Source organism: Pelophylax lessonae, assembly GCF_965119305.1.
Source record: "Pelophylax lessonae genome assembly, chromosome: 4".
NCBI lineage: Eukaryota > Metazoa > Chordata > Amphibia > Anura > Ranidae > Pelophylax > Pelophylax lessonae.
Window position 1 is genome coordinate 475,699,198 of NC_138771.1, and position 144,179 is coordinate 475,843,376.

A 144,179-nucleotide genomic window follows, 5' to 3' on the forward strand; every position below is an offset into this window, starting at 1 on the left:
TTTTAATAGTTTGTTGATATTATAGATTTGATGTTTTAACCAGTTATACAAGAATGTACCAGACGGTGACCAGCAAGAAGGTTAATTCTGATTGAGCCATCAAAAGTCAAATGTTGGTAATTAGAGCGATCTAATACAAGAAAAAACTGTGGAGCTCGATTGGCGTTTGCCATTGAACACCAGAATTGGCAGGTACACCACTGGTGCCCTGTGCTTTTAACAGATGAGAGCAGGTTCACCCTGAGCACATCAGACAGACTTGAAAGGGTCTGGAAAAGTCGTGGAGAACGTTATGCTGCCTGTAACATTGTTCAGCATGACCGGTTTGGTGGTGGGTCAGTGATGGTCTGGGAAGGCATATCCACAGACCTCTACAGGCTAGAAAGGAACACTTTGAAAAAACATCAGATCCCAATAGGGAAAAATATCATGCTGAATATCTATACTAATATGGACTGGGCAATGTGTTAGGAACTAAAAGATGCCATATTGTTTAAGGGAAATGAAAATGACCAACCTACAGAGGGTTAAATTCAATAAAAACCCAAAAATTAAAGTGAAAAATGATGCAGCAGACTAGTCCTTATTGCTGAAATTTCATTGCAGCAACTCAAAACGGTACTCAGTAGTTTGTATGGCCCCCACGTGCTTGTATGCATGTCTGACAACATCAGGGCATGCTCCTAATGAGACCACAGATGGTGTCCTGGGGTATTTCCTTCCAGATCTGGACCAGGGAATCACTGAGCTCCCGTACAGACTGAGGTGCAACCGGCTGCTTCGAATGGACCAAAACATAATGTCCTAGAGGTGTTCTATTGGATTTAGATCAGGCGAGCGTGGGGTCATTCAATAGTATCAATTCCTTAATTCTCCAGGAACTGGCTGCATACTCTCACCACATGAGGCCGGGCATTGTCATACACCAGGTGGAACCCAGGACCCACTGCATCAGCGTAGATTCTGACAATGGGTCCAAGGATTTATTCCTAATACCTAGTGGCAGCCAGGGTGCCATTGTCCAGCCTGTAGAGGTCTGTGCGTCCCTCCATGTCCCCAGACCATCATTGACCCACCACCAAACCGGTCAACCATAAAATTCTCAATGGCTTCTCCAGACCCTTTCATTTCTGTCACATATGCTTAGGGTAAACCTGCTCTCATCTGTGAAAAGCACAAGGCTTCAGAAGCAGACCTGCCAATTCTGGTGTTTAATAATAATGGCAAATACCAATCAAGCTCCACGGTGCTGGGCATTGTGCACAGAGCCAAATAGAGGACATTGGGTCCTCAGGCCACCCTCATGAAGTCTGTTTCTGATTGTTTGGTCAGAGACATTCACACCGGAGGCCTACTGAGGGTCATTTTATAGGACTCTGGCAGTGCTCATCCTGTTCCTTCTTGCACAAAGGAGCAGATAATGGTCCTGCTGTTGGGTTGAGAACATTCTACGGTCCTGTCCAGCTCTCCTAGAGTAACTGCCTGCCTCCTGGAATCTCCTCCATGCTCTTGAGACTGTGCTGGGAGATACAGCAAACCTTCTGGCCATGGCAGGTATGGATATGCCATCCTGGAGGAGTTGGACTGCCTGTGCAACCTCTATAGGGTCCAGGTATCGCCTCATGCTACCAGTAGTGACACTGACCCTAGCCAAATGCAAAACTAGTGAAAAACAGTCAGAAACTATGAGTAGGGAAAACAATGTCAGTTGACTACACCTGTAAAACCATTTCTGTTTTGGAGGTTGTCACATTGTTGCCCATCTAGTGCAGCTGTTGTTAATTTCATTAACACCAAAGCATCTGAAAATGATTGACAACCCCCTTTGCTACCTAACTGATCAGATCAATATCCCAGGAGTTTAATTTACTTGATGCTATACTCCGATTAAAAAGTTTTCCTTTCATTTTTTTTGAGCAGTGTATAAAATACAGTATCTCACAAAAGTGAGTACACCCCTCCCATTTTTGAAAATATTTTATTATAACTTTTCATGTGACAACACTGAAGAAATGACACTTTGCTACAATGTAAAATAGTGAGTGTACAGATTGTATAACAGTGTCAATTTGCTGTCCCCTCAAAATGACAACACGCAGCCATTAATGTCTAAACCGCTGGCAACAAAAGTGAGTACACCCCTAAGTGACAATGTCCAAATTGATCCCAAAGTGTCAATATTTTGTGTGGCCACCATTATCTTCCAGCGCTGCCTTAACCCTCTTGGGGATGGAGTTCACCAGAGCTTCACAGGTTGCCACTGGAGTCCTCTTCCACTCCTCCATGACAACATCACTGAGCTGGTGGATGTTAGAGACTTTGCACTCCTCCACCTTCCATTAGAGGAGGCCCCACAAATGCTCAATAGGGTTTAGATCTGGAGACATGCTGGTGGTCTGTTTTCACTATAGGGCAGAGCAGGACTCTGCTCGGACCTATCATTCGCCTTGTCAGCAGGGATCAGCGGAGCGACCCCCCCCCCCAACAAAGCAGAGTCCGCCGAGCAGACCGCCCGTGTGAAAAGACCCTCACACATTGGCGGACTCCCCTGTAGGGTTGGTGGAAGCAGTCCAAGCTGGAAGTACAGCAGGCACAGTGAGTGAAGTAGCCAGCGAATAACAAGGTAGATTAGTATAAACAGTCATAGTTTCCAAGCCCCCGTTCACATTGACTGCAACTTTGAATTTGTGAGAGTTCAACACTTCATCTGAAACCGCACAATTTCAAAGCCACCACATGTGTGATTTCAGGTGCGACTTGGAAGACATCTGTGCGGCTTCATGCACAGATATCTATGCAAGTTGCACCCGAAATCGCCAAAAGTAGTGCAGAAACGACTTTTTCAAATCAGTGCAGCACCGCAAAGTCGGCATCGCACTGATTTAAACAGTGTAACGGCCGGCAAAAGGGTGCGACTTCTTATGCGATTTGTCCCATCACATCGCATGACAAGTCACTCCAATTTGAATGGGGACTAAAATAGGGCAAATCCTCTGCTTTTATTAAGTATTTGCTGACTTTCCTCTCCTAAAGCCTTAGAATAGCTCTTACAAGAGGAATACTGTATAGGCAGGAAGGAGATTGAATCTGCGAGGTCCCTTCACTCCCCTCTGTGAAGAACAGGCACTAGGACTGAGCAGACACCGGAGCCGACCGACCGAAGAGGAGGGCTGAAGGGGAGGGGGCAGTAGGCGGAGACAGAGCTGTACTCGCACAGCTGTTTCATGACGTACGTAAACCGGAAGTGACGGGCTATAGCAATCTGACAGGGTATAGCAATCTGTCAGAACACCGGAACAGGAAGAGAGGAAAGGGGGAAGAGGTTTCACTGGGAACCGACAGCTGCTGATTGCCAGAGACCGGAGATGGAAGGGCTTCAGGCAAAGGATCCAAGGCAAGGCATTCATGTCTAGCAGCTCCCATCCACTCCATCAGTCTGCGCAGCAAGGTAGCCATTGCCAGTCACAGCAGGGACACCTCATTCTGTTACTCTCCCCAACTGTCAGCTTGTCATGCAGATCTGTTGTCTAAATTTTACACTTGCTCATGCTACAACGATTCAAAATGTTTAACCAATCACAACTGACCAGCCTTATGCCTCGTACACATGATCAGATAATTTGGCGACCTATCATTTGCATTTTGTTGCATGATACTAATATCGAATTCAACAAAGCGTACTAAACGTATGATTTTTTTCGTGCGATTCTGGAAAAGCATTCCTGGTTGTGTAGCTACATATCGGATAGTGCAAAACAAAAACAATGGCAGCCAGGCTTTTTTAGGGTTATTTTCGTGTTTTTGATCATGCGTGGTCTTTGTATATTGAAGCGGACGCATACTGTACTGATTAACCGGTTCCCGACTGCCCGCAGCCTATTTACTGCGGCAGTGTAGCTGTTCTGCGCGAACCGGTGTAGACTTACGTCGGTCGCGTGCCTGCAGCTAGGGGGCGCGCTCCCGCCCCCACTCGGCAGCGGGGACTCCAATGCACAGGGCATGCAGCTCCGATTGCCGCCAGCCACCCGTGATCGCTCCCTGCTGAGAGAGAAGGACGGTCAGCTGTTGTAAACACATCTGACCGTTCTTCTCTCTGGAATGATCACAGAGCCCCTGTGATCCTTCTATATAGGAACACTGGTCTCTATGGTCATTTCACAAGCCACACCCCCCCCACAGTTAGAATCACTCCCCTAGGCTCACATTTAACCCCTTGATCACCCACGCTGTTAACCCCTTCCCTGCCAGTGTCATTATTACAGTAACAGTGCATATTTTTAGCACTGATAACTGTAGTAATGTCACTGGTCCCCCCAAAAGTGTAAAAAATGTCAGTTAGGGGTCCGATCTGTCCGCCGCAATGTCGCAGATCGCCGCCATTACTAGTTAAAAAAAAAAAAAAAAAGTAGACGCAATAACTTTTGCGCAAACCAAAATACGCTTATTGCGATTTTTTTTTTTTTTTTAACCAAGATTATGTAGCAGAAAATAAATTGGCCTAAAATGTTAAAAAAAAATTTTTTTTTTGGTAATGTTATATAGCAAAATGTGAAAATATATTGTTTGTTTTTTTTTTTTTTTCAGAATTGTGGCTCTTTTTTTGTTTATAGTGCAAAAAATAAAAATCGCAGAGGTGATCAAATACCACCAAAAAAAGCTTTATTTGTGGGGGAAAAAAAGGACATCAATTTTATTTAGGTACAGCATCGCACGACCGCGCAATTGTCCGTTAAAGTAACGCAGTGCCAAATCGCAAAATATGGCCTGGTCATTAAGGAGGCAAATCCTTCCGGTCCAGAAGTGGTTAAACGATTGTTGTTCGTTAGGCTGTCGTACGACAAGTTTTTGTGTTTGTCTCTTCAGATTTTGTTGGAAGAAATGTTGTGATTGGCTGTTGAAACCTGTGTATTAACGATCAGATTATTGTGCGATCAATTTGAAAGCGATTTTGTTTTTTTCGTACTATTATCTGATCGTGTGCACAAGTCATAAGGCCCCTTTCACATAATCGGAGCAGTTAGGTCTGCCTGTCTGTTTTTCGGGCCACCCATTCTCCTCTATTGGGAGGTAGGGATGTCAGCGGACATGTGTTCGTTTGACGCCTGGCATCCAATCCTACAAGATCTGTGATACGTTCGTCATCCGTCCAGCGGGTCAGATCAAATTGCACAGGCTGTCCATAGAGGAGAGCAGGACTCTTGACAGGTCCATCTCTGCACAGTGAGTCTGTTATCCACCTGCTCATCGGGCATCAGCGGAGCGATCCACATTGAGCTAGCGGAGTCCATCAAAACAGATCCACCTCATATAAAAGAGGCCTAACAGTTGCAGTTGCTATGCAGATTTTGATAAATTTAACCACTTAACCTTCAGATTTGAAACCACCACTTCCCTCCCCACCCCTTCACAACCAGACCATTTTTGCAATACGGCACTGCATGGCTGTCACAGAATCCCTGCTCTGGCCCCTCCCCTGATTCCTTCTTGACTCCCCCAGCATAGACCCCGCCATATCCCCGCTGTGCAGCGGCCTCCATCACATAGAGCACACAGCCTCTGTGCTGGGTTGCAAGGGAACTGCTCCCCTGCTGAGTCACTATCCTGTCCTCCCCGGCCGGGCATCGGGCAGTCTGTATCTCTGCTGTGCCTGCATGTGGATTCACCACATGCAGGCGTGTCGCCGCACCCCTCCCCTCTTGTCGGTCCTGCAATTCCTGCACTCTGTGTCCTCTGGGAACAATGGCTGCACTCTCTGTGTGGGGGCAGGGCCTGTTGTCAGGACAGCCTGAGGCTAAGCTGCAGGTTGCCCCGAGACAGGAGTGCACTAGCGCTCTGGTATAAAATGCCGGAGTGGGGTCCTGGCACTTGTGTGTTCCTTCTTCTCTCTCTCTCCCCTGGCTGCTGACAGGCTGTGTGTGGTCCTGTGCTGCGGCCAGACTACACGGACCTTCTCCTCCCCAGGACCCACCAAACAGCTGCATGACCCTGCCTAGCTGACCCCACCTATCCATCTTGGGATTCCCCTCCCTGGATGTGCTGCCTTGTGAGTGCCCAAACTCTGCTTCCTTGCTCTGTGCTGAGGACTTAGCCCCTGTGCCCCGGACTTGCCTCTCTGCCTGTGCCCCGGACTTGCCTCTCTGCCTGTGCCCCGGACTTGCCTCTCTGCCTGTGCCCCGGACTTGCCTCTCTGCCTGTGCCCCGGACTCGCCTCTCTGCCTGTGCCCCGGACTCGCCTCTCTGCCTGTGCCCCGGACTCGCCTCTCTGCCTGTGCCCCGGACTCGCCTCTCTGCCTCTGTTCTAGTCCCTGGATTAAGGACTTGGACCCCTGTTGTGCTTTCGGCTGCCCTGAAAACTACTCCTCCGTTGCCGCCCTGTGGACTATCCTCCATTGCTGTGCCTACTGTTTGTTCCCTGGGTTAGCTCTCCTATCGCCTCCCTCCTTGTACCTTGAGTTTCCAAATAAACGCCCGCCAGTTGAGATTTGTTTGATCTGCCTCCATGTGCTTTTTCTCTCTTAGATTGATATTTAACTGACAATTGTGTGGTCATGCAACACTGTAACTAAATAACATGTATATATTTTTTTTCCCACAAACAGAGCTTTCTTTTGGTGGTATTTGATTACCACTGCGTTTTTCATTTTTTTGCCCTATAAACAAAAAAAGACTGAGAATTTTGAAAAAAATATATATTTTTTTACTTTCTGCTAAAAAACATCCAGTAATAAAATGGAAAAAAATCAAACGTCTTCATAAATTTAAGCCAATATGTATTCTGCTACATATTATTTTTGGTAAAAAAAATCCCAATAAGCGTTATATTGACTGGTTTGCACAAAAGTTATAACGTCCACAAACTGTGGTATGTATGCTGGAATATTTATTTTTATACACTAGTAAAGGTGTCAATCAGCGACTTATAGCAGGACTACGATATTGCGGTGGACATTTGGACACTAATTGACACTTTGTGAACAGCTGGGGGGTGCCTTGTAGCAGTAAATCTGCTATAGGGCAGTCCTTAATTGGTCAAGGTCTGCACACCAAGGACCTTGTGACAGAGGGGAAGAGAAGTGGACACTGGTTGCATTGTAGTCAGGGGAAAGGATCAAGGAGCAGGAACAAGAGCAGAGGACGCTGAGGGCTGTCTCTTCAGGGAGTAGGAGGAGAGGATGCCGAGGAGAGGGTGCCAGGAGCCGTGTGATCAGGCTGCAGGAGGAGAAGATGCTGGGGGTAGTGTGATTGTTGGGTGGGGATGGGGAGGACCCAGTTGTCATGATATATATTGATATCAATGACATAGAGGAAGGTGGAGCACCCTAAAAAAAAATTTAGGGGCTATATTTAAAAAAAAAAAAAAAAAAATGACCTCCAAGGTTATATTCTTATAAATAAAAAAAAAAATGCAAAAAAAAAAAAAAAAAAAAAGAGGGTGCAGCGCAAAACAACAAATACAAGAATAAACTGAACCAAATTACTTCAAACAACGCATGTGAATAATATTTTCAATGTAAAAACTAGCTGTGTTTTCAATAAGCCTAAATCAGTAAAAAATATATCTACATATAAACATCAAATATAGGTGATAAACCAGGAAAAATGTCTCAAGATGTACCAGCATTAATCATAGTTGCATTACACATATCAATGCATAGGTAAAGTCCATGAAAAAATAGCAGACAAGTCCATAGGAAAAAACCCTGTGAGATGGGCTAAGAATTGGGGGAAATCCATAATTCAGTGATCCATTTCAGTGTCATCATAGAGATTCCCACCACCATTCATTCTCTGCTCTCACCTGGAAACGTGAACCTATTTGGTAATAATAGGTCAATCGGCGCCTTTCACTGAAGGGTTAATGGAGCAATTTTCACAAGCCCCTGAAAAGCAGGTGCCTCAGCAATGATGCATGAGCTTCTCCCATAGAACAAGGGGCATAACCAGGCTCCTTCACTCAAGACAAAAAGGAAACTCCAAATGAAGTGCACCAAGGAAGCAGTGCACAACTTCAAGAGCTTAAAGTGGTGTTCCAGCCTTTTCTGTGTTTATTAAAAGTGTAGCTGCTGACTTTTAATAAACACATACCTGTCCCAGGATCCAGCGATGCGGCCGCCTGAAGCCTCGCTCCTCTCCGTGGCGCCAGCATCACTAGTGTGGGCACCCGGCTGTGACAGCTTGCGGCTTCAGCCAGGTGTGCATGCGTGAGTCGCGCTGCACGTTCTAAAGATTGCAGGAAGGGAGGGCGAGAGGAGAACTTCCGCTTGAGCCGGCCTAGGTTGCCCGAGTGGAAGTGGGAGTGGGTACCTGTCAAATCTAGGTGCCCACGCCCCCTCAAAAAAATGACATGCCAAATGTAGCATGTCAAGGGGTCAGTAGTACTTAAAGCGCAAGTTCCACTTTTGGGTGGAACTTGGCTTTAATGACAATCAATCACAGGTAGTTTAAAACACCACAAACTCCCACCTCCATACACCAGCTTACCGGTCATGCTCCCTGGGTAGCATGATGATGTCACTATGCTCTGCCCCTTGATGCATTTGCCATGCCCACATGACTGCTTCAGAACGAAAAGAGCGCATAGTGTTCTGAGGGCCTATATAGCTGTTGGAGACCAAAAAGCCATTTTCCCTGAGACCATTAGTCCAAATAGGCAATAAACCTAGTACAATACAAGCTACTGTTCATATTACAGGTGCCATATTTCGAGACAAAAGAAGTGAGGCACCGTTTTCTCTTGGTCTGCAGCATAGTTTATGAGAAAAAATAAAAGTCAGCAAAAGGAAAAACAGTAAAAATAATAAAAACAGCCATACAAGCAGGGGTATGAAGTTGGGTACGTCCTCGCAATCTAAAAGAACCAAGAAAATACGCTTGCTGACTGCAATATATATATATATATATATATATATATATAAATATATGTAGCGGCTTACAAGTGGTTTACCATGATTATGGCTGAAGCTATAACCTCTGTATTTTTTTGAATTTCAGCTGGCAACTGGCTTTGTCATTAAAGTGGTCTGAGTGGCTAATTTGCTGCTGGATTGCTTTCAGGAGCAGCGGAAGGGGTCAACCCCCCCCCTCCTGCTGCTCGATGGTGATTCTCGGGCTTACCGTTTTGCCAGCTCGCCCGAGAAACAATCCAAAGGGTCAAGCAGCTGGCCATAGAGGTTACCAGAGACCAGATCATCTCTGATTGCCTCTATGGTCTTGGACAGAAGTAACCAATTTTTTAATTTTAAACCATAGATCAGTTTTTTTTTTTTTTTCTTTAATCTTTTGCATTTAGAGGTAGAGAAGAGATTTGGGGTCTTATTGACGCCAGATTTCCCCATAAAGAGTACCTGTTGTCCCTTATTTCTTTTACAAGGGATGTTTACATCCCTTGTAATAGGAAAAAAAGTAATAAAGAAAAAAAAAGGGGCAATGAAGAGAAAAAAAATAACTAAATTCAAGCGCCCCCAACCCTCTGTGCTCGCGCGCAGATGCAAACGCATATGTAAGTTGTACATGCAAACGCTGTTCGCACAACACATGCGGTTACGCCACGAGCGTTAGAGTGACAGCAATAATTCTAGTGCTAGACCTCCTCTGTAACTCTAAACAGGTAACCTGTAAATAATTTTAAAACATTGCCTATGGAGATTTTTAGGTATCGTAGTTTGTCGCCATTCCACAAGCGTGCACAATTTTAAAGTGTGTCATGTTAGGTATCTTTTTACTCAGCATAATATCCTCTTTTATACATTACCAAAATTGGGTTATATATTGTTTTTTTTGCATTTATGTTCATTAACCACTTACCGCAAAATGACGTAGGACTACGTCGGCAAACTTTGCGGTGCTATACGGGGATGATGCCTCTAGCTAGAGACACCATCCCGCTACCGTGGTTTACAGCCGATGGTCGGCTTTCCGTCAGTGACGACCGATGCGGCTCGGGAGCCGCTCGATCGTTACCCGGGTGAGCGGGAGGGGACGCCCCCCTCCCGCCGCCTTCCGCGACTTTGCTCGGGGCTCCCGTCCCACCGGGAGCCCTGAGCACCCAGCCGGCATGTCCGCCGGCTGGATGGAGTCCCGATCAAAGCCGGAAACGGCTTCGATCGGGTCTCCGAGGACGTAACCCGGAGGTGGCGTCCATGACGTCACTTCCGGGTTACTCTGCTGCAAAAGGCGGCAGATTTAAAAAACGGCTATATGCAAAAACGCACTTTTCGGCGTTTTGCATACATCAAAGTGTAGTGGAGGGGTCTAGGGTCTTTTAGACCGTCGATCCCTCCATAAAGTGTACCTGTCACTGCCTATTGCTGTCACAAGGGATGTTTACATTGCTTGTGACAGCAATAAAAGTGATCAGATTTATTTTTTATTTTTTTAAAAACCTGTAATAAAGTTAAAAAAAAAAATAAAATAAATAGGAAAAAAAATAAAATGTTAGCAGTCACCGTTAGCTCGCGCACGAAAAAAAACGTATACGGAAGTCGAGCCGCGAATGAAATCGCTATTCAAACCACACATGTGAGGTATCGCCGCGATCGCCAGAGCGTGAGCAATAATTAAGAAAAAAGAGCTACACTCTAACTCTAAACTGGTAACCGTTAAAAAAATTGAAAGCATCGCCTATTGAGATCTCTATTGACCGTAGTTTGTCGCCATCCCATGGGTGTGCGCAATTTTAAACCGTAACATGTTGGGTATCTATTTACTCAGCGTGACATCATCTTTCACAATATACAAAAAAAATGGGCTAACTTTACTGTTTAGTATTTTTTAAATGCAGTGAAATGTGATTTTTCAAAATTTTTCCAAAAAAATTGCGTTTTAAAGACCGCTGCCCAAATACTGCGTGACAAAAAATATTGCAACGATCGACATTTTATTCTCCAGAATCTTTGCGAAAAAAAAAAATATAATGTTTGGGGGTTCTAAGTAGTTTTCTAGGAAAAAAATACTGATTTTAACTTGTAAACAAAAAGTGTCCGAAATAGGGCTGGGGCTTAAGTGGTTAAAGTGTATTTTTTTCCCCAAAAAAATTGGGTTTGAAAGATTGCTTTGCAAATACGGTATGACATTAAATAGTTCAACAATTGCCATTTTTTTTTCTCTAAGGGTCTCCGCTAAAAAAAATAAATATATATATTTAAGTTTTGTGGATTCTAAGCAAGAAATCCTTATTGAAACTTGTAAACAAAAAGTGCCAGAAAAGGCTTGGTCAGCAAGTAGATATATAAACAATCTTGCAATCACTATATATAAAGTAGGATTGAATATTTAAAAAGATGTCCTTACTAGCGACATCTAGTGATAAAAATGGAAAAATGCACCCATCTATTCAAAACAATTATCATTGGATACACAGAAAATTAATATTGAAAACAGAGGAAACCTAAACACATAGGTGCATTAAAAATAAAATTTATAAAATATAATATTAATAAAATAAAGCAATTTAATATTGAATTTAGCATTTGAGTCCTGTGGGGACCAATGTACCAAGTTCAAAGATTCACTTTGATTCCTTTTGGCTCAAAGTACAGACTTTATTTGAACCCCTCCAGTGGGCTTTGTATCTTTTATTTCCCCAAAATGTTAACACTGGGGTCATTTGTATGCTACAAAAGAAAATGTTTGGCGAGTGTTTGATTTTTATTGTACACATGCTCTTAAATGCATTTAGCTAACTTTGTATGACCTACATACTGTAGACCGCAACTTCATTCAATACAATGGACAACTCCTTCTGTCTTCTGAGTAATAGGATCCCTTATAGAGTATTGTTTACCTGTAGTGTATGATTGAAATATTTTTATTCTTCTATTCCTATTTTTTTTGTTTTTATAACAAAATAAGAATGGACACATGCATAATTGAAATAATTAAAACTAGATTTTGTGGGTGGGTCTAAAATATTTTTGGCTATCTGATCCCTAAGGGTAGGTGCTCTTTTGTAAATAAATTAGGGTCTATCAGGGAGGACCTGTTTAACCACTTCTGGACCGGAAGATTTTCCCTCTTAATGACCAGGCCATATTTTGCGATTTGCACTGTTACTTTAACCGCTTTGCAACCAACCGCTACAGATATACTGCTGCAGGCTGGCTCCCACATTCAAATCACCGTACATGTACGGCACTCGCTCTGGGGAGGCTAGGGGTCGAGCGTGCGCTGCCGGCGGCGCACTCCCGCCCCTGCTCGTCATCCGGGAAGCCAGTGCGTATGTCAGGTGGCTCTGATTGTCGCCTGACACTGGCGATCTTTCCCCGCTGACCGAGAAGGAGGGTCGGCTGATGTAAACTCAGCCATCCGCCCTTCTCCCTCGGGTGATGATGGAGACTATGTGATCCTGCTATATAGAATCACATGTCTCTGTGATCATCTAACAAGCCCAACCCCCCCACAGTTAGAATTACTCCCCTAGGCTTACATTTAACCCCTTGATCACCAACAGGGTTAACCCCTTCCCTGCCAATGGCATTATTACAGTAACAGTGCATATTTTTAGCACTGATTACTGTAGTAATGTCACTGGTACCCCCAAAAGTGTCAAATGTCAGTTAGGGGTCTAATCTGTCCGCCACAATGTCGCAGTCCTGCAAAAAATCGCAGATCGCCGCCATTACTAGTAAAAAAAAATAAACGGAAGATTGCTCGGTCCTGCGACTCTGTACCCAAATAAAATTGATGTCTTTTTTCCCCACAAATAGAGCTTTCTTTTGGTGGTATTTGATCACCTTTGCGATTTTTATTTTTTGCGCTATAAACAAAAAAAGAGCGACAATTCTGAAAAAACACAATATTTTTCACTTTCTGCTATATAACATTCCCAAAAAAATTTAAAAATCTAAATTTTTTTAACATTTTAGGCCAATTTTTCTGATACATATTTTTGGTTAAGAAAATCGCAATAAGCGTGGTTTGATTGGTTTGCGCAAAAGTTATCACATCTACTAACTACGGGAAAGATTTATCATTTTTATTATTTTATTATTATTTTTTATTTTTATTTTTTTACTAATAATGGCGGCGATCTGCGTTGTTTTTTTTTTTTTTTTTTTTTTTTTTTTTTTTACCGGACTGCGACATTGCTGCAGACAGATCGGACCCCTAACTGACATTTTTGACACTTTTTGGGGGACCAGTGACATTACTACAGTAATCAGTGCTAAAAATATGCACTGTTACTGTAATAATGACACTGGCAGGGAAGGGGTTAACACTGTGGGTGATCAGTGGGTTAAATGTGAGCCTAGGGGAGTGATTCTAACTGTATGGGGCGGGGCTTATGGAATGACCATAGAGACCTGTGATCCTATTTATAGAAGGATCACAGGAGCTCTGTGATCATTCCAGAGAAAAGAACAGTCAGCTGTGTTTACAACAGCTGACCGTTCTCTCTCAGCAGGGAATGATCGCGGGTGTGAGGTGGCAATCGGAGCCACCTGCCCCGTGCATGTGAGTCCCCGCTGCTGAGTGAAGGCAGGAGCGCGCCGATGACGGTGCATGCTCGCCCCCCAGCTGCCGGTGCGCGTAGGAAGGCCGCCCTGCCGCAGTATATATTCGATGGGCGGTCCGGAACCGGTTAAAATGTTTCTCTGCACATAATATGGGCCAGTGTTTTTTGACTATATTTTACTTTTTTTTCATGTTGGATATTAAAATTCAACACCATGGCAAGGGAGAAGTCTGCATTTTTTTATAATTTTGGTTGTCTTTAATGAGCTCCATTCTCGTTTTTTTTTTTTTTTTTTTAACTTCATATTTATTAACATAGGCATGTACATAAATGCTAGAAGTCTCACTAATAAAATTAAAGAACTGGAGCTTCTGATACCCAAGGAGGATCTAGATTTCCTGGGAGGTACTCCTTGTATCGGAGGACAGGGAGAGTAGAGGAGGAGGAGGGGTGTAGCTGTATATCAAGAAAATGTTCTAGTGAACGTGAGGGACGCCATTGCTAATGGGTAGGTTAAAAGGTGGAACCTTTGTGGATGGAGCTTCAAAGGGAAGAAATAAATGGGAAATTAATAGTGGGGTTATACTACAGGCCCCCTAACTTAAAGGATGAGGAGGAGACAGATCTCCTGTTACAGTTGGGAACGGCAGCTAGGCAGGGCTGTGTTAATCTAATGGGGGACTTCAGTCATCCAGATATCGACTGGGCAGACGGAACTGCTCACTCATTTAAGGCTTGTCAGTTCTTAAATGTCTTACAGGAAAACTTCATGTGTCATTTAGTGGATGCCACAACTTGAAGTAATGCATTGCTAGATCTACTAATTACAATTTAACACAGATCTGATTGCAGATGTAAAAATACGGGACAATTTAGGTAACAGCGATCGCCAAGTAATTACAGTACATTCAGTATAAATCACAGGAGGCATGAGGGTAGTGCAAGAACACTGAAGAGCCAACTTTTCTAAACTTAGCTTAATACCATAATGCCCCGTACACACGTTCCGATAATCGTACGATAAAACTCGCTTTCGACCTGATCGCACGATAATCTGATCGCTAGTACACAGCTTTCGACAGCCGATCACGACAGTTGGTCCAACAAAATCTGAAGGGACAAACAGGAAAACTTCTGTCGTGCTATAGCCCCGCGAACGACAATCGTTTCATCAGTACAGTATGCGTCCGCTTAAAACCGATCAACAAAGACCGTGCATGATCAGAAACGCTAAAATAGCACGGAAAAGCCTGGCTGCCATTGTTTTTGTTTTGCATCATCTGATACGTAGCTAAGCAACCAGGAAGCTTTTCCCGAATCTTACGCCAAAAATCATACGTTTAGTACGCATTGTTGAATTCGATGTTAGTATCATGCAACAAAATGCGAACGATAAGTCGTCCGATTATCTGAACGTGTGTATGGGGCTTAAGACAGTGTTTTTCAAACTTTTTTAAGTCAAGGTACCCTTTAAATTTCTGCACAATCATAGGGCACCACCATTCTAAAATAGAAAGAACTAAACAAATAGTCTTCCACAATGTAGCAGCATCCACAAACATAGAACACCCAACATTAGAGGTGATTTATTCTTACAAAGCAATATACCTTTGCACACAGGTACTGACTAGTATTCAATTGTTTCTCTTCATCATTCAGCTAAGATGACCCCAGTGCTTATGGAGTGGGACAGGAGGGGCAAAAGAGGATGCTGTGCAGGCACCTGACATCCTCTTTATCAACCAATGGCATCATTGGTTGTTAGGATGCCAGTGACTGGCCCTGCACGGTGCCCAAGCCTCTGTTGCTGCACAATGAAAATCTATGCCTTTGTGTAACAAAACGGCAGGCTTGATCCAACCACTGGCTTGTACATCATTTTATAACAATTTGGGGCAATTTTTAGGAACTTTACCAAAGCACCCCTGAGGAACCCTGAAGGCACCCTGGTTGAAAAAGTCTTCTATAAGATATTAGATGGGCTAAAATTCTGGAAACCATGAACACTGAGGACAAATGGGAATGCTTGAAGAACATATTAACCACTTCCTGCCAAATCGCATACCTGTTTGTCATTTGGCTTCAAGTAGTTGGACCGGAGTGATGCCTGCCCTCCCCACCAACCTATACTCATGTTTTTAATGCACCCTTGTTGCTCCTTCCTCCCGATGTCTGCTGGTGTCAGGTGTGGTGTCAGGAGTGGTGACCAAAGTGGTGGATACTTGCTTCCACCCACTTAGAAGTACCACTTTTTTTGCAGTCGCAGCCACTGAGGCTCCGTTCACATGTGGGCGTTTTGGGGGCGTTTTTCTGCTCTAGGATCAGCTCTCAAAATGCCCAACAAGACAAATCCTATTCATTTTAATGGCCCCTGTTCACATCTGAGCGTTTTGACGCTGTGAGCAAAACGCCCAACGCTCAAAAAGTACATGAGCTTCTTTTTGGGCAGATTACAGGCGTTTTCCATTGGTCTCTATTCAATCTAAAAACGCCTGCACAAAAAACGCCTGCAAAAACGCCCATAAAAACACCTGTAATAGCAACGCCAAGATGTGAACGTAGCCTGAAGGAGTGTCGGGGGAGCACAGTAAATAAGTATAAGGTGGTTGGAGGTCCAGTGACAACCGTAAAAGCGGGGACACAGACAGCAATAAAACCTGACAGGGGCTCTAATCTTTTACTAGTCTGTTCAAAACTGAAAAGAAATGGTGTAGCTGGAGACACAATTTAAATGTGAGTACCAGATGGTCCTTCATTGTGTTTGTGTGTCATGTATATGTTGAACCTTTTTTGAGCTTTGTGTGTTATTTTCTTTTCTAGCTTATGAATGCAAGATGAAGCCTGGAAAAGGAAAAGCTAGTTACACAGAGAGGGACTTTATATACAAGTTCAATGCTGGGTCTCAGAGCTTCGTCCTGACTGTGCCCCTCCAGTTCCCGGTTCAGGAGAATCTGGATCACTTACATGGAAGATTAATGCTGCTGCATGATTTGCCCTGTTTTATTGAGCAAGGTATGTAGTCTGTGTCAGGGAGGCAAGCTCTCCTATTAACTCCAGTCTGGACAAGATTCTTCTTCACTTTGATTAGTCAAGTACAGACAGGGGGCAGATTTTACAGTTTGTTGTGCAGAGAACAGGAGCTGAGCTGTCTCTACTGCGGGGCAGAGGGGGGTGCTATTGGATAGAAAGAAAGGTGTGAACGATCCTCTATCTTTGTGTTTTTTTTCTGTTTGTTGTGTACATTTTCTAAACCTTTTAGTTTTTATGACATACCTTATTTTAAACCTAAGCAAGCCATATATTGCAGGAAAGAAAATCTCTTGATTCCTTTATCAGCACTTTCAGTGCTGTTGGGTAATCCCTCCCGCAGTGCTATTGTGTTCTGCCTTTGAGGAGTCTTCTCTGCCGGCAGGCAATGATCACTACTGGTGGCTATAACCGCTGGCAGTAATCGTATGTAAAAAATCACACAGGCTGGTAATACGGAGGTTGACCAATGGATCGACTTCAGTACATCCAGCCTGCCTATAGATGGATCAAATCTTGCTCGGTTCAGCAGTGATTAAATCTATCTTTGGCCGGCTTTAGTGATGTCATCACTGGATCTCTGTTCTTATCTATTCAATGCAGACAGATCATGGTCAGCAGGATGCTGTACATTGCTTTATGAAAACATCACAGCACCCAGTTTCAGTACTCCTCACCCCCTGGCATTGCAAATCTGAAAATGCCTTGATGGGTGGATGTCAGTCTGAAGGAGTATGTTCCCAGGCAGACTACATTTGCAGGCACACAGCCCAGCTAACACTCAAATGTGATACTGAGCCTCCATGATTGAAAAAAAGTGAAATCCAGTGATTGAAAGGGCCAGGAATTGTCAGGCTTGTGGGGGGGGGGGGGGGGGGAGAACTGAATGATTCTGGACGTCCTCTTTCTCTTTCTGACTGCAGTGTAAGCAATTTCAACACAGCAGAGGAGCCTGTACAACTGTGCAAGACTGAAGGGAAGGCTGGATTTCAGCTTTAAAGCGGAGTTCCGGGCACAAAATCGGTATTTTTTTTTTTTTTTTTGTGCCCCTCCGCTAGCTACACATAACCTGAAAAGGAATTGGATAGTTATTTATTTTTTTTTTTTTGTACACTCACCTTGTAATCGAAGATCGTAAATACTCACCTCAGGGTACTTTCTCCTCCAGCGCCACGGCTCACCCCGTCACTTCCTGCCTCGCGATGATTCCTGGGAGCTGAACGTCATCGCTCCCAGGAATCAATGCGACGGCACCGGCCCCGCACGTCACTTCCGGGCGACGCCGCATTCCCCTGCTAAACAGCTTCTGCGCCGCACCGAAAGTGACGAGAGGGGCCGGTGCGGCGCATTCTGGGAGAAGACGCGGAAGAAGACACCGAAGAGGACCGCGCCGGCTTCAGCTGCCCACAAGAGAGATGGAAACGCTGTGGAAGAAATTTTCAAAGTAAGTATTTCTTCTTGCAGGTAAGTGCGAACTGGGACAGATCAGAGGCTAGCCATTGTGGAATGTGCTAGCCCTGACTGTCCCGGGGGTATGTTCATCAAAAAATGAGATCTGTGCCCAGAACTCCGCTTTAAGATGTATCTAAAACACAATTTGAATATATTGGAGCTTACCAGTCAATAAATGAAATGTGATAGGAGGCAAATGGATAGATCCTCAGGCAAGAACCACCCCACATTCAATGATACTCAAGGTTTTCCTTAAAATTTTAAGAGATACCCTCTCACTTCCCGTTGTGTTTCTCAAGGGAAGTCACTCCAATAAGACACAGATATAAAAAAAAAGAAGAAAAATAAAATCTGACAAGGGTTTTAAGTATTCCTTCCTCTAAAATGAAAAGAAATGGCATTTGATGTACTTTAAGGTTACCTTCGCATGGGCGTAAAACATAGCTGGAAAAATGTTACTGATAGGCAATGAACAAATGTTCCTATATAAATTGATCTGTTTTTTAGTGAGTAAAAATTGTCCTGTTCTTTTTTTCAATGGTATGTGTAAACAAATACTTTGAATTTTTGGATTCTGTGGTACGGTACATTCAGTAATGCATGTTTATGCACCTGTGTGATTGGCTCCATTAAAAACAATGCAACTATGTTCAGATCCATAAATAAAAAATGCTTGTAAATGCGTTTTTTTTTTTTATTTTTTACTGCCGTGTGATTGAGGCCCAAAGCTTTAGTTTAGTTAAATTATTTTTTTTGGAGGGCTGGGTAGGAAGAATGCCCAACTGACTGAACTAAAAATGTGCTCATGTTTACTTCATAAGGTTTTCATAACCTGCGCAACTGCTGCCTTTCACTCCTGGATAAAGAATCTTTCTCAAATTAACACCTCTGAGAAACTCAAGTGCGTTTCTTTTTCTAATGACAGATCTAAAAAAATCCCTCTGTCACTTTGTGGAAGAGGAAACCATTAAAGACTTTGACGGAGAAGCAGAGCAGGCCCTGGAGGCTGTGAGGTCAGGTGAGGTGGATGCTGGGACATTGGCCAACGCCTGGATGAAATCCTATACAGAGGTGAGAGAGAACAGAGGCTGTATATAGCGCAAAGGCGAGAATAGTTGCCGGTCTTGCATCTCTTTCACAGCTAGGTTTTTTTTTTGTATAGTATGCTGGTTTCCTAGACACAACACAGTCAACCATTTCAGGACACTCCTGAGAAAATAGAGGTGCCATTGACATAATTCACAATACTGGCACCATGTTGTAGTTTGAAAAACAATTATTGATATGGAAAATGAGATGGATAAATGCACTTTGGTTTGGTCTACACTATATGGACAAATGTTTGTGGACACCAGATAATCAGACCTATATGAGCTTGTTGAACATCCCATTCCAAAACCATGGGCATGGAATTGGCCTCGCTTTGCAACTATAACAGCCTCCAGTCTTCTGGTTCAAGATTTTGGAATGTGTCTGTGGGATTTTTTTTTTTTTTGTCCATTCAGGCAAAAGAACATTTGTGAAGTTGGGAACTGATGTTGGCTAAGCAAACCTGGCCAATCAGTGTTCCAATTCTCAAAGGTGTTTAATAAGGTTGATGTTATGTCATTATGATGCTGGCTATGTGCACAGATGTATAGTCATGTTGGAACAGAAAGGTGCCTTCCCCAAATTTTTACTACAAGGTTGGAAGTGCGCAATTGCCTATAATATCTTTGTATGCTGTAGTATTAACTGTACTCTTCGCTAGAAACAATAATTTGGAGGGGTGTCTTCTTTTTCCATATATGTATTTTCCATGTATTTGATTCCACATTATATTAAAGCATTCTATTTTTGATCAGAAACCCTTTGCAGAGTTAGAGGTGCTTTAGAATCCACCCAGATCAATATATCCTACACAGTATTGTCAGGAAAAAAGATCAAGCCAAAGTGCCAGTTATGACCACTAGGTGGCAAAATGGATTTATATTGCAATTATACCTGTATATTGTAACTATAAAACGTAATTAAATTTTGATTGTATATTTAAAAGGTTTACCTTATGCTCTCGAAGCCTGCGTTTAGCACCCCTCCAATGCCTGGTCATGTGACTAGGTTATCTCGGACAATAAGGGGGGGGGGGGGGAATCACTGTTCAGGAAGAGTTGTTGGCTGACTAGCTCTGCTAGAATATCAGTCCCTTTTGCCCCATCAAGACAAGGTCTGGTGTAATTTAGGCCCAACTCTGCAAATTACTGCAAGGGTTAAATGCTTAACTTTAGGGGATCAGAAACAGGCTGCAAGGCCCCTTCACACCTGTGCAGTTTTGGATAATTTTAGGTGCAAAAAAATGTACAAGCTGCTTCTTTTGTCATGGCATTGACCTTGATGAGTTTTCATCAAAATGCACAATATATAGAGTTCAGGAGTAATGCATGTGAATCAGACCAGATCAGCAGACTGTCTCTTCCATGTTGAGCCTCATGATGATACACATGCACCATGCTACATCATGGGGGCGGCAGTACAACTGCAAAAACTGTGAATAGACTGTCGGGTCGTTGATGATGCAGCACATGCATTGCAAAGTACCCTGTAGTCTTATGGGACTCGTTGTGGGTATCTCAGGAGGCATAAGTCATTCTGGCCTGGGCCAGAAATAAGCAACTGTGGGGAAAGACATCCTCACAAAAGGCCATATATAAGGATATACAGGAATCATCATCCCTATACAGTATATACTGTATAACTGGTATAAACAGTCACAGATAATCCTAGTGTGGAAAAAATATATATATAAATATATGCATCACTAATATGAAGGATTATTTAATAAGTCAACAGCTGAAAAGCAGCATCAAAAGATGTCAATTTAAATATAAAACGCCATATATAGTCAGGTCCATAAATATTGGGACATTGACACAATCTTTTTGGCTCTATACACCACCACAATGTATTTGAAATGAAACAAACATAATGTGCTTTAACTGCAGACTTTCAGCTTTAATTTGAGGGTATTTACATTAAAAATCAGGTGAAAGGTGTTGGAATTACAACAGTTTGTATATGTGCCTCCCACTTTTTAAGGGACCAAAAGTAATGGGACAGATTAACAATCATAAATCAAACTTTCACTTTTTAATACTTGGTTGCAAATCCTTTACAGTCAATTACAGCCTGAAGTCTGGAACGCATAGACATCACCAGACGCTGGATTTCATCCCTGGTGATGCTCTGCCAGGCCTCTAATGCAACTGTTTTCAGTTCCTACTTGTTCTTGGGGCATTTTCCCTTCAGTTTTGTCTTCAGCAAGTGAAATGCATGCTCAATCGGATTCAGATCAGGTGACTGACTTGGCCATTGCATAACATTCCACTTCTTTCCCTTAAAAACTCGTTGGTTGCTTTTGCAGTATGCTTTGGGTCATTGTCCATCTGCACTGTGAAGCGCCGTCCAATGAATTCTGAAGCATTTGGCTGACTATGAGCAGATAATATTGCCCGAAACACTTCAGAATTCATCCCGCTGCTTTTGTCAGAAGTCACATCATCAATAAATGCAAGAGAACTAGTTCCATTGGCAGCCATACATGCCCACGCCATGACACTACCACCACCATATTTCACTGATGAGGTGGTATGCTTTGGATCATGAGCAGTTCCTTTCCTTCTCCATACTCTTCTCTTCCCATCACTCTGGTACAAGTTGATCTTGGTCTCATCTGTCCATAGGACGTTGTTCCAGAACTGTGAAGGCTTTTCTAGATGTTGTTCGGCAAACTCTAATCTGGCCTTCCTGTTTTTGAGGCTCACCAATGGTTTACATCTTGTGGTGAACCCTCTGTATTCCCTCTGGTGAAGTCTTCTCTTGATTATTGACTTTGACACACATACACCTACCTCCTGGAGAGTGTTCTTGATCTGGCCAACTGTTGTGAAGGGTGTTTTCTTCACCAGGGAAAGAATTCTTTGGTCATCCACCACAGTTGTTTTCCGGTGGTCTTCCAGGTCTTTTGGTGTTGCTGAGCTCACCGGTGCGTTCTTTCTTTTTAAGGATGTTCCAAACAGTTGATTTGGCCACACCTAATGTTTTTGCTATCTCTCTGATGGGTTTGTTTTGTTTTTTCAGCCTAATGATGGCTTGCTTCACTGACAGTGACAGCTCTTTGGATCTCATATTGAGAGTTGACAGCAACAGATTCCAAATGCAAATAGCACACTTGAAATGAACTCTGGACCTTTTATCTGCTCCTTGTAAATGGGATAATGAGGGAATAACACACACCTGGCCATGGAACAGCTGAGCAGCCAATTGTCCCATTACTTTTGGTCCCTTAAAAAGTGGAAGGCACATATACAAACTGTTGTAATTCCTACACCTTTCACCTGATTTGGATGCAAATACCCTCAAATTAAAGCTGAAAGTCTGCAGTTAAAGCACATCTTGTTTGTTTCATTTCAAATCCATTGTGGTGGTGTATAGAGCCAAAAAGATTAGAATTGTTTCGATGTCCCAATATTTATGGACCTGACTGTATATACTTGTTGAGAGTCACCTTAACAAGAGTGCACCTCATGTAACAAAAAAAAAGAGTAAAGCTGGCAACGAACCCGATTGGAGCAATCACTCCAGATGGAGGTAGTCTGCCTGGATAAAATGATCCTTTTAGAATAGTAACAACAAACTTCCAAAGGCACATATAGGTAGAATGAACTGCTGGAATGAAAGCCACAAACAGGGAAACAAAAAAAAAACCAACACAAGAGGGTGCCTCCATCTATGTGTAACAATGTAATTAAAAAGTATAAAAGACAATAAAAAAGCACTCCTTAAAAGCGGATCAAGGGTTTTCAAAAACCCATATAGGACTATGGTTTTATAAAGGGGCCCTCCTGTCTGCCCTGAAACATATAGCCACATCCCCTTCACATGCTGTCATCATCACTCAGCTGAGAAAGGTGCTGTTTGGAGCTGCAGCCATCTTGCTACTTCTGGAAGCTGTTGCTTTTGTTGCAGCCTGAAGCCTGACAGCTGTACTTCCATCAAGAACTCTGCTACAACTAGCCACATGCCTACAGAGCTCTGCAGCCTCATGGCGATTGAGGTTTAAATGGGTTTTTGACAAGCCGTGGTCCACTTTTAACGAGTGAGTGCATTTTTATTGTCTTATACTTTTTGTTTCAATAAATCACTCCACCTAGATGGAGGCGCCCTCTTGTGTTTGTTTCTTTTATATGTGCATTAGGATCTCAAGACCTAATTTGAGAGGACCTGCATCCACTATACCTGGTGTTCCCTACCACCTCCTAGCCATGTTAAATGATGGTTAGGTTTTTGTGAGCGGAATAGCTTATTCATTTTCTTTGGTAATAAAACAGTGAAATGTTTAAATATCCCTAGAATAATAATCACCCAGGCAATATAGCACAAATTGGTCACCAAAAAATAAACGTAAGCTCTATTATTATGCTGTCGTCAAACATACCAAAACTGGCTTCCTGGCGTGTTATCAAAACATGTCTGGTCCATCAGTAATGGTGGCTTTGGCACATGTGCTAAGAATGGCATGCCTTCTAAAAAAGCAGGAGGAGGAGAATTCTACCCTGCCTCTGGTCCCCCACGCTTTGCCAAGAACCACCAATCAAAAGCAGAATGATGGGTAGAAGTTCCCGCATACGTCTGATGCAGTTCCTGCGGAGAGCTGGAAGTGACGTCAAGACTCCCCAAAAGTCTGTCCCGCCGCCATCAATTATTGATGTTGGATGAAAAGACCGGGTTTACAGTCTGCATTCCAATTCATTCCAAAGATGTTCAGTAGGGTTGAAGTTAGGGCTCTGTGAAGGTCACTCCAATTTGTTCACACCAAACTCTCGACATTTTGGGGTTGATTTACTAAAGGCAAATAGACTGTGCACTTTTGCAATTGCAGTTGCAATCTACAAGTGCAGTTGCTCCAGAGCTTAATAAATGAGAGAGGGCTCTGCCGACTTCCATCATCCAATCATGTGCAAGCATAAATGCTGTTTTTTATTTTCCTTGCATGTGATTGGGTATTTTATTGTAAAGTAAAGGTTTACCTAATTTACTAAGCTCTGGATCACCTGCACTTGCAGAGTGTAACTAGACTTGCAAAAGTGCAGTCTATTTGCCCTTGGTCTTTACGGAGATGACTACACAGGAGCACAGTCATGCTGGAACAAAAAAGGACCTTTGCTAAACTTACCACAAGGTTAGAAGTGATCAACAGTCTAAAAGGTCTTTGTATGCTGTAGTATTATCAGTCAATCATTTGCAGGGTAGCCCATCCTAACTTTGGTCATATAGGTACAGTGCTTTGCGAAAGTATTCGGCCCCCTTGAACTTTGCGACCTTTTGTCACATTTCAGGCTTCAAACATAAAGATCTAAAACTGTAATTTTTTGTGAAGAATCAACAAGTGGGACACAATCATGAAGTGGATCGAAATTTATTGGATATTTCAAACTTTTTTAACAAATAAAAAACTGAAAAATTGGGCGTGCAAAATTATTCAGCCCCCTTAAGTTAATACTTTGTAGCGCCACCTTTTGCTGCGATTACAGCTGTAAGTCGCTTGGGGTATGTCACTATCAGTTTTGCACATCGAGAGACTGAAATTTTTGCCCATTCCCCCTGGCAAAACAGCTCGAGCTCAGTGAGGTTGGATGGAGAGCATTTGTGAACAGCAGTTTTCAGTTCTTTCCACAGATTCTCGATTGGATTCAGGTCTGGACTTTGACTTGGCCATTCTTACACCTGGATATGTTTATTTGTGAACCATTCCATTGTAGATTTTGCTTTATGTTTTGGATCATTGTCTTGTTGGAAGACAAATCTCCGTCCCAGTCTCAGGTCTTTTGCAGACTCCATCGGGTTTTTTTCCAGAATGGTCCTGTATTTGGCTCCATCCATCTTCCCATCAATTTTAACCATCTTCCCTGTCCCTGCTGAAGAAAAGCAGGCCCAAACCATGATGCTGCCACCACCATGTTTGACAGTGGGGATGGTGTGTTCAGGGTGATGAGCTGTGTTGCTTTTACGCCAAACATAACGTTTTGCATTGTTGCCAAAAAGTTAGATTTTGGTTTCATCTGACCAGAGCATCTTCTTCCACATGTTTGGTGTGTCTCCCAGGTGGCTTGTGGCAAACTTTAAACGACACTTTTTATGGATATCTTTAAGAAATGGCTTTCTTCTTGCCACTCTTCCATAAAGGCCAGATTTGTGCAGTATACGACTGATTGTTGTCCTATGGACAGAGTCTCCCACCTCAGCTGTAGATCTCTGCAGTTCATCCAGAGTGATCATGGGCCTCTTGGCTGCATCTCTGATCAGTCTTCTCCTTGTATGAGCTGAAAGTTTAGAGGGACGGCTAGGTCTTCGTAGATTTGCAGTGGTCTGATACTCCTTCCATTTCAATATTATCGCTTGCACAGTGCTCCTTGGGATGTTTAAAGCTTGGGAAATCTTTTTGTATCCAAATCCGGCTTTAAACTTCTCCACAACAGTATCTCGGACCTGCCTGGTGTGTTCCTTGTTCTTCATGATGCTCTCTGCGCTTTAAACGGACCTCTGAGACTATCACAGAGCAGGTGCATTTATACGGAGACTTTATTACACACAGGTGGATTCTATTTATCATCATTAGTCATTTAGGTCAACATTGGATCATTCAGAGATCCTCCCTGAACTTCTGGAGAGAGTTTGCTGCACTGAAAGTAAAGGGGCTGAATCATTTTGCACGCCCAATTTTTCAGTTTTTTATTTGTTAACAAAGTTTGAAATATCCAATAAATTTTGTTCCACTTCATGATTGTGTCCCACTTGTTGTTGATTCTTCACAAAAAAGTACAGTTTTATATCTTTATGTTTGAAGCCTGAAATGTGGCAAAAGGTCGCAAAGTTCAAGGGTGCAGAATACTTTTGCAAGGCACTGTAGGTTTAATAGCCAGGTGTCTACAAAGCTTTTGACTATACATTGAATATCTTGAGTTGAAAAATGTCTCTCCCTTCCCCTGCTGTAGACAACACTGGAACATTCCCGTCCGGAAGAGCCTAACAGGGATGAAGACTTTGCTGATATTTATCATGATCTCATCCATTCCCCGGCTTCAGAGACTCTGCTCAACCTTGAGCACAATTACTTTGTCAGCATTTCTGAGCTGCTGGGGGAAAGAGATGTGGAGCTAAAGAAACTACGAGAACGGTACTTTATTTTTACAGTCTCAACCAATGTTGCTGTATTGGATTATCAGATTCCCAAATCAGTAATATGTTTTATTTCTTTTTTTGATATATAAAATATACAGCGGGGAAAATAATTATTTCATCCCCTTCAGATTTTGTAAGTTTGCCCACTTAGGCTGCATTCACACTTGAGCGTAGCGGTTTTTACCGCGATTTTTACCGCGATTTTTACCGCGATTTTTACCGCGATTTTACCGCGATTTTTTCAGGCGTTTTTCATTGACATCTATCAAAAACGCTGGTAATCAGCCCAAAAAGAAGCTCATGTACTTTTTTCAGCTCCAGGCGTTTTGCAAAACGCTCAGATGTGAACAGGGGCCATTTAAATGAATGGGGTTTTACTTGTTGGGCGTTTTGGAAGCGTTTCTTTTGAGCGTTTTTGGAGCTGAAAACGCCCAGGTGTGAATGGAGCCTTACAAAGAAATGATGGTGTATCATTTTATCATAGGTGTATTTTAAATGATAGAGACAGAATATCAACCAAAAATCCGGAAAAAACACATGATACAAATGTTATAAATTGAGTTGCAGTTCAGTGAGTAAAATAACTATTTGATCCCCTACCATCCAACAAGAATTGTTGCTCCCACAGACTGGCTATAGTATGTGCTCATGTGGTACACAGATTAGTCCTGTCAATTTTAAGAAGGTGCTCCCAACGACAACCCATTATGTGTATAAAAGACACCTGTCCACAGAATCTCTTTACTTCCATTCATACCCACCATCATGTGCAAGACCAAAAGAGCTGTCAAAGGATGTCAAGGACAAGGTTGTAGATCTGCACAAGGCTGGAATGGGCTACAAGACCATCGGCAAGAAGCTTGGTTAGAAGGAGACAAATGTTGGAGCGATTATTTGCAAATGGAGGAAATACAAAGTAACCATCAATTGTCCTCGGTCTGGAGCTCCCTGCAAGGTTTCGCCCTTTATGGGATAAGGATGATCATGAGAAAAGTGTGGGGTCAGCCCAGAACTACATGGGAGGAGCTTGTGAATGATTTGAAGGCAGTTGGGACCACAAAACTGGATGAAAAAAAAATGTAAATCCTTTAGTAGGTAAAACAGCTCATTATATGTACAGTATCTCACAAAAGTGAGTACACCCCTCACATTTTTGCAAATATTTTATTTTTTTTTTTTTTTATTTTTTTTAGATAATATATATCTTTTCATTGAAGAAATGTCACTTTGATACAATGTAAAGTAGTGAGTGTACAGCTTGTATAACAGTGTAAATTTGCTGTCCCCTCAAAATAAATCAACACACACCCATTAATGTCTAAATAGCTGGCAACAAAAGTGAGTACACCCCTAAGTGAAAATGTCCAAATTGGGCCCAAATAGCCATTTTCCCTCCCCGGTGTCATGTGACTCATTAGTCTTACAAGGTCTCAGGTGTGAATGGGAAGCAGGTGTGTTAAATTGGGTGTTATCGCTCTCACTCTCTCATATTGGTCACTGGAAATTCAACATGGCACCTCATGGCAAATAACTCTGAGGATCTGAAAAAAGAATTGTTGCTCTACGTAAAGATGGCCTAGGCCAGGGGTATTGAATTAAAATTCACAGAGGTCCAGTCACTAATGTTTTCTCCTAGCAGAGGTCCAAATCGTATGTTTGATTCCTATTGGCACCTTGAAGCATTGGCAAACGCTGCACGTTTTCGTGAGCGCCAAACCAGCTTGGTGTAGCGCAATTTAAAAGGGTCAGGGACTACTCTTTGTATGTTTCTGCATGTAAGACAGCCCATTGAAATGAATGGGCTGCCTACATGCAGAACACGGGTAGCAATGGTATAAAGCTAGCCTCAGATCCTTCACATCACAATCCTGTCATTACAACAGTGTTCAGTCCCCCCTGCACATCGCAACCCCTCCTTCACATTACTGTCCTCAGCCCACCTTCATATCACCCCCCTCCTCCCCTCACATCCCCCCCCTCCTCCCCTCACACCCCCCCCCTTTACATCCCTATCCTTATGCCCCTTTATATGATGCCCCCCCCTCCTTCACATTACTGTCCTCAGCCCACCTTCATATCCCCCTCCTCCCCTCACACCCCCCCTCCTCCCCTCACACCCTCCCCTCTTTACATCCCTATCCTTATGCCCCTTTATATGATGCCCCTCCTCCTTCACATTTCTGTCCTCAGCCCCTCTCTGCATTCCTGTCCTTAGCCCTGCACAACTTTTCCAGGTAACCAGCTTCTGATTGGTTGCTAGCAACCAATCACCTGCGGGTTAACTTGAAGTCCTGCCCTCCATCTGGATCTGTACTGGCTCTGATATCAGCCTCCCGCCGTCCATGCAGGGCTTGTTCAGGATGAAAGTAGTGCAGATGGCTTAGCGGGCTCCTAAATGGCAGGACTGCGGCCGGTCCGAATGATACGGTGTCCCAGGCCAGACGCGCACCGCAGGCTGCCATTTAGTGATGCCTGGCCTAGGCTATAAGAATATTGCTAAGACCTTGAAACTGAGCTGCAGCATGGTGGCTAAGACCATACAGTTTAACAGGACAGCTTCCACTCAGTACATGGTCGACCAAAGAAGTTAAGTGCACAGGCTTAGCATCATATCCAGAGGTTGTTTTTGGGAAATAGACGTATGAGTGCTACCAGCATTGCTCCAGACCTAAACCCTATTGAGTATCTATGGGGCATCCACAAACAGAAGGTGGAGGAGCCTAAGGTCTCTAACATCCACCAGCTCTGTGATGTCCTGCTGGAGGAGTGGAAGAGGACTCCAGTGGCAACCTGTGAAGCTCTGGTGAACTCCATGCCCAAGAGGGTTAAGGCAGTGCTGGAAAATAACCTTTCCCACACAAAATGTTGACACTTTGGGCCCAATTTGGACTTTTTGACTTAGGGGTGTACTCACTTTTAGTTCAATCTTATTTTATTGAAAGAGAAGGGTTTTACAGAGTTAGGGGAGAAGCAAGGGGGTATGAAACAAATAAATTGTTCAGGTATGACATATGGTAAACTGTGAGAAAATGCATACAACAATCAATATCGATAAGTGCAAATAAGGGACTCAAACCGCCAGGTCCATCAGATCCTGGCAGCAGCACAAGGTCAAGAAAACAGCAACTTGGGGTGTCAGGTGGTAACATAATTTAAGAGAAAAGTCAAGGAAAGGCCAACACCAGTATAAACACTTTCATGGCTGGCGTCACTTGAGGAGATTGTGGGAAGTGTGGTAGGCATTGATAAATTAGGCATTGATAAATATCCCGGCTTTCCATTGAGGAGCGCCTAAAAACAACAAATAAGTAAAGGAGGATTGCCTTATGGTGTCAACGGTACAGCCAGAGAGGGGAATAAAGGTAAGAGGATGGGATAAAGCAGGAGAATGTAAAGAGGGATGTCAAGGGGGCAAAGAAGGTGGAGGAAATCAGGATGGGCCGCCCACGTCCCACTACTGCCCCCCATCACCAGGTAGCACAGACGTCTCGAGCCAGGACTGAAAGGCGTCCGAACACCGAAACATGTCCCAGGACCTCCAAGCAGAGAATTGGTCCTCCCTGCCCCCCTCTCGCGCCAACAGGTTTTCCATGTCTCTAAGCCGGTCCAGTTCCAGAGCCCACTCAAGTTTAGAGGGTACCTGCTTGGACCTCCAGTGTCTGGGTATCACCGTCCGAACAGCCGCCAAGAAAAACCTCAAAACGTCTCTCTTGATCGACCGGAAGGAGCCGGGTAACAAAGACAACAGGGCCAGTTCCGGTGTCGCAGGAACATTTGTTGCCTGGAGCCTGCAATACAAAGCTATAATTCCAGTCCACAATTCATGGATCTGAGGACATTCCCACCAGATGTGAATAAGCGTTCCCCTAGAGGACGTGCACCGCCAACATTGGTCCGACTGGAGTGGGTCAATGTAGGCGATCGAGGGTGTACTCACTTTTGTTGCCAGCAGTTTATACATTAATGGCTGTGTGTTGAGTTATTTTGAGGGGACAGCAAATTTACACTGTTATACCAGCTGTACACTTACTACTTTACATTGTAGCAAAGTGTCATTTCTTCAGTGTTGTTGCATGAAAAGATATAATAAAATATTCACAAAAATGTGAGGGGTGTACTCACTCTTGTGAGATACTGTATATAATCTGTATATTCTGGGTTGTTGTTTTTTTTTTTTTTTTTTGGAATACAGTTTTAAAGCTCCTTTACTGCTACAGTCACACCTTTTAATAATGAAACAATGTTCAGTGCCCTAATTGTGGGTGTTATTCTACTAAACATTGCTCAGACTCAAGTCTACATTCTGCCAGGGAGAGGGTATTTTACTCATGACTTGGATCAGTAGGGGTAATGAGTTACAGTGGATAAAATAATTATTTGATGCCCTGCAGGCTTTGTAAGACTGCCCACTAACAAAGAAACAAAGAAGTCTTATCATTTTTATCACAGGTGTATTTTATTCACTTTCGCATCCTATCAAAGTGTGGGTGCTTTCACAGGTGTGAATGCAGCCTAAAACCCCTATCGGGGTGTTTTGATGTCTGGGTCTTGCTGGGAACATATCCTTTCACTTCCTGTCTTAGAAACACAAGCTTCCCAAAGGGAGGGGAATTCCCATTTGGAAGATTTCCCCTTACTCTTTGCTCACAATAGTTCCAAAATTTGTGACAATGGTCATCCAAAAGAAATCTAAAATGAATCTTTCCAGTGGGGACACAGACAGAAAGAAAAACCTGGCAGAATGTCTGACTATTTCCTACTGTATACATAACCAGAATAAAATGTTCCCCTTTTACATAGACTCAGCTTTAAAATAAACTCGGAGGTCTTATTACGCTTTTGCATTGTGGCAATTCTCCCTAAAATGCACATTGCCAAAATTCATGGGAATGCACCTGCCCTATGTGCAGTGCCATTCATTGTGAATGGCACTTTAACTCGTGGTACAGTAGGGCACAACGCACCTCATCGCAGAACATGGCATATACCATGCAGTGTTACATAGTTACATAGTAGTTGAGGTTGAATAAAGACAATAGTCCATCCAGTTCAACCTGTGTAGGTGTGCGTGGCCGTAATCATTCCACATACCCCTGAATGTTCTGATCCTTGAGATGAACGTCCAAGAGTCTTTTGAAAGTAGCCATACTTCCCGCAGTTACTACCATCTGTGGCACAGAATTCCACAGTCTAGTAGCCCTAACAGTAAAAAACCCCCTGCATTGCCTGAGGTTAAAACGCTTCTCCTCTAATCGCATTGTATGGCCTCGTGTCCTCTTTTTTTTTTCTATGCTGAGATCACTGTTGAGGTATTTGTGTGGTGCGCTTTGTTTTGAAAAAAGGTCATTCATGTTTTACTATTTTTGGTGTGTTGGCAGCACATTTATAAAGAACTGCATATGTAATAACTTGAGTTGGCGTACCACAATGGATAGCTTTAGTGTGAAGGAACCCTTATTGACTTCTGTAAATGCAGTACCTGTGGAGTAATTCATCCTCAAAGTTTACAGCGAAAAGCATTTTCACTTTCACCCTACAGCAGGGACTTGGTATCCTGGACAGTTTTTTTAACAACTTCCATACCACAGTACGTCCTATGACGTCCTGGGCTTTGTGTGGGGATGTCTGAATGATGCCTGCAGCTACAGGCTTGATTCAGAGATCATTTTTCTAAGCCAGCGACTCCCTTCATTATAAGAACAATCATAGCGGCTGTTCAGCCGCTTGATTGTTCGTACAGGCTGTGGGAGGGGACGTCCCCTCCCGCCGTCCTCCGGTGCCTCTACCGGCTCGCCCGTGCGATCGGCGAGCCGAAGAAAGAATCCACCAGCGGCGGAAGTATGCCATAGAGCATACCGAGGACCAGATGGTCCCCGGCAGTCTTTATGACTCTCGGAGGGCCGGGCGCGGCGTTATGAGGTTACGCCTGGCAAAAGCTTCTTTTTTTTTTTTTTTGATTTTAGGCTTTCCAGCCTGTAGAAGAGATCTGAGAGCTTATTGACCCCAGATCCCTCCATAAAGAGAATCTGTCATGTCCTATTCCTATTACAAGGGATGTTTACATTCCTTGTAATAGGAATAAAAGTGATTAAAAAAAATTAGAAGGGAAAGTGTAAAAATAAACAAAACAAAATGTAAGTGCTCTCCGTCCCAGCATGCTCGATCCACACATGTGAGGTATCGCCGCAAATGTTAGAATGAGAGCAACCATTCTAGCCCAAGACATTCTCTGTAACTCTAAACAGGTAACCTGTAAACAAACATTTTAAAGCATTTCCTATGGAGTTTAAGTACCTAAGTTTTTGTACACGGGGAGAGGGGAGTGCTGAGACTAAACTTAAATTACTTTTAGTTTTCCTTGTGAATTTTGAGGGTGAATTACTCCATAAAGCCTGCAGCTGCATAGGTCGCCGAGGACTTATTTTAATGCCTATTCTCTGCCTGTTTTAAGGATGTATATATAGAATGTATATGTAAATATATGAATGTCCATACCCAGGCCACAGTTCTACTTTAAGGCCAGAAATCAATTTATGTATTTGATGGAAATTTAACCCCTAGTAGCTACTCTAACTACCCTATATTTAAATTTAGTAGGGTTGGAAACGTAATTATACCCACAGTATCCTCTTCTTCTAGTACAATGACACTGATATAATTGTTTTTTAACATAGCCAAGGTTTAGAGATGAACAAAGTGATGCAAGAACTGGGCAAGTCCCTCAGTGACCAAGACGTAAACGCAGTGGCAGCACAGCATTTTGAATCGCAGCAGGTAACTATTAAAGAAAGATCTCAGTATCAAACAATTATCAAAGAGAAAAACGACCACATGTATATATGTATTAACACAAATAATCACTCGGCTCTCATGTTTTATTGTCCATGACAGAAATTAGATGATATAAATACACAATGAAAGTCTATAATAATGTCTCTAATTCAGATGCAATACTTTAAAAGACAATTCCTGGGACCGATCCCATCAGAGCATGTGAAAAAAAAAAGCTTCAAGAGTGCAGAAATTAGTAAAAGTTGTATGACATTTATTAGCAGAATATAGCATCCCTTACTTTAAAATTGCTTGTGTCCAGCTCATGTTGCAATGGAATAATGTACACAAGATACCAGGGCCCCATATAACCACTAGGATCAGTAAGCCTCTGTAGCACATTTGCACCATGAGTTTGACAAAGGCAATTTCTGCTGCTTTATTTTTTTTTTCCCCAAACAATAAAGAATTGCCTTAAGCTTTTGTTACTCCAACACTTCATATTCCTGGGACTTGCCTACTGTACCATGTACTTGCATGAGAAAGTATCCGGTTCTCTTTGTATTGCTTCCTTTATGTAACATCCCTGGTGTTCCTGCCAGTCCCCCTGCTTTCCTATTAAAAACTGACTGCACTTAGCAGAAGAGCATATTGTGGTCAGTTCTGTAGCTATGCTGGGAACTCAGCCTGCTTGCTCTCCACCAGTGATCAGACTTGTCCTGACACGCCCCCGCTGCACAGCCTCTCACTGGGAAGTTCAGTGTGCTGCTGCTTCTCCCCCCCCCCCCCCCCCTCCCAGCTCTTATGCACCTGAGAACAGAGGGAATGTAATCCCTTTTAAAAAAAGGGTAAACAAGTATTTGGTTTTTTTTATACACACACACACACACACACATATATATATATATATATATATATATATATATATATACACATACAGTGCCTTGAATTTAATAGTTATTGAAATATTCCACATTTTGTCATGTTACAACCAGAAATGTAAATGTATTTTATTGGGATTGTATGTGATAGATCAACAATAAGTGGCACATTATTGCAAAGTGGAGGGAAAATGATAAATGGTTTTCAAAATGTTTTACAAATAAATATCTAAAAAGTGCAGTATGCATTTGTATTCAGCCCCTTTTACTCCGATACCCCTAACTAAAATCTAGTGGAACCAGTTTCCTTCAGAAGTCACCTAATATGTAGAGTCCACCTGTGTGTAATTTAATCTCATTAATATTACAGCTTTTTTGTGCAGCCCTCAAAGGTTTGTCAGAGAACATTAGTGAACAAACAGCATCACGAAGGCCAAGGAACACACCAGACATTTCAGAGATGACGTTGTGGAGAAGTTTAAAGCAGGGTTAGGTTATAAAAAATATCCCATGTTTTGAACATCTCACGGAGCACTATTCAATCCATCATGCGAAAATGGAAAGAGTATGGCACAACTGCAAACCTACCAAGACATGGCCGTCCACCTAAACTGACAGCCCGGTCAAGGAGAGCATTAATCATAGAAGCAGCCAAAAGGCCCATGGTTACTCTGGAGGAGCTGCAAAGATCCATAGCTCAGGTGGGAGAATCTGTTTTCAGGACAACAATTAGTCTTATACTCCACAAATCTGGCATTTATGGAAGAGTGGCAAGAAGAAAGCCATTGTTGAAAGCCACATTTTCAGCTTGCCAGAAGCCATGTGGGGGACACAGCAAATAAATGGAAGAAGCTGCTCTGCTCAGATGAGACCAAAATTGAACTTTTTAGCCTAAAACAATAACTTTGTGTGGCAGAAAACTAACGCTGCACATCACCCTGAACATATCAGCATCATGTTGTGGGGATAATTTTCTTTAGCAGGGACTGAGAAGATGGATGGAGCCAAATACAAGGCAATCTTAAAAAAAAAAAAAAAAAAAAAAAAAAAAACACCTGTTAGAGTCTGTGGTGGACGTTCACCTTCCAGCAGGACTATGGCACTAAACATACAGCCAGAGCTACAATAGAATGGTTTAGATCAAAGCATATTCATGTGTTAGAATGGCCCAGTCAAAGTCCAGACCTAAATCCAATTGAGAATCGGTGGCAAGAAAATTGCTATTCACAGACACTCTCCATCCAATCTGACAGAGGTTGAGCTATTTTGCAAAGAGGAATGGGCAAAAATGTCACTCTCTAGATGTGCAAAGCTGATGGAGACATCCCCAAAAAGACTTGCAGCTCTATTTGCAGTGAAAGGTGGTTTTACAAACTACAAAGTATTCACTCAGGGTGGCTGAATACAAATGCACGTCACACTTTTCAGATACACTGCCCGGCCAAAAAAAAGGTCGCCACCAAAAAAAAGGTCATGCACGCTAATATTTAGTTGGACCGCCTTTAGCTTTGATTACGGCACGCATTTGCTGTGGCATTGTTTCGATAAGCTTCTGCAATGTCATAAGATTTATTTCCGTCCAGTGTTGCATTTCTTTTTCACCAACTGATGGGAAAGTCAGACCACTGCGTAAAGCCTTCTCCAGCACGTACTAAAGATTCTCAATGGGGGTTAAGTTCTGGACTCTGGTGGCCAATCCATGTGTGAAAATGATGTCTCATGCTCTCTGAACCACTCTTTCACAATTTGAGCCCGATGAATCCTGGCATTGTCATCTTGGAATATGCCCGTGCCATCAGGGAAAGAAACCAGGGAATAACCTGGTCATTCAGTATATTCAGGTAGTCAGCTGACCTCATTCTTTTGGCACGTGCAGTAACTATCCAATAGGATAGTTACTGCATGCTTAGTTTAGTTAGTTGCTTAGTTAATTCCAGGTGGTGACTTTTTTGGCCGGGCAGTGTAGTTTGTAAAAGATTTTGAAAACCATTTATCATTTTCCTTCCATTTCACAATTATGTGCCACTTTATGTTGGTCTATCACATAAAATCCCAATAAAACACATTTTACGTTTTTGGTTGTAACAACAAAATGTGGAAAATTTCAAGTGGTATGAATACTTTCTCTTACGTCCTCCGACAGTCGCCGCCTCTCCATATTCGTCACTATTGGGGTTATTGACCTTTTCTCCGTAGGAGTGCTAGGCAACAGAATATATTAATATCAAAGCTTTTAGCATATCCCACCCCCAGGGGGTGGTCCCCTCAGTCAATACCTCCTCACTTCCTGCATACCAACTCAGTTTCAATTTGCCTAGCTCAGGAGTGCAGGCTGTCCCTGTGCTGGGGCTCTTTGGTCTCAGCCACTTTTCTCTTTTTTTGATTTTATTTGAAGTTGTTTTCTCTTTCTTTTACTTAGCTGTTTATTTCCAGCTTTAGTTAGTTCTTCTGATGAGGATCGTGCGGGCTGGGTCTCGGGCTGGCCCCCCTGGGTCGCAGGTTGTGGGCCAGTGGCTTCCCAGCCTGCCATCGAGCGTTCAGCTCAGGGTTTCCTGGCACATATGAACGACCCATCCCTGTTCGCTACAGGGATGCTGTGGTGAGGTGGCTACCTCACCGGATGCCATTTGCGGTTTCGCACCGCAGTTTCACTGCGTCCCGGCTGCGACTCTCCCTGTCCTCAGTACAGCGGTTTGATCGCAAACGAAGGCTCCCCACGCCATCCGGATGGTGAGTAAATTTTCTATGTGGGGACCTGTCTGTATTGGGTGTCAGTCTGGGACTGTGTGACCCTGCATGTCTGTGAAGGCTTTTGGGCTCCCTGTCAGATTTCTATGGGAACTGCTGTCTTTCTGTGGGCTGTGAGGGGGGGGGGGGCCCTGCTCTGCTCTGTGTGACAAGCTGTGTGAGACATGCTGTGGTTTGTGTGTGTGCACATGTTTTGAGCTCCCTGTCAGATTCCTGTGGGAACTGCTGCCTTTCTGTGGGCTGTGAAGGGGGGGAATCTCCTGCTCTGTTCTGTGTGACCGGATGTGTGAGACATGCGGTGCTTGTGTGTGCCATACTGTGCGGCGACCGCTGCGGCGGTCCGCCATTTTTGCTCAACATGTTGGTTCTCTGTGCCCTGAAGTGACGATCCTGTGCAGCAGGGCGCAGAGTTTTGGCGCCAAGCGCCGCCATTTTGACAGCGATCGATCGGACCGCATGTCAGCCTCACTCCCCATTTACATGATTCCTCAGCGGCCATTTTTGTGTAGCCTTGCATGAGGCTTGTAGGGCGGGCAGTTATTGCATCGCTTCCCTTGCTCTGGACAGCGATCGGTAGCAGCGGCAGCCTGTGTGATCTCCAGGTTTTTACCTCTCTTTTGTTCTGTATTCCTTACCCAGTGTCTTTTCATTGTCCCTGTGGGGTCAGTGTATGTGTTTATGTGCGGTGGGATACGCTTCGCCGCGGTCTTAAAGGGACATTAACCCCTTTTTTTCTAATGACTCACTGGGGCATGGATTCTCAGGATAGCAAGTTTCCTTCCACTTTAGTGGGGGGCTTAGGGGCTGCTGCATCCCCCGAGGGGGCTGATCTGGCTGCTATTGTGGCATATTTGGCTGCTCAGGTGCAAGGCTGGCAGGACTGCTATGGCTGGGGTGCCTCTTTCAGGGTCTCGATCATCTCTGGACCTTGGGGGGTCTGAGGGGGAGGCTGAGGTTGAAGGGGTTGATAATTCTTCCCCTGGCTCGTCTGAAGAGCTTGCAATCATGGAGGGGCTGGTTGCTTCTATCAAGCGAACGCCTCATTTGGAGGATGAACCATGTCCTTCTGCTCTGCTGGCTTCCTATGGGACGCAGAGAAAACGCAAAACATCGCAGGTTTTTCCTTGCTCTGCGGAGTTCCTGCGTGCTGTTGACGAGCAATGGCGCAATTTATAGAAGCTTTTTGCGGTGCCGAGTAGGTTCAAGCTGCGTTGTCCCTTTCCGCCCGCTGCTGCTGGGCGTTGGTGTGTGCCGCCTCCGGTGGATCATGCGGTAGCGGTTTTGGATTAGTCTACTGCGCTTCCGGCGGAGGATACCCCGGTGTTCCGGGACCTTACGGACGGGAGAATTGAGTCTCTTGCCCACCATACTTATACGGTTGCTGGGTCACTGCTGAAGCCTATTTTTTGCTTCCCTTATGGCGGCCAAAGCTGTCGCAGATTGGACGCGGGTGCTCAGGCGCATCCTGGTGGCTGATTCTGTCCCGCCAACGACATTGGCTTTGGTGGATCAAATTCATCAGGGTGTCATGTATTTGTGTGATGCGGACTTAGACTTAGTCCCTTTGGCTGCGCGCGTCAAAAGCGTGGCGGTGTTAACTCGCCGTCTGCTTTGGCTGAAATGTTGGTCTTAGCTTCTCGTAGAACTTTGGCCAATTTACCCTATTCACGTTCTCGCCTTTTTTTGGCCCTCCTTGGATACTCTGTTAAAAGGTATTTCCGGGGGTAAGAGCACGCTCTTGCCCCAGACTCACGAATCTGACTGCTCGTGGTAGGATGAATACCTCGTTTAGACCCTCTCAGGGGTCCTGTCGTGCCTTTCGGTCATACTACAAGGGCAAGCCCTTCTGGGGCCAAGGCTCCTAGAAGTAGCCGTGGTCAGCTGCCCATAACAATGCGGCCTGAAGGGGCGCCCTCACCCAGCTCTGGGGTGGGGGGACGGTTGCTCGGTTTTCTTCAACCCTGGCTGGCCCGCGTTCGGGACAGGTGGGTTCAGGAAATCGTTCGATCCGGATACGAGATCGAGTTTTCTCTCTCGGCCGGCGAGCAGATTTTTTCCCTCGTATCTTCAGCTATCTCCGGAGCGCTTGCGGGACCTGCACCTGGCGGAGCGGGTCTTGCAGGCTCAGGGAGTGGTTGTTCCGATGCCTCATCGGGACAGATTTCGGGTTTTCTATTCCAATCTGTTCACTGTGCCCTGAATGGAGGGCAAGGTTCGTCCGATTCTGGACTTGAAAGCTCTGAACCGCGCTGTGCGGGTTCGCAAGTTCGCATGGAATCCCTGCGATCTGTGGTGGCTGCCCTGGTTCCGGGAGGATTCATGGCCTCCATCGATTTGCAAGATGCATACCTTCACATCCCCATTTTCGAGGGTCACCAGAGGTACCTTCGATTCGCCATTGCGGAGGATCATTACTGATTGGTGGCGTTACCCTTTGGTCTCGTTTTGGCTCCGCAGGTGTTCTCCAAGGTGCTTGCGCCAGTTCTGGCCTTGTTGAGAGCCCAGGGCATCTCTGTCCTGGGGTATCTGGACTGCATTCTGGTGCGGTCTGCGACCAGTCAGGGTCTGTTGAACGACCTGGCCGTCACGGTGCGGACTCTACAGGAGTTTGGTTGGACGATAAATTTTCCAAAGTCGACGCTGTGTCCGTCGGTTCGTCTTCACTACCTGGGATTGGTTCTGGACTCGGTTCAGGCGAAGGTCTTCCTGCCGGATGACAAGCTCAGGGCGCTTCAGGAAGAAGTCAGGTCCCTTAGGGACAATCAGTGCTCGTCCCTCCGGACGTGCATGAGGTGTCTGGGATTGATGGTCTCGGCTTTCGAGGCGATTCCCTTCACCCAGTTTCACACGTGGGGTCTCCAAGCGGAGGTTCTGTCCAGGTGGGACGGGCGACCGCAATCCCGGGATATCCAGATCGCATTGAGCCATTGCACCAGAAGGGATCTTCTGTGGTGGCTCCAGTCCCCGACAGTGTCGGGGGGCAAGTCCTTTCGTCTTTTCTCGTGGACGGTGATCACCACGGATGCCAGCCTGTCGGGTTGGGGTGGTGTTCTGGGCGTTCTGTCCGTCCAGGGTACTTGGTCGGAGGAGGAATCCTCCCTTCCGATCGGCTTTCTGGAATTGCGAGCAATCAGTCTCTGTCTTCTGCGTTGGACGGACAGGCTGCAGGGCCGTCCGTTCGGGTGCGGACGGACAATGCCACTGAGGTGGCCTACGTCACCCACCAAGGGGGTACCAGGTGTGTCCGAGCGGCTCGGGGTGGTTCCTTCACCCGGAAGTCTTCCAGATGTTGTGCGCGTAGTGGGGTTCATCAGATGGGGACCTGTTCGCGTCTCGTCTAAACAACAAGGTGGGAAGGTTCGTGGCAAGGACGCGCGATCCTCGGGCAGACGCGTTAGTGGCCCCGTGGCATCGGTTTCTTCTGCTGTATGCCTTTCCGCCGATTCAGCTGCGGTCCAGGTACCTTCGCAGGTTGATCTCGGAACCACTCACGGTGATTCTGGTGGCACCAGTCTGGCCTCGCCGTTTTTTTGGTGCGCAGATCTCGTGAACCTGGCGGTCGATGCTCCGTGGCGTCTGCCTCTTCGAGAAGATCTTCTGTCTCCAGGGCCGATATTCCATCCTGCCTTACAGTCGCTGGATTTGGCGGCCTGGCTGTTGGGACCGAGGTCCTGTAGGATAGGGGTCTGTCCCCTGAGGTCATTCGCACTTTGATCAACGTTAGGAAGGCCCCTTCAGGGAAGGTTTACTACCGTACTTGGAAGGCGTATTTTGCCTGGTGTGAGTCCAGGGGGTATTCCCCTCGCTCATACTCGGTATCTAGAGTGTTGGCTTTCTTTCAAACGGGCGTGGACCAACGTTTGGCGTTGGCCACGATTTAAGGTCAGATTTCTGCGCTGGCCGTTCTCTTTCAACGCCCTGTGGCGTCTACTCCATTGGGTAGCACCTTTGTTCAAGGGGTGCGACATCTGGTCCCTCCTAGGAGGGAGCCTTTATCTCCATGGGACTTGAACCTTGTTCTGTCCGTGTTGCAACACGCTCCTTTTGAAAAGATCAGGGAGATCTCGTTGTCTGTGTTGTCCAAGAAGGTCGCCTTTTTGGTGGCGATCACTTCGGCTCGCCGAGTGTAGGAGCTGGCAGCTTTGTCCTGCAGGTCTCCGTATTTGGTGATTCACTTGGATAAATTGGTCTTGCGACCTGACCCGTCTTTTCTTCCGAAAAGGATTTCGGAATTTCACCTCAATGAGCACATTGTCTTGCCTTCGCCTTGCGCGAAGCCTAAACATCCGAAGGCGTTGGCTTTGCGTTCCTTGGTTGTTGTTCGGGCGATCAGGGTTTACCTGTCATCGTCAAAATCCTTTCGTAAGACGGATTCTCTATTTGTTCTTCCAGAGGGCCCTCGGAAGGGCGTGGCGGCGTCGGTTTTTACCATCGCCAAATGGATCAGTCGGACCATTGTACAGGCCTATGCTTTGGGGGGGAAAGTTCCCCCTGTGCCTGTGTAGGCGCTATCTACCAGATCTCTGGGTACGTCTTGGGCCTGTCCTCTTGGGGCTTTTGTGGCCCAGGTGTGTAAGACGGCGACTTGGTCGTCAGTTCACACTTTCTCAAAATTCTACAAAGTGGATGTTCAGGCATCGGCTGATGCTTCCCTTGGCCGCAACGTTCCTTGTGCGGCTGTGCCTTAGGGTCCCTTGTTTTGGGCCCTTGGCTGTTGGGATGTTTTTATCCCTAGGTCACTTGTGTTTCCTGGGTTTTGTTGCTGCTGTTGAGCGAGCTTTTTTTCATGTTACCCGGTGGTTTTCTTACCTTGGTAAGGTTCCCTTTTCTGATGTGGGTACTGCGTTGCTTTGGGCGCGTTTTTTTCCCACCCCTCATGTCTACACTGCTATGGGACGTCCCCAATAGTGACGAATATGGAGAGGCGGCGACTGTCGGAGGACGTAAGAGAAAACGGAATTTTTGTAAAATCTTACCTGTAAAATTCCTTTCTCTGAGTCCTCCGACAGTCGCCGCCCCCACCCCCGGGGTTTATTTATGTACTCTACTGCTATTCTACTGAAACTGAGTTGGTATGCTGGAAGTGAGGAGGTATTGACTGAGGGGACCACCCCCTGGGGGTGGGATATGCTAAAAGCTTTGATATTAATATATTCTGTTGCCTAGCACTCCTACGGAGCAAAGGTCAATAACCCCAATAGTGACGAATATGGAGAGGCGGCGACTGTCGGAGGACTTTTTACAGGAATTTTACAGGTAAGATTTTACAAAAATTCAGTTTTTTCAAGGCACTGTATCTATACATGTTTTGCCTTTCATTCCTATTTTAAACTTAATGTGTTGTTTTACAAGGTGATCATTTACAATCATTTTAAGCTTTAATATATATGCTGTTAAACTGTACATGTATTTTGCCGTTCACATAAAATAGTCCCTGTAAAGTGAACAAGATTTCTTTAAATCTGATTCAATTTTTTTTAACTAGCCAATTTATGCTTTTTGTGTTTTTGTTTTACTCTATTTCCTAGATTCTGGAAAACAAGTGGATTACAGAGCTGAAGCAGTTGTCCACTATCCAGAAGCAAGAGTATCAGGAATGGGTAATAAAGCTACACCAGGACCTCAAGAATCCCAACAACAGCTTCATCAGGTTGGGCATAGTAAATGAACAATGTATGGAAGTATTGTGCAGTGCAATGACACATAGGGGTTAAACTAATACAACTGGAGAGTACACAATCTGCATTGAAACCAATCAGATTCTAGTTCTTAGTCAAAGCTTGATCGAACAAATTCTGGTTGGTTATGTGGAAAAACCCAGAATTAATCAATAAACAGCTTGATAGCACCAACATCACATTGTTATAAATACTTGGAACAAAGAAACAAGAGATGAGGGACTTTGAAGGTGCTTGTTAAATGGAACCATATATCAGATCAGTTAAAACACTACTATTTATTAGTTTTAAATTTTGTATTGTCGGAGAATTAATTAGGAAGCACCACATCCCTTAAGAGTCGGTTCACACTGAGGCGACACGACTCCTTACTACTTCGGGGGCGACTTGTGCATTCCCATGCACCACGACTTCGGAGCGACTTGCATGGACTTCACATAATTTAAGTCTATGCAAGTCGCTCCGAGGTCACCCCGAAGTAGTACAGGACCCTTTTTCTAAGTCGGAGCGACTTGTGTCGCTCCTATTAGAACGGGTCCTGTAGCAGTAAATGGACCGCGAGGGAGTGCGACTTGTCAGGCTGACAAGTCGCGCTAGTGTGAATCGAGTCTTAAAGTCCCAAAACAATTCCCTTGCTACTTTTTGACTACTATTTATTACATTTTACAGAGAAAAATTAAAAACATTGGCACATCGAAGTTATCACTATTGATCGATAATGTAAAGTATTGCTTTTTAGATTCTATTGCTGTTTCCACGCTTGTATTTCAACATGTTTCACCGTACAGGCTTCTTCAGAAAAAAGCACGGTGTAGATAGCTTCTAGATTAAAGAACATATATTAGAGAACTACACATACAAATCCAAAACCATATGGATGATTATTTTAAATAACTATACATTTAAACTAGTAAAGAAGATACATCCCCCTCTCCCAGTAGAGGTTTCGAAAGCATGGCTTCCTACCTAATGAGATGATGAAACCATAAATACACTTAGAATGTGGTATTGATTTATGGTTCTATTTAACAAGCACCTACAAAGTCCCGCATCTCTCATTTCTTCCAAGTACCTAATCGAACAAGCTGAACTTAAAAGCTACCATGCACAGCTACATCAGATTTTGCATTCTCAAGTTTGAGTAAATCAACCCCAGAGCATCTTATCAGAAGCTATCTGTAAAAATCTGACATGACTGAACTGCTGGGACAGATATTAGTTTGAGATTAGTACACACCAAAGTATTTGAACTTGTTCTGTGCTCTTTTGGAGAAAATTACAAAAACAGGTGCATAATGACATCCTGACTATATTCAGTACAAAATCCATCTATACCTTAGTTACCATAGTATTCCTGTATGATTTCTTTTTTTTCTTTGAATCCATATTTCTGAAAACAACCCTCTATTAGTTTCGGGATTTGCAACAACGTTTTTCAACTGGAATAGCTACTTATATTTGCGCCTTGAATTTCAGTTGATTCCCTCTATTTAGCATGGATCGATTGATGTTTTTCTTGTTGAGCCCGCAGGTTTTGGTCATTTCTCCTAATTGTAGTAGGACTTTATTATATTTCTGATCCAATTAAAAAAGAAAACGATGAAAACTTTTAGATTTTCTGTTTATTTTTTTTTATTTGTTTTTCCACAGCGAGGAAATTAAAGTCCAGCAAAGCCACCTTCAGGAATCCACAGAGTCCAGCCGCTCTTTGTATGAGGAACATGGCCAGCTGGAGGAAAGCTTTACTATTCACTTGGGTAAGGCCTTTTAATTAACACTCCTATGTTCCATGTTGGATGCACATCCATGTTGGATGCAGAAGAGGATCCAAAGCAATGTCTTTATCATCCGCTATCTGCCTGTGGCTGAAATCCAGAAAAATTCATACATTCAACATTTTTATGAATGGCTCCTCTTTCTCCTCTGCACCTCATCTTATGCAGCTTTAGTGTATGGCAAAGTTTTTGGATACCTGGCCATCAGACCTGTATTACCTTGCGGGACATCCAGTTCCAAAAGCATGGGCAATAAAATAAACTTGCCTATTCCTCAAGCATGGGCAATAAAATAAACTTGCACATTCCTCATTTGCTGTGATAAAATTCTCCACTATTTAAAAAAAGGCTTTTAACAAGATGTTGGGGTTGGAATTGGTGCCCATTTAGCCAAAAGAGCATTTGTGAGGTCAGGTACCAATGTTGGACAAGAAGACCTGGATCAGAATTCTAATTCACCCCAAAGTAGCTAGGAGGTCAGGGTTCTGTGCAGGACACTTGAGTTTGTCAACGCTACACTGGTTAAACCATGTCTTCATGGAGCTTGCTTTGTACACAGGAATACAGTCATCCTGGAAGTGAAAAGAGCTTTCCTCAAACTGTTACCACAAACTTGGATGTGCAGTTGTCTAAAATGTCTTTGTATGCTTTAGCATAACATGGTTCTGAAGTCTAGCGGGTATTTTTACTTCAATGCATTGCCTGCATTAGGGTAAGAATCAACCTACTAACTATTCCTACATTGGCTTCTGCTGCTGTCAGTCAAATCCTGTGAGGAGGGAGTGGGGGGCATGGCTGAGCTGTGCTTTGTGCATCTGTGGGTGCACACAGCCTGGCTTGAGAGCGCTCCCGCATGTGTCCGTTCATAGCACACCGCTTGCTATTGGGGCATATGCAGGAAAGAAGGAGCAGAGAGCATCGGTGGGGAACAGCAGAAGAGGTGAGGGACCGCTCTGTGCAATACCAATTAGTATAGCATCTTTTTTATTTTAAGTCAAACAAAAATTGGCTTTACAACCACTTTACAGTACTCTTCATTGAAAACACCTGAACGCAATTATTTGGAGGGGTATCTACATAATTCTAGCTACGTAGTGTAAGTGTAATGTTAAGTAATTTTGACATTATAGTGTATGTCGTACAGATGAATCTGGCATCTTTTGCTACCCTGGAGATGTGAATGTTTGCGACCCAGTAATGCAATCTCGAAAGTAAGTATGTGATCTGCTGCACCAACAGTAAAACAAAAACATGTGCTAGAGATGTTGGGATGCTAGCATAGACATGCAACTTCTTCCTTCCTCTCTCCAGAGAGAGGTCATTGCTCATTTGCCAGTTTTACTCATATAAATGTGTTTTTGTTTAAAGTGTATTTTTACTTTTGCAGCCAAATTGGGACACTGAGAGTTAAAACAATTGTAAAGTCTTGTTTGTTTTTTTCTATTAAAACAATTGTAAAGTCTTGTTTTTTTTTTTTTTTTCTATTAAAATAACAAACATGTCATACTTAGCTTCTCTGTGCAGTGGTTTTGCACAGAGCAGCCCAGATCCTCCTCTTCTCGGGTCCCTGTCTGGAGCTCCTGGCCCCTCCCTCCTGTTGAGTGCCCCCACAGCAAGCTGCTTGCTATGGGGGCACCCAAACCGAGCTGCAGCTCCCTGTATCTATTCAGACACGGAGCTGCTGTTCGGCCCTGTCCTCTCTCTCTCTCTTGTTTGACTAACTGAGTTTAATTGACAGCAGTGGGAGCCAATGGCAGCGCCGCTGTGTCTCAGCCAATCAGGAGAGAGAGTCCCGGACAGCTGAGTCCTGGGTGGACATCGCTAGATAGAGAGGGGGCTCAGGTAAGTATGAGGGGGGGCTGCTTCACACAGAAGGCTTTTTATCTTCATGCATAAATTGCATGAAGATAATAAAAACCTTCTGACTTTACAACCCCTTTAAAGATCTCAAGGCTTGGAGGGTAGATAGTATGTTAATGCACTTTAAATCTGTTTTCTTCAGAATAGTTCGCAATGTGCAATTAGGGGATAGATGTAGAGCAATCTGCCTATAGAGTCCTTTTTGTATAAACCTGCTCCAAAGAAGCAACTAAAAAGGTAAAAAATAACAGAAATATTGGATGTTTCTCGAAATTCGACTGCAAAGGTGGAAACGGATTCTGGAGTTCTTCACTAGCAAATTAACAGATCACAAGCATTAATTGTGGGTGGCTTTATGAGAACAGCAGCAAAGGATAGCACGCAGTGCTGTAACACTAGAGAGGTTCCAGCTTTTATTTCCCCATTTAAATATGATAAATTACACCTGGAATGTGATTTTCTGAGATGGGAACCAGCCCCTTTAGTGTGTGATGTTTTTTTGTTTCCTTAGGGGCTCAGCTGAAGACCATGCACAATTTGAGGCTGCTGAGAGCGGACATGTTAGATTTCTGCAGACATAAGCGCAATCATCGGAGCGGAGTTAAACTGCACAGGCTGCAGACCGCACTCTCCTTGTATTCAGCATCGTTGTGTGGTCTAGTCTTGCTGGTGGATAACCGTATTAATTCTTACAGTGGCATCAAAAGAGGTAATCCTAGCAGTAAGGTTAAAGAATATCTGAATTCAAGATCAAAATGAATAATATTGCACCCTAACAGCCCTTAAATGTGGCTGCATTCGTTTTCTTTTTTTTCAGGTTTAACCGGTTGCCGACCGCCGCACGACTATATACTGCGGCGGTCAGCCCCGGCCAGGCAGAGTGACGTATCGGTACGTCACTCGCCTGTCACTGACTTGCGAGCCTATAGCGAGCGGGCGCGCGCCCGCCGAGGCGCGCGCCCGCCGCGGCTCGTTCACAGGCAAGTCAGTGCGTGTGACCGGCGGACTCGATGTCCGCCAGTCACACTGCGATCGCTCCTGTGAAGGGAGAAAGACAGAGCAGCTTGTGTAAACAAGCTGCCTGTCAGTTCTCCCTGTGTAAAAGTAAAGATCTGACCGTTCTACTATGTAGAACGGTTGATCTTTGCTTTTACACCAATAGCAATGTCCCTACACAGTAGAAAGCACGCCCCTAGGACACACTTAACCCCTCCCTGTCCAATAAAGTTAACCCCTTCCCTGCCAGTGTCATTTTTGCAGTAACAGTGCATATGTATAGCACTGATTACTGCAGTAATGTCACTGGTAACCCCAAAAGTGTCAAAAATGTCAGTCAAGGGTCCGATCTGTCCGCCGCAATGTCGCAGTACCGAAAAAAAAATCGCAGATCGCCGCCATTACGCGTTAAAAAAAAAAACACCAAAAATGACAAAAATCTTTCTCTTTGTTAGTAAACGCGATAACTTTTGCGCAAACCAATCAAAATACGCTTTTTGCGATTTTTTTTACCAAACATAGGTAGCATAAAACAAATTGGCCGAAAAATGTTAAATTTTGATTTTTACTTTTTTTTTTGGGGAATTTCATATAAAAAAATGTGAAAAATATTGTTATTTTTGCAAAATTTACGCTCTTTTTTTGTTTATAGCGCGTGATCAAAAAATAGCACAGGTGATCAAATACCACCAAAAGAAAGCTCTGTTTGTGGGAAAAAAAGGACGTCAAATTCGTTTAGGTACAGCGTCGCACGACCGCGCAATTGTCCGTTAAAGTCACGCAGTAAAAAATCGCAAAAAAACCCCTGGTCCTTTAGCAGCCAAATCCTCCGGGGCTTAAGTGGTTAAAGCATTTTCTGGAAGTACATAAAAAAAAAACCTGTTGAACAAAAATATCAATCTTATCAGCCTTCCCAGCTTTCTTCTGTAAACTACAAAGCAACCCCCCTCTATGTAATGGTGATGATGAGCTAGGGAGGTGTTTGTAATCCAAGCCAGGAGGACAGCCTAAGGTGACAACACTCCACCAGAGATATATATATATATATATATATATATATATATATATATATATATATATATATAGTAAGTGAGCGTTGTCACTCTAGGATAGGCTGTTTATTACTGTCAGGATCAGCAGGTGAAAAGAGAAGGAAAAAAACATTTAAAAAAGGAAACTAATGCTGCCACCACATTTAGGTACTGGTAAAATGTCTCTGGGTTTAGATATGTTTTAACTATCTTCAACTTTATTATGGTGTGGTTCCTGCGCTGTCTTGGAGAATCAAAACTCCCAATATTTATCCCTGATGCTGCTCGTATAGATACTGTAACCTTTGGCCAGTGGTCAATTAAGTATTTAGGGGGGGGGGGATACTGCGCTTCAAGGATATATTGAACAATACACTCTAAATTATTAGCTGAGTTGAGAAATTATTCAAAAAATGTGATCAATATTATGGACCAATATCATTAGTGTAAAACTGGATAATAAATACACCTAAATAATCAATGAAGTAATAAACAATAATCCAAGGTGCACAGAGACTATGGTGCAATTAGAGTAAACAAATTAAATTATTAATATAGGTGCACAGTGACTAAAGTGCAATAATAAATGTAAATAAAATTATAAAGTGCATATAATTAATAAATATATTCAGATAAGGTGCATATAATATGTGCTTAGATTCTCTCAACGCTGTGCTATCATGTGAGGTAGATATAAATTGTACAGTACATAAAGGTATAGTCATTTGATAATAAATTGTGCAAATATATCAAAGTGTCAGTGCTGATCACATATATATCGATTTAACAAATTGTGAGCTGAAAAAAGTCCATATAATCTTCCAAAAATAAATAAATAAATCAACTATTCAAAAGTGCTTCAGTGTTAAATATGTGGTAGTGTCCCAATAAACAATCCTGTATCCTTTCCACCACCTCTTTAAGTGCTGGTGTTCTTCAGTGTGTGACCACTTCTAGGTGTGCTAAGCGCTCATCTCACTGCTGCAAATAATACGCTTAGAGTTGCTGCGAGGTTCTGTCATAGCTGCTGCGAGGTGCTGTACATAGTACCCCTACCCATTCACCAAAATAGTGTCAAAAAATAATAAACTCAAGAGACAGTTTTTGACAAATCTTTTATTAAAAAATAAAAAAAAATGTGTCCCCTCGATATAAATCCATCATGAGTTACGCCACCCACCAACCCAAAAAATGAAAAACGCGCTCGCCTCCAAGATGACGTAGCTAGATGGCCCTGCCGCTTACCTATATAAGACATTTCAAAGCGCAGAGCAAGCATTTGGCAGATGGCCTCCCAGGAGGCAAAGTGTGTTTCATTTTTTTTATTTTTCCGCATAAAATGGATTTATGACGGGAGACACTTTTTTTTTTTTTTTTTTTAATAAAGGATTTGTCAAAAACTGTTTATTACTTTTTGACACTTTTTTGGAGAATGGGTAGGAGTACCATGTACCTGATGCATAGCTCATATAAGGGGGGCCAGGATCTGGGGGCCCAGTTGTTAATGGGGGCTTCCAGATTCCGATAAGCCCCCCCCCCCTGCAGACCCCGACAACCACAGCCCAGGGTTGTCAGGAAAAGGCCCTCGTCCCCATCAACATTGGGCCCCCCCTGCCCCAAAGCTCCAACCCCCCTTGTTGAGGGCATGTGGCCTGGTATGGTTCAGGAGAGGGGGGCCGCCCACTTGTCCCCCCCCCCCCTCTTCCGTTCCTGACCTGACAGGCTGCATACCCGGATAAGGGTCTGGTATAAATTTTGGGGGGGCCATGTTGGTTTTTTTTTTTTTTTTTTTTTTGGCATGGGGTCCAAATTCATACCAGGCCCAAAGGACTGGTGGAGAGGGACCCCCAAGCCGTTTTTTTTTTTTTCTCTTTAGTTTTTCAATAGCTGGGTGCCGGCAATAGTAACCGCAAGCCATTTTAAGTGGGATTTGACTCGGTTTTTTTTTTTTCTTTAGAAATGTCATTTATGCTGTAGCATGTTTTATGCATGCTATAGCTGCTTCACTTTAAAGGTACATGTAACCCTCCAGGTACTAAACTTAAAGGAATTTTTATTGTTGCACTTTAAGGCTGGCCATACATGTTTAATGTTCTTATACACTTTTCCTTTAGATTTACCTTAAACTGTGTAGTGCAAGGACCTGCCTAATTGGAAACAATTAAAAGTTTAGTTTGGACCTCATATGATATGGTGTTTGGTAAATCTAAAGGAAAATTGTACAGGACAATTGAACATGTTTGGCCAGCTTTAGCATAATTAAAATCACTGCTCCTGAAAAAGCTATTGTTTTTTTTATTGATTTATGTCCCCCAGGGCAGTATTCAGACCCCCCATACCCCTTTCATGGCCAATTACTTGCATATAAGCCTTCAAAATGGGCACTTTAGATTTATCCTGTTCAGCTCCTATGGGGTTCACTGTCTGGGGCCTGTTCGGGAGTTCTGCTGCAAACTGAACAGGGAGGTATTCGGCCCATCTCTACTGGTTTTTTTTTTTTTGTGTTTTGTGTCGCATTGGGGAGAAATCACTTCTCTTCCTTTCTTGTAAACAGAAGAGTGGCAACCGAGGAAATATCTCCAAGGTGAAATCCCTTGTAACACTGAAAGATCTGTAGCTGCCTGCCATACAGATATGAGGCATCCATACTGTATATTTTACATTTTTAGGAAAGCTGTATAAGCAGAATACAGCCATCAGTAAGCTGCTCAAAAAAATACTGACTACATGGCGGTTTCTGTATTCAGTATTAAAACGCTAACCTAGAACAAGCATGCATAGTAGATGGTCTTATTTCAGTCAGGACTCTTGGCAAGTGTTGGGTCAGCAATGGTGCCCTACATATTTTTTTGGCTACCCCTGCAAACCAATGGTTGAAGCCTGATTGTCTCATTATTGACAGCCTGCTTTAGTTTTAAAAAGTGGTTGTCTATATTTTGTTAAAAATCCTTATATACCCAAAGTGATTTATCTGGAATTTTCTTTTCCTTTATTGTGTCCAGATTTTGCCACAGTCTGCCAGGAATGCACTGACTTCCATTTCCCACAGCTGCAGGAGCAGCTGGATGTTGTTCAGCAAGTTGTCCTGTATGCCAGAGCTGAGAGAAACCAGAAGGCTAAACATCAGCAAGGTTGGTGGGGGTAGTGTGGGCTTCATGTTTTGTGTCATGGCATTTATAGCATACCCCTCCCGCTGCACTATTGTATTCTGAAAGGGAAGTTTCCCCGCCATTTTAATACAATGATCACTGCTTGTGAATATAGCAACTGGCAGTGATTACACAAAAAAAAGTCCAACGGCTGGTTGTACTAAAGTTGATCAATGGATCGACTTCAGTACAACCAGCCTGCCCATAGATGGATCAAATTTTGGCCAGTTCCAGCTGAACCTGCCAAATTTTAATCCATCTGTGGCCAGCCTTAGACTAGTTCACACCATGCATTATTTTGCACAAACCACTGTTAAATTTCATTGCAGTGCTTCCATTTTTTCCCTTCTATGTTATTTTATGTGCTGCACTGTGCAAAAATTAAATGCTGTTTTTTTTATTTTTTTATTTTTTGTGCACACCAAGGCAATAAGTTAGTGTTAACTAAAGCCATATTAAATAGGAAACATGCCTTTGTTCTTGTGTTGGGACTGCATTAAGCAACAGCGCTTTTTAACGCGGCTGGTGTGAACCAGCCCTTTGAGCAGAGTGTATCATGCAGGTGATGAGTGTATCATGCAGCAGGTGGTGAGTTTTTCATGCTCCTTGATGGATCAAACTTTACATGGTCAAAGGTACACTATCCTATGCATAGTAATTATAGATTATATTTGTACATAGATATGAAGAAATTGCATTCCATGGAATATTGACAAGTGTAGTTGTGTAAACATTATTGCAGGATGGATAGTTTGGTAGGTCACGATCGACCTTCACTTATGGAAATATCAAATTTCATTGTCCCTGTATAACTGTTACTTGACCTGAAATCGTTTCTTGAGTACCAGGATTTGCCCATCTGTATATATTGCATACCTGCTGCAGTTTTCTAATTGAGAAACCTGAAGGTGAAGTAGTTTATTTACTGATTCATTATTAATTGTAAACCTTTATCCTATCATTTCATTTGAAATTGAACACATAACTAGGGTATGGGCATGATTCTAAGGTTGATTAACCAACCAAGCCATGCTCCCAATTTCAAGTATTGCTTGGAGTTTCTGCTCTTTTAGAGGATTATAATAATGGCAGACGGAGCAAAGTAGTATTAAACAGGGAGAATTCGTTCATTGACAGACACAGCTCCTGATCTTCTTAACTGTTGGGTTATACTGCCCCCTACAGGTGTGGACTTTGGCGGGCTTCTTTCAATGACCCTTAGCCACACATTTCCTGGTGCGTACCTTTCTTCAGGGTGTTCAACATTTGGTTCCTCCAGTGCGATCTCCGTTGCCGCCTTGGGACCTCAATTTGGTGCTTTCGGTCCTCCAGAAGCGTCCCTTTGAGAATCTTTGGGAGATCCAGATGGATCAGACAAACAGTGATTCAGGCCTATTCCCTCCTTTCCCTGTCAAGGCACACTCTACTCGGGCGCTCAGTGCCTCCTGGTTCTTCCGTCATCCGGCGTCTGCAGATGCTACTTTTGGACACAAGGTTGTTACCTGGTCCTCTTTGAGGGTTTTTTTTTCTTTTCAGGCGGGCTCCAGTGTTTTTGGTTGAGCTCCTGTTGCCTGGGTGGCTACTGTGTAGCCTTGGGAATTTTTTGCTGTTCCCACCCCATTACGTTTTTTTTTTTTTTTTTTTTCACCCCATTACGTTTAACACTGCTTTGGGACGTCCTAATGGTTAAGAAGATCAGGAGCTGTGTCCGTCAATTAACGAAAGAGAAAATTGAATTTTTGACTTAACGTAAAATCCATTTCTCTTATGTTCATTGACGGACACATCACCCGCCCCTCTGTGGAGTTGTAATTCTTCTCACACTGCTTGTAACAAAACTGAGTACCTATAGCAGAGAGAGGGAGTATACCCCCTGGAACTGCCCATAGGCGTAGCCGCATTTTTTTTCTGCCTAGTGTTCTACACCTGTAGGGGGCAGTATAACTCAATGGTTAAGATCAGGAGCTGTGTCCGTCAATGATCATCAAAAAAATGGATTTTACGGTAAGTCGTAAATCCCATTTTTCCACATGTATGGCTGTCTCTATTCATTTAAAACTGCGGCAAATCACATTGCTCTGCCATGGACTGAAGTAGAGACATATCTTCCATCCTTTGCCACAATAATAAGCGTTTGCCCGATGGGCAGCACAGGATAGCTGCTTTCACCCTGTTCAGAAAACAGATGATCTTATATGCCTTCATATAAGTCTAAATTGACATCATACACCTGACATCCACTGTAAGTGACTGGAAAAGCTCAGTTGATATCTCCTCTGTGGGGCATTGAGAGCCTGAGCCCCTTAGGCGGGCGGACAGATGTTAATCTGGTCATAGACCAATCAAAATTCCCCCCATTTGTGTTTAATGGAGGAATCCATAGAACAATGTATGGCCAGCTTTGGTTATGTAGGAAAATATTAACTGTTATCTGTAACAAAACAAGGACAGAAAAGATGGCGCTTTCTAGGCCAATTGGGAGAAGGATCATGAAACACACAAGATTATCAAAAATGCATCTTTATGCAATATAGGTAGAGTGAGTAACTGCGCTAACCTTTGGTGTGTGGGGGGTGACCCCACTATTTATTGCACTATATTGGTGATTTTGTGCTTAAGCCTCGGTTCACATTTATGAGATGCGGGAAGGCTGCGAACCCGCAGCCTGTTCCCGCATCGCACACGCACCTATCCTATCACAACCCCTGTACAGGCGCACCGCCCGCTTCCTCTCCTGGCAGCTGATTTTGTTTTCTGAATTGTTTTTTCCGCCTTTTTCTGCCTTGTGCAGCCAGCCCCCGCGTAACTGACAGTACACACACCCTGGGCTCCAGCCAGCTCCTAGTCCGCCGCACAGGAACCGAACTCCCCAGTAACGGACCACCGCCGCGCCTGGATGTGACATCAGCTGCGGGCGGTGCATCTGTACAGGGGCTGCGCTGGGATAGGTACAGAGAACTCCCCAGTAACCGGCCACCGCCAGCCCTGGATGTGACGTCAGCTGCTGGGAGAGGAAGCGGGCGGTGCGTCTGTACAGGGGCTGTGATAGGATAGGTACCTATCCTATCACAGCCCCTGTACAGACGCACCGCCCACTTCCTCTCCCGGCAGCTGACATCACATCCAGGCCTGGCGGTGGCCGGTTACTGGGGAGTTCTCTGTACCTATCACAGCGCAGCCCCTGTACAGACGCACCGCCCGCAGCTGACGTCACATCCAGGCGCGGCGGTGGTCCATCAGACACACATGTACAGCGCTTCTCCTTCTCCTCAGTCCTCCCTCCACACAGTGAGCTCTCCTCCCTCCCCGCTCAGCGCGATATGAGCCAGCCCCCACGTCTTCTTTTACTGTCTAATGTCTATTAAAAGAACAACACAGTCAAAAAATTAACAACATGGCAGCGTGTAGTACTACTAGCACTAGCAGAGAACTACTTCCAAAGAAAGGCACAGGTAATTCTGTAATTTGGAACTGGTTTGGTTTTGATGCAGCAGACAATACATAGACGAAGCCTTGCTGCAAAATATGTTTCAAGGCTGTTGCTACTGGAAGCAGCAGTACAACAAATCTTTTCCAGCACCTGAGGAATAAACATCGCAAAGAATGGGAGAAGTTCAGCCGGCTCCGTAGCGAAAACGGCTCCTCTAGCACACCTACTAAGGCTACTATTGCTGCTAAAAAAAAAAGCAAACTACACTTCCTGACAGCTTTACAAACTGTGTGCCTTATGATAAGAACGGAGCGCGATGGAAAGCGATTACAGAGGCGATCACGTTTTATATTGCCACAGACATGCTGCCAATTTATTCTGTCGAAAAGCAAGGCTTTAATCACATCATGAAAGTATTCGATGCGAGGTACGTTGTCCCCAGTCGCAAGTATTTCGCCGATGTAGCGCTGCCTCACCTGTACAATACAACTCGGGAAAAGATCCGCAGTGAGCTGGAGGAGATGCAGTTTTTCTCAGCCACAACGGACCTGTGGTCCAGCCGGACGATGCAGCCATATCTGAGTCTGACGGATCACTACATCAACACTAGTTGGACTATTTCCCCGACAACCACACTGGTGACATAATTGCCCATGGCTTAAAAGATGCTCTCCGCTCCTGGGGACTTTCGGAGGAACAACTCGTCTGCATGACAACTGATAGTGGCACCAACATCATAATAAAAGCCCTTAAAGACAACAACTGGCCCAGCTTGCAGTGTTTTGGCCACAGACTCCACAATGCTATAGGTAAGAGTTGGTGTAAGAATAAATAGGTGCACATACTTGCACATTGTAAAGTACTGTTTGCTCATAATTTAATTGCCAGAACATAAAATATACTAAATATCTTTTCACATTTATTACAGAGAATGGTGTAAAGGATCCAAGGATCGATCGGGCCATAGGGGTCTGCAAAAAAGCTGTATCAGCCTTCTCCTACAGCTGGAAAAAAAGGCGAGACATGACAGAGTTGCAGGCTGAGCTTGGACTTCCCCAGCATCTTTTGATCTCAGAATCCCCAACACGTTGGGGGTCTCGTCAAAAGATGATTGAGCGCTTTCTTGAGCAAGAGAAGGCAATAACTCGTGTCCTGGGTGCGGACAAGAAAACGCGTCATCTTGTTCCCACGTGGCAAGATTTGGAAGTATTAGAAGCCACCAACAAAGCAGTGAAACCTTTCCAGGACTTCACTGATGCACTGTCAGGGGAATCATATGTCAGTGTGTCATGCATCAAACCAGTGCTGCATTTGTTTAAAAAAAAGTCTCCTCCTGCCAGAGGAGGAAGATTTGGAGCTAACAAAAACAATCAAAGCTGACATCATGCGTTACCTCGAAAGTAAATACTCTGATTTGGAGAAAGAGGAACTTTTGGACATGGCCACACTTTTAGACCCGAGGTTCCGTACAACCTACATTGATGCTAGCAAACTGGAAGTTGTCAAAAAAAAACGGTGTCTGAGATCTCTGCTCTCTGCAACTCTACCACAGAGGAAGCTGGTCCCTCAGCTGTTCAAGAGAAGAACACCCCACCACCATTGCCACCAAAAAAGAAAATGACTCTGGGTGCCTTCTTAAAAAACAGTGCACCATCCACCACGCCACACCCACAATCTGAGAAAACTAAAATTGAGACTGAGCTTGAAACGTATTTCCTTATTCCAGACATAGAGCCAGACACAGATTCTCTTGAATGGTGGAAGCTGCATCAGCCCAACTTTCCAAGGCTAAGCTTACTGGCTAAAAAATATCTTTCTATTCCAGCCACTAGTGCCCCTTCAGAGAGGGTATTTAGTGTGGGTGGGGGAATAGTTACCTGCAACCGGGCCTGCCTAAAGCCAGAGGTTGTGGACAGGCTCCTCTTTCTTGCAAAAAATGTTTAGAATGAACATGCACAATGTTTCAGAGATCTAACAAGCACGTGTTTTGTTGTTATAGATAAAACTTAGTTTACATTTGTTCACTCTTTGAGCAGGCTATATGTCTGCCACAGGCATGTTTCATTTTTTATATTCACAGTTCACACTGAGAAGAGTTTATTTTTTTAATTGTAATGTTATATGTTACAAAATTTGTAATTATCTGATTTCTTGAACAGAAAATTTAAGCTACTGTGAAGTTGTTGCACTTTAGTTTTGCTTAAACCTGGGTTAAAGCTTGAAATTGTTGAATGACAGAGCCTCGTTTACTTTTTGTTTTGGGATTCTATGCATTTTAACTCTTGAGAAGTTAAAATAGCAATAAAGTTGCACTTTTGACACTATATCTGATGTCTGCAGTCATTTTTTAAGTGCATTGGAAAAAAAATCGAAAATCGAATCGAAACTCGAATTTTTATTTAAAAATCGAAGATTTTTTTTTTTTAGGCAAAATCGCCCAGCCCTACGATTAGGTCACTCCCGTGCGTGCGCGCGGGAGTGATTTTCCGGGAAGCTCCCTGCACGCAAAACTGAAGGTCCCCCCGGACCTTCAGAGCGCATGCGCCGCTCGCGTGAGCGGCTGCATGCACTGCAAATATCTCCTAAACCGTGCCGGTTTAGGAGATATTAATTGTACCTACAGGTAAGCCTTATTATAGGCTTACCTGTAGGTAACAGTGTAAAAAAGCGGTATACTACCGCTTTAAGAGTGTGCACACTTATGCACCCATATTATTTTAGTTTTTTTATTTTTACTTTTCTTCACCTAAAAGATTTCAGTTTGTTGTTCAACTGAGTTGTACAGTTTATAGGTCACATTAAAAATGGAAAAACTTCTGAAATTATTTATCTTTATCTTTTACATCCCAGAAACCTGCTATTTTAACAGGGGTGTGTAGACTTTTTATATCCACTGTACACCTAAAAATTAAGTTAAATTGATTGGACTTTGATATTAGCATAATAGCAGTGTTTGCTAAATGTCTTTTTTATTTGATGTCTGGGGTTGAGCTTTTACATTACCTTGTTATGGAAATTAGGTGTAGATACTAATGCCTAGTACACACGTTCAGATAATCGGACGACTTATCGTTCGCATTTTGTTGCATGATACTAATATCGAATTCAACAATGTGTACTAAATGTAGGATTTTTTTGTTCATACGATTCTGGAAAAGCTTCCTGGTTGCTTAGCTACGTATCGGATGGTGCAAAACAAAAACAATGGCAGCCAGGCTTTTCCAGGTTATTTTTGGATTTCTGATCATGCACGGTCTTTGTCTATCGATTTTTAGCGACGCATACTGTACTGATTAAACAATTGTCGTTCACTAGGCTATCGTACAACAAAAGTTTTCATGTTTGTCCCTTCGGATTTTGTTGGACGAAATGTCGTGATCGGCTGTCGAAAGCTGTGTACTAACGATCAGATTATCGTGCGATCAAGTCTAAAGCGATATTTTTCGTCCCATTATCTGAACGTGTGTACAAGGCATAACACCATTTCCAGAGAGAAGTTCCTAAAACGTTTCAGCAAATGCCTGCACGTGGTTTCTTGTGCCCTCAACAGGCCTTTCATTTTTGCTGCACAGTCCTCATAGGCCCAGTAAAAGCCCCACCATGTCTTCCAGATGTCCAACATTTCAGTGAACGTGCTGTTTTTGATTGCTGTACCCCTGGTTATTGGACTGTGGGACAGCCCGGTTGTGTGGCAGAGCCCTAAATTCTGAACTGAGTTTGGGGCTGATGCCCTGATCGATGATGCTCCATGTATGAACCACAAAGAAATCTGTTCACAGGGCTTGCTTGCACTGCTCTTTTTTAATTTAGTGCGTTTCCACATGTTCACGTTAAGCATTAGTTCCCAAACCCATCCACTATATGTTTCTTTAAGGCACAAGTGTTGTAAACAGCCTAACCCTGTGACGTGAATATATATCAGCACATAACAAAATGAACACACGTCTATATTTATCTGTGTCTCTATTTGGCGTGTCATCTGCTCTCTGCTGCTCTATAAATTGAAGTGCTGCTGGGGCACTCCTAAATACAGCCAGCAGCTTTTACTAAGTACTATGAAAAAAAAAAATGGTCGGCATGACAATTCCAGTCATTTGGCAACACTTCCCCGATCCAAACTAAAAGGAACTCGCTGGACCTAGATAATCCCTTTTGCTTTGCAGTGTGTTCCAGTCCAGCCTTAAATGCAAAGCAATTTGTCACATTAAATCTGTTTTTCAAAGCAGCCATCATTTATTACACTGTTCGCAGTTTTCAAAGATTCCTCTAGGAGTTACACGGCATGCACCCAATCCAGCATCTTACAGTCATATTGGGGATCATTGATATTTTTGTAGGCATCTTCAACTATGCTGGCCAACACTCCCTGGCCCACCCTGCTTCGGAGAATAGTTGAAGGTGCATGCATTTCCAGCCAGTATCTAATATTTCAAGGCAGATTTTGTTACTTTATTTAAAGAGATTTTCCGGTTTACCTGTAGATTTATCTAAACCCTTCCTGGAACTTTTTGATATTAAAGCAGACCTGAAATCAAAGATACTTTGCTATCTTATAGGGAGCATCTAGAAATGCTAATTGCCTAAACCGTAATCTGAAAGTTGTCCATTTTTGTCTTTGATTTTTTTTGCAGCACTTGATGGCGAGATAATTTATTACACGGATTGCACATTCATTTGTTTTGAGTTAAGGGGTCACTCCATAGTGCCGTGTAGGGTTCTAATATACGTTACATTTTGCGTTCTTCCTGAAAAACAGGAGAACACTTCCTAGTTGTTACGTAGCTGTATATCTGCAGTGTAAAATCTAAGGCACTGCTGCCTGACTGCTAGTCTCCTGAGATTTGGAGTGAGTTTTAGTGATGTCACTACTGTCCTTCTAACTGTTGTCCATGCCAGAGAGGAAGCTGTACCATAGGATCTGCAGAGCAAGGATCGCCCTGCTTCTCCATCCATTCTGTGGATCTGTGCTTTAACCCCTCCTACTGCTTCTTGATCATTCTCTCACCAATCATCTGTCCACCAGTCATCAGAGAGCAGCTCTAACATGAGAAAGTAAAGTTCTTCTTTACCAAGATAAACACCATGTGAATCAAAGCATGGTAAGTCCGTATTGGGGAAATAGCAACTTAAGGGAGCATACAGGTAATACTGGTGGCAAGTCCCTTATCCTCTGCTTGCCTTTATTGTCCACAGCTTCCACAGTACAGGTCCTCTTTTAAAGATAAAAGTTCTGATTTCAATGTAGGATTCATGGTTTCATGTTAACAGTTAACCCAAACAGCAAGACAACCTCAACTAATAAGGCTTTTATGTTGGTAAGAAGCATGATTCTGGTTGTTCACACACCTGCCTACGCCATTTTTTTTTTTTTTCAATTGAGTTAAAGAGCTATTGCATTCAAGAACTACGAATTAGTTATTTCAGCAACAGAACCTCGTTTTTGGAACTTTAGACAATACAGAATACAGTCTGGTACTGTAGGCGCAGAAGAAAATAAATGCAGCTCTGCATGGGTTACCATCAGTGTTATGATTTTGGTCAGGTGTTAACCATAGAGGTCATGGTAAGTATTTAGTTGGTTAAAGTAGTATTAATCTGTTGGCGCCGAGTACACACAAATATGCGGCCTCTCAGCGGGCAGGCCTTGGTGCTGAGTCGCCGCATATTTGCGTGCAATAGCACCAAAAGAACTGTGCCAATAGCATGCTTCCTGCGTGCTTCGGGCATAGTGACCGGCGGCTAATGGAAAGCTCTTGATCGCTGCTTGTGATTGGGAGTTTTCCGTTCATCTAACAGCCAATCACTGCATTCACATGACCATAAGCCCCGCCCAGCCTCCCAGCGTTTCTAAATCCCTTAAAGGGCAGTCGGGCGCTGGCGCCAAGGGGTAAAGTATATATAAAGGCAAAACTTTTTTTTTTAGTTTTGGACAGGGAGGCAATAGAGTATAATACCTATAGGTTTTTATTGCTGTCTGTGCTCCCATTAGGCACCTTCTCTATTTGTCCTGTTTACCATTATCATTGAAAGGGAAAGTAAAAGAAAATTCCAAATTTTTGGTTGTCCCCAGAAAAGTAATGGGGGGGAAATCTTCCAATGGAGATACTAGTTCTTGTGACCTTGGGGACCCCAAGAGATTCCCTTAATTTGCAGGAAATTCCTCTCGCTTTCTGTTTTGGCTGTGGGACAAGCAATGAGAAGAAATCTTCACAATGGGATATAGATGGCAAAAAAATAAACTGACAGATCTATCAATCCTATTGTATCCTGTTGATGCTCGACATAACCAAGGATCTTACTTCGTCCAAGCTTTGTGGTGGAGTTCAGCCAATGTCTCCCATATATCTGTATACCACGGTGGCGAGCCGGGACCAGGCACCCACGCTGGAATGTGACCATTTATTCACCTGAGAGGTGTACACACTTTCTGCACAGAACTGTACTGGAACATAGCAAATGCATCAGAAATGTGTGGTGTGAACTGTAAGCAAAATGCTGCAAATCCCTGTGGCAAGAAGCTACTTATTCCTGTGGTTTTGATTGACACCTGTGTGCATATAACTGCAGCCATGGAGACCGTACACTGTAATGACAGGCTTTCAGCGGCCACAGCTTTTTGTGACTGTCCGCTCAGCCATCGATTATCTGCAGTGATTGCTTTGAGGTGCTTTATTAAGCTTCTAGCCCCTGGCCTGTGACTGGACAGTTAAGCCGGCCATAGACCGTTCCAATTTCGGCCAGTTCAACAGACACTGGCTGAGTTGAGATCCATCTTTGGGCAGGCTGAATGTACCCAAATCAATCCATTGATCGACAACCAGCATATTGAATTTCTAGCGCACGATTATTGCTGGCTGCTATAGCTGCTAGCAATAATCATGTTCTCCCGGAAGAACACAATAATCCTCGGGAGGGAATTCCCTATTAACACTGGCTGTGGTTGCAGGAATGAAAATTGCATAATCTATGGACTGCTTTAACCACTTGCCGACCAGCTGCCGCCGATATATGTGCCTATTCGCCAGCGGGGAAGCTGTTCTGCGGGGCCGATGTTCTTTATTGCCGCCAGGCGCCCGCGATCACTCCCCTTGGAGACAGAATGGCGGTCCGCTGTTGTAAACACAGCAGACTGTTGTTCTGTCAGCAATCAACACAGGGCTCCTGCGTTCCTCCTATTTAGGAACACAGGTCCCTGTGTTGATTCTATAAGCCCATCCCCCACACCGTTATAAAATAGCCTCAAGGCATACATTTAACCCTTTGATCGCCCCTGGTGTTAACCCCTTCCCTGCCAGTGTCATTAAGACAGTAACAGTGCATATTTTTAGCACTGATTACTGTAGTAATGTCACTGGTCCCCCCAAAAGTGTCAAAAATGCCAGGTGTTCGATCTGTCTGCCGCAATGTTGCAATCCTGCTAAAAATCGCTGATAGCCAGCATTACTAGTAAAAAAAAAAAAAAAAGACAAATCTTTCTCCTAGTTTGTAGACACGATAACTTTTGCGCAAACCAATCAAAATACGCTTATCAGGAATTTTTTTTTTTACTAAAAATATGTAGCAGAATACAAATTGGCCTTAAATGATGACAAAATTTGATTCTTAATTTTTTTTTTTTTCTAATGAGAATGTTATATAGCAGAAAGTGAAATTTTTTTTTTTTTTTTTCCAGAATTGTTGCTCTTCTTTTGTTTTTATGGTGCAAAAAATAAAAATCACAGAGGTGATCAAATACCACTAAAAGAAAGCTTTATTTGTGGGAAAAAGTTAAAATTTTTTGGGGTACAGTGTTGCACAACCGCGCAATTGGCAGTTAAAGTAACGCAGTGCGGAGTTGCAAAAAATGACCTGGTCATTAAGGGGGAAGATCTTCCGGTCCAGAAGTGGTTAATGAGCAGCTCATCCCTCTGCTCACTGTATTTCTCCCCACTACTTTGTCAGCAAATTTGAATGCAGCTCACTTGATTTGCTCCAACTGCTGCCCGTCCCTATTCCAGTTGGAGTGCTGCTGTACAGGAGGTGAATATGAAGTCAAAATTAGATACTTACAACATTTAAATTCACAAATGCATTTAACTTTTTTTAGAGACTACAAAACTGCATTCAGTGGAATTTTTTTTGTTTTACAGATCTGTATGGAATTCAGCTTTAGCCAATCACTATAGACAGCAGATTGTAAGCACCTTATGTGTGGTCCTTGAGTCATGTTGGTCCATACTGCGAAACGCAAAAGAAATGAATTGCAGTGGGCAACAAGAACGGTTCTCTCTTCAAATAATGAGGCCTTTTGTTGCAGGAAAGTCACATGACTACAAGGTTAATGCTTTCAGGGGGTTCCATATTTGTCTCTGTTTGATGTTTGCGACGTATATATAGACGCTTGCTGTGGCATGTGAGGAACCTCCGGTGTCATGTGTCTCTCGAAAATAAAATTTTATAGAATGCCATTCATCCAAATCCTCAAAGCCAGTGCAGTTTCTCTAATTATCCTTCTGTCATCATATTAACGGTATGTAAATATAACTGTAAATGATTTTTTAAAGCACAAGCCCAGCTCACGCCCACAACATTTTGGAATGCTTACAGCTGAGCGCTAGGCAGATATAAAGGATACAAATGAATTCAGCTCTGTAATCATTAAAGTGGTTGTAAAGTCAGAAGGTTTTTTTTTTATCCTAATGCATGCTATGCATAAAACCTTCAGTGTGTATCAGCCCCGTTAATGCTTACCTGAGCCCCATCTCGATCCAGCAATGTTGCAGGAGAGTCTCAGCTGCCCGGGACTCCTGATTTGCTGAGACAGAGTGACACCATTGGCTCCCGCTGCTGTCAATCCAAGTCAGCCAATGAGGAGAGAGAGGGACGGGGCCCAACCGCGGCTCCGTGTCTGAATAGACACACACAGCATCGGCTCAGGTGCCCCCATACCAAGCTGCTTGCTGTGGGGGCACTCGACAGGAGGGAGGGGCCAGGAGAGCCAGCAAGGGACCCGAGAAGAGGAGGATCGGGGCTGCTCTGTGCAAAACCACTGCAACAGAGCAGGTAAGTTGAACATGTTTGTTACTTTAAAGCAGTATTAAACACAAAACTAAAAATGTAATATTTTGCAGCTTACCAATCCTTCGATGTGGTAGCTGCATTCGTTTTTCTTTTCTTTGGCTTTTTTCCCCTCTGTTTTCACCTGGTGATCTTGCCAGTAACTCACCTCCTGTATCAGAGTGCCCCCACTCTGGATTAAGGAGCACAGGGGCACCTTTGGAGAGCAGCATTGTCAGTCTGGGGGAATGGGAGTGTTAGATGGACTAGCAGATTTAAATACACCAACAAATTGAAGCCAAACTCCAGTTAACACATTATAAATAGTTACAGCAACAGTTTTTTTTTTCCTTTTGGGATAAAGGTTTTACCTAAATAACAGATGATCTTTTTAAGCATCCCTGCTAGTGTTAAATAGTTTGTTTCATCTCTGTAACTGATACTTTCTGCTGGAGAGCTTGTTCTTTTGAAAAACAACAGACTTACTGGCTGGATCACCAGATGAAAACAGAAGAAAGAAAGCCTAAAAAAGAAAATGATTGCAGCCACGTCTAACAAACCGTAATCTGCAATATAATAAATGGTTGGGTTTAATACCACTTTAATGCATCATTAATTTTTTTTTTTTTTTTTTTTTTGTAACTTAAGCAGTTTATGTGTCTGAATTTTAAGGTGTCAGCCAAGTCACACGGACCTTTGGCTTTGAAATCATGCGATTTCGAGTAAAGTTGCTTGATTTCTGTGGTATCGGTGTGAACGGGGGCTCAAAGTGACCCTGTGGGGACAGGAGCATTTTAAAAAGCTGTATGTTTAGAACCCTAAACCTGCTGTCGATCCAGAAGGAGGCAAAAAAAAAAACCTTCTAAGGGTCCTTTCACATGGGGTTTCCGCCTGGCGAACTCCGTTTTGCTCAGCAGGGATCGACCCTGCCGATCCCCGCTGAGCAGGCGGATTACTTTTGCTGAGATGGAGCTGTCAGATCTCCCGCTTTCCTCTATGGGAGATAGGAGGATAACGGACTGCCTCTCCGTTTTCATCCGATCCTCATGACAGATGGAAAATAGGGTTTCCATCTGTCTGGATTTCATGGACAGGATCGGATCGGAGAGCAGCGGGTGTCAGCGGAAATGTTACTGCTGACATCCGCTAACCCATAGAGGTACATGGAGCATCCGATCAGGTCCGTCTGAAAAGCGACAGGCGGACCTGATCGGAAAACCCGTGTGAATGGGGCCTTAAGGGTGATTAAGTTTAATCCAACATTGAAAAGATTACGTCCTGATCCCCTGAGGCAGTTGCATACTCCTTTGGATCAGCAAACTATAGTGTTATTTGTTATAAATATTATTGGCAAGTTCGTTTTTTTTTTCGAGACACTTCCCATGGGTTTTTGAAGCAGTCTAAGTTGATTAGAACTAGCTATAGGGAAGTATATTGAAAATGTTTAAAGCTGGTACTGTAAAGAAGTCTTTCTTTATGCTCCTGTCAGATGCACACTGTCTTGCTGCTGTTTCATTATTGTATGATGGAAAAGCAGTCAAATATGACCGAAAACAAGCATGGGAAAAAAGACCATGTGCAAGGCCAGTAAAATCTCTGCAAGCTGGTTGGTGTTCTCTGCGTTTTTTTTTTTTTTTTTGTTACTGTTTTTTTTAGCACAATGCAAAAAAAAAAAAAAACCACAAACATAATACAAGGAAATAGGCCAGAAAAGGCCTGGCTAATACAGAAAAAAAAGGTCCCCGAGTTGTTTCTCGATATTTAATACAGAACAAAGAAAAGGATGCTACAAACAGTACACTCGGTATTGTGGTCATGTCAAGCAGCAGGTCAGAAGACCGTATAGTAATGTACAATCACTCATAAGTCTGGAGTAAAGCTGGATACACACTATACAATTTTCTTTAGATTTTTTCCTTTAGACTTACCAAAACCATATAATATGAGGTCAGACCTAAACACTTTTCATTTGTATGTAATCGGGCAGGCCCTTGCACTACATGGTTGATGGAAAATTCAAAGGAAATCTACCAACAAAAGTTGTATAGTGTGTTTTCAGCTTTAGAGGCAAGAGTAAGGGGATCGGATATTCAACGATCCCAAATAGCATCAAACAAACAAGACATTTTGGGAAGTTTAAAAGTAAGCTTATAGACCAGGAGGTGAGCGTTAATCAATTGCAACCGCAAGGTAGGAGTGGGAGGAGAAACGCCTTTCCATGCTAGCAGGGGGGTCTTTTTAGCAAAAAAATAAACAGTTCGTAGTAAGCGTTTCTCATGTTTAGAAATAGATAGGTCTCCAGAAATACCAAGTAGACCATTTTTAGGGTGTAGTTCTCTGCCTTTTTAATGAAAATGCGATGATACTAATGTGTTTCTAAACCCAAAAACAAAAATGTAGTCCAGTATATTGCAGCTTACCTGTCTTTAGATGTGGTGGCTGCATTCATTAAAATTTTTCAGGAAAAGAACATTTTCTTGTGACAAGGACAAACATCCTGCTTTTTACTGATTAAACTACTAGTCCCATCAATTGACCGTGTAATCTAGATAAACAAAGGCAGACCTGTTTTAAAGTGTATCTCTAGGCAAAAATAAAAAAAAATGGTTAAAGCAAGAGTTCTTTAATATACAGTATCTCACAAAAGTGAGTACACCCCTCACATTTTTGTAAATATTTTATCATATCTTTGCATGTGACAAAACTGAAGAAATGACACTTTGCTACAATGTAAAGTAGTGAGTGTACAGCTTGTATAACAGTGTAAATTTGCTGTCCCCCCCCCCCCCCCAAAATAACTCAACACACAGCCATTAATGTCTAAACCGCTGGCAACAAAAGTGAGTACACCCCTAAGTTAAAATTTCCAAATTGGGCCCAAAGTGTCAATATTTTGTGTGGCCACCATTATTTTCTAGCACTGCCTTAACTCTCTTGGACATGGAGTTCACCAGAGCTTCACAGGTTGCCACTGGAGTCCTCTTCCATTACTCTATGACGACATCATGAAGCTGGTGGATGTTAGAGACCTTGCGCTCCTCCGCCTTCCATTTGAGGATGCCCCACAGATGTGCAATAGGGTTTAGGTCTGGAGAAATGCTTGTCCAGTCCATCACCTTTACCCTCAGCTTCTTTAGCAAGGTAGTGGTTGTCTTGGAGGTGTGTTTGGGGTCGTTTTCATGTTGGAATACTGCCCTGAGGCCCAGTCTCCGAAGAGAGGGGATCATGCTCTGCTTCAGTATGTCACAGTACAGGTTTGCATTCATGGTTCCCTCAATGAACTGTAGCTCCCCAGTGCTTGCAGCACTCATGCAGACCCAGACCTTGACACTCCCGCCACCATGCTTGTCTGTAGGCAAGACGCACTTGTCTTTGTACTCCTCACCTGGTTGCCTCCACACACGCTTGACACCATCACCATCTGAACCAGATACGTTTATCTTGGTCTCCTCAGACCACAGAACATGGTTCCAGTAATCCATGTCCTTAATCTGCTTGTCTTCACCAAACTGTTTGTGGGCTTTCTTGTGCATCATCTTTACAAGAGGCTTCTTTCCGGGACGACAGCCATGCAGACCAATTTGATGCAGAAGCACCCCTTCAACCTCTACAGCAATGCTGGCAGCACTCAAATATGCTGCAGAAATCTCCCTCCACTAAGTCTGGCTACAGCCATTTTAACTATGGACAGCTGAAGCTGCTGGCTGTTAACTTCCTGGATTTACACACACACACGCACAGGCACACTCTGTCAGGCACCACTGCTTGCCTGCACATTTCTCCTCTCTTAATGAATACTCATGGATCTCTGCCCTCAAACAGCCCCCTCCAGCTCTCATTGGTCCTCCAATGACTCATCCCTCCTCCTCCCTTGCTGGCAAACTCTCACAAGAGTTAGAGAGAGCTGTGCATGATGTCATTAGCCTAGGCTTTTTTACCAGACAAGAAATAGGAAGTGGGCTGTATAAGGTATTTACTAGGAGAAAAAAATATTTTACTATCCAAAGGTAAAACCACAAGTGCACAAGATTTAATAGATGAAAAAGATGAAAAAATGACTGGCGAGCTGCTTTAAGAAAAAAATATGCAAAAAAAAAAAGTGAAATTTGGTACCAGTGGAGCAGTTTAATATAGGTTGCCTTTCCGTCTACTTTAAGTCCAGCCTGTGCAACATCTATGGCTCCTTCCATAAATATAACGGAGAAATTAGTGTAGATATGAGGGGGCAGGAAGTATGGTTTTCAGGATCACCAGGTGAAAGTAAAGGGAAAAAAAACAAATACAACCATCACATCTAAAGACTGGCAGGCTGCAATATACTACATAGACTTTTTAAGTGCTGTTGTGGAGGTGGTAGACCCCTATAGAACAGGACCTTGGGCGTGTTTTCTTGTACCTCTGTCCTACACCATCACAAACCAGCCCCATCATCAGTATAGGTGTGGATTAGGAGTAGCCTAAAGTTCTCATTCGCCTTCAAATATTATTCCTGAGACTTTTGTAGTCTTGCTTACTGGGCAGGATTCTCCCCCTTCCCCGTAAATAGTTGAGATGCTTGCTGCTTTCTCGGTGTCCTCCTTTAGTCCATGACCTGCAACAACCTCCTCAGCCGCCCAATACCTCAGGGATAATCCGGGCTTCTATCCGTAACCTTACCCTACTTCTCAAAAATACAGTTCTTCCAAATGCACCCTGGGGTGTTTTGTGCACTGTTAAGGATTATAAAGAGTATGTTGCGGGTGCCAACAATCCTCCCTGCAAGTAACTCTATCAGCCTTCTCCTCATATAGAGCAACCCTTTTACTCATCCGCTGATAGCTTTTCAAGTATATCAGGGATGCTGTGGCATGTTGTTTTCTGATATGAAGACAGATCTAAGCTTAAAACTCACTTGTCTGTGGCTAGGAGACATCACAGGGCCTGTGATGGGAATTAGGTCATTCTCTAGGGGATTGTGTTTCTGGACTGGCTATTGCATACATTTGCTTCTTCTAGAGATTCAATGCAGGCTGATGACAGGTACTTTATAATGGCCAAGATCATGTGTTCTGAACACTGCAGGCATCTAAAATGGATGCAGTATGTTGGATGAGATCGGGAGGCAGAGGCCAATGCATATCATATATATTAATAGTATTTTAGCTCTGTTAACATTGTTAATTCCTCAAATGGTAGTTTAATGGAAAAAAAAAAAGAGTACAGGTCTAAAATGTGGGCTGTGGAGGAAGGAGCAGCAAGGAAGCACAGATAAGGTAAGTATTAGGGGGTCAGGTATGCACTTAGCAGAAACCCAGTAACTTTACGCGGAATGGACAGAGAACTAGTCACCAGTATTGCTCATGGTCTCCCTGCAGATGATCCTTTCCCCATTACTGTTTTACCATTTCTGGTTTGCACATGCAGGACTTCCCTCCTGCTGACTGGTGGTCTGATGAAATCATAATCTGACAAAAATCACCGAATGAATGACACAAAGGCAAGGAGTTATTTGCACTGCATGTCCTCAAGTAGGTCTTACTGTCCAGAAAAGAGAACAGTCAGCAGCACAGCATTGATACTTCTAAAAAAACGGTGTGCTGTCCCCTTAAGCAAAGTAACCCAAATTAAAATACCTCCTTATAAATCAATATATGGGTATTAAAAACCTGTACTGTGAGATCATAAAACAAAAAACAGGATCACATAATCCGTAATCTCTCTCGAAATCTGGTGAGACTCCTAATCAGAGGCAGCAGTGCTTTAGATCAGTGATCTCCAAACTGTGGCTCTGGGGCTGAACGCAGCCCTTTGAGCACTATTCCTCTCACTGATGCCAACAATGGGAAACAATTCCTTAAACTGACACCAATGAAAGGGCTTTATACCTTCCCCTGAGAGAAACGATGGAGCATTATTCCTCCAAGGAATAATAATGTTGTGGCATTTTTTACTCCCATTGACACCAGGGCATTTTCTGCTCACTGATAGCCAGGCCCCCCAAAGTCTGAAGAACAGTAAACTGCCCCTTTATTTAGAATATTTGGAAACCCCTGCTTTAAATGATCTCACATTGCCGATATATAGTTATGAGGTTCAAGGCATAGGAATGTCTAGCCAAAGTGTGCTGTTATTTTTCAGGAGGAATCCAAGACAAAAAGTAGATTTCTCTTTTGTTCATTGACGGACACAGCTCCTGATCTTCTTAACCATTGGGTTATACTGCCCCCTACAGGAGTCGGACACTAGGCAGAAAAAAGTCTGGCTATGCCTGTGGGCAGTCCCAGGGGGTATACTCCTTCTCCCTGCTATAGGTACTCAATTTTTTTTCTGCCTAGTCAGGAGTAAGGACCTAGTTCCTTACTGGGATCTCTGATCCTGGCAATTTTTTTCTTTTTAAATGGAATATTTTCTCCTGTTTTTTTTTTTTTTCCTGTAAGATCTACTATCAACTGCTGGCCTGCATTTAAACGCCTCAGGAGGTAGCGTACAAATGGGTCGCGACATTCCTCCTCCCTGACAGCCCCCCAGAGAGAAGGTTCTGTCTGGAACAGTGCCTGCCTGGTTCCTGGTATGGTAAGTGATTGTCCCCCCTCTCCCCCTGGAGGGTTTTGGGGTGGACATGGGACGGTCGGACCCCTGTGTTTCCCTTCTTCCTGTTGGGTCCCCCCTCTTTGGTCTGGTGGTCCCTGTAAGACATATCGCCCCCCCATCCGCCCAGCCCTCCTTTACTGATGCTGGGGCTGTGGGGTGGCCTGATCCACCGCCTGGGGTGAAGGCAGGGTGCTGTGCTCGCTATTGGGGCGGGGGTGCGCTGCCAGCGATCGGCTGTGGGGGGGCTGTACCTGGTGGGGGCTGCTGCCAAGGGCTGCCCCTTCCTGCCTGTCCCCTTTTCTGAGGCCTAGGGATCTCTCCTGGGTCCCTGGGAGGCTCGTGGTGCCGCCATTTTGCTGTAGCCTATGTGCTCAAAGCACGGCGGCTATATTTGTGTAGTCCGGCGGCTATTTTACGGTGATTTGCCATTGAAAATAGCGGCGGCCATGACAGTGGAGCCTTTTGGCAGTGAGAGTCCCTCCTTCCTTGCCTAGTGCTGACTCCTGGATCTTTTCACTTCCTTAACGCCGAACGTGGAGTGCAGATTATCCTGGTGCTTGCAGATGCCTGTTGCTGCTGGGTGGTGAGTCTGGTGGGTTCCTCTCCCTCTCTGCTGAGGATCGATTAGGTGCTCTGTTACTGGCGACTGAGTGGTGCTACAATTGACAACAAATCCAAATGCCCTCAGGAAGTAGACCACGGTGGACCTCCCGGTTCCCACGTAGATCTCCTCAGTAGGATGTTAGCATATGGAATACAAAAATGCAAAACGCCATAGCGTAAAACCAAAATAACAAAAATAGGAAAAAACACCCAAAGTGATTGGGAACACCAAAATTCAAGTGCTGAAGGATGAATCTAGTGAGTAGGCGTGAATATAGGTAGAAAAACTCAATCACCACTGGAACTCAATAGGTACTTCTTACCAGAGTGTAAAAGGAAAAAGCCAAACAAGGTAATTTCAGACACCTCCCCCAGTAGAACTACAGCTTATCAAAAAGACAAGTGTGAAGAGTATAAAAATAGATAAGGGGTCCCAACCATGCAAACCAGAGAGGGCAACACCGATTATGAATACCCTTACCGACTCAGGATGGTATAGTCTGATTTATGCCTTTCTTTCTCTCAAGCTTCTGCCAAGACTTCTACGCAGGATCGAGACAGAAGGGATTCTGGTCATCTTAGTGGCCCCGGACTGGCCTCCCCGGGCTTGGTATACCGATCTGGTGCGGCTGGTCACCGACATTTCTGCTGGGATCATTGCAGAATCCCCCGGTGTATGCCCCATATAGATGGGGTGGTTGGTAAATTAAGGAAGCTGCCATCACACCCCCTGCCATGCCCCCTTAAAGGAGACTTGAACAAAAAAAATATTAGTTAAACCCACAAGTGATTTTTTTTTTTTTCACTACTATTACTTTATACTGGCTTTTGAAATTTACAAATGTAGCAATTTAGAAATTGGATGAAAGGTTTAGCACTGGGAAACACTTTTATATAGATCAGTCCAAAATGAGGGACGAATGAGGCAGAAAGAGGGACTTTGTTCCAAATCAGCGACAGTCCCTCAAAATCAGGAACAGTTGGGAGCTATGCATATGTGTTTTTGCTGGGTTTTTTTTTGTATTCACATATATTAAGTCATATTTTGCTCATGATTAAAAACTTTTTATTTAATCCTTTTTTTTTCCCTTTCTTGATGGTGTAAATAAAGATTCAGTGGAAGTACCTATTAAGGCTCTGTTCACATCAAGGCGTTTTGGATCGTGGGCAGAATCGGCGGGATTCTGCCCGCAATCCTGGATCATCGCGAGGCGCACTTGCGATCCTCATAATTTCCAGCGGCTCCCAATTGCGTTGCGATTTTGTCGCTATTGGCGCTCAAGGAATCGCAGTAAATTTGCGCAAACAGAGTCGCGGGTCACCGCCGCTCAAAAGAAGTTCCAGAACTTATTTTGACCGTCAGGTGTCCCGCGATTCTGTTTTCACAATTTTGCCGCTATTTGTCGTGCGACAGTTGCAGGAAAATCGCACCAAGATTAAAGTGCCATTGGACGTGACAGTAATCACAAGTGCTTCCCACAATTTGCCGTGATTCAGGATTGCAGGCAGAATTGCTGTGATTCAGCTCGCGATCTACAACGGATCCTTGAGAAAGAGAAAAAGCCAGTCAGTTTTTCGTGTTAAAGTTTGTTTTTGTTTATATGTTACAGACGCTACCGGCGAGAATGAAGCACGTGATAAAGTGAAAAACAGCGAGAGAAACCAGTATAATTTATTGCCAGGTAAGTGTGTGCCTTGCTCAATTGCCTTTTTTTCTATCAGGTCATGTGACAAGTTTAAATTAAATTGCAAAGCATACTTTGTTTAAAGCTGGACTCTGAGAAATTAATTTATATATCCTTCATAGCTATATAAGATGTAAATCTTTTTTTCTGTGTACCAAATGCCTTTGCAAACGCAGACATGACCTTGTAAAAGTAGCAGTGACATCATCACTGTGCTACACATAGCCTGGGCAGAGAGCAGAGCTGTGGAATTAACCCAGAAGACCCCACCCACTACAGGTTACCTGCAGAAAACTACAGGAGGGGGCGAGTACAAGACCGGTCACCCTGCACAAGGAGAGAGAGCAGAAGTGACCGGCAAAAGTGTAGGAGGAGTAACATGCTGGAATGCTGCATAGACCTGGAAAAAGTACATAAAGCACACCAAGATTCACGTAAGAAGAATGCACTTGCCTCTTTTGTTTAGAAAACGAACAAAAGGTAAATAAATTACAGTATCTCGCAAAAGTGAGTACACCTTTCACATTTTAAATATTTTATTATATCTCTTCATGTGACAACACTGAAGAAATGACACTTTGCTACAATGTAAAGTAGTGAGTGTACAGCTTGTATAACAGTGTAAATTTGCTGTCCCCTCAAAATAACTAAAAAATAACAACACACAGTCATTAATGTCTAAACCGCTGGCAACAAAAGTGAGTACACCCCTAAGTGAAAATGTCCAAATTGGGCCCAATTAGCCATTTTTCATCCCCGGTGTCATGTGACTTATTAGTGTTACAAGGTCTCAGGTGTGAATGGGAAGCAGGTGTGTTAAATTTGGTGTCATCGCTCTCTCTCTCTCATACTGGTCACTCGAAGTTCAACATGGCACCTCATGGCAAAGAACTCTGAGGATCTGAAAAAAAGTATTGCTGCTCAACATAAAGATGGCCTAGGCTTTAGGAAGATTGCCAAGACCCTGAAACTGAGCTGCAGCACAGTGGCTAAGACCATACAGCGGTTTAAAGGGACAGGTTCCACTCAGAACAGGCCTCGCCATGGTCGACCAACGAAGTTGAGTCCACGTGCTCAGTGTCCTATGCAGAGGTTGTCTTTGGGAAATAGACATATGAGTGCTGCCAGCATTGCTGCAGTGGTTGAAGGGGTGGGGGTGAGCCTGTCAGTGCTCAGACAATACGCCTCACACTGCATCAAATTGGTCTGCATGACTGTGGTCCCAGAAGGAAGCCTCTTCTAAAGATGATGGACAAGAAAGCCCGCAAACAGTTTGCTGAAGACAAGCAGACTAAGGACATTGATTACTGGAACCATGTCCTGTGTTCTGATGAGACCAAGATAAACTTATCTAGTTCAGATGGTGTCAAGCGTGTGTGACGGCAACCAGGTGAGGAGTACAAAGACAAGTGTGTCTTGCCTACAGTCAAGCATGGTGGTGGTAGTGTCATGGTCTGGGGCTGCATCAGTGCTGCCGGCACTGGGGAGCTACAGTTCATTGAGGGAGCCATGAATGCCAACATGTACTGTGACATAATGAAGCAGAGCATGATCCCCTCTCTTTGGAGACTGGGCCGCAGGGCAGTATTCCAACATAAAGACCCCAAATACACCTCCAAAATTACTACTGACTTGCTAAAGAAGCTGAGGGTAAAGGTGATGGACTGAGCAAGCATGTCTCCAGACCTAAATCCTATTGAGCATCTGTGGGGTATCCTCAAACGGAAGGTGGAGGAGTGCAAAGTCTCTAACATCCACCAGCTCCGTGATGTCATCATGGAGGAGTGGAAGAGGACTCCAGTGGCAACCTGTGAAGCTCTGGTGAACTCCATGCCCAAGAGGGTTAGGGCAGTGCTGGAAAATAATAGTGACCACACTCAGTATTGACACTTTGGGCCCAATTTGGACATTTGCACTTATTTGCACTGTACTCAATTTTGTTGCCAGCGGTGTAGACATTTAATGGCTGTGTGTTGAGTTATTTTCAGGGGACAGCAAATTTACACTGTTATACAAGCTGTACACTCAGTATTTTACATTTTATCAAAGTGTAATTTCTTCAGTGTTGTCACATGAAAGGGTATAATAAAAATATTTACATGCATGCATACATATACACAGTGCTCAGCATAAATGTAAAAAGTAAAAGTATGATTTTAATCAATATCTCAATGAACACTTTCCAAGTACAATTTCCAAAATTTTACAAAACCTGACTTTTATAGAACATTTGTTTAGCTCACTACATGGAAGTAAGGTTAATATTATAACTTAGATTGCAAAGTCTTCAGTTTTACTCAAATTGGTGGATGCAAAAATGAATACATCCCACAACAAAAACTACTACATTTACTATTTTGTATGACTTCCATGGTTTGTAAGCACAGCACCAAGTCTTCTAGGCATGGGATGAACAGGTTGTGGAAAGAGATGGGCAGCAGACAGGTAGAACTCACAACAAGAAAGGAACATTTTCAAGAAACAGGAAGTCAATTTTAAGGCATTTCCAGAAATCTCTAAGAACAAAAGTTTGTTGGAAAGTTCATCAGATGTGACCTGGACTTCACTCTGCAACTTTAAATCAGACAAACATGAACCAACCTAAAAAATCTCCTTTTGTCATTAGTGTACCCAAAGTTAGGCACTGGTGAAGTTCCTGTCACATGTTCCAGGAGGCAGACCCAGAGTTGTGTACTGAGTTTCAGGAAGAAAAGGGAGATGGAGTCACCCGCCCTTAGTAAAAACAGCCACCCTGAGAATAATTGAAGGAATGAACAAGTTGGCAACATATTGCAACATCTATCTTTTTCCATTCTTCAATAATGACCTCTTTTAGAGCCTGGATGCTGGATGGAGAGTGATGCTCAACTTGTCTCTTCAGAATTCTCCATAGGTGTTTGATTGGGTTCAGATCAGGAGACATACATGTCCACTAAATCACTTTCGCTCCCTGTTCTTCAGAAATGCAACAGTGGCGTTAGATGTGTGTTTTTGGATCATTGTCATGTTGGGAAAAGTGCACAATGACCAAGGACACATGGTGATCGTAGCATCTTCTCTTTCAATAGAAGTTCTACCTGTTTTTCTGCAGTGTTCTCTTCTCTACATCCATTCAAAGTCCAGCATTTATAAAGCTTGTCTGTGCTGTCAGAAAAAAGGGGGTGGAGAGCTGAAGTTACACTCTGCAGAGCTCAGTGAAAGAGCTCTGAGAGATACATTTCTGGGAAGAGACACACCCCCTTTACACAGCACACAGGAACAGAGCTGAGGATGTAAATCAGCTGGCAGTCTGTCCCCTGTCACCTATTTTCTCTTGGTGTCAAGAAGACTTGTCAGAAGAGGATCAGGCACCAGACAGAAATTACACTTTGTGCTCCTAATTGAGACAAGTACACACTATAGTGGGATATGCTCTGTTCATATTTCATGTCTGAGGTTTACAACCACTTTAAAGGAGTTGTAAAGTCAGAAGGTTTTTTTTTTATCCTAATGCATTCTATGTATTAAGATAAAAAGCCTTCTGCGTGTAGAAGCCTCCCCAGCACCCTTAATAAACACCTGAAGCTTATCTCTGTCCAGCGATGTCCACGAGTCCCTCGGCCATCTGAGACTTTCCTTCCTGATTGGCGCCATTGGCTCCCGCGGCTGTCCATTAAAATTCAGTCAATCAGGAGAAAGAGGGGTGGGGCCGAACAGCAGCTAGACTTGGGTGCCCCCATAGCAAGCTGCTTGCTGTGGGGGCAATCGACGGGAGGGAGGGGCTAGGAAAAGAGGAGGATCTGGGCTGCCCTATGCAAAACTATCTGCACAGAGAAGGTAAGTATAACATGGCTTCTGTTGTTTGTTTGTTTGTTTGTGTTTTTTTTTTTTTTTTTTTAAACAAGGCTTTACAAATCACTTTAGGCAAATAAGACTGTTCACTGATGTTCACTAAGCTGTGTATTTAGCAGTTTGCCTGGACTTCCAATTTGACATTAGCAGTCTGTCCACATGGTACCCAGATTCCAGCTGTTATTTATCTACAGTAAAATAGCAAAAGTTAGGCCCCTGGAGAACGGGGTCTGCCTGGCTTCGGCTGGGCGGACCAAAGTGAGTACCTCAGTCCCCGTCAGGAGCTTCGTGCCCCGGGGGATCAGGGTTAGGCACCTTCCTCTTCGGAGGGCTATGTGTACGCCTTGTGCACTTTTTGTGTGTCTCACGTTTTGCGTGTGTGCACTTTTTTATGCACCCGGTGTAAGTCTTTTGAGTGTGTTTCACACACCACGGGCTTAAAGCGGTTGTAAACCCTAGAAACAAAAAAAAAAAAAAGCCTGCAAGACAAAGGCATAATGGGCTAGTATGCATCGCATACTAGCCCATTATGTGTAACTTACCTTAGAACGAAGCCCCGACACGGACCCCCGGACATCGCTGCGGGCGCTGCCATGATCCCTCGCCGTCTCTTCCGGGTTCGGCGGCTCCGGCGTGGTGATTGGCCGGAAGAGATGGCTCCGGCGCGATGATTGGCCGGAGCCGCGATGACGTCACTCCCGCAAGCTCCCGGCAAGTTAATTGAAGGTCCCCCCGGACCTTCAGATCGCATGCGCCGCTCGCGCGAGTGGCTGCATGCACTGTAAATATCTCCTAAACCATGCCGGTTTAGGAGATATTATTTGTACCTACAGGTAAGCCTTATTATAGGCTTACCTGTAGGTAAAAGTGTCAAAAAGCGGGATACTACCGCTTTAAAAAAAAAAAAAAAAAAAAAGAGCAAATGTTAATGCCTGATTCTTGTTTGCTATAGGCAACGCTCTCAATTTCTCTTTTTTGTTTTTAATAATTACATGTATTTATTGTTACCAATGAAACTTGTTTTTACTAGGGGAATTTTACGTCACACGGCACTCCAACCTCTCAGAATGTCATGTGGTTTTTCATCTTTGCGTGGACGACAATGTGAGGAATGGGAATATAACCGCCAGGGATCCAGCCATCATGGGCCTGAGAAACATCTTAAAAGTGTGCTGCACCCACGATATTACCACTATCAACATCCCGTTGCTGCTCGTCCATGAAATGTCTGAGGTAAGAGGCTGGGGTAATGCAAATATGTTCATCAACACAAGCCAGACTTTATTATCTTCTAATATCAATGCTTTGGCCTGTTCAATGAGCTAAAGATTAAAATGGATTAACCGAAAAAAGATTTCAAGCCCAACTTCTGGCAATTTTATTAATTTGTTTCCCAGCAGGGATTTAAAACGTAAAAGCAGTTCTGCCTGAAATACTTGCTTACTCTCCGGGGCTGTTCCTTCAGTAATTAATTTCCACTACTAAATGTCCTTGGTGTACGGGGGCTGATTGATGCCCAGCGTTATTCAAACCTGGAAGACTGAGGACAGTCTGTGAATGCAGTACATCACCATGGTGCTTTGAATTCAAATAAAATGATGCAGATAGCTGCTTTGGCATCATCCTATCAACACCACTCTCTGGATAACCGAGTACTGCCCACCACCGGAGTAGATTTGAAAGAACCCTATCTGCTACGTGACCAGCCTGAAAACTTCTGACAAAGGTAAGTATTAAAAAAAAAAAAAAAAATACATCGGGGGGAAGGGGGCAGTTGGAGAGGGGAGCGCTGGAGGGGTCAAGCTATAGACCAAAATCACATTTCTGTATAGGCCTCAGTGAAGAAGCCACCTCGCTACTGGATTGCAAGTAAACAACTTCAGGATTGGGGTCTACAAGGAAATGATCCTGTGACACCCCTTAACCTGGACAGGAAATGAGGGTACATCTTCCCAGTCCCTAGCCACTCTGCGTTCTGTCAGAGCTCTTTGCATCAGATGGTTTTGAAGCCCACACAGGTTTTAAGCAAAAATCCAGGCATAAAAACTAGTAGAGTGTGGTCCCAGTCCTGATAGCAAAGGTTAACTGTTCATTTAGTCTAGGGGAAGTTTAAGGTAGAGGAATACTTTTTCCTTATGCTTCTCTACTGTAAGGCTTTCTACTCACCTGTATGACTGCTCTTTTAAAGCTGCTATTATTTACCAGTCATGCAGCTACCCCCCACTCTGATGTCATAATTTGCAGTTTAGGGCCAGCAGTCCTGTATTTATATGAGAGGATGTTAAGCGCCCACCCATGTTGCATGAGCAGAGGATAGCACCAGCTGTTGGGGAGCAAGAAATTAGGGAAGTATTCCTGTACTTTAAACATCCGCCAGATTAAACATGCTTTACTCCTTAATATCATTATGGGTGATTGGAGTTCAGCTTTAACGCCTTCCGCCTCCTGGTCAGTGTTCGGACCTGGTTATTGGAGGATCAAGCCTGAGCCCTGCCTCCTGGGAGAGAGAACACACATCCGATGAAGCAGGAAAGAGCATGGAGAAGGTGAGAAGGGGAGGATGTTTATTGCAAAAGAACCTGTCATTTTGCCTTGAGTGGACAAAGTGACACAGGGTCTCTTAAAGGCTAAGTTCACCTTTTGTAAAAAAAAAAAATAATAAACACACTTGATTTTGCAGGTAAAAATATGTATATATTATTTTTTTACACTGCAGCCTGCAAAGCATTGCACCCACAATCCGCGGATCGTGGGTGCAATGCCAGGCTCCTGCAGACACTCAGTACAGCCTATGGGGCAGACAGTTACTAAAGTGCAGGAAGTGTCAATGAACTAAGAGAGCTTTCACCAGCTCCCTAGCAGTTCATTGAGACCTACAAGCTGTCTGCGACGGTGGAAGATGGGACTTGTAGTTCATTCATTCAGCAGATCTCTGTGAATTAATAATGCAGCTGGATAGGAGGAGCACTGTTTTTAAATTGTGATAGTGGGTGTGGGAAGAAAATCCCTCACCCACTGTTATGAGGGGGGATTGGGGGGTGCAGGCAGGTACTCCATACATGTTATACCCTAAATAATAATGTCCAAATCTTGCCACCTCATCCTCTGCAACATCTCCAAAATACGCCCCTTTCTAGAAGACACAACAAAGCTCTTAGTGCACTCCCTGGTCATCTCGCGCCTCGACTACTGCAATTCCCTTCTCATTGGCATACCTCTACACAGGCTATCTGTCACGGAACCATGAACCAAACGTACAACAACAGATAAGTGAAAATAAGAAGGCTTTATTGAAAATCAAGCTGTAAAGCAAATGTCCAAACGGATGGTGAAACCGAAGCAGAGTCCTTGCGAAGCCAGAGGTCAGGAACCAGGAGGGAGTCAGACGAGGCCGGGATCAGGAACCAGCAGGGTAGTCAGACGAAGCCAGGATCAGGAACCAGCAGGGTAGTCAGACGAAGCCAGGATCAGGAACCAGCAGGGTAGTCAGACGAAACCAGGATCAGGAACCAGCAGCAGTCTTAGAAGCATGTGAACACAGGAGGACCAAGCAGGGAACTGAAGCCACAGACCACCTATATATATGAGCTAGGCATCCAGCTCCTCCCAGTGGGAAGGAGGAGCCGCAGGGTGGGAGGCTACAAGAAACCCAGAAACCAAGATGGCCGCCAGCACATGTCAAACGAAGGAGAACAGCAAGAAGGTAAGACCATGACAGTACCTCCCCCTCAAGGGCCCCTCCTCCGCGGAGTAAAGAACGGTTTCTGAGGGAAGCGTGCGTGGAAGGCTCGGAGCAAGGCAGGAGCATGGACATCTGCGGAGGGAACCCAGGAACGCTCCTCTGGACCATAACCACGCCAATGAACCAAAAACTGCACCCGACCGCGGACCAGGCGTGAGTCCAGGATATTGCTCACCTCATACTCCTCTCGATTGCCCACTTGGACCGGACGAGGCCGAGGAACCGAGGAAGTGAAACGATTACACACCAGTGGCTTCAACAGGGAGACATGAAACACGCTGGAGATCCGCATGCCAGGAGGAAGCGCAAGGGCATAGGCTACCGGGTTTACCCTGCGAAGCACTCGGAAGGGACCAACAAAGCGAGGCGCCAGCTTGGGAGTGGGCACTCGAAGGTTGAGGTTGCGGGTGGACAACCATACACGGTCTCCGGCCTGGTAGGAAGGAGCAGGCGCTCGTCTGCGATCAGCCTGGAGTCTCTGGCGCTGCGCAGAGACCTCAAGGGACTTCTGGATCTGTACCCAAGAAGCACGTAGGACGGAAAGGTGATCCTCCACAGCCGGAATATCCTGGGGAGAGAATACCTCCGGTAACACGGCAGGTTGGAACCCATAGTTGGCCATGAAGGGAGACGTCCCAGAGGAAGAGTTCACCGCCGTGTTCCTGGCAAACTCAGCCCAAGGCAGGAGGTCAACCCAATTGTCTTGGTGATCGGAGACATAGCAACGAAGGAATTGCTCCAAGGCCTGATTGGATCGTTCTGCGGCCCCATTGGACTGAGGGTGGTAGGCCGAGGAGAAGGAGAGATGAATCCCCAACTGGGAGCAAAAGGCGCGCCAGAACCTGGACACAAACTGACTCCCCCGATCCGACACAATCTCCTTGGGCAAACCGTGCAACCGGAAGACCTCCCTGGCAAAAATCGTGGCCAACTCCTGTGCAGAGGGTAACTTCTTGAGAGGAACACAGTGGCACATTTTGGAAAACCGATCCACAATCATGAGAATGACCGTATGGCCTCGGGATGCAGGGAGGTCCACAATGAAATCCATCCCCAGGTGTGACCATGGGCGCTCCCCGGTGGCTAAGGGTTGCAGAAGGCCCAACGGAAGGTGCCGAGGGGACTTACTCTGGGCACAAACGGAGCATGCCGCTACATATGCGGCGATGTCGGAACGTAGGGAAGGCCACCAGAACAGACGTGAAACAGCCCAGGACAGATGATTCTTTCCAGGATGCCCCGCGGTCTTGGAGTTATGGTAGGTTCGCAACAACCGAATGCGCAACTCCTCAGGCACAAAACATCTGCCGTTGGGGCACCCAGAGGGAGCACCAGATTGAGCCGCCAAAATCTGCTCACCCAGGGGAGAGGTCAGGCTGGTGCGAATGGCGGCCAGGATCTGATTCGGAGGTATGACCGAAGTCGGAATCGACTCCTCCCTGGACAGGTCGGAGTACTGCCGAGATAAGGCATCCGCCCTGATGTTCTTGGAACCGGGTAGGTAGGAGACCACGTAATTAAAACGTGACAAGAACAGGGCCCATCTGGCCTGACGTGGTGTCAATCTCTTGGCCTCAGAAATGTAGGTCAGATTCTTGTGGTCCGTCAGGATGAGGACCGGAACCACCGAACCCTCGAGCAAGTGTCTCCATTCTTTAAGAGCCTGCACGATGGCCAATAACTCCCTGTCACCAATCTGGTAGTTGCACTCCGCGGAAGACAGTTTCCGGGAGTAAAACCCACAAGGAAGCAGAGGACCCTCTGGTGTTCTACGCTGAGAAAGAAGGGCGCCTACTCCCGTCTCAGACGCGTCCACCTCGAGGACAAAGGGCAACCCAGGGTTGGGATGCGTCAGAATCGGAGCCGACACAAAGGCGGACTTTAGAGCCTCAAAAGCTCGGATGGCCTCGGGCGGCCAGACCTGGGAATTACTGCCCTTCCTGGTCAGATCCGTGAGAGGCTTGGCTAGCATGGAAAAGTCCCTGATGAACTTCCGATAATAATTGGCGAAGCCCAAAAAGCGCTGCAGGGAGCGAAGACCACTGGGCTGGGGCCACTGTAAGACAGCCGAAACCTTCTCAGGATCCATGGAGAACCCCTCAGCGGAAATGATGTAACCTAAGAAGGTTACCTGGGATCGGTGAAATTCGCATTTCTCAAGCTTACCGAACAGCTTGTTCTCTCGTAACCGTTGCAACACTCGTTTGACATCCAGAATGTGGGTCTCCATGGACTCGGAGTATACCAAGATGTCATCCAAATAGACCACCACACACTGCTGCAACAGGTCACGGAAAACATCGTTGATGAATTCCTGAAAGACTGCGGGCGCATTGCACAGCCCAAAGGGCATAACCAAGGATTCATAATGACCGGTCCTGGTGTTGAACGCGGTCTTCCACTCATCCCCTGCCTTGATCCTTACGAGATTATATGCCGCCCTCAGGTCGAGTTTGGTAAAGACCGTGGCCCCTTTAAGGCGATCGAACAGCTCGGAAATCAAGGGTATCGGGTAAGCGTTCTTGATCGTGATGCGATTGAGACCCCTGTAATCGATGCAAGGCCTCAACTCACCGCCCTTCTTTTTCACAAAGAAAAATCCAGCCCCTGCCGGGGACGAGGATTTGCGAATGTGTCCGCGTGAAAGCGCCTCCCTCACGTACTCCTCCATGGCCTCATTCTCCGCTACCGACAGTGGATAGACTTTGCCACGAGGAGGAACGGCACCAGATTGTAACTCGATGGCACAATCGTATGGGCGGTGCGGAGGTAGGGCAACCGCGCGCACCTTATCGAATACATCCCGGTACTCCTCGTATTCAGGAGGCAACAGAGAGTCCGAGGAAGTACACAGCAACTTGACAGGCCCATGGATGCAACTAGCCCCACACTGCGGTGACCACGAGAGGATCTCGGCCGATCTCCAATCGAAAATCGGATTATGCTTCTGGAGCCAGGGGTACCCCAAGACCACCGAGTAGTGTGGAGACGAAATAACCTGGAAGCAGACCGACTCTCTGTGGACGGCACCAATGGCTAACCCCACTGGAAGGGTCTCATGAGTCACGTGTGGCGGCAGAAGGGGGTCTGCCGTCTATCGCCTCAAGAGCCAGAGGAGAACCTCGAGCCTGCAGAGGAATGGAATTGGCAGCAGCGAACACACTATCAATGAACAAACCACCAGCACCAGAGTCCACCAACGCCTGGGTCGTCACCGAGCCCCCGACCCAGGAGAGGACAACAGTGATCAGTGGTTTGTCAACACGGGAAACCGGGGACGAGGAGACTCCACCCAAGATCTGCCCCCGACAGGATCTCAGGTGCGAGCGTTTCCCGGACGGTTCGGACATGCCAACCGAAAATGCCCACCGAGACCACAGTACATGCATCGGCCCTCGCGTCTCCGGAGTACCCTCTCCCCTTCGGACAGGCGAGCAAACCCCAGCTGCATGGGTTCACCCCCAGACAAGTCATCCCCAGGAGGCGTGGGAGGAGAGGGAGGCACGGGTGGGACAGCAAAGGTAGGCGCCAATCTGTTAGGAGGCCTCCGCAGACTCTCCTTAAAGGAAGGTCTCTCCCTGAGTCTGGTGTCAATCAAAATCAGGAAAGAAATAAGAGACTCAAGCTCCACTGGTAGGTCCTTAGCTGCAACCTCATCCTTCAAGGCATCCGAGAGACCATGAGAGAAAGCAGCGACCAGAGCCTCATTATTCCAGCCCACCTCTGCTGCCAGGGTACGAAACTCAATGGCGTATTCAGCTACGGATCGTGAACCCTGTCTGATGGACATAAGGAGCTTCGCAGCAGAGGCAGCACGAGCCGGCACATCGAATACCTTCCGAAGAGAAGCAACAAAACCGGAAAACTCGGCAACCACCGGATTGTTGTTCTCCCATAAAGGGCTGGCCCAGGCCAAGGCCTTGTCCGAGAGCAGCGAAATTAAGAAGCCCACCTTTGATCTCTCAGTAGGAAAGGCATGTGGCAGCAACTCGAAATAAATGCCCACCTGGTTAAGGAAACCTCGGCACTGAGTTGGCTCTCCCCCAAAGCGCTGTGGAAGGGGGGCAGAACCGGACATACCCCGAAACACCGCAGGCGCAACAACAGGTGTCGGGGTAGACTCTGGCGCAACAACCGGAGCGGCAGTAGGAGCGGGCCCAGGAGCGACAACCGACCCATCGGCAACGGGAGCGAAATGAGCCGTGCGTTCAAGCAGGGTTTGCAACACCACGGCGAACTGACCCAACAGGTGATCCTGCTGATCAAGTCTGGCAACCAGCGTGGGTAGCGAGGATGGCCCTGTACCGTCAGAATTCATGGCCTGTGGTACCGTGCGTTCAAGCAGGGTTTGCAACGCCACGGCGAACCGACCCAACAGGTGATCCTGCTGATCAAGTCTGGCAACCAGCGTGGGTAGCGAGGATGGCCCTGTACCGTCAGAATTCATGGCTTGGTCCTAATGTCACGGAACCATGAACCAAACGTACAACAACAGATAAGTGAAAATAAGAAGGCTTTATTGAAAATCAAGCTGTAAAGCAAACGTCCAAACGGATGGTGAAACCGAAGCAGAGTCCTTGCGAAGTCAGAGGTCAGGAACCAGGAGGGAGTCAGACGAGGCCGGGATCAGGAACCAGCAGGGTAGTCAGACGAAGCCAGGATCAGGAACCAGCAGGGTAGTCAGACGAAACCAGGATCAGGAACCAGCAGCAGCAGCAGTCTTAGAAGCATGTGAACACAGGAGGACCAAGCAGGGAACTGAAGCCACAGACCACCTATATATATGAGCTAGGCATCCAGCTCCTCCCAGTGGGAAGGAGGAGCCGCAGGGTGGGAGGCTACAAGAAACCAAGATGGCCGCCAGCACATGTCAAACGAAGGAGAACAGCAAGAAGGTAAGACCATGACACTATCCCCCCTTCAATCCATCATGAATGCTGCCGCCAGACTCATCCACCTCACCAATCGCTCAGTGTCTGCTGCTCCTCTCTGTCAAGCCCTCCACTGGCTTCCGCTCACTCAACGAATTAAATTCAAAATACTAACAACTACGAAAGCCATCCACAACTTAGCCCCCAGCTACATCACTAGCCTAGTCTCAAAACACCAACCTAATCGCTCTCTTCGTTCCTCTCAAAACCTCCTGCTCTCCAGCTCCCTCATAACCTCCTCCCATGCTCGCCTCCAGGACTTTACCAGAGCCTCACCAATCCTATGGAACTCCATACCCTTATCTGTCCGATTATCTCCTACTCTATTAGCTTTTAGACGATCTCTGAAAACCCTCCTCTTCAGAGAAGCCTATCCTACCCACACCTGACAACTGTACCTCCCTTTTTCTCCATCAGCTCATCCACCACAGCTATTGCCTTTTGTTTCACTTGACCCCCTCTCTAGATTGTAAGCTGTAATGAGCAGGGCCCTCTAAATCCTCCTGTATTAAATTGTATTGTAACTGTATTGTCTTCCCTCATATTGTAAAGCGCTGCGCAAACTGTCGGCACTATATAAATCCTGTATTATAATAATAATAATAATAATAATATAGGTGTAACATGTAACCTGTTACAAAAGGTGAATACGGGTACATGTTATAAAATGTGAACTTATCCTTTAAAGCTGATCACATTAAGATATTTATCTTGAAAAAAAAAAAAAACAGTAAATCTAAAAATAAAAAAACAACTTTAGTTTCCCTTAACCTGCTGCCATCCGCGCTACAGCCTATATACGGCTGCAGCGCGGACTTGAATTTTCGGGAGGCCGTTTTTAAACGGCCTCCCAGAAAGACTCTCCCCGCGCGCTCCCGCGAGCGCGCATCGGGGAGAATCTGTGTCGGCCGTGTCCCTTGGACACGGCCGATCACAGATCGTGGTGAATGGCCAATCACAGCGGCCATTCACCACGTGATCAAGCCGTCCAATGAGAGATGATCTCATATGTAAACATATGAGATCATCTTTCATCGCCGGCGCTCCTTCCTCACACAGAGCCTGCAGTGTGAGGAAGGAGGGGGAGCCGTCAGCCGCCGGGGACACACAGCAGTGTAATCAGGGCACCGATCACCAGTGCCCTGATTACTAAAGGTAAAAAAACACACACAGTGCCCGCCATCAGTGCCCCCCATCAATGCCCACAATCAGTGCCCATAGTGCCGCTAGTCAGTGCCTGCTCATTTAGGCACTGATGAGCACTGACTGGCAGCACTATGGGCACTGAGTGTGGGCACTGATGGTGCTGCTCATCAGTGCCACCCGTCAGTGTCCATCAGTGCCATCCGCCAGTGCCCATCAGTGCCGCCTCTCAGTGCCCAGCAGTGCCACCTCTCAGTGCCCAGCAGTGCCGCCTATCAGTGCCGCCTATCAGTGCCGCCTATCAATGCCGCCTATCAGTGCCGCCTATCAGTGCTCATCAGTGCGGCATATTAGTACCTCCTCATCAGTGCCCATAAGTGCCACCTCATCAGTTCCCATAAGTGCCACCTCATCAGTGCCCATAAGTGCCACCTCATCAGTGCCCATCAGTGCAGCCTATCAGCGCACATCAGTGAAGGAGAAAATTTATTTTCAAAATTTACTCGCAGAAAATAAGAAAAACTTTTTTTTTTTTTTTCAAAATTTTCTGTCTTTATTCTTTTTTTTTGTAAAAAATAAAAAACCCAGAGATGATTACATACCACCAAAAGAAAGCTCTATTTGTGTGAAAAAAATGATAAAAATTTCATATGGGTACAGTGTAGCATGACCGCGCAATTGTCAGTCAAAGTGTGACAGCACTGAAAGCTAAAAATTGGCCTGGATGGGAAGGGTGTTTAAGTGCACAGTAGGCAAGTGGTTAAACAAAAGTAGTAAATTCTCTCCATCGTTTCCACATAATTCATTAGATTTAAGTAATGGCATAATGAAGCCATACATTTTCCTAGTCATTCTGTTTTTAAACGAAGGACAAGGAATATTCCCATGCAACTGGCATTTTATAAACTTGGGTTTATTGTTGTTTTATGATCCTTTCAGTCTGAATGTAGTAAAGTGATCATTTAGATCCTAATTGTTCCTTGCACTAGCTCCATCTTTATGGCTTAGCTAAGTCTGTATACCATTCGAGCAGGAAAATAAAGTTAAGCCGCAAGCTGTAATAAAGCAAATGTTAGCGTTCTAAACAACATATGGCATTGTGCTATTTAATTTATTGCCCCCTTGTTTGACCACTGACACCACAACTGGAATCATTTTCCCTGACGAGCCAAAAAGAGGAATGAAAAAGGCAAGTGTGAAGCCAAAGCGTTCAGTATGGAACATGTGTAGGAGGTGTACATTGCACGTAGCAAAGTAGGAACTCCATGACCCAGACTAGGATGCCCTGATGCTCTCTCTCTGTTTAATGGCAGGGTTTTTTTTTTAATCCCTTGAAGTACTGTTTACGGTTGGCTGCCCTAATTTGGAACATCCACTGCGACCGCAAACTCTCAGGAGCACAGTTGCAGGAGCTGTCGTGTGAACTTTGTGACGCGCGCAGTCGATATTTCTGAGGTTGACCAAATCACACGTTGTTGTGAGGAGGCAATTGTGCAATCTGGCAATGGCAGTAAAGGACCTGAATAAGGGAAAGTGGAGGCGTTGTCTGGAGCAGCCAATCAGTGTGCAGTGGTTTCTTTTCCATTTTCAGCTTAGAAGATAAATGGTAACACATGAATGGTTGCAGGGGGTAACACAGACAGTCTTTATTCCTGCAGATCTGTTTGGTGTTCAGTCCCTTGCTTAGCGTTAAGCTCATAAATGAGTAGACATTATTTCGTGCAGAAATATTAGCATTTTGGTGGAGTTCACATGAACAGTAAATTTTTACTAAGTAATCCCTATTAAAAAAAAAAAAGAAGGGTGAGAAGAGATACTTTACCTTTCACTGTACCATCATGGGGTAAAGAGGGATGGCTATCTGTAAGTAAAAGTGATACTGTAGCCGGGGTCTCCGTATGCATGTTCAAAACATATCAACCTGACTCCAGCTTTCATCATTGGCACCTAAATGATCCTTCTGGCAAGATCCTGGGAACCCTGAGGATCACAATTATTATACAGGATTTATATAGAGTCAACAGTTTACGCAGCGCTTTACAATATAAAAGAGAGACCATACAGTTACAGTAGGATAAAATACAAGAGGGTTAAGAGGGTCCTGCTCAGAGGAGCTTACAATAATAATAATTCTCATGAGAAGACTCTCCTGCACAGCTCTGAAGCTCCTTCTTGTGACATTTGGGCAGTACCCTCTTTAGTGCGGAAGCCGGGGTAAGGTAAGTATAACTTTTTAATCCACAGGTATTTTTGTTTTTATTCAACAATATTGATCGAGGTAGGAGGTGCTATGTAATAGGCTGACCTTGCCTTTTACTGCAAAATAACTCTAGGGCTAAAGTCAATAGGCGTGGTTTACCTGACTTTGACATGCGTTTGGAACAGACGTTAAAGCAGGTCAGGCTTTGATTAGGCAGTAAACATGACAGTTCATTGGCTTTGTTTGCCCTGCTTTGTATTGTATTTGAATAGTAAATGCAACTCTTGAAAAGAATGCTTAACATGCGATCTTAAAGCAGAGTTCCAGCCACCTGTCAAAAAAATTAAAGTCAGCAGTTACTAATAGTGTAGCTGCTGACTTTTAAAAAACACCCACTCACCTGTCCACGGTCCAGCGGTGAGCTCACCCCAGCCGTCTTCATCCTCTGTCCTCCCTCCGCGGTACTGGAATCTTCACTATGGGCACCCGGCTGTGACAGCTTGCGGCTTCACAGCTGGGTGCCCACTGCTTATGCGCATTGTGAATGGTGGATGCAGTCCCAGAAGACTGCAGGGGGAGGGAGGAAGGAGAACTTCCGTTGTCGGAACGGAAGAGTGAAGCAGGTACCCGTCAAAATTGTGCAAGAGGAGCGGGGGACGAAGCCTTAAAGCGGAACTTCCCCTTTTTGGGTGGAGTTCCTCTTTAAAGTACAGTAATAAAGTGGCTTACTAGTCAGTACAATTGTGCTGCATTTAAGCACAGGGCCTGGCTATGAAAATTCAAACATTTTACATAGTCTTAACAAGCAGTAAATGAGCATCTCCACTGACCTCTGTAGCTACAGGCACTGTGGAGCAGTTCATCCTCAAAGATCACAGCAGTGGCACACTCTGGGGCTAATGTTTTAACAGATTTGCTGTCATGTCTCCAAAACAAAAAATTAACAGAAATCTCCCAATAAGGGACACAGACAGCAATAAAAACATGACAATTGGAGTTCTACTTTAACTTCCTCATCAAATTGCTAAATGTTTACATCTTAAGAAGTACTGGCACTTTCTCTCTAAAAGGAATCTGTTAGCTTGTCCTTCTATTATAGAGGAAGTGGTGAACGTGTTGCCCTTAGCAGCAGATTAAAACCCAGCTGCATTCAAAACTTTTTGTTTTGGATAGAGCAGGGAAGGGTGACAGACTCTCTTATGTTTTTATTGGTGTCCGTATCCCTGCTGGTGAGGTTTTGCTTCAATGCCTTCCAATGTTTATAATATTTTTATTCAGGATTTCTATAGCACCAACCAATTGAGCAGCTCTTTACTATATCCTGTGCCTTCCTGTTGCACGAATGACTGCACCAACCACACTTTGCAGTACATGTATTTAATATATTTTTTTCTCTATTTTGCCCAGGCATATACAGTACTTTACTTTAAGTTTTTGTATTTTCAAACTTACTGTAAAACAAAATAAAAATAGCAGGCCTACCTTTATGGTACTCAAAATCGTTTTAATGATCTTTTTACTACATGATAACCATGGAGAATCATACTCTATCTTTACCATTGGTGTGTCAGCCTTAAGCCGGCTATAGATGGATCGAATCATGGCGGGTCACTGCTGAACCGGCTAAGATTCAATCCATCTATGGGCAGGCTGGTTGTAATGAAGTTGATCCATTGATTGACTTCAGTACATCCAGCCTGTTGGATTTTTTGCATGCAATTACTGCCAGCGGCTCCCCCCCAGCAGTGCACAATAGCACTGCCAGAGGGATTCGAGCAATTTTCTTTCCTGCAACCTGTGGTTGCAGGAAAGAAAATCAAATCATCTATAGCTTGCTTTAGAGTTCTTGTACATGTGGCTGCAAGAATAGGTTGAATCCCTTACTAGCATGAGTGTGCTGCTACTTCTCACCTGGAAGCCACTAAAAGGGACTGGCATCCACTTATTTCCCTGAAAGGCATGGGCACTGGAATTTACACTCCTGCTCCTTACCCCCACTCTGCCTCTTCCTTTTATCACCCCTACCCAAGCCAGAACTCTCTTGGTCCATATGGATGTGTGCTTATATCTCTGTGCCACAGAACCTTTACCTTCATTAAATAAATAAAATTCTATTATAAAAGAAATGCCTGTGTGTAGCTGACCAGTCATTATGGCCTCCAAACCCACCCCCACCATTCCTCTACATTTACCTATATAGAGCCCCTCAATATGAAGGCGAAACCATCCTTATTAAATAATGGCTTACAGAACTTTGCATGAACTTAGTCACCTCCACCCATGACAAGTGTGAGACCAGAGTGGGGCAAAAGCCATAAAAGTGTCCTTTTTAGAATGCCGGTTGTTATCGTTATCCAAAACACAGGGCTGAAACCACTGTCAGAGACGCCTACTCCGGTGTTGACAGCATGAAGTGGAAGCATGTGTCCCGTGTAGGCAGATAAATTATGACGATAGGCACGCTTTCGTGAAAAAAATACTGCTTTTTCTTTTTTGGCTCTTGTAGCACGGAAGGCTTGTTTATATCACTTTAGAAACATAATGGCTTCTAAGCACTGATTGTCAGCTGATTTCCCGGAACCAGTTTAACCCCTTCATCACCATTGATGTCCAGACAGCCAGAATGAATTTAGTAGTGATAATTTGCATTGGTTAACTTGACAATAACTCTGTGACCACCCCAAACATTTTTACACTGTATTTAGGGGGACACAAAGCTTTCTTTTGAAACAGTGTTCTAATAAATTCCCAATTCAGATTGTTATGGGTTGAAAAATGAACAAAATGTGAGGGGAAAAAAAACCTCTTCCTTGTGTTTAAATGCAAATTTAGTGGTCCTCTAAAAATTCAACTGAAATAAAATATATATATATATATATATATATATATATATATATATATATATATATATATATATATATATATATATATATATATATAATCTGTCATGTTCAGGAACCAAGGTAATTAGTTGGTGATTATTAGTGGGGACCGTGGCTGTCAGTCATAGCCTGGTCTGACAGCTAGCAGCACTCACCTGTCAAACGTGGAATGCAGATTACCATTTCCAGGGCCCAAACCTCATATTGCAGATGCCTAGCAGTTGCAGCAAGCCTGGTAAAGTGGACCTGAACTCAGAATTTGAAGATTATTTTATAGGGAACATTATCATATAATTGTGCTTAAGTAGTACCCTTAATGTACCTTTCTGTCTTGAATTTCATTCTGAAAAATGGTGATGCACTTCCTGATGTAAGGGTGCCTAGGCACTCCTGTAAGATAGAAAATGGGAGACCTATACAGATAGACATATGGATAAGTAGATATTAGGAGAAATACACATAAAGAGACAAAGAGAGAGTAAATCATAACAGATTGACACATTGAGGCTCCATGCACACTGGTTTAAAAATCACTGCTACTACAGGAGTTTTGTGTTCTGCCTATAGATTCAGCTTAAAGGAGATGTACAGTCAAAGCTTGTTTGGCTGTACATCTCCTGATCACAGGAGTGTAGTTGGTTCTGCACTCCTGTCAGCAGAGAGGGCTGAAGTCCGCTCTCTGCTGACGTAACACATGTCGGTCCAGGCACTGCGTCATCACGACCATGGAGTCGGGATCCACCAGGTGCCTGGACCAACACCTGGCTCTGCCTCTCAGCGAGCCCCTGAGAGCCTGATTTGGCTGCTACCGCCCCTCCACAGCCCAGCGCTCCAATGAGCGAGGAGGGGGCAGAGCAGAGAGCTGCTAAATGACAGCCACTCTCTGCTCGGGGTGCTGTCAGAATGGGGCAATCGGCAGTGTTCAGTCGCTCGGTTCTCAGTGTAGTAGCGCCTAGGGACAGATGCAGCATCGGACTGATGCTGCATCCACCTAGGTAGGTATAAATATGCAATTACCCCATACTTCTCTTTTAATGTTATCCTATGTGTCCATGCACATTAGGACAAATGGAGGCATATTTTGAGCTTAATGTTTAGAGGCAGGAAAAAAAAAACCTTCTGGGTTGCATTTCTGATTTGGAGTTTACTGCCAGAAAAAATGCAAAACTCTCCTAAGCTCGTCTAAACTATCTACAAAAATATGTTCTTTATGAGCATATTTTCTGCCAGAACTGTCGTGGTATTTTATGTTCTTTTTTAAGCCCAGTGTGCATGGAGCCAAAGAGTAAAGTAGATAGACCGGTAGATAGACGATAGATAGAAAGATAGACAGATAGATGATAGATGAATGAGTGGATATAGAAAGAAATAGATCTAATAAGAGAGCTAACTAGAGATATGTAATGAAGGAGGGTGTAGATAAAGCTTTAAAATACTGTAGGTTGTCGTTCAATAAAAAAGGAGTTAAAGGGAGGGATGGGTGGCGCTGCCTGAGAAGCTGAGGTGTATCAAAACAAAATACTAATGCATTTTGGCCCATAATATGTAATAAACAAATATAAAGTGCTAATGTTTAAGGCCCTAAATGTGTAAAAAAGAAAAAGTATCTATAATGTATAAATAAAGTGTTCTGGCTGCAAATAAAGTGCAAAAAATTAATGAACAATAACCCTCAGAAATACATGACAGATATTGTGCTGCCTGGGTCCAAGAATGAAATGCTACCCCCCCCCCCCCCCCATAAAAAAAAATTACGCCCACCAAAAGGCCCCCACATCGATTATTTTATGTGAATATATTATATATACTGGATGTGAAGTAACCTTAATGGAAAGATTACCTATAGCGCTTGCTTAATAATAGGGTACATATAGATTATATAGATAGTACTGTTATACTTCAGAGTAAATAAATAATAATGGTGCTTATATTTAAAATGCATAAGTGTTAGTGCAATAAACAAGTGAGCAAATTAAGATCAATTTCTGTGATATACAAAAGACAAATGCCAGTTCAATAGATTGCACACTGTAAATAAATCAAAAAAGGACCAAAATATTCAAGTTCATACGCAGTGCATGAGATATAAATGATCTCATAAATATTCCACACAGTTCATAAGTAAAGGTGACTTCTTGTGCAAAAAGTTCAAGAAAGAATAATATAACTCTGTGCAGTGCAGGGGATAAAGTGCAGGTGTTCAGTGCCAGGCTTTCCAATCAGATATTGGTGTCACTTTGGTTTCCACCGTGGCTAGTAGAAAAAAGGCTCACTCACCAGAACATATGGGTCTTATATGCCTTATGGCATTAAGACCATATAGGCTTAAAAGACCCCTAGGGTCAGGATGGGTTCCCTCCGATTAGGTACCTCCTCTTTGCTCCAGTGCTAGCTATCGCTCCTCCGCTGCCCTTATCCAGCCGGGTATGTTTGAAAAGAAGGGAAAGCTCCAAATAGTGCAGTATCGTTTTAAAAGAATATTTTTATTGCACATAAATCCAAAGAAATATATCGCACGATCCAAATACAGGTAAAACAAAGTAAAAACGCCGTCACATATGGAGCTGAGGAGTGGAGAGCGGTAACTACCGGTTTGTGTTCCACCCAGCTCATGTGACGTCACAATGTGCGTTCTAGCTTACGCGTTTTGTCAATGGCTGACCTCTTCAGAGGTGATCTTCTTCCATAACTCACCAGTGGACCGGTCCACCAAACACCCACTATCTGTCCTCAGTCCTCCTGTCACTCCTGTGTCTGCCGCAGCCACTGCCCTAGAAGATCCAGCCTGCGCTGCGTGAGATGGAGTGCGCCAATGTCTGACGTCATTGCGCACACCACGATCACGTGAGGGACGTTCCCAGGAGGAGACGCTCCGCCTCCTCATACTCACCAGTTTGCATTACAGGAGGCAGTATGAGATGGAGAAATGCTGCCCGTAACAGGCCGCAAACTGATGACATAAAAAACTGCTGAAAAAAAATCTTTGGTGTCAATTTGCCGCCTCTCTCAAAGTTCTGCCTGGGTCCAATGGACCCAGTGGGACCCATGGTAGGGCTGGCCCTGTATGACAGGACTTGGTGTAATATAAAGTGCTCTCAGTTTAAGGAATACAAAAACACAATACGTGAACTATAACTTATTCTCAAAAATACATCAAATCAAGTGAAGAGTGCAAAGACCAGTGCAGGTTAATCACAATCTCTGGTGATAAACCGTGAAAAAATACAGAAACACACAATATACAAGTTAATCTCAAAACAATATAATAATTCATAAGTCCATATAAAGTGACAAGGTGCAGAAACCAGTGCAGGTAGATCACGATGTCTGGTGAAAAGCCGTGAAAGTGGGTATTCTTGTGCTCCCCATCTCTCCAAGGTCCGAACTCCCCAAAATATGGAACCCCTGCAGGGTTCACAGGCACCAACCAAACAGCAGTATATCTTTTTCTCCACCTATACATGCCAGACGGGGGGACAGAAGGTAAAAACCCTAGCAGGGGTCGCAGATGCGTTCCACAGACCGGAAATGCGATGACGCTCTATGCGTTTCATCAGAAAGACTTCATCAGGAGAAGCGTCATTCACGTTAATCCGGCTATATTTATACTGTGTAGTTGTCAGGCAGCAAGGGAACATTTTAATTGTGTTAAATAAATATCTTGTATGGAATCCTGCTATGGGATGCCTCATTTTTACCCTCATAAACCTGTGATGGAAACTAAATGGAATTGAGTATATTGAAGTGGAAAGTGAGATATTGCTGCTTAGATAGTGTCTACGACCCCTGATAAGGGTTTTTACCTTCTGTCCCCCTGTGATCCGGCATGTAGAGGTGGAGAAAGAGATATACTGCTGTTTGGTGCCTGCAGGGGTTCCATATTCTGGTGAGTGTGGACCTTGGAGAGAGGGGGAAGCACAAGTGTACCCACTTTCACGGCTTTTCACCAGAGATAGTGATCTATCTGCACTGGTTTCTGCACTGTGTCGCTTTATATGGACTTAGTGCCGGTTCACATTAGTACGATCACAGTGATCGCATGTAATTCGGAGCGCACTGCTCCTAAATTACATGCGATCTCTGTGCAGTGCAAATTTCAGCCATACAGTGTGTATGGCTGAATTTGCACCGCAATCGCACTAAACACGCACATGACCCTTTTTTTTATCCGCAGCAGAATCTGATCGCATGGTGGTTCACACTAGTGTGATCCGATTCTGTGCGAACTTGCAGATCGCACTGTGATATGCGATCTCAACTGGGGGTGTCGTTAACTTTTGACACCCCCTGCGTATCGCATATGGCAGTGTGAACTGCCAGGGGTGCGGAAGCGATGCGGCAACACGCTGCATATTTGCAGCGTTCCTGCATCGCAGAAGTGTGAACCGGGACTTAATGAATTAATATATTGTTTTGAGATTAAATTATATATTGTGTGTTTTTTGTATTTCTTCACGGTTTCTCACCGGAGATTGTGATTTACCCTCACTGGTCTTTGCACTCGTCACTTTATATGGATTGCTGTTTTTTTTAGATTAATTTATAGTTCACCTATTGTGTTTTTGCATTCCTTACACTGAGAGCCCTTTTTTAATTTACAGCACGTCCTGTCATATATTCATGAGACGTATTGTTCATTGATTTTTTGCACTTTATTTGCAACCAGAACACTGTGATACAGATACTTTTTTTTTACATATTTAGGGCCTAAAACATTAGCACATTATTTGTTTATTACATACAGTATTATAGGCCTAAATGCATTAGTGCCGGTTCACACTGAAGCGGCACGACTTCGGGGGCGACCTGTGAACTTGCACGGACTTCATAAAATGAATGTCTATGCAAGTCGCTCCCAGGTCGCCCCGAAGTAGTACAGGACCCTTTTTCTAAGTCGGAGCTACTTGTGTCGCTCCTATTAGAACGGTTCCTGTAGCAGTCAATGGGCGTGACTTGTCAGGCTGACCAAGTCGCCTGACAAGTCATACTAGTGTTAATGGAGACTTAGTATTTTGTTTTGATACACCTCAGCTTCTCAGGCAGCGCCACCCACCCCTCTAACTCCATTTTCATTTCATATCCCTCTATTGCAGGGATATGCAAACTGGCCCTTCAGCTGTTGCAGAACTGCAAGTCCCATGAGGCATAGTAAGACCCTGACAGCAACAAGCATGACTTCCAGAGGCAGAGGTATGATGGGACTTGCAGTTTTGCAACAGCTGAAGGGCCACAGTTTGCATATCCCTGCTCTATTGGTATATGTGAGGTAGGCTGCAGCCTATCGTACATATCCAAGTGTGGGCATCATCCATTCCGTTCGCTTTCAATGAAGTAATTAAGATGTCTTTGTTAAACTTGTAGTTGAAACACTTTTTTAATGAATGTGCCCATAGGAAGAACCTTTCTTGTTGCCCATTGCAGCCAATCATCTTCTCCCTCCTATTCTCATACTGTTATGTCCAGTAGGTAAGGGTCTCATGTTCAATGCTGACACGAGGTGGAGTTGTGAAGTTAGAAATGCTTTGCACGGACACATGTAGTGTGACAATCGTGCTGTAAAAATTCCCAGCACGCCCTCAGCACCTAATGATCATAATAAAAACACTTCCTGACTGCATTTCTTCTGTCTATCTAGGAAATGACTATACCGTGGTGTCTGAAGAGGGCTGAACTGGTGTTTAAGTGTGTCAAAGGTAAGGCAGGTCTTGATATTTTATGGCATCCCCCTCTAAACACGTCTCTGGATCCCATTGTTCCAATGTACAATCAGTGCGTGGGCTCCAAGCTGATTGAATATTCACGTTCTAACTTAGATGGGAAAAAAAAGATTGGATAGTTTTCATAACCTGTTTGATAAAACTCACGTCTCTTGTCGGCAGTGACATTCTGCCAGTATTTGCGGCTCCTCAAGCTTTCCTGCGCACGTATTCGATAAATGTGCTGGGTTAAATGAGGCTGCTGTAATGCCTGTGCTCGGTTTGTTAAAGGATACGTTCACCTTTCTACAAAAAAATGCACATCTTTTTGCAGATACAAAATATTATAAATGCACATTTTTAATTTTTTTTGTAGTAGGAGCCTGTAAAGCATTGCACCAGTGATCAGTAGATCGCTAATGCCATGCAGGTCTCCTGCACACTGTCAGTTATCTGTGTGCCTGTACATCCCGTATTGGTAAGCGGATACTGACAGGAAAACTCAATGAGCTACCACAGTGCTTAACAGTGCCGTGGCAGTTCATTGAGAACTACAAGCCGACAGCTGCTAAGGATGTCGGGACTTGTAGTTCATCTACATATAGAGCTGTGTGTACGAATGACGCAGTTGTGTGGGTGGAGCCCCACATGGCCGCAACGTTTTCAAACAGTGACCGCTAGTATGGGGAACTTCTCCCTGTACTGCTGCCACTGGGCAGGGGCAGACGGCGGTGGCTGCAGCAGCACTGGGAACATGTCCCACCCTAAAATTGGGTGCAACATGTAACATGTTCCCAAAGGTGAACTTATTCTTTAAAGCTGAATGATATTTCTAATGATAGAGCTACAGGATATTGTACTATCACATTAAATTGTGCAAGGAAAACCTAGACAGACTGACATTGGAATGAGAACAGTGGATGATGAGAGATGAGCCTGTTCTCTGGATGGTCCACCTTCAGTCATTTTCCACGGACTTTGCAGGCGGCAAGTGCCAGGTAAATGTATTGTACCTTCTAACGCATTCCCTGCAGTGGCCAGATATAATTTACCGAAATTTGTGAAATTGCAATGACTGAAACTATGATTCCTTTATGGAAAATAAAGTTCATATGAGTTGTTGTAGATGAGGCCTGCTATGTATTTGCTGATTGATCAAGACTGAAGTCCGAATTTTTTTTGTTTTGTAGGTTTTATGATGGAAATGGTTTCCTGGGATGGAGGGGTATCCAGAACAGTGCAATTTCTTGTACCACAGGTAATGCATAATTGGCTTGTGTGTATTTACTGCAGTGTTCTACTGCGCAGTGATGCTTTGGAACCCTCTGTTGTGTGTCCTCTCTCTGTATCCTTCTGCTGATTTTGAATAGCTTGGGAAGATGGCCAGAAGCAAAATGAAAGGCAGAGCTTGCATGTGATAAGAGCGCAGCTCACCACAGGCACCCACCATAATCTGCCCAAAACTGATGTGTTTTTTTTTTTTTTCCATTGAAAAAAATTTTATTGATTTTTAGGAGATACAAACAAACATAATCATAACCAAAGTCATTGCATAGTCTATCATGGTATACACAGTAGAGTGATATTGTGATATTGGCATACAACAGAATGACGTACAGCCGAATAACATCATCACCGAATAACATCGTAATACGGTCAAAGGCAGTGTATGTAAATACATTTAGATACTCAGAGATATGTGAAATCTCATTAGCTCTCTCGGTACCCTGTCCATATTCTCTTACTCCCTGTCCAAATTTATGATATAAACAATATAGGTCTTGTACTAAGCATCGTTTGGGACTCTAAAGTTGAGGAAGACTATTAAATATGGAGGGTAGATAGGGAAAACCAATGTGATGAGGATATGTACAGTAGTGTGGTGGAGGTGGATGGAAAGGGAGGCTAAGAGGGCTGAGGAAGTGGTGAGAGAAAGGGGGGAGTGGGCAAGAAGGAGCGGGGGGGGGGATGGGGAGAGGGGAGGAGGGAGAGGGGATTGACTAGAGGGAGGAGGAAATGGAGGAGGAAATGGGAAGGGGAGGGTAGAGTGGGAGGAAGATGTGGTAGGTTCCAAGGGGGCGAGAAGAAGCGAGGAGTCACCAGGTATGGAGGAGGGAATAGAGGGAGGGAAAGGAAGAAGAAGGGGGAGGACAAGAGGGGGAGGAGGCGTAGGAAGAGAGTAGGAAGGGGGAGTGGGAGGGAGATGGGAAGGGAGCAGGGAGGGAGGTTGGGGTGAGGGGTAGGGGGAGAGGAAGGGGGAAGACGACAAGAAGCGATAGAGGGGAAGATAGAAGATAGAGGAAGGATACGAGTAGCGGAAGTGAGAGGGAGAGAGGGTGGAAATGGGGTAGTAGGGGGAGAGGAAGAGAGTTAGGCAAACATCATACCAAAAAGAGGGGGGGGGGGCACCAGGAGAGCTTGAGTACAACAACCTGGAGGCTTCCAGGCAAACATACCTAGGGCCTCTGCCATATGACATGACTACTTGATAGAGTCCTATATTTGAAGGTAGTGTATGCCTTGCAACTGATATGTGTTTTAACACTCACCTCTATTTTGGCGAAAACATGCCAAATGAGTGAATGAAAGTGTATCTAAACCCAACCTTTTTTTTGTTTATTTTATTCTTGGATAGAAAATTGATGAATTCTGCTGAAAGAACATGTTTAATAATTTTCCATCGATCAGCATCTGCAGCCAGTCAGTAGGAATCACTGATTAGAGTCTTCTGACAGTGGCCTGTGCGGTTGTCAGAATACAATGACAAAAAGAGGGATTGGTGCAACAAATTGTTACGCCAAAAAAAAGAATTACGGACTTTAAAGGCACATTTATGGATAGGCAAAGAAATTTTTTGTTTAAAACATTAGCATTTTATTAGTAAATTTTAAAAGAGCCAAAGATTATGTATACATGTAACAGCACATTAAAAACAGAACAACTGATGGAGGAAAAATCCTCCATATAGATTTATAGTGGATATACAAACATTGCACAAAATTTATTTGGAGAGGTAAGTATGTTTACTGGTCTGGAAAGGTCGACACGTTTCGCATTACGCTTCTTCAGGACCACAGACGATTATATACTCTCTTGACAATTTGTATTTGTTTGTATTTGGTGTCAGAATACAATGTTCTGCTGGGGGGGGGGGATTACCCCATATACCTTGTTTGTGTGGATGAAGGAATTCTCTGGCTGAATAAAACAAAACCATGTATGATCAGCTTTAAACAACTGTCGACTCAGCAAATGGCCATATTGGAAGATTTCCTCTCTATTCATGTTCTCAACTCAGAATTTTGGATTTTCTCTCATCATTTGTCCCATATACAGTGGGTACCAGAAGAGAAAAAGAGGGTAAATCTTGACAGTAGGGACACTGACTGCACAAAAACACTGGTGGTTTCTAACCCTTCCCCACTGCGCAAAAAAAAAAAAAAATAGAAAAAAATAGTTAGGCAACCCTTCCAAGTTACAAAATAATCCTGCTGAAATGTCCCTGCAATATAAGTGGTAGTAATTACTCATGTCTCCAGAAGGCCATGTTTTCTATCTTCACTTTAGCAGTAAAACCTTCTTTAGACTTCTCGGCATTTAACACTTCCAGGAGTGTTGGATGCCTATGTCCCCCCTGCATGCTGTGGTTCTGTCCTCTGACCACTAAATCACTGCTGTTTTATTTGGAAAATAGAGGTCAATGTTTAAGCGCTGAATGCCAATAAGTCTAATGAAGGATGCAGCGCTGGAACAGAGGAAGATAGGAGACACAGGATGCCTGAGAGGTGAATATAAGAATTATTCTTTTGCAAGGAACTTTCAGCAGTGTTTTTTGTACTCTGACAGTGTTCCATTAAGCACCATTTTGCATGGAACCGACAGTATCTCACAAAAGTGAGTAGACCCCTCACATTTTTGTAAATATTTTATTATATCTTTTCATGTGACAACACTGAAGAAATGACACTTTGCTACAATGTAAAGTAGTGAGTGTATAGTCTATATAATAGTGTATATTTGCTGTCCCCTCAAAATAACTCAACACGCAGCCATTATTGTCTAAACCGTTGGCAACAAAAGTTAGTACACCCCTAAGTGAAAGTGTCCAAATTTGGCCCAATTAGCCATTTTCCCTCCCCGGTGTCATGTGACTCGTTGGTGTTACAAGGTATCAGGTGAGAATGGGGAGCAGGTGTGTTAAATTTGGTGTTATCGCTCTCACTCTCTCATACTGGTCACTGGAAGTTCAACATGGCACCTCATGGCAAAGAACTCTGAGGATCTAAAAAAAAGAATTGTTGCTTTACATAAAGATGGCCTTGGCTATAAGAAGATTGTCAAAACCCTGAAACTGAGCTGCAGCACGGTGGCCAAGACCATACATTGACTTAACAGGACAGGTTCCCCTCAGAACAGACCTCACCATGGTCAACCAAGGAAGTTGATTGCACATGCTCAGCGTCATATCCGGGGGTTGTCTTTGAGAAATAGACATATGAGTGCTGCCAGCATTGCTGCAGAGGTTGAAGGGGTGGGAGGTGAGCCTGTTTAGTGCTCAGACCATACGCCTCAAACTGCATTAAATTGGTCTGCATGGCTGTCGTCCCAGAAAGAAGCCTCTTCTAAAGATGATGCACAAGAAAGTCCGCAAACAGTTTGTTGAATCCAAGCAGACTATAGGCATGGATTACTGGAACCATGCCCTGTGGTCCGATGAGACCAAGATAAACTTATTTGGCTCGGATGTGTCAAGAGTGTGTGGCAGCAACCAGGTGAGGAGTACAAAGACAAGTGTGTCTTACCTACAGTCAAGCATGGTGGTAGGAGTGTCATGGTCTGGGGCTGCATGAGTGCTGCCAGCACTGGGGAGCTACAGTTTATTGAGGGAACCATGAATGCCAACATGTATTGTGGCATACTGAAGCAGAGCATGATCCCCTTCCTTCGGAGACTGGGCCACAGGGCAGTATTCCAACATAATGACCCCAAAAACACCTCCAAGATGACCACTGCCTTGCTAAAGAAGCTGAGGGTAAAGGTGCTGGACTGGCCAAGCATGTCTCCACACCTAAACCCTATTGAGCATATGTGGGGCATTCTCAAATGGAAGGTGGAGGAGCGCAAGGTCTCTAATGTCCACCAGCTCCGTGATGTCATTGAGGAGTGGAAGAGGACTCCAGTGGCAACCTGTGAAGCTCTGGTGAACTTCATGCCCAAGAGGGTTAAAGAAGTGCTGGAAAATAATTGTGGCCACACAAAATATTGACACTTTGGGCCCAATTTGGACATTGTCACTTAGGGGTGTACTCACTTTTGTTGCCAGCGGCTTAGACATTAAGGCTGTGTGTTGAGTTATTATAGGGAACAGCAAATTTACACTGTTATACAAGTTGTACACTCACTACTTTATATTGTAGCAAAGTGTAATTTCTTCAGTGTTGTCACATGAAAAGATATAACAAAATATTTACAAACATGTGAGGGGTGTACTCACTTTTGTGAGATCCTGTAGGTCCCGCATCCTGTGCCATTAAAGCCTAAATGAACTTTCAGTTGAAATCAGCTAAATGCATTTGAAATGGTTCTAAAGGCAAAAAGGTATTTACCTTAATACATTCTGTGCATTATGGGAAAACATCATGTGTCTGTGCCTCCCTGACCCCAATCTCAGTCCAGTGCTGTGCCCATCTGCAGCAGCTCTTCTCCCCTCTTTGTCTTCTCACAGGAGACTCGGCAGCAGTGGGCGTCATTGGCTCCTGTTGCTGTTAGTCAAATCCTGTTAGGAGGGAGCAAGGGGCAGGGCTGAGCCACACTGTGTTGTCTATAGATACACACAGCCCAACTCGGGATCAAGCCCATAAGTCAACCTCCATAGCAAGCGGCTTGTTATCAGGGAAAACACGTATAAGGAGGAGTCAGGATCGTCGGTGGGAGACCCCAGAAGAGGAGGTTCAGAGCCGCTCTGTAATACCATTGCACAGAGCAGGTAAGTATAATATGTTTGTTATTTTGTGTCCAATAATTTTTATTGTTTTATGAAAACATAAAGAATTACAATCATTCAAATAACCTTTTTTAATGGTTTAACTAGATGGACTTGTGTCTTTTTCAACCAGACTAACTATGTAAATAAAACAAGCGTGGATAAGGCACGGTAACAACTTAGGGAAATATGCATACAAAATACAATAGGCAATGTCTTGAAATATTAATTATTATACAATACAGGAGGATCCTGGAGCCCCTTGTCGATACATTCATTCAATACCTCAGAATAAGGCATAATCCTTATTTCTGTCAATGTCACGCTAGAACATTCCAGAAATAAACCACTACAATATCTATATCTGTCTATAATATATATCTATCTATAAGTTTAATCAAAACATAGTGTGCAATATCTTACAGTGGGTTTTCTCTGAAAGCAGCCACACCTCGAACTAGAAAAGTATGTCCCCTGGCAGCATGCTGCAGAGAAGGATCATTGCCCTCTTTGCGGAAGCAGTGGCCTCTTTGCAGAGGTCTTAAATGCCCATTGCTAAGTCAGACCTATAGCCCTGCAGTCAGCAAAACTCATGCTTCCTGCTAGCTCTCAAACTAAGTTAAAATGGCAGCCACTCAATTCATTATATAGCTAACACGGGAAAGATGCACATGGACAAGGCAGTGCTCTAAGCAATACAAGTTGTCAGTATAAAAATTCTTATTAAAAGATTTATACCATTTAAATTAAAAATTGGGTGCTTTTGTTGCATACATTTGCAAATACATGGGACGTGGCACCTCTATTTTATCTAAATGCAGCTAAAATGACCACACCTAAACGCAGGTTGGTGCATAGTCCTACACATGTCTATGCATCTCTTCATTCCATTAGTCATTGTCCCCCTATTTTTTCCCCAATTAGAAACTGATGATTCCCATGTGTTTTCTTTCTTTAAATACAAATATATGATACCATAAGATTCTATTAGATATCCTAATCCTTTTGCATTGCTTTGAGATAGACCATAGATTCCCTCTCCTTCAGTCTTCCTCTTGCATGGCTTTTATCTTTGGAATTCTAGAATTCTTTCCTTTTGTTCAGTGGCAAGAATAACCCACAATAAAGCTGAAACTAGATTCCCACATTTGTTCCAACAATGCTCACGTTGTCTGTCTCTAGTGAATGGGTCAAATTCACCTGTATTCAGCCTTTGTGTCTCCTGTTACCTGGCCTTACACACAGGCCCCGTTGTTGAGCTGGATCTTCCAGAAGCCGCACATCTGTGTGACAGATATAACCGCACGTTGGGCTTAATGAGCTAACTTGGCAGAGCAAGAGAGAACACTATTCACTGTTTTCTGCAGCTGTAGACATTTTCTTTTTTTTTACTTGTGGTTGGCATCTTTGGGAACACATTGTGGAAGATGCTGGTTTAGGCTGGACCATACCTACTGCTATACAAGCTTCTTTTGGTTTAGAGAAAAAAGAATAATGTGGTGCATGGCTGCAAAAGTCCCAATAAGGTTCCAAGGTGTCCTGTCTGATCTACCTCACATGGACCCATTTTTCAGCAAGTCAACCCATAATGAGTGGCAGGATCTAGCGTCTTCTACAGGTTACATCATGTGACTTTCCTGTCGCAAGACAGAGTGCAGGGGAAGCTAGATCCCCGTTCTTGAGAGCATGCACAGGTGATGTAGTCGGAGTAAGCTTTTAAAGATCACTGCTATGCAAGACCTCTGAAAGGGCATAGTGGTTATCATAATATGTATGTTAAAGTGGCAGTTAACCCATTTTGTAAACTTGTACCTGCATGCGCTGTGAAGGGACGATATACCTGTGTTGTCCCTTCAGAGCTCTGTGTCGTGGTCTGTGACTCCCGCGCATGCGTGCGAGTGATGTCAAACGGCTGGAGGACGTGAACCCGGAAGGAAGACCGTGTGAAGATGGAAGGGCCTGTCAGCGGTGACAGCAAGGCGCTGAGAGGCTTCATTCCAAGGTAAGTATTTCATAATGTGTTAGTATGTGATGCATACTAGCACATTATGCCTTTACCTTGCAGGGTTTAAAAGAAATAGAAAAAAGTTGCTGTGGTTTACTACTGCTTTAAGCCATGAACTAAAATGCACACTTCTTGTACTAGGGTGCACTCAGTCCATTGGCATTGATTTACTAAAACTCTGGTGCAGCTGTGCATGGTAGTCAATCAGCTTCTATTAAGCTTTGATAAAAACAAAAAACTGGAAGCTGATTGGTTTCTGTGCAGAGCTGCACCAGATTTTGCACTCCCCTGCTTTATTAAATCAATCCCACTGTGTCTATGGAGAAGCATCATTGCCACCCTTGGGACAGGTTAGTGTTTTAACATAATAGGAGGTAGGTGTTCTCTAGTCAACAGAGGGAACTAGGAACAATGCTGACTTTTAAAAGTGCAGCACGGAGCTTATCAGCTCACAGGATTTATGGTAGGATCGACAGTTGTTTGGTTGAAATGTTTTTTTTTTAAATATATTATGAAGAGCCGGTTCACACTGCTGCGACCACTAAAGTCGCCTCATAAGGGGTGACTTCTAGCGCGACTTCGGCGCGACTTGACGTGAGACGACTTTGTAGGACTTTGTATTTGGCCAATCAGAATATGATGTGTTGTGACCTAATTTCCCTTTCCTTTTTTTTTTTGCTGGCATTTATCGGGCATTTTTTGGGCGTCTTTGGAGGCAGGCATGTCTTTAATGTCTGGGGGGGTCTAAAAAGTGTACCTGTGAAGTTTCATCTCTGTAGCATGTCCAGAACCAGAAAAAAAAGAGCATTTTTCTTATTTTTATGAGCACATGAATATGGCTTCTCTCCACCTGGGCGTTTTTCTTGCAGGCATTTATCGGGCATTTTTGGAGGCAGCCATGACTTTTTTTGGATTAGTGTCTGGGGGGTCTAAAAAGTGTACCTGTGAAGTTTCAGCTCTGTAGCATGTCCAGAACCCCAAAAAAATATCATTTTTCTTATAATTATTAATACAGCAGTGTGGCAGATTCTGTACACCTTGCCTTTTTTCTTGCAGGCATTTATCGGGTATTTTTGGAGGCAGGCATGACTTTTTTTGGATTTAGTGTCTGGGGGGTCTAAAAAGTGTACCTGTGAAGTTCCATCTCTGTAGCATGTCCAGGACCCCCCCCCCCCCCAAAAAAAGCGTTTTTCTTATAATTATTAATACAGCAGTGTGGCGGCTTCTCTACACCTTGCATTTTTTATTGCTGGCATTTATCGGGCATTTTTTTGGCGTCTCTGGAGGCAGGCATGTCTTTTTTTGGATTTAGTGTCTGGGGTGTCAAAAAAGTGTCCCTGTGAAGTTTCATCTCTATAGCATGTCCAGAACCAGAAAAAAAAAGCATTTTTCTTATAATTATTAATACAGCAGTGTGGGTTCAGTGGGTTCAGTGTGGGTTCTGGACATGCTACAGAGCTGAAACTTCACAGGGACACTTTTTAGACCCCTCAGACACTAAATCCAAAAAAAGTCATGCCTGCCTCCAAAAATGCCTGATAAATGCCTGCAAGAAAAAAGGTAAGGTGTACAGAAGCCACCACACTGCTGTATTAATAATTATAAGAAAAATGCGAATTTTTTTTGGGTTCTGGACATGCTACAGAGCTGAAACTTCACAGGTACACTTTTTAGACCCCCCCAGACACTAATCCAAAAAAAGTCATGCCTGTCTCCAAAAATGCCCGATAAATGCCTGCAAGAAAAACGGCAAGGTGGAGAGAAGACCTATTCATGTTTTAATAAAAATTATAAGAAAAATGCTTTTTTTCTTGTTCAATACCATTTTTATGGAAAGTCGGATCACAAGTCGGATCGCAAGTCGCTTCAATTAAGATAAGGAGGCGACTCCCATTGAAGTATATGGGACAAGTCCGATCACAGGTCGCCTCAAAGTAGTACAAGACCCTTTTCTGAAGTCGGAGCGACTTCAGTAGTGCCAATTAAGACGGCACTGATTGATTAACATTGCTTTTGTTATGTCAAGTGACCTGGGGCGACACAAGTCGCCTCATAAGTCGCCTCATAAGTCGCCCTAGTGTGAATGGGCTCTTAATGCTTTCACTGGTCTATTTACCAAACAAAATGGGAACAAATAAGAGAAATCCAGTTTCTATACACTTTAAAGTGGTTGTAAACCCTTACATATACCCAGTGAAGTGATACAAAGAGATGAAACAAATTTTCCTATGTAACTTGTGCCTGTCTATCTGCAGTATTCTCTTTTCTGCAGCCATTCAAAATACAGAATTTTAAAGCTTGCCTAAGGCCCCTTTCACACAGGCGGACCGTTCAGATCCGCCTGTCCGTTTATTTGGCGGATCTGAACGGTCCCCCCATGCATTCCTATGGGGCATCGGATGTCAGCGGAGACATGTCCGCTGACATCCGACCCGATCCGATCCGTCAAATCTGGACGGATGGAAACCCTATTTTCCATCCGTCCAGCGGATCGGATCGGATGGGATCGGGTGAGAACGGACTGACGGTCCGTTGACATCCGATTTCCCCCATAGAGATGCATGGGGAACTGTCAGCTGTGTCTCCGCACACAGCGCGGAGACACAGCTGTCCTCCTGCTGCTCAGCGGGGGATCGGCGGCTCGATCCCCCGCTGAGAAAAACGGACTCCGTCCAGCGGACGGAGTGTGTGAAAGAGCCCTAAGAGTTTAGAAAAAAAGGGGGCAGAAAGCTAAAATTACACTCTACAGAGCTCAGGGAGAGCTGATTGGAGGGAAGAGACACACCCCCCTTCACACTGCTCACAGTGACAGAGCTGAGGCTGTCAATCTGCTGGAGATCCCTCCCCTGTCACCATTTTTCTCCTGGTGTCAGGAAAACTTGTCAGAAGTGATTCAAACTGATAGCAGACGAACAAAGAAGCAGACAGAAAATAAGATTTAGTGCTTCTAACGGAGACAAGTACATGCTATAAAGGGAAATGCTTTGTTAATAGGTCATGTCTGAGGTTTACAACCACTTTAAGCTCATCAATTTGACATGTATATTTAAACATTTTTGGATTTTGGGTTCCCTTTAGAATTCCAGGTTAAGCACTGTGATGTGTCACGTCCCAGCTGCTTTTCTCAAAGGCAAGCAGAACCTTAAATACAATAAGTATTTGTTCGATATCTAAAAAACAATTAGACTGTATGAGTGCCGAGCAGTTGGCTGGAGGGAGCTGTCGGACGTTTATGTTCCCAAAGCGCTCATTAAATCACGAGCAGGCGACACTGTGACGAAGATGAAAAGGAAATTTCTCTCTCAGAATGTGGCTTTATTTCTTTTTCTGGTGAGATCATCTATATTAACAGGAAGTGTCATTCCGAGCAGCCTGAAACAATGACAAGTATTTACATGGTTGGCCGTCTGCATTCACAGGCCAGAGGAGGAAAATATGAGGAGCCTGCAATAATTATTGTTAACCCCTCTCTTTAATCAGAAGTCATCTGGACATTGAAGTAGTCAGCACTATAACTGCTTGCTTCATGGCTGAGACAGAACATTTGAAATTGGAACCCAAGATAAAAGATTTTTTTCCAGTTTTGGATAGTAGGGAAGGATTTCAAACCGTCAGGTCTGTTGGAGGGAAAGAAGCAAAAGTGCAACACCAATAGTTTGGAAATGCAAAAGATAATTTCATGTTGTCTTGAAACATCCAAGATAACCCCAATGCATTTTCCAGGTCTTGGCATCATCGGTGTTACAAACTTTTATGAGGAGCCTGAAATGATAGGGACTGACTCCCCTACTGCCCCAGTCCAGGTTCCCCTGGGTAGTGGGAAAGAGTAAAGGGACAAAGAAGTGGCATGAGTGGCAGTAGATGGTGATGTCATGATGTAACTGGAACAAGTGCACTGCCATAAAGTAGCTGGAGGGAGGTCATAGATCAGGGGTGGGGAACCGTTTTTCAGCTGAGGCCCATTTGGGTATTTTTAAAATCATTCGGGGGCTGTACAAAATTATCAACTTAAAAATGTGCCTGTTATATTTGGTCAAACATTTAATTAACTCACCCCTAATGTGATGGCTGCAACTGCTTCTCTTTGGTGAGGTGTGTGATGTTAGCTGGTATTGATGATGTTGCTACTGGTAACTGGTTTTCCAGGTTTGCCCCCCATCAATGCAGAGGGATGAGTGCCCCCCATCAATGCAGAGGGATGAGTGCCCCCCATCAATGCAGAGGGATGAGTGCCCCCCATCAATGCAGAGGGATGAGTGCCCCCCATCAATGCAGAGGGATGAGTGCCCCCCATCAATGCAGAGGGATGAGTGCCCCCCATCAATGCAGAGGGATGAGTGCCCCCCATCAATGCAGAGGGATGAGTGCCCCCCCCCCTCAATGCAGAGGGATGAGTGCCCCCCCCTCAATGCAGAGGGATGAGTGCCCCCCCCTCAATGCAGAGGGATGAGTGCCCCCCCCTCAATGCAGAGGGATGAGTGCCCCCCCTCAATGCAGAGGGATGAGTGCCCCCCCTCAATGCAGAGGGATGAGTGCCCCCCCTCAATGCAGAGGGATGAGTGCCCCCCCTCAATGCAGAGGGATGAGTGCCCCCCACCAATGCAGAGGGATGAGTGCCCCCCACCAATGCAGAGGGATGAGCGCCCCCATCAATGCAGAGGGATTAGTGCCCCCCATCAATGCAGAGCGCATGGGGATTAGAGCGCCTCCTGATTACACACAGAGCAGGGTTCTTCTACTTACTTGAGTTTGTATGACAGCAGCTGCGCCGGGTAAGCAGAGGAACCCGCTCTGTGTGTAATCGGGAGGCGCGCCACCCTCCCCTTCCCCTCCAGAGGCAGCCCAATGGCAGGGCCTGATCAGATGGCTTTGGGGGCCGTAGGTTACCCACCCCTGTCATAGATGATGTGGTTACCCCTTGAGAAGAAGATGAGAACAATTTTGTAAGCAACAGCTGGATAAAACAATGTCAATACAGTAGGCAGAAAGATAATTAGGGCCAGGCTGGGTCAACAACTTGCAAGCCATTTAAGTACCAGAATAGCCGGTATTAAGAAGAACCATAGAAGAGTTAGAACAAGCTAGATTGGAGCGAGTGCAGAACATAGCACTGGAGTCTCAGTTCCCAGCCTTAAATAGCCCACTTGGCTACACTATTCACAATGATGGTGCATACACATGCTGCAATGCCTGAAATGTGAGCAATTGCTACGTTGGAATCCAACTATGTGGGCTGGCTTAATCTTTCTGACAGTAGGCATTCAAAGGGGTATGCTATAACCCCCGAAACATGTTGGATTGTACTCATGGAGGTTTTTAGATAATAAATTACCTTTTTGGTCCCTTAAACCATTGGTGTAGCACTTTTTCTACACTTCCTTACATCCCTTCAGGGCACCTTTTGATGGCCCTTGTATGCTTTGAGATTTGCCTAGTCAGCGTCCATTGCTTTTGAATCCAGCACATCCTGCCTGAATCTTTTAAAATTTATTTTCTACTGTTTGTGTTCCTGTTATGGAAGTTCACCACAATTCCTGTCCTAGAGACACCACAGGAAGTAAAAGAAAATCTCTCTAAAGTGAGTAGAAATGCTTCTTTTCCCCAGTACAGGTGTCCCCCATTAGAAGATTGTGAAAACTGTGAAATTTTAGAGATCCCTGTCCTGGTGGCAGTCATCAGCCTAAAAAGAGTGAATGTTTCTAGCAGGGGCACAGACAGATAAAAACCTTGATACGTCCTGATAAACACATGAATGATGTTACTTTATCTTTACAGAATATCTCGGAGGAAATGTTTTATCAGCTTAGCAATATGCTCCCGCAGATCTTCCGTGTCTCCTCAACACTCACCTTAACCTCAAAACGCTGAGACAAACCAGGCTGCATTTTGGATTGTCAATGTTCTTTCCAACATGTGAATTATCACTGAACCTTATTGTGGAAGATTCTAGAATGATATCCTGATTCTGTCTTTGCAAGCTCCAGCACACTGGCCACCTTATGGACAACCGAGGTTGTAGAATTATTACCCCCAAGAAACTGGAACCTGGTAGTATTTGGCACAGAGAAAAAAAAATGAAATGCCTTCCCTGAACCACCAAACTCTAATCTTAAGTTTATCTTAAGACTGAAGCCAGCCCTCAGGCAGGAGGAGTGGACAGCACTGGCAGGGGACCCCAAAAGAGGATCGGGCTGTTTTGGCAAAATCATTGCACAGAGCAGGTAAATATAACATGTTTGGTATTTATCAACCAAAAAAACAGAACCTTTACAGTCACTTTAGTCTAACTCTTGGCTAGATTCTAACTCATAACCTTCAACCTCACTGCGTTACCCATGAACTTTCTGAAAACCTAATGTGTACCTGAATTCCTGGACTTAAAAGGAGAGTTCCTCCTTAAAAATAGAAGCGCACATCCTGGTATATGAAGGTGCCTAGGTACTCCTGTGCCTACAACCTCATGGCCATGTATCTGCACTATGAAAATGAAGGCACTGTTGCCACTACTGTGCTGCTCGCTGTTCTCTTTGCTGGAGGCTCTGAAATGAGGAAGCAAAGCTCAGCATCTACCAAGACAAGTCAATAATGGGGAATGATCAGCTGCAGGGAGACCACAGGCAGTACTGGTCAGTAGACCGTTGCCTTTTGCTTACCCTATTTTGGCTAGAGTTTCCAGTTTCTCTTTAACCATAAAACTGAACCCAACACTTAACCCCCTAAAACCCATCCCCAATATATTCACTTTTATGCTGGGCCCCTGTGTGAGGTCTGTTTTCCCCTCCCACGATCCAAACAGATTGGTTAATCAGGTTCTAACCAAAGTAGGAATGATGTACAGTAAACCCCCCTCCATTGCGGGGGTTATGTTCCAGACCCAGCCACGAAAAGTGAAAATCCGCGAAATAGAAAAACCCTATTAAAATGCATTGTAGGCATGTTTTTTTTTACTGTCACTGTACGTGTAAAAGCATTTTAAGGTCTTTAAACACACTTTTAAAACAATAGAAACTCATTTAAACACATAAAAGATACTGAGAGACATAGCAAGAACTATGGAAAACACAAAAATATTTCATTTTTAATGATTTATATAGTAAAATAACATTACAAAAAAACCCGCAATATACCGGGACCACAAAAACTGAACCGCGATAGAGTGGGGGTTTACTGTATGTCTGTTTACATATGAGTGAGCTAGGGAAATTAGATTTCTAGCTCCTCTGGTGCAGTGTTAATTTTGTCGACTAAAACCGACTAAAACGTTTTCGTCGACTAAATTAACACAATTTTAGTCGACTAAAGTACGACTAAAACTAAAACAATTCAGATGACTAAAATATGACTAAAACTAAAATGGCATTTTAGTCAAAAGACTATAACTAAATCGAAATTTGCTGCCAAAATTAACACTGGTGCATGCTCAAAGCTTAATACCATAAATAATAACATATTAGATTTTTCACTCCAGGACCAGCAGTAGTATATAATGAGTTTGGAAATTATAGAGAAATGCTTAAATAATGCATTACAAATTACAATTGAACTACACCCATTCGTTTATAGATGACTAAAATGAGTTTTAGTCGACTAAAAAAATGTAGGACGTTTTAGTCGACTAAATACGACTAAAACTAAAACACTTGCAGAAGACTAAAATGGGACTAAAATGCCATTTTAGTCCTAAGACTAAGACTAAAACTAAATTGAAATTTGCTGCCAAAATTAACACTGCTCTGGTGCAGGAACTTATACATAAGTCTATGTACTGCCTAAAGCACTGTCTGGTATATTAAACCCATATAAATACATGAAATGTAAAACTTGCAAAATGTGAACCTAAATATCTGAAAATATTGATATTTCGTTTGATCATTGTCTGTATTTTGTGCTATGAACAAGATTGTATAAAATAAACATGTAAACACTGAAATGGAATACCAATATTGTATATCACTGCAATGAAATTATGCAGGACGTAACTAATTGTATTATTTTTTTGTTGCAGTAAATAAAAATGTACACTCTTCTGTGATATGCAATATTAAAATGCTTCATTTGTAGACTGTTTTCTTAATACCATTGCTTTATCTTTATCCTAACTGATTCGAAGAGTGTGCAGGTTTAAAGCGGAGTTCCGGCCTCAAATACCTTTTTTAACTAAAAATACCCCTATAATACTAATCCATCGCTCTTTACAGAACCACTATTCTCATACTTACAAGGTGTACAGTATTGGATTTTAGTCAAAATCGTACTTTTAAAAACACTGTCTGAGCACGGCCATCTTGGATGTGGGCATCTGAAGCCGCAGTGTAATCTGCTGTGTCCTTCTTCCTGATTCCAGGGAGTGTTCTGGGAGTTTTTCCCAATTCCAGCCTCCTGGGAGTGATGACAAACTGCTCCCAGGATGCAATGCAAAGGCAGAAGTGATGTCAGTGTCCACGGCCACAGGGGGTGAGAAGGAGAAAGTACAATCAAAAATGCCCTGAAAATAAGGTAAGGGACCCCTGAAAAAAATTGAAAATGCCCAATTGTTGATCAGCATAGCGAGCACTCCAGGAATTACTAAATATGCAAAATAGGCCGGAACTCCGTGGCTGAAAGAGTGGTTATACACGTTATTACTAGAACAGTAAAATGATAAATTTAAATGCAAACATAGGAGGTACAGTTAAATACACAGTGCATGTGTGTTCTTGTACTGGAAGTTTACATAATGTAAATGAGAAATGTAATTCTGTTCAGCCAGTTTTGTAATCCAGGCACCCCTGCATGACAGCACATTCAGCTTCTGAACCTCCCTGTAGACTACAGTGAAGCCTAATCTGGCATACAGCTCAGCCTGAGAGTGGACAAAAAAAAAAATAATGCAGATATCCCCCTGTAATCCCACTCCTGTAGGCATGGACATATTGTGAAAGTGCCAGTACCTGAGTGGACACTTCGATTAAAGTTGAAACCCAAGTGGGACGACTTCTTCACGTATATGTGAACTCAATTAAATCTCCTAAAAGCTTTAACATAAATATATAATTTTAACAGTATTTTTCAATGTCTTTTATTCTGCAGCTTTTATAAATACTGTATAATACCTGCTAACCCTGCCATGAAGGTCCTTGTTCAGACTCTTCCTGATATGGGGTTCCCATACTCTGTCCTTGTCACCCTAACACACAAGATTCTGAAGAAGACAACAGGTGGCCGCTTCAACACATATTACACAGGTTTGGTCCACTGTTGTCACTGTCAGGAAACCCACCCTGACAAATGCCATGCAACCATTGCTGGGTTGCATGTAGACAGGAGATAGCTGCAAAGAGACTGCAGTAGATCAGCACTATTGAGATGTAACAAAAGAAGGAAAAAGACAAAAGAAAATATTTTATTTTTTTAAACGGCAATTAGTTGTGATTACAGTTGGACCGAACTCCCCCTCCCCCCGTTCGGTTTGTGCCAGAATTCTCAAACATTCGCAAAAGTTCAGACCTGAACCGTGAACCCTATTAAAGTCTATGGGACCCGAACTTGAAAAATCAAAAATGACTTTTGAAGGCTTATATGAAAGTTAGTCTGCCTGTAAAGTAGTACATCTGTTCCATGTATTGAACCTGCTGCAGCAAAACTGACACTTATAAAGAAAAAAAAAATACATTTAAATGTCAAATAAAAAAAAAAAAAAAAGTTTTTAAAAAAAGCATGGGGTCCCCCCACCCCCCAAACTATACCAGGCTCTTTGGGTCTGGTATAGACTTTTAGGGGAACCCAATGCCAAAATTAGAAAGAAAGGCATTGGGTCCTCCTCAACATACATACCAGACCCTTATCTGAGCATGCAGCCTGGCAGGTCAGGAAAGGGGTGGGACGAGTAAGGCCCCCTCCTCCTGAACCATACCAGACCACATGCCCTTAACATGGGGGGGCAGAGCCCCCACCCACCTCAAAGCACCTTTTCCCCATGTTGATGGGGACAAGAGCTCCTTCCCGACAACCCTGGGCATTGGTTGTGGGTTTCTGCGGGCAGGGGACTTATTGGAATCTGGAAGTCCTCTTTAGCAAGGGGGCCCCCAGCCCCCTTCCTATGTGAATGAGTATGGGGTATATTGTACTCCTACTAATTCACCAAAAAAAGTGTCAAAAATAAAGAACGGAGGCGTTTTTGACAATTCCTATATTACAAAAATCTCCCCCTCTTTAGCAAGGGGGCCCCCAGCCCCCTTCCTATGTCAATGAGTATGGGGTATATTGTACTCCTACTAATTCACCAAAAAAAAGTGTCAAAAATAAAGATAGGATGAGTTTTTGACAATTCCTTTAATAAAAAATAAAAAAACAATGTCCCACCAATGTAAATCCATGGTCAACCACGACACCTGCAGCAACTGCCTCCTGTCCTTATTTTTTACACTTTTCTTGATGAATGAGTAGGGTAACAATTTACTCCATACTCATCCACATGGGGGGCGAGATCTGGGGGGGCTTCCAGATTCCAATAAGCCCCCTGCCCGCAGACCCCCACAACCATCGCCCAGGGTTGTTGGGAAGAGGCCCTTGTCCCCATCAACATGGGGACAAGGTGCTTTAGGATGGGGGGGGGGGGAGAGTTCTTAGGGTCATAGTCAGAATTTTTCTTCCTCCAAAAACAGCCGAGTTAATGCCAGTTAGCTTAGTTTTGCTTCTAGAAGGATTGGGAGACAGTGCTGTGGTCAGATGAGACCAAAATTTAACTCTTTGGTATTACTTGACTCGCCGTGTTTGGAGGATGAAAAATGCTGACTATGACTCTAAGGACACCATCCCTACACTCAAGCACAGAGGTGGAAACATTATGTTTTGGGGCTTTTTTTCTGCTAAAGGAACAGGTTGACTATGCTGCATTGAGGGGCCAATGAACAGGGCCATGTATTGTAAAATCTTGGATGAGAACCTTCTTCCCTCAGCCAGAACACTGCAGATTGGTCATAAATGGGTCTTCCAGCATGACAATGACCCAAAACCTGCTGCCAAGGCAACAAAGGAGTGGCTCAAGAAGCAGCACATTAATGTCATGGAGTGACCTAGCCAGTCTCCAGACCTTAATCCTATAGAAAATTTATGGAGGGAGCTGAAATTTTGAGTTGCCAAGCGACAGCCAAGAAACCCTAAGAAATTAGAGAAGATCTGTAAAGAGTGGACCAAAATCCCTCCTGAGATGTGTGCAAACCTCGTAACCACCTCCAAGAAAGGTCTTACCTCTGTGCTGGCCAACTAGGGTTTCTCCACCAAGTACTAAGTCATGTTTTGCTTGTGAATCAAATACTTTTTTTACTCACTGAACTGCATCTCCATTTATAACATTTGTATCGTGTTTTTTTTTTTTTTCTGGATTTTTGGTTGATATTCTGTCTCTCTATCATTTAAAATACATATGTGATAAAAATATAGACCCTTCATTTCTTTGTAAGTGGGCAAAGTTACAAAATCTGCAGGGGATCAATAAATTATTTTCCCTACTGTATAAATTACAACACAGCAGCCAATGTTTTATAGGATGATCAGAGAACAATAGAAAGAATTATGACATAAAATAAATAGCAATGTTTTTTTCCCTTCTACTCTCTATCTCCAGGATCCTATTTTTGCCCTTTGTAGAAGATGTAATTAGGGAAGGGAAATTGATATTTTCATGAATTGACTGGATCTTTCGGTTGTGTGACATGTGGGTAAATAGGAATTATGGGATGCTAAAACGGTCCCTTAAACCAAAGGCGTTTATATCCGCCTGTGATATATAGCTTTAGTGACCGGTGGCTGGACGCACTCCCCTGCAGGATATTTCTAGCGCTGATGCTATAGGATGAAGCCCATCCACGGAGGAAATTATTTCATGAGTGTGAAAGATGACTTGTGGAGGAGGACGCCTTCACCACAAAATGATTTTCTACATAATAATTACATAGATTTGCGCTACTGGATTTTCTTTATTTCCTTCAAGGACCGGACAAGGGAATATGTTATTTTTAGGAAAACATGAAAAGACAAGTCAATTTAAAGGGAACCAGCCACGAATAGACATATTTAAGGATCTGAATCTTGACATTTAATTTGTTGTTATAGAGCACTCTTAACTTTTATAGATAGCTGTGTGTGCTGTTATTTTGTTGTATACTCACCCTGTCAGAACAGAACTATCAACCCAGGGTCAGACCATGAGGCCCCAATGGAGGATGACATAGTCAGAGCTGATAATTGACACTCTGGCCAGATGGCTAGGGGAAGGTATTGCTTTCATTTATAGGACCCCTAAAGTGAAAAGTGTTGCATTCTGGTGAATGTATGTGGTAATACCTATAGTATAGTAGTATACATTATCTGAATTCATTTTTTTTAATTCTCCCTCCATTTACATGCAGACTGAGCTCCCAAAAAATAGGTTACTGGGTTTAGAACAAACCATACAATACTATCACACTTCCAAAGGTGCTTACAACAGTCAGCCTTTACTTATGTGGTTTAAAGCGGTATTAAACCCAAAAGCAAACATTTATTATATTGCAGCTTAGCAATTCTTAGATGTGATGGCTGCATTCGTATCCTTTTTTAGGCTTTCTTTCTTCTATTTTCATATGGGGATCCAGTAAGCAAGTCTGTTGTTTTTCAAAAACACAAACTCTCCAGCAGAAGTTATCAGTTTACACGGATGAGACATTTAACACTGGCAGGGGCGATTAAAATGATCGTGTTTTTTTATTTATGTAAAACCTTTATCCCAAAAAGAAAAAAAATGTTTGCAGTAACTGATTATAAAGTGTGAGCTGGAGTTTGGCTTCAGTTTGTTAGTGCATCTAAACCTGCTAATACTTTTAACACTTCTCCCCCCTCACTGATAATGATCATTTATCCAGAGTTGTGTTTCTTCAATACAGGAGGTGTATTACTGACCACATCATCAGGTGAAAACAGAGGGGGAGAAAAGCCAAAGAAAAGAAAACTGATGCAGCCACCATATCTAATGGTTGGTAAGCTGCAATATATTATGTTTTGGGTTTAATGCCACTTTAAAGTGGTTGGAACCTCAGACATATCCCTAAGGCACCAAGGGGTTGATTTACTACAGGCAAACAGATTGTGCATTTGCACTCTGCAAGAGCAGTTGCTCCAGAGATTCGTAAATGAGATAAAATTTCACTTTGCAAAGAATACCCAATCACGTGCAAGAAAAATGTAAAAAACATTTCTCTTTCAGTCATTGACGGGTACAGCTCCTGATCTTCTTAACCATTGGGTTATACTGCCCCCTACAGGAGTAGAGCTCTAGGCAGAAAAAAAAGTCTGGCTACACCAATAGGCAGTCCCAGAGGGTATACTCCCTCTCTCTGCTATAGGTACTCAGTTTTTTTCTGCCTAGTCAGGAGTAAGGACCTAGTTCCTTGCTGGGATCCCTGGTCCTGGCAATTTTTTCAGTGGTGTTTCATCAGTTGTGTCCCTGGTGGAGCACCCCTGAAGGGGATCTGTTGGCGTTTCGGCTCAACAGAAAGCTGCAGAGGTTCGTGGCACAGTCCCGGGATCCTCTAGCGGACGCCACAGACGTGCTTGTGGCCCCGTGGGGTCAGTATCGTCTGATTTACGCCTTCCCTCCTCTCAAGCTTCTGCCAAGACTTCTATGCTGTATCGAGGCAGAAGGGATTCTGGTCATCTTAGTGGCCCCGAGGTGGCCCTGCCAGGCCTGGTATGCTGATCTGGTGCAGCTGGCCGCCGAAGTTACTTGGAAGCTTCCTCTCAGGGAGGATCTGCGGTCCAAGGGCCAATCTTCCATTCTGCTTTACAGTTGCTGGCTTTGATGGCTTGGCTGTTAAAAAAACAGGTGCTGAAGGATAGGGGTTCATCTGACTCAATGATTCCAATGCTGTTAAAAGCTAGGAAATCTACTTCTAGGAAGATCTACCATTGTACGTGGAAGACGTACATTGCGTGGTGTGAGTCTCTTGGGGTTCATCCTTGTTCCTTCTCGGTGGCTCAGATCTTGACCTTCCTTCAATGAGGGTTTGAACAGAAATTGGCCTTGAGTACCATCAAGGGCCCGGTGGCTTTGGCGGTCTTCTTCCAACATCCCTTGGCCCCACACTCCCTGATGCACCTTCCTTCAGGGTGTTCGACATTTGGGTCCTCCAGTGTGGTCTCCGTTGCCGCCTTGGGATCTCAATTTGGTGCTTTGAGTCCTCCAGAAGCCTCCCTTTGAGAAAATTTGAAAGATTCCCTTGCTTACCCTGTCTCTGAAGATGGCTTTTTTGGTGGCTATCAGCTCTGCATGCAGGGTGTCGGAACTGGCGGCATTATCCTGTCGATTCACAGAGATAAGGTGGTTCTTCGCCCCTGTCCTTCCGTCGTTCCTTCCAAAGTTTGTCTCTGATTTATTTTTGAATGAAAACATTGTGTTGCCTTCCCTGTGTCCCAGGTCAGAATATCTTAAGGAAAATGCCTTGGATGTTCTTCGGGCAGTTAGGGTGTACCTGGCAGCTACAGAGTCTTTTAGGAAGTCAGACTCACTCTGTGTGCTTACGGATGGGCCTAGGAAAGGTTTGTCCACTTCCTCTGCGACCATTTCCAGATGTATCAGACAGAGGGTGATTCAGGCCTATTACATCAGGAAACAGGTTTCTCCTTTCCATGTCAAGACGCACTCTATCTCGGTGCTCAATGCCTCCTGGGCCTTCGATCATCTGGCACCGGTGATGCAGGTTTGCAAGGTGGCCTCCTGGTTGTCCGTGCACACTTTCACAAAGTTCTGTAAAATGAATGTGTTGGCATCTGCGGATGCTTCTTTTGGCCGCAAGGTTTTGGAGGCTGCTGTTTAGAGGATCTGGTCCTCTTTGAGGGTGTATTGTTTTCTTCAGGTGGGCTCCAGTTGTTTTGGTTCAGCTCTTGCTGCCTGGTTGGCTACTGTTTAGCTTTGGGAATTTTTTGCTGTTCCCATCCCTCATGTTTAACACTGCTTTGGGACGTCCCAATGGTTAAGAAGATCAGGAGCTGTGTCCGTCAATGAACGAAAGAGAAAATTGGATTTTTGACTTACCGTAAAATGGATGATGGAAGTCAATGGAGCTTCTGCTCATTACTAAGCTTTGGAGTAACTGCTTTTGCAGATTACAGCTGCACTTTGCAAAGTGCACAGTCTATTTGCCTTTACTAAATCAACCACCTAAATGTCATTTTGTCTGCTGCCCTGTTCCTCTGCTATCTGCATGAATTACTTCAGACAAGCTTTCCTGAGGAAAAAGGTGAGGAGGAGGGATCTCCAGCACACAGCCTGTGATTGAGGTCCTCAGCTCTGATCCTGTGTGCCGTGTGAAAGGGGGTTTGTCCATTTCCCTCTAAGGCTAAGTTCACATGTAGGCATTTTTGGGGAGTTTTTCTGCTCTAAGAACAGCTCAAAAAACGCCCAAAAAGACAAATCCTATTCATTTGAATAGCCCCTGTTCACATCTGAGCGTTTTGATGTTTTAAGCAAAACGCCCAACGCTCAAAAAAGTGCATGAGCTTCTTTTTGGGTAGATTACAGGCATTTTTATTTTTTTCCATTGGTCACTTGTCAACCTAAAAACGCCTGCACCAAAACGCCTGAAAAAGACACCCATTAAAACGCCTGAAAAAACACCTGTAAATAGCAACGCCAAGATGTGAACGTAGCCTAATTAGCTCTCAGAGCTCTCCTTACTAAGGTCTGCAGAGTCTAATTTTAGCTCTTTCCCCCTGTTTTCTGACATCTCAGACAAGCTTTATTAATTCTGGACTTTGAATGGATGTAGAGAAAAGAAGACCTCAGATAAACAGGTACACCTTATGTAGGAGGATTTGTTTCATTGTTGTGTATCAACTCAGGCCAGTCACTTCACTGAGTATATGTAAGGATTTACAACCATTTTAAACCTTTAAAAAAAAAATGTGAACTAATATAAATAGTAAAGGCTCTGGAGTATATATACAAAAAAGAAAAACCTCTGTTACATAAACCTAAAACAAGTCCCATAAAACATGTTCGAAATCAATTTAAAACAATGTATGGTTCCTATGCTGTCGTATTGTCACATAAGCCCCTGGTGGGCAATAAAATCCGCCATGCAGACACATATTGCATAGGCATAGTTCACTGCAGTCCCTATCAAAAAGCCAGCCTAGAAAAAACTATCAGAATGGCCAGTGGAGAGCACAGAGGAGAGATCATTTACTTGATTTCTCCTCCATGCACTGAACCCAATAGTGCTCTGTTCTGAGCACTTCCAGTTCACATTTGTCAGATGACAGAAAACCATGCAAATTTGCGAAGGCAAAGTGCTGGGGAGGTTTATATATATATATATATATATAAATAAAATATACACTCACTGGCCACTTTATTTGGTAAACCTTGCTAGTACCGGGTTGGACCTTCGTTTGCCTTCAGAACTACCTTAATTCTTCTTAGCATCAATTCAGCAAGGTGTTGGAGATTTTGGTCCATGTTGACATGAAAGTAACATGCAGTTGCTGCAGATTTGTCTGAATGCACATTCATGAAGTGAATCTCCCATTTCACCACATCCCAAAGGTGAGGCTATTTTAAAACCAGCCTTCTGCCCTCAGGAAGGAGCCATCTAGCTGTTTATTTACAATGGCCTGACAGCAAGCGGTTAATGTTTTTTTTTTTTCACTGAAAATAAAGGTATGATAAACAGTTGTGCAAATATAGTGCAAAATACACTGCTCAAAAAAAAATAAGGGAACACTTTTTAATCAGAGTATAGCATCAAGTCAATTAAACTCCTGGGATGTTGATGTGGTCAGTTAAGTAGCAGAGGGGGTTGTTAATCAGTTTCAGCTGCATTGGTGTTAGTGAAATTAACAACAGGGGCAATAGATGGGTAACAATGAGACGACTGCCAAAACAGAATGGTTTTATAGGTACTCATCTTTTCTGACTGTTTTTTTACTAGTTTTGCATTTGGCTAGGGTCAGTGTCACTACCGGTAGCATGAGGCGATATTTGGACCCTATAGAGGTTACACGAGCATTCCTACTCCTCCAGGATGGCACATCAATGCGTGCCATTGCCAGAAGGTTTGCTGTGTCTCCCACCACAGTCTCAAGAGCATGGAGCAGAATCCAGGAGACAGGCAGTTATTCTAGGAGAGCTGGACAGGGCCGTAGAAGGTCCTTTAACCCATCAGCAGGACCATTATCTGCTCCTTTGTGCAAGGAGGAACAGGATGAGCACTGCCAGAGCTCTACAAAATTATGTTCAGCAGGCCACTGGTGTGAATGTCTCTGACAAAAGAATCAGAAACAGACTTCATGAGGGTGGCCCGAGGGCCCAATGTCCTTTAGTGGGCCCTTTGCTCGCTGCCCAATACCATGGAGCTCGATTGGCGTTTGCCATTGAACACCAGAATTGGCAGGTCCGTCACTGGCGCCCTGTGCTTTTCACAGATGAGAGCAGGTTCACCCTGAGCACATGCGACAAATGTGAAAGGGTCTGGAGAAGCCGAGGAGAATGTTATGCTGCCTATAACATCGTTCAGCATGACCAGTTTGGTGGTGGGTCAATGATGGTCTGGGGAGGCATATCCATGGAGGGACGCACAGACCTCTACTGGCTAGACAATGGCACCCTGACTGCCATTAGGTATTAGGATGAAATGTTTAGACCCATTGTCAGACCTTATGCTGGTGCAGTGGGTCCTGGGTTCCTCCTGGTGCACGACAAAGCTCGGCCTCACGTGGCGAGAGTATGTAGCCAGTTCCTGGAGGATAAAGGAATTGATACCATTGAATGGCCCCCATGCTCGCCTGGCCTAAATCCAATAGAACACCTCTGGGACATTATGTTTTGTTCCATCTGATGCCACCAGGTGGAGTTTAGGAGCTCAGTGATGCACTGGTCCAGATCTGGGAGGAAATACCCCAGGACACCCTCCGTTGTCAGGCATGCCTACAAGCACGTGGGGGCCATACAAACTACTGAGTACCATTTTGAGTTGCTGCAATTAAATTGCAGGCTAATGGATTAGCCTGCTGCATCATTTTTTCACTTTGATTTTTCGAGGTGTCTTTAAATTCAGCCCTCTAGCTTGATCATTTTCATTTCTATCAAAAGATGTGGCATCCTTTTGTTCCTAACACATTACCCAGTCTATATCAGTTTAGATATCCAGCAAGAGATTTTCCCCATTGAGATCTGATGTGTTTTCAAAGTGTTCCTTTAATTGTTTTGAGCTGTGTATAAAAATTGCAAGTTCAATCCCAATATTCTACAGATTCTTAGCTTTCAGGAAAATATATGTTTTGGGGGATTATAAGTACTCTCGGAACCAAAAATATATATTTTAGCATGTGTGTGAAACAATGAATAGAATAAAAAGGCCCAGCAGCAAAAGGGTAAAAGAGGTAAACCTTTAAGAAATGTGCCAGTATAAGAGAGATGTGCTTGAATTCTTTTTCTTTTTGCCCAAAATTGCACTGAAGCTTACACCCTGAAGCTTAGCCTGACATTTCTGCTTTGCCAGGGAGGAGAGACAAGTACAGTAAATAATCAAAAATAAAGCAATCTAACAAAATTAGAGAATGTTTCCTTATTTTTGGAAAGGTTTATTACCTTTTTGTGGTGCCATCCAACATTTCCTGCTTTCTTCTGCCTATCTAAGAATGAAGTGTTGATCCCCATGCTGCCTACTGGGTTGTACGACGTGTTTCACTTGTGTTCTGCAAGAATCTGTATATGCACAGACTCTCTGCCAAGTTTTTGGGAACTGGCAGAGACCTACACTATGGCTGCACAAAAACACACCTTACAGGTCTCTGCAAGGTCCCAGATGCCAGAAATCAGTGGTATGTATGTAAATGCGTGGGATTTCCTCTGGAGAAGTACATCAGGTCTTCAGGACCTGGCAGAGGGCTGCAGCACATGCATTGAAGCACACACAAGGAGAAAACCACTCAGGTGTGTAATGTCCAAACATCCAAGTTGGGTGCTAGTTGGATTCGCAATCCCGGCAGCTGTGTAGATAAAAGTAGAGAACCGCACTCCGACTTGAAGGTGAAAATGAATAAAATATATTTATTGAAAATTCAAAAATCCATCATATACAAAAATATCAGAGACAGGGGACAGACATAGTTGACGCGTTTCAGGAAGTTAGATTCACTTAGTCATAACTAACTGACTAAGCAAATCTAACTTCGTGAAACGCGTCAACTATGTCTGTCCCCTGTCACTGATATTTTTGTATATGATGGATTTTTGAATTTTCAATAAATATATTTTATTCATTTTCACCTTCAAGTTGGAGTGCGGTTCTCTACTTCTATCTACACAGAGGGCTGCAGCACATCTGCACAAGTGTGATATTTGAATATGGCACAGGGGAGGGATGGGAGGAGGGAACTTTTCAGGGGTGAAGTTCCTCTTTAGGTTTTAAAAATCAGAACTCTCATATCCTATATCATATCATATTCTCAGTTATGCCAAGCATTGGTACATTGCTGTTATGCTAACAAGCATCAGCCTCTGGAAGACAGCTGGAAAGATGTTCCATCAGCTTACAGAATGACAGAGCATGTGATGATTGTCCTTCATTCATCCTTCACTCCATCCATTATCAAATGTGCAAACCGGAGGGGTGAAGTGGAGCAGGAAGCTGCAGACTCTGAAAAGTGATGTCACTTTCTAGCTATATAGCAAGTCCAGCAAGTAGCAGCTAAAAAAAAATATCAAATACGACCATACTATTTTCTGGACCACAAACTTGGGACCTTTTTGTTTGCATTTCTCTCTCCTAATAATATATGCCAACTTGATACATTATCTGTACCCCTCTTCTTTACATTCTGTACCCCCTTTTCTGATAAATTCAGACTGAACAAAAAAATGACAAATATTTGCTGTGTATCTAGCATTCTAAAGGGAGTTCCACTTTCAATGTTTAATTGAAAAAAACCTTAAAGAGTAACTCTACTTTTGTTGAGAAAAAAACATTCCCTAGAGTGCCTTGAAAAGGTATTCATACCCCTTAAAATGTTACAACCAAAAACGTAAATATTACTTATTATTATTGGGATTTATTTGATAGACCAACACAAAGTGGAACATAATTGTGGAGTGGAAGAAAAATGATAAATGGTTTTTAAATTTTATTTAAAAATAAATATCTGAAAAGTGTGGCGTGCATTTGTGTTTAGCCCCCTTTACTCTGATACCCCTAACTAAAATCTAGTGGAACCAATTGCCTTCAGAACTCACCTAATTAGTAAATACTAAGTCAATCTGTGTGTAATGTACTCTTAGTATAAATACAGCTGTATTTATAAAAGGAACCAAGGAGGCCAAGGAACACACCAAGGATAAAGTTGTGAAGAAGTTTAACCACTTGCCGACCGCCGCACGACTATTTACGGCGGCAGTCAGCCCCGCACAGGCAAAGTGACGTAGTACTACGTCACTCGCCTGCGAGCCTCCAGGGGGCGAGCGTGCACCGCCGGAGGTGCGCTCCCGCCCCTGCTCGTTCACGGACATTCCAGCGCGAGTGACCGGCAGCACTCGCGATCTCTCGCTAGAGAGGGAGAAAGGCAGGCGGCTGATGTAAACAAAGCCGCCTGTCATTTTCCCAGGTGTACCTGCAGAGATCATACGATCCTGCTATGTAGGATCGTATGTCTCTGTGGTTACATGAAAAGCCACACCCCTTTACAGTTAGAAGCATGCCCCTAGGGACACATTTAACCCCTGCATCTCTAATAAAGTTAACCCCTTCCCTGACAGTTTCATGTTTACAGTAACAGTGCATATGTATAGCACTGATTACTGTAGTAATGTCACTGGTACCCCCAAAAGTGTCAAAAATGTTAGTCAGGGGTCCGATCTGTCCGCCGCAATGTCGCAGTCCCGCAAAAAAGTAGTTAAAAAAAAACAATAAAAATGACAAAAATCTTTCCCTTAGTTAGTAAATGCAATAACTTTTGCGCAAACCAATCAAAATACGCTTATTGCAATTTTTTTTACCAAACATATGTAGCAGAAAACAAATTGGCCTAAAATGTTAAAAAATTTTGATTTTTACATTTTTTTTGGGCAATTTCATATAAAATAATGTGAAAAATATTGTTATTTTTTCAAAATTGCTGCTCTTTTTTTGTTTATAGCGCAAAAAGTAAAAATCCCACAGGTGATCAAATACCAACAAAATAAAGCTCTGTTTGTGGGAAAAAAAGGACGTCAATTTCATTTGGGTACAGCATCGCACGACCGCGCAATTGTCCATTAAAATCACGCAGTGCCGAATCGCAAAATAGGGCCTGGTCTTTGAGCATCCAAATCCTCCGGGGCTTAAGTGGTTAAAGCAGGGTTAGGCTATAAAGAAATATCCCAAGCTTTGAACATCTCACGGAGCACTGTTCAATCCATCATCCGAAAATGGAAAAAATTATAGCACAACTGCAAACTTACCAAAACATGGCCATCCACCTAAACTGACAGGCCGGACAAGCAGAGTATTAATCGGAGAAGCAGCCAAGAGGCCCATGGGAACTCTGGAGCAGCTGCAGAGATCCACAGCTCAGGGAGAATCTGTCCACAGGACAACTATTAGTTGGGACACAGGCTCTGGGAACATCCGAATAGGGCATAGCAGCCCCGCACAGTCATTGTGTCATACAGGCTTGGATTACATTTTGTTCCGGTGAGTAGGGAATCAGAGGGGGAGCACAAGCACTTTCTTCAGATTGGAGCACAGAAGCACTTTTTGGGCACAGTTGCACTTATGAACAGTTTACACTGAATTTTGGAGGACATTAATTTATTTCCAGGAGGATACTATTACACCATATTTGGCACGGACTGCACTGGGCACTTTATATTGATATTTATTTAATTATTATGTATGATTTGATGATTGATTGTATTAAGAGGTTTATTTAGCAGCGCTGACTTGTATACACTCTCAATTTAAAGGCACCTGCAATTTATTTGTCAGCAGCAGCTTTAATTTATTCACATTTCACATTTAGCACTTGATATACCCATAAGCGCGAGGATCTCCCTTTGTTTTCAATTGTTGAAAGTAAGCCATAAGAAGTCCAGTTTGCAGTTTGCAAGAAGCCATGTGGGGGACACAGCAAACATGTGGAAGAAGGTGCTCTGGTCAGATGAGACCAAAATTTAACCTTTTAGCCTAAAATCAAAACACTATGTGTGGTGGAAAACTCACACTGCACATCACCCTGAACACACATCCCCACCATGAATCATGGTGGTGGCAGCATCATGTTGTGGGGATGTTTTTCTTCAGCAGGGACAGAGAAGCTGGTCAGAGTTGTTGGGAAGATAGATGGAACCAAATACAGGGCAATCTTAGAAGAAAACCTGTTAGAGTCTGCAAAAGACTTGAGACTGGGGCAGAGGTTCACCTTCCAACAGGACAGTGACCCTAAACATACAGCCAGAGCTACAATAGAATGGTTTAGATCAAAGCATATTCATGTGTTTGAATGGCCCAGTCAAAGTCCAGAACAAAATCCAATTGAGAATCTGTGGCAAGACTTGAAAATTGCTGTTCACAGACGCTCTCCATCCAATCTGACAGAGCTTGAGCTATTTTACTAAGAAGAATGGGCAAAAATGTCACTCTCTAGATGTGCAAAGCTGGTAGAGATATCCCCAAAAAGACTTGCTGCTGTAATTGCAGCATAAGGTGGTTCTACAAAGAATTGACTCAGGGGGGCTGAATACAAATGCACGCCACACTTTTCACCAATTTATTTGTCAAAATTCTTGAAAACCATTTATCATTTTCCTTCTACTTAACAATTATGTGCCACATTTTTAGTTGTAACATGACAAAATGTGGAACATTTCAGGGGGTATGAATTCTTTTTCAAGTCAATGGATTTTTTTCAAGGATTTTAACAAACTTTGTTGCAGATTCCTACCTTTTGTTATTCTGAAGAAATCCTTGTGTGATTGTCTGTACCCATGTACACAGTCAGTCTAATGGGAGTGATTTCATAATTACCAATCTGCTGCTGCACCTGCAGAGCTCTAAAGAGGAAAATTGTAAAGCCTGCATCCCTTTAGACATGATTTCTTATTGGGAGTATCTCACCAAAAATTACATCTTTGTTGCAGGGGATGCCTGAAATCTGACTTGTATCTTAGTGCAGACTTCTGGGAAAATCAGTGAACCAATCACACAAGCAGGAAATGATGTTTCTGGGGTGTGGTCAGTACACATTCTGGGTACAGAACACCTCCCGGTAGCCATATTGCATTGCATTTTCAGAAAATGACAGAGCTGCAGATTGAAAAGGAAAGGTCATTTTTAATAACATTTAATTACAATATGACTAGAGTTGCAATTGTATACGCTATATTTTTTTTAGTTGCTATTTTTTTTCCCCATGAAAGTGGAGTAACCCTTTAACCACTTTACCGCTGAGTACCGTAGTACTACTGCGGCAAAGTGGCTCGTTATCGTCTGACGAAGTAGTACTAGGTCGTCAGACACTCCCCTTGTGGGCGGCGCGCGCGCGCCGCCGGAGGCTCGCTCCCGCTGTATTCAGTCACAGCGTGAGTCGGGCCAGGGGAGGAGCAGCGGCGATCGCCTCTGCTCTTCCCCGATCGTCGGGGATCTAGTGTGGAGATCCGCCTGCTTGTGTAAACACAAGCGGGCGGATCTCCCAAGTGACAGGCAGGGTCAGATTGCAGGGTTCAGCATAGCTGACCCCTGGATCTGTCCTTGTGTCACTCAGTCACCTCCCCCCCCACACGTCAGTAAGCACCAGGCATACATTAACCTCTCCCTCTCCAATAAAATTAGCCCCTTCCCTGCCAGTGTCATTTTGCAGTAACAGTGCATATATATAGCACTGATTACTGCAGTAATGTCACTGGTACCCCCAAAAGTGTCAAAAATGTCAGTCAAGGGTCCGATCTGTCCGCCGCAATGTCGCAGTCCCGCAAAAAAAATCGCAGATCGCCGCCATTACGCGTTAAAAAAAAAAACACCAAAAATGACAGAAATCTTTCCCTTTGTTAGTAAACGCAATAACTTTTGCGCAAACCAATCAAAATACGCTTATTGTGAATTTTTTTACCAAACATAGGTAGCAGAAAACAAATTGGCCAAAAATTTAAAAAATTTTTGATTTTTACATTTTTATGGGGGGAATTTCATATAAAAAAATGTGAAAAATGTTGTTTTTTCAAAATTTACGCTCTTTTTTTGTTTATAGCACAAAAAGTAAAAATCGCACAGGTGATCAAATACCATCAAAAGAAAGCTCTGTTTGTGGGAAAAAAAGGACGTAAATTTCATTTGGGTAGTATGACGTTGCACGACCGCGCAATTGTCAGTTAAAGTCGCACAGCGCCGAATCGCAAAAAGTGGCCCAGACGTAAGACAGCAAAATGCTCTAGTGGTAAAGTGGTTAACTCCAACCCCATATAAAACCCAAATGAATGCATCTCTGTATTCAATAATACTGTACATCATTATTTAAGGGTAAGCAGTGTAAATATTAAATTCCCTTGTGCAGCGGAGCTCAAACTGTGGGAGGAAGAAGCAGAACAAGAAGTTAGTTGTGCTGTGCTAACAAGGGAAATTCTGATAGGAGCAGGGAGCAGAGAGATGAGCTGATCCATCTGCTGCTTCTCTTCAGCCACAGGCTGGGGGTAAGACAAGACCTGCAATGTTACTGGACTGAAACAGATTAAAACCAAGTCTCTTTCCCTGCCAGATAGGGATATGCTGTATGGCAGAACTTTGTAAATCTCAGAACTGGATGGACAATCATTTGGCAGTCAAAACAGCTCACATATGTGTATTTATCTGTTGGACTGGAGTTCGGTCTTAAATTTTACATTCAGCTTGACTTGCTCTTCAAAAGTCTGGCTCAGTTTATGATGATAATGTCCTACTTACCATTAAAGTGACCAGCGATCTCGCATCTGCCACTCACTGGCTAATCTGACAAACACGTCATCCTCCATGGAAGAAACATGAAAAGGATTATAGTGAGAAGAAAAAGTTAATTTTTCAAGCTTTGGTCCCCTGCTGGTTATTCTCTAAAAAGCCCTATTCTTCCCACTCCTTTTCAGCAGTCCTCATTGTCCACTGATCTGTAAGGGAAACTTCTGATTGGCTTGCCCATGTAATGCAGTGTGCGGTAGATTGACCAAAAAGTGACAGATCGAGTACATAACTCTGAGGAAATGAATGTGCCACAACCCTGAGCTGTGACTCACAACTTTACATCACAATCCCTGAGATCTGGCCTTTTCTTTCCCATTCCCTTCCTTAGAAAACGCTAATTTGCAATATTATGTGACATCATCCTAGACACTGGGGTGGAGGGAGGGAAGGCATCTGTGTTGATTGTAGCAACCTGATGATTTCTTTATAGGGTATCTTTAGTTTTTTTAGTTTAATCATTATATGCGGGAGCTCATAAGAGCAAAAGCATACAAAATCATCACATATACAGTTAAGTAAAAAAAGTAAGAAGTAAGTACAGCCTATAGAAAAAGAAGCATTCCTTGACTTTTTCAACATATTTGAACAGGTGAACATTTATTTAATTTTTTATTTATTTTAGGTACTTGTATAACGCCATCAATTTACGCAGAGCTTTACATAAGTCTATGAAAACTGAACTTCCCACAAAGTTTTCCTGACTTTGTGACAATCTGTGTGGATGCGATGTGGCAGGTGGCACCGTTTATGTTGGCATCGCTAAAGGCATCTACGTGGGGTGGAGGACACGCACCCCTGCAGGAACAGCTGGAGGGAATTTGACATCTTCCCTGACGTGGTTGATGTAATGGGCCCTCTGCTGGAGTCACAGTTTATCTAACCCCATTCCTTTCCTGCCAGCAATTCCCACTTGAATGTTAACAATTTAACATATGCACGAAAAACATAAATGCGTAGAAGCAAGTCGAGCATTATTGGCACGCTGCAAAAACGCATTTTCTTACATCCTGTCACATAGTGAGCAGTTTTGTCGGATATAGGGCACATAGGACCTCCTTCACTGTTTAAGAGAACCTGTCACCCACCCGTAGGGTACCTGTAAACCAATTTTCAGTGAATTTAGAAGCTACTAAAATTTAGCATTATAATTTCTCCTTACTTCCGTTAAAGTTTATCTAAACTCAAAAACAAAATATGTTTTTATTACAGATATATACTGTATATAATGCCGACAATTTACACAGTGCTTTTGTGTATATTGTACATTCACATCAGTCCCTACCCTCATGGAGCTTACAATCTAAGGTCCCTAACTGACATTTATTTATTTATTTCCTTTTCTTCCAATAAGTTTTTATTAGGAATTTCAAAAAGAAAAAGTACAATCAAAAGCGTTCACAACAGATGAGAAAGTTGACAATAAGTGCAATTATACACAATACAATGCAATACAATAGAACTTCCAATGGGGGAGGGTAAGAACTAGAAACATTGATGCATCAAACCAAGGATCACTTGTTCAATGAGTACCCTAAAGTAACTACATCCCGATATAATGATCGGCGGGCCAATTCCCATCTATCGGACACCCCAATTGGGATCAATTTGCGTCCGAAGGTGGGAAAAGGTCCCTGCTATAAAGAAAAGGGTGGAGAAGATGTCAGCTAAGCGTAGTGATCCTGTGCATTGGAAGAAAACAAAACCGTAGTTAAATCAATCGGCTAGGATATTTTAGCCTTCGTCACCTGGTGTAGGGTTTTTTAAGTTCGGCAGGATGTGTTAGTGCAAGCAACAATCAGGTTAAAGAGAAGAAAAAAGAAGAAGGAACATTGGTCTTAGAGATAGAGTTCCATAAAGGAGCAGGTGTATCGTTGCCATGTGAGGTACAGACCACAAGTGCCTCCTAACTGACATTTATACATACACATACTAGGGTCAATTTAAACAGGAGCCAATCAACCTACCAGCATGTCTTTGGAGTGTGGGAGGAAACCGGAGTACCCGGAGGAAACCCACGCAGGCACAGGGAGAACATGCAAACTCCAGGCAGGTAGTGTCGTGGTTGGGATACATTAGTTCTTAATTCATATACTGTCTGTGACGGGGGTCACTTTGGTTGGGGGGCCTGTGGAACACAGCTTACCTTGAAGAGGTTGGGAAATCCCTCTCTCAGCCCCCTAGGCCCCTCATGTGTAAGTCACCCTGTGTCTATTAGGAACACAGGGTGACCAAGAAAATGATGGACTTAGTGGACACTGAAAATATGGTTTGGATTACTCAAATGGGACAGTAACATTTGTCAACAATATAGCTCAAGGAATATATGAAGTCTCTGGGACTCTAGGCCTAGGATCTATGTTAAAGGCCTAGCTGCCTATTGCTAATAAGAGACTGCTTCACACAGTCAGACTCATAGCAGATGCTAATATCATCAGCTCAACCACCTGTCTTCCACACATTGTTGATTATGCTGATTTACTCACCTGTTGTCTACTGTGGGTTCTGTGTTTAAACTTAGGATAATGTGTAATGTATTTTGTTTTAGCCTTGTTGCAGTGCTGAGTTAATTAACATGTTATTGATAACATTGTCTGGGTCTGCATTCCCATTCACATATTGTTTCTGTCCAGACGGCTAGGTAATTAGTTCAGCTTAATTCTATTTCTGTATACAATTTCATCTGCATATGATAATGTGATCAGGCTTACCTGACCTGATGAGGTATATATTCGGTGTGAGTTTGTTCAATAAAGGTTCCAGATCTTATACAAGCTATTCTCGGCTAGTTTTGTATGGGGGCGGCTAGAATATCTGATATCTATGTTCAGACTGAAGGAAGCGGTATTCTGATGGAAGCCCACAAGCACAGTGTGGGCCGCGGTTCCGTTACACTGTCTTTAAATAAATAAGATATACTTAACCACTTGCCGACCGCCGCAAGTACATATACTGCGGCGGTCAGCCCCGTGCAGGCAAAGTGACGTACCGGTATGTCACTAGCCTGTGAGCCAATAGGGGGCGAGCGCGCGCGCGCTGCCGGAGGCGCGCTCCCGCCCCCGCTCGTTCACGGACACCTCCGCGTGAGTCACTCGCGATCGTCGGTTACAGAGGGAGAAAGGCAGGCGGCTAATGTAAACACAGCCGCCTGTCATTCTCCCTTGTGTAACAGCAGGGATCAAACGGTCCTGCTATGTAGGACCATTGATCTCTGCTGTTACACACACAGCCACATCCCTGCACAGTTAGAAACACGCCCCTAGGGACACACTTAACCCCTCCCTCTCCAATAACGTTAACCCCTTCCCTGCCAGTGTCATTTTTTCAGTAACAGTGCATATGTATAGCACTGATTACTGTAGTAATGTCACTGGTACCCCCAAAAGTGTCAAAAATGTCAGTCAAGGGTCCGATCTGTCCGCCGCAATGTCGCAGTCCCGCAAAAAAATCGCAGATCGCCGCCATTACTCGTTAAAAGAAAATACAACAAAAATTACAAAAATCTTTCCCGTAGTTAGTAAACGCAATAACTTTTGCGCAAACCAATCAAAATACGCTTATTGCGATTTTTTTTACCAAACATATGTAGCAGAAAACAAATTGGCCAAAAATGTTAAAAAATTTTGATTTTTACATTTTTTTGGGGAATTTCATATAAAAAAATTTGAAAAATATTATTTTTTCAAAATTGACGCTCTTTTTTTGTTTATATCGCATGATCAAAAAATCGCACAGGTGATCAAATACCACCAAAAGAAAGCTCTCTTGTGGGAAAAAAAGGACGTCAAATTCGTTTAGGTACAGCGGCGCACAACCGCGCAATTGTCCGTTAAAGTCACGCAGTGCTGAATCGCAAAATAGGGCCTGGTCAGGAAGGGGGTAAAATCTTCCGGGGCTTAAGTGGTTAATGACACATAGAATTAACATGGCATATTCATTTTCACAATCTAAATGAACGAAAATGCAGATTTGTCATATGGAAAAAAGTAAGAGCCACTTCAAATTTAAAAAGTTAGGCTCTAATGTTCCAGATTAGGTGCCAATGATTAGAACCTCTTTAGGTAGTATGTCTTATTTACCCACTTGCTGACCAGCCACCGTAGCTATACTACGGCAGGTCAGCTCTGTTACACGAAACTAGATACCTGTTCGTCGTTTCCTGTAGCAGTTAGTGGGGGCCCACATGCACCGAATGGCTGGAGGGGGAGCCAATCTGCGGGCTGGGTGGACGCAATGTCCGCCGGGCACCTGCGATCGCAACCCATGGAGACAGAAGGGCGGTCTGCCGAAGTAAACACGGCACACCACTGTTCTGTCAGTGATGAACACAGGGATTCTGTGTTCCTCCTATTTAGGAACATAGATCCCTGTGTTGATTCCATAAGCCCATCCCCCCACAGTTAGAAAGCACCCCCTAGGCACACATTAAACCCTTTGATCACCCCTGGTGTTAACCCCTTCCCTGGCAGTGTCATTAGTACAGTAACAGTGCATATTTTTAGCATTGATTACTGTAGTAATGTCACTGGTCTCCTCAAAAGTGTCAGTTAGGTGTCCGATCAGTCTGCTGCAATGTCGCAGTCATGCTAAAAATCGCTGATCGCCACCATTAGTAAAATAAAATAAAATAAATAAAAATTACATAAATCTTTCCCCTAGTTTGTAGATGCGAAACTTTTGCGAAACCAATTAATATACACTTATTGGGATTTTTATACCAAAAATATGTAGCAGAATACATATTGGCCTAAATTGATGAAAAAATTAAATTTTTTAAAAAAAAAAAATGTATTTTTATTGGGAATGTTTTATAGCAGAAAGTATTTTTTTTTTTTTTTCAGAATTGTCGGTCTTTTTTTGTTTATAGTGCAAAAAAAAAACAAAAAAAAAACCTGCAGAGGTGATCAAATACCACCAAAAGAAAGCTCTATTTGTGGGAAAAAAGAACATCAATTTTATTTGGGTATAGTGTCGCACAACCACGCAATTGTCAGTTAAAATAACTCAGTGCCGTATCGCAAAAAATGGCCTGGTCATTAAGGGGGTAAAACCTTCCGGTCCTTAAGTTGTTAAACCCCAGATATCTAAGAGTCTGGTGTTCTCATTACTATTGACCTGTGTGTAGTCATCAAGCCAAGGTCAACAAAGCTCTTAAGGTCCATGCACACTGGCTTAAAAAAACGCTGCTCCTAGAGGAGTTTTGCGTTTTGCCTGTAGAAGCAGACTAATGTTATCCAATGTGTCCTTGCACATTAGGTCATTTAGAGCAGTGTTTCTCAACCTTTTAGCAGGCAGTCTAACCTTTTTATGGACAGTCTCGAGGCACCCTTTAAAAATTATGGACAGACAGGCACCCAATTCGAAAATGTAAAACCTATTCTAATAGTTTTACACAATGCAGCAACATCAACACGTAGAACACCCAACGTTAGAGGTGATTTCCAAAGCAAATACACTTTTACAAACTGGTACTGACTAGTATTTCAATGTTTCTCTTCTCCCTCAGTTTTTCTCCATCAGTCACCTAATGAGACCCCAACACTGATGGAGAGGGGCAGGGGAGGGTGAAACAAGGATGTTTTGCAGGCGACTGACATTCTTCATATCAACTGATTATGCCATTGATCGTTAGGATGCCGGCAACTAGAAGGTTTTTTTGGTGAACAATGAAAATCTGTGGCTTTGTGTAACTAAAAGGCAGGCTTCATCCACATGCTGGCTTGTATACAATTTTTGGCAATTTTTAGGCATTTTTGCCAAGGCACCCCTGAAGAAACCTCAGGGTACCCCAGGGTGCCTGGGCACCCTGGTTGTAAAAGTCTGGTTTAGAGGCATATTTTAGGCTCAGTGTTTAGAGGCAGAAAAAAACCCTTCTGTTTTGTGTTTTTGAGGGTGGTTTTCTGGCAGTAAAAAAATGGTAACCACTAGTGCAAAAAGACCCCTCAAAATGAGTATTTTTATTTTGGCGTCTTTAAGCCAGTATGGATGGACCCTAAATATCTCAGGTTGTGGATGGCTTTGAGCCTGGCAAAGGTTTTTAAAGGTCAGCAAATTATTTGACATCAATCATTTCACTGTATGGAAAATTATCTATGAATAAATAAATTTAAACAAATGTTCCTTTGTCCTGGACCGGCCAGCCCAGCAAACCAGCCCTAGAGCTGACTGTTTGATGCCAGAAGAAGTCCCAAGAATCCAAAATGTAATATCAGAGGTTCAGATAAACTCTTGCAATAAATAAATAAATATAATAAATAAATGAAGTTGGTTGCTTTTGACACCAAGAGTTCATGTAATTTATCCACAGTACACCAGTATAACCAATTTTTTAAAACAAATGTTTTTGGGGGTTTGTATCAGTATTTTCCATGGGCACGGTTTGAATACTAATCTATTGTTTGCCTGTGAACAATTTCCATTAGGGGTGCTTCATTTTTCACATGACTGTAGGTACTAAAAGGTACAATAGCGTAGAGGTAATATACAACCCCCAAATGTGTCTTCAGTGCTGACAGATATCGCAGATATCGCAGTGTGGCAACAAAAAAAGTAAAAGTAAGAGTAGACAGTTGTGATGGTAGCACTAATGAGGGATGAGGTTGCATCTTCTAACCAGACTGCCCCAAACAGTAGTAGCTGGAAATAGGTAAATTCTACGCTAAGCCATTGCTTTGTCTGCGTCTACACCAGTCTTTGAGACTGGCGAAGGTGGTTGCCTTGTGTTATGGTATTGAATTTGGGAGTCCAATCCCACCGTTCAGCTTTGGGAAGGAGAATTGCTTCTGCTGATTCTAGTAGAGTTGTTTTTCCATATGAATTTATGTTATTATGTGTTAAATTGGTTTAAAAGGTATGGAGGTAAAGCTATTGGGAGGGCTTGGAGTAGTTTGAGAAGTCTGGGCATTATAAGCATTTTTAGAATGTTGCACTTTCCATGCAATGTAAAGGCTTGTTTTCTCCACTGATGTAGGTCTTTGCAAAAAGAGTATTATAACGGAATCCAGCTTTATAACATGGGATAGGTCAGTTGGGGTACCAAGGTATTTTATAGTTTGTGGGGTCCATTTGAAAGAGAATTGAGGTTTGATTGACAAGGTCAAACTTGTCTGTGGCAATTATACATCCAATGCCCTTGATTTTCAAATATTTCGTTTATAGTAAGATACTCGACCTGAATCTTTTTATCTTTTTTTTTTTTCTTAGGTCTGGCATTGAAATAAGGGGATTTGTTGGCCACTTAGGCAGACAATATGTAATCCGCAGAGACCATGGATGTTGGGGTTCATCCTGATTCTCTTCAGGAGAGGTCCAAGTGTAAGTAAAAATATCAAGAGGGGCATCACTCCATACCAGTAGATGCTGGGGGGGGGGGGGGTAGAATAGAGGACTTGTATCCATGTTGGCATTTGAGGAGATTATGGTTAGGGTAAGTCTATTAAAGTTCCAGTTCACCTGGACAAAAGCCTCTGTTATTACAGGCTTCTCTGTGTGACATGAATCCTGTCTCATCTAGCTAGATTGGCTGTTGAAGGATGGGTCCATTTCAGTTAGCCAAAATATTAGCAAAAAACTTGAGATCACAGTTCGAAAGGAAGATTGCAATAATTTGAGCCCTTGTCTTGTTTTGGTATTATTGTAATGTGAGCGAGAGGGGTGTCTGTCAGAAGAGCATGGTCTTCATTTATGGCATTGAATGCATTAAAAAGTCTGTGGCTAGGAAGGAAAGGATTTTAGTAATGGTGTATTAGGCTGTCTCAGCCTGGAGCTTTATAAATAAATTGTCTAGAAAGAGGAACCATGTAGAGATCTTGATCTCTAATGTGCTGTTATGTCTCTATATGATGCTTTCTTTCATAATAGATGAAAATCAAAAAGTTAGCTATTTGGGGGTGCTGTGTTTTCTATCTAGAGTGGTATTCCTGGATCTTTCTTGAGGAAACCTAATCTATGCCTTTAACACCCCTTTTTATGTAATTAACCTCTTCGGCACTGATGTTGTGATTTGCGTGTGCATTACTTACTAATTTTTTGGGCCAGGGGCCTTTACCAGTGGATGAGTTTGCTATACCCTGTTGGAGTTCTTCCATGGCAATGGGAGAGCTTAGGGTTACATTGGGTAAGATTTACTAAACCTGGTGCACCCAGAATCTGGTGCAGCTGTGCATAGTAACGAATCAGCTTGTTTAATTAAGCTTTGGCAATAAAAACTCAGAAGCTGATTGGTCACTATGCACAGCTGCACCAGATTCTGTGTGCACCAGTTTTAGTAAATCTCCCCCCAGTTCAGATGGGATGGCTGACAGGTAGGAATTTATGTCATCATTTATTGTTCTTCTCAGGAAGGGTTTTTAACTGGCAGTTGAGGCCATATAGGCATTAGAAGAAGAGTTGTAACGCATTTTTTTACCTGTAGGGGAGGCTATGCTCAGTATATTTGTATGGGACTTTTGGTAATGCTTTGCTGCATTTGCTCCCTTATTCATAGTAATAGGGTGCTACCTGTGCTTTGGCTTTGCAAAGCCATAGCATTTTAACTCTGTCTCTAAGTTTTGTAAGTTCTTGCTCCATGTGGACAGTGTGAGTGCATTTGTGTTGTCTCCTGAAGGCGTATACTTTTTCTAAAAGGCTGTTTAGTGTTTCTGTTCTAGTCTTTTTAAACCATCATAGATTTAAAAAGACTAGAACAGCAACGCTAAACAGCCTATGCTTATTTAAAATACCACTAATGAGACACATATGCGTAGATTGGTCAACTCCTCACCACTTCAGTTCTACATCAGATGCTGTCACACCTTAAGGGGTCAAGGCCTTTTGCCATCTTTGGCCTTTGAAGGTTGCCAGCTTCTGTGCCTTACAGACCTGGTATCCCACTCCCCCCAACTCCTGGTGAGATTGAATGGCACATTTCCCTTTTGGGAGGAGTATAGCGTTTTTTTCCATTCATATGTATCTTGATTGAATTTGGGTATGTGGATACTTATTGCCAGTACAAGTGGACCTCTAAGTGTTTTTTTTTTAATCTACAGGTTATTACAATATTTTAAGATTATCTGTGCTTTTTCTCCTGAGGAAGCGAAACCATCTTCGTGAAATGCATCGAGATTCAGCAAGCACAGACTATCGATACTGTTGATGTTCAAATTGAACTATAAGTACTTTTATATATACTGGTTATGTGCAATATTCCTAATCAAATACTATGTTTGTTATATGTAACATTATGTTCTGTCTTTTTTATCTTTTGTAGAATAAAACTTATGTAATTTTATATAATTTTATATTTTTTTGTGTGGTTGTCTCTTTAAAGTCCCTTGAGCCTGCTTCTTCTGTTTCTGTACATATGCATGGATTGGAGACCACATCCAGGCTTTTGAAGGAGGGTTGTCCAAGGTCAGTTTCATGGTGGCAGGGGCATGATCTGATAGGGTTAGGTATTCTATATGTACTGTATATATATATAAAATGTTCGGTAGATGGGATGGTGGATTCTTCACATGTCTTTAATGTATGCAGTGTTCTGATTTGTTTGAGAGCTGAAGTTTAAACCCCCTCTAAAACAAAGGTATGAGATGGTGGATTCTTCACATGTCTGAAAGTTGTAATGCATATGGTTTTCTGAGTTGTTTGAGAGCTGAAGTTTCAAACCCCCTCCAAAACAAAGGTGCCCCTTGTGAATTAATCTAGTATAGAAATAATTCCAGAAAAGAAACATGGTTGCAATTAGGTAGATAGATCTGGTGATTAACTGAAAGCATGCAAAGCCTTTTACCAAGAGATACAATCCTTTGGGGGGCGATTTAGGGGTTATAATTGCTTTTTGTTTGAGTCCACTAGAGTTGTACTAGTCCAGTGATGGAAAACCTTGGCACCCCAGATGTTTTGGAACTACATTTCCCATGATGCTCAACTACACTGCAGAGTGCATGAGCATCATGGGGAAATGTAGTTCCAAAACATCTGGTGTGCCAGGTTTGCCATCACTGTACTAGTCGCTCTTGAACAGTTGTATGCAGTTTGATATTGATGTTCAGTGATCGCATTTTGTCATGTATAGAATACATCTTCTGTATAAGGGACACAGAAGCATAGACCAAAAATTGCTAGTATAGCAGAAGTAGTTTGTGCTAATCTTAAAGCTCCAGGCAATCATTTAAATGCAATAGACAAAAGGCATAAATGAGGGCTGTTTTACCTGCTAAAAGGTTTTTATTATTCTGTCCATCTAGTCCTGAAATGTACACAGCTGACACATATAGTTACATAGTAGTTGAGGTTAAATAAAAACAATAGTCCATCCAGTTCAACCTGTGTAGGTGTATGTGGACGTAATTATTTAGCATACCCCTGAATGTTTTCATCCTTGAGATGTACGTCCAAGAGTCTTTTAAAAATAGCTATACTCCCCGCAGTTACTACCACTTGTGGTGGAGAATTCCACAATCTTATAGCCCTTACTGTAAAAAAAAACCCTGCGTAGCCTAAGGATAAATCTCTTCTCCTCTAATCGCATTGTATGGCCTCGTGTCCTCATGCATTCATTGCGAATGAACAGTTTTTTTCTATGTTGAGATCACCATTGAGGTACTTGTAAATTGCTATCATGTCCCCTCTCAGGCGTCTCCTTTCCAGGGAGAATAAATCAAGTGCTTGTAAGCGCTCTTCATGATTAAGGTCCTCCAATCTCCTAATCAGTTTAGTTGCTCTTCTCTGGACTCTCTCCAGCTCCTTCACATCCCTTCCGAGGATTGGTGACCAGAACGGGACAGAATACTTCAGATGTGGTCGGACCAGTGTTTTATAAAGTAGTAGGATTATACTTTTATCTCTGGAATACATCCCCTTCTTATGCATGCTAATATTCTGCTGGCTTTGGCAGCTGCAGCTTGACCTTGCATGCTATTGCCAAGTCTATCTTCAACTAAGACTCCCAGATCTTTCTCCATTTTTGATTCCTCCAGGGGTCCCCCCCCAAAGTGAATTGGGCATTTATGTTTTTAGTCCCCAAGTGCAATACCTTACACTTCTTCGCATTAAACCTCATTTGCCATGTCGTTGCCCAATCCGTTATTTTGTTCAGGTCATTCTGTAAGATTTCTGCCTCACGATGTGAAGTTATTGCCCTACTTAATTTTGTGTCATCTGCAAAAACTGAGATTGACTTAATGATCCCATCCTCAATGCTATTTATGAATTAATTGAACAAAATTGGTCCCAGGACTGAGCCTTGGGGGACACCTCTTACCACCCCAGACCAGTCTGAGTATGCGCTATTTATTACCACCCTTTGAACACACTCCTTTAACCAGTTTTGTATCCAAGAGCAAACCTTGTGGTCGATGCCTGCAGGCCTTATTTTATAAATGAAGTGTTTGTGGGGACCTGTATCAAACGCCTTAGCAAAATCCAGGTACACCACATCCACAGGTCTCCCCCTATCTAGCTCACAGCTCAGCTCACGTAGAATGTTAACAGATTGGTTTGACAAGAACGCCCTTTTATAAACCTGTGCTGACTACTACTGATGATGTTGTTCTCTTTAGCAAACTCTTGGATATAGTCCCTTATCATCCCCTCCAGAAGTTTAGATACTCTTGACGTCAGGCTGACCGGCCTATAATTTCCTGGGGCATGCCTCTGCCCTTTTCTGAATATATGGCAGGGAAGAAAACCTGTTTTGTCTCTGCTGCAGTTAAGTAACATTTACAGTTTCCTGGCCTGTGAGTGGAGAGCGAAATCAACAGGCTGAACAGACTCATCTCTGAACACTTTGCTCTCTCCTCCTATCAGCATGCTTCCTGCTAGCACATGAGCACTGCATTACAACTGATTGGCTCTTTAGGTGATTCTCTCTCACAGTCTGAGCTCTGCTGTTCAGAGGTGGCTAAATACCACCTCTGGTTGTATATCTAAAGCCTAAGCTTTTGTTTTTTTGTTTGTCAAGATAAAAAATTTCCTCTCGTTTCCTGTTGTGTTTTTAGACATAAAGGGAAATTTCTCCAATTGGATACAGATAGCAAAAAAAAAATGACAGGTGTTCTAACCATTCTATATACTTTCTAAACAAAAAGTTTTGGCTTTATTCACCTTTTAAAAAATATTTGAAAGCACACCTGTAGATACAAATCTCTACTTACTACACTATACTTTAAATGTGCTCATAAAAAAATCATAATGTGGAATCTGAAAAATTCCAAACCCTTGCTTGTCCAGTGTAAGTTACATAAGAGTACTAATTCTCAAACCATCGTTATACTCAGTGTCTGCAGTAACTAATGAAAGATTTATTATTATTGAAGCAAAGTCACGCAAGATACCCCATATAGGTCATAGGAAGATTCTCATATCATATAGGTCAGACTAGGCACTGGGCATGGACAGATTGTCCGATTTCGTGCACGTTAGCATACCGAAATGTCCCAGTTGGATGACAGTAGGCTTTCGTATACCATAAAAATAGTCCCTGAGACAAGGAAGGTATGTGCATCTTCTTGTGTATGGTACTTTTGTGCAACATCCTTGGGAACGCTTCCCAAAAAAGTATGTTTTGGTTCTCACAGGTTGGAAGACATACAGAAGAACTTAATATACATACATGTCAAAACTATTTCCCTATAGAGTGATCCTTTTCTAAGTAACATCACAAGGCCTTGGAATACGTGTAAAATTGGGGGTTTCATAGACATCTATATGAAAATGTATAATTCACTGAACATGGTAAAATGATCCTTTGTGCAGCCCCTAAAATAATAAAGAAAAAACTATTGAGTGCTAATTTAATGTTATTTAGATATAAGCTTAAAGGGATTTTAAATGATCACCTTGTAAAACAACCCATTCAGTTTAAAATAGAAATCAAAAGCAAAACATTTGTATATATATATATATATATATATATATATATATATATAATTATAAATACTTTTTTCCCTTTTTTATAAGTGGTCACATTCCCTTTGTTCTCAGCTGCATAAGAGCTGGGGGAGGAGAAGCAACAGCACATTGAGCTTTCCAATCAAGATTGTGAAGAGAGGGGGGGGGGGAAATTTTAATTCTGATTATTGGAGAATAGCAGGCTGAGTTCCCAGCACAACTAAAGAACTGAACATGCTGTGCTCCCATGCCTAGTGTGATCAGTTTTTAATAAGAAAGCAGAGAGACTGGCAGGAACACCGGGGATTTCACACAAAGGAAGCAATACAAAAAGAACAGGTTGCTTTCTCATACAAGTACATGGTACAGCTGAGGCGTATTAAGAATATGAAATGTTGGGTTTACCTACTCTTTACATTGGTTAGGGTACAACCCTAACTGAATGGCATTTAGTTTGCTAAAGCACTGTGCATCCTAAACAGTTGCCACCAGGGGTAAGTCCATTTGACAATGTGACAGAGCAGGAGTACATTGAGAGAAAGGGACAGAGAATGTTATCACCCCATAACAAGAAGTGTCTGAACAAGGACCTTCATAGTACGATCATCAAGTATACTTTTAACAAAGCTGCAGAATTAAAATGATTGAAAACAACTTTTGAAATTAAATTATCATATTAAAACCTATGTGAGATTTTAGTAATTAGGTTTAGATTCACTTTTTTCCCCCCAGTATATCCCTTCTAATTTATTTTATGTACTGTTACCAAAAAATGAACAGCAGACACCTAGATAATGTAGGACTGTTCACATACATTGTTTTTTTTTTTATTTAAGTCCACGATGGTGCACAACCTAGAATGAAAAAACCTGTAAGTGAACAAAAAACGTAGTCTGTGGGGTTCAATATTGAGTTGGCCCACCCTTTGCAGCTATACCAGTTTCAACTCTTCTGGGAAGGCTGTCCACAAGGTTTAGGAGTGTGTCTATGGGAATGTTTGACCATTCTTCCAGAAGAGCATATGTGAGGTTAGACACTGATGTTGGACGAGAAGGCCTGGCTCTCAGTCTCCGCTTTTATTCATCCTAAGGGTGTTCAATTGGGTTGAGGTCAGGACTCTGTGCAGGCCAGTCAGGTTCCTTCACCCCAAACTCCCTCATCCATGTCTTTATGGACCTTGTTTTATGGACACTGAAGTGAGCAAGAGAAAAAGAAAATACTGAAGTTAGCAAATGGAACAGCAATAGATGTAAATACCATAACGTATTTATTGATTTGAGAGACTCTTTGTTCAGAGCTTCTTTTTGTGCACAGTTTTTATCACTGTTGTTTAATTTGGTGGTTTATTTCTATCACAACACTATTGTTGATATATTGTTGTATAATTTATATATGCATTTTTATGTTTGAGGTTTTTGTTGAGCGCACTACTTTTTCCATTTCTAGTGCTGCCACAATAAACATTGGTTAGCGCACCCTTTTCTCTATACAATAGATATAAATACGATAGAAATGAATTATAAGTGTATGTCAAGATGGTACATAACACCTACTAAAGTACATAAA

General features: G+C 43.4%; 1 protein-coding gene across 1 annotated transcript; it reads left to right on the plus strand.

Moving 5' to 3' along the window:
* Nucleotides 1-3,305: 3,305 nt before the first annotated feature.
* Nucleotides 3,306-110,791, plus strand: FERRY3 (FERRY endosomal RAB5 effector complex subunit 3). The gene is made up of 14 exons (XM_082256109.1): nucleotides 3,306-3,448; nucleotides 16,274-16,465; nucleotides 18,858-19,003; nucleotides 25,960-26,141; nucleotides 32,821-32,920; nucleotides 42,075-42,196; nucleotides 43,875-43,981; nucleotides 46,371-46,568; nucleotides 50,889-51,017; nucleotides 72,285-72,356; nucleotides 77,221-77,423; nucleotides 96,724-96,781; nucleotides 97,975-98,042; nucleotides 110,548-110,791. Exons 1-14 carry the CDS (start codon nucleotides 3,406-3,408, stop codon nucleotides 110,638-110,640), a joined length of 1,713 nt encoding a protein of 570 aa, XP_082112235.1. The 5' UTR covers nucleotides 3,306-3,405; the 3' UTR covers nucleotides 110,641-110,791.
* The last annotated feature ends 33,388 nt before the right edge of the window (nucleotides 110,792-144,179 follow it).

Excerpts from the sequence above, each read along its gene's own strand:
- FERRY3 (XM_082256109.1), top strand. The coding sequence starts at position 3,406 with ATGTCTAGCAGCTCCCATCCACTCCATCAGTCTGCGCAGCAAG. Across the intron at positions 32,921-42,074 it reads AGCATTTTGAATCGCAGCAG|ATTCTGGAAAACAAGTGGAT; the intron begins GTAACTATTAAA and ends TCTATTTCCTAG. Across the intron at positions 46,569-50,888 it reads TTACAGTGGCATCAAAAGAG|ATTTTGCCACAGTCTGCCAG; the intron begins GTAATCCTAGCA and ends TATTGTGTCCAG.